General features: G+C 42.5%; 2 protein-coding genes and 1 non-coding gene across 6 annotated transcripts; 2 read left to right on the top strand and 1 right to left on the bottom strand.

Moving 5' to 3' along the window:
* Positions 1–14635: 14635 nt before the first annotated feature.
* On the bottom strand, positions 14636–46157 carry GPALPP1 (GPALPP motifs containing 1). Of its 3 annotated transcripts, none has more exons than XM_055542027.1 (9): positions 45883–46157; positions 38819–38951; positions 37516–37623; positions 34036–34141; positions 31686–31820; positions 30611–30775; positions 26124–26222; positions 19273–19491; positions 14636–16016 (listed from the first exon to the last, which is right to left on the bottom strand). In XM_055542027.1, the coding sequence occupies exons 1-8, from the start codon at positions 46088–46090 to the stop codon at positions 19273–19275; spliced, it is 1173 nt and encodes a 390-aa protein (XP_055398002.1). In that variant the 5' UTR covers positions 46091–46157; the 3' UTR covers positions 14636–16016. The 3 variants fall into 3 exon arrangements, with proteins under 3 accessions (XP_055398002.1, XP_055398000.1, XP_055398003.1); XM_055542025.1 differs by lacking the exon at positions 14636–16016 and adding an exon at positions 18480–18653; XM_055542028.1 differs by lacking the exon at positions 14636–16016 and adding an exon at positions 42760–42875 and having other exon boundaries at positions 19153–19491; positions 45883–46005.
* On the top strand, positions 46105–84846 carry NUFIP1 (nuclear FMR1 interacting protein 1). 2 transcript variants are annotated; one of them, XM_055542024.1, is made up of 10 exons: positions 46105–46595; positions 47598–47680; positions 49288–49386; positions 49979–50041; positions 50694–50770; positions 66356–66448; positions 72712–72905; positions 79678–79794; positions 82891–83123; positions 84421–84846. In XM_055542024.1, the coding sequence occupies exons 1-10, from the start codon at positions 46193–46195 to the stop codon at positions 84535–84537; spliced, it is 1479 nt and encodes a 492-aa protein (XP_055397999.1). In that variant the 5' UTR covers positions 46105–46192; the 3' UTR covers positions 84538–84846. The 2 variants fall into 2 exon arrangements, with proteins under 2 accessions (XP_055397999.1, XP_055397998.1); XM_055542023.1 differs by having other exon boundaries at positions 50679–50770.
* A 20230-nt stretch (positions 84847–105076) lies between these two features.
* TRNAE-UUC (transfer RNA glutamic acid (anticodon UUC)) lies at positions 105077–105148 on the top strand. Its single transcript has one exon. It is a non-coding gene; the product is annotated as a tRNA-Glu (tRNA).
* The last annotated feature ends 30908 nt before the right edge of the window (positions 105149–136056 follow it).

Here is a 136056-nt window from a genome sequence, read left to right as displayed (position 1 = left end):
GCGCATGTGTGTGAGAAGAGTGGCACAAACGCAGGTGAGGAGGAAGGCACGGATACCCCTTGTCTTCCCCTCAACAACGAGCCCATCCGAAGAGATGGCGCCTTAATCTGAAGGCTGTGGAGTCATTGAAAGATTTAAGTAGGGCAGGGATAGAATCAAGCTTGCATATTATAGAGGTCATTTCTATGGCATTATATTCATAACCGAGCTCAAGAATGACTCTCAGGCTCTGGGTTGGGTGACTTTATTGACGGTGGTGCCGTCCACAGAGAGGGATAACAGTCTAGGAGAGGAGGTTGGAACACGGCGACCGCAGATGGGTTTCTCGTGTGTTCTCTCAAAGACTTCAAGTGGATAATGAAATTCTGTGTTGGTCATGGGTTTGAGGCACCTGTGGAACTTCTAAGTGGAGACGGCTGGCAAGCAGGGGAAAGAAAATGAAAGTGTTAGTTGCTCAGTCGTGCCTGACTTTTTGCAACACCATAGACCGTAGCCCACCAGGCTCCTCTGTCCATGGGATTCTCCAGGCAAGAATACTGGAGTGGGTAGCCATTTCCTTCTCCAGGGATCTTCCCGACCCAAGGATCAAACCTGGGTCTCCTGCATTAGCGGTCAGCTTCTTTACCATCTGAGCCACTAGGGAAGCCTGGTGGGCCCCCATCCAAAACCAGAACAAGAGTGCCTCTTCTATTCCAGCTTCAGTTCATTCACCCAGGGGTGGGCGGCTGAGCTGACCCAAGCCAAGCCTGAGTTCTCCCAAGGAATTTTTTTTAACAAAACACTCAATACACAGCTGGAGCACTCACATACCCTGACCTGGGGACAGAGCAGGGTGTACCTAGCTTTCCCTGTCCCCAGGGAGGGGGTGAAGAGCTGACTCACCCCTTCATTCCCAGCACAGACTCTCAGAAGGACAGATGCTGAGTTCCAAATATCAGGATCCAGATACCAGGGCTCACCCTGCCCCAAAGAAGCTCAAATGACCTGCTGCCAGGAAGGCAAGCCTTCTGCTCCTTCATCTTACCCTAAGACAAGAAGCCCTTTTTCTGGCCAGGGCTGGGAGTCTGCTGGTGAACCCCAGGAGAAAGCAGTCATCTTTCCATGTGGAGCCACTGTGCTAACACCCCATTTTTGAGCACCCCTGTGGTCAGTGTCTGGGGGTGCTGTTGATGCCCAGGGGACATCTGGGGACAAGCTCAGAGCCCTGTGGGAGGGTGGAGTTAAGGAGTTAATACTGGATGAGGGGCGATATCCTGCCCGCCCGAAGCCCAGTGCCCCGCAGCACACTCCAACAGGCTGCTGGCTCAGGTCTTGGAGTCCTGGGAGGGGAAGGGGTTGACAAGCGCGAGGGCCATAGCACAGGGCATGGGCCACCAGCGTGGATGGAGCACACAGTAATCAGGGCCCGGGGAGAGCCAAAGGAGGGCCAGGTTGAACTCCCCGGGAATTTTCACGCCCAAATGAAAAAAGAGCCAGTCTCCCTGGTGTGGTTGAAACTGTAAAAGTCAAGTTCAGCAGCTGCGCTCTCCAGCACGTGGAGAAGATTAACCTGCAGGGACTGCGACTGATGACACAGAAACTCAAAGGGGAGCAGACTGAGAACACAACCAGTCTTGGGACTTTACTGGTGGTCCAGGGGTTACGACTCCACGCGTCCAATGCAGTGGGCATGTGTTTGACCCCTGGTCAGAGAACTAAGATTCCGTATTCCACACAGTGTGCTCCCCCGCCCGCAAAGAACAACAAAACCAGTCCCAAGGGCTGGAGTTTCAGGTTCCAGTGACCCAGGAAGCCCAGAGCCTCCTTGCCTTTCCTGAGCTCTGTGTCTACCATCTTCCAGCCTACAAATGGCTCAGGTAATCCCCAACAAAACTCTTGTAGTCCGACTTGGATTTCTGCCCTTTGCTAACAAGACTATTGACTAATACTATAAAGAGACTTAGACCAAGCGTAACCTGTAAGACAAATCTACAGAGTGGGGTCACAGAAGGGAAAGGGGTTCAAGAAGGGAGTCATCACTCCAAAACTGCAGAAAAGTTGAAAAAGACCATTAGATTTAGTTTCAAAAAGGTCACTGAAAATCTTAATGACAACAGTTTTAATGGACTAATTAGGGATGGCAAATTGAAGCAGGTTTATTTTTATTGGAACATTATGAAAGTTTCATGAGAGTACAGGGCTCATCCACTAAGATATATGAGTTTCTATTTTTATTATAATTAAAAAATTATAAAATTGAAAAGTACAAAAAATATGTAGTGAAAAATAAATCTCTCATTTTAGTATCCTGGTTATTAAAGTTTCTTCTCTAGAGGCCCAGAAGCAACACTATATGGGTTCCTTGATTACCCTTACAGAGATATTCTAAGTAACACACACACACACACACACACACACACACACACACATATGGACATTGTTTTTCCTTCCTTCTTTCCTTTTTTTTTTTTTTTTGTAGTCTACCATTATGCTCTTTAGTATTTTCACTTAATATCTCTTGGAGATGGTTCCATGTCAGAATATACAGAACTGACTGAATCTTTTAAACAATAGCCTCATGCTCCATAAAATGAAGGTAACAATTTATTTATAACCAGTCCTCCATGGACATTAATTTCTTGCTATTAGAAACAATGCTCAATTGAAAACGACTTGTCATTCTACACTTATGTGAGCATACTTGTAGAACTAAATTTCTAACAGTGGAATTAAGGTTCTGTTGTATGCAGTTTTCACGAATGTCGACAAATTGTCAAAAAGGCCACATTAAATTCCATTCTTCCCAAGGATGTATGAGAGAATGAATTTCCCACCCACCTTGCCAACACAGGGTATTTTAACTTTTGCTAATCAATTAGTTGAAAAATGATTTCTCATTGTAGTTTTAATTTGCATTTCTTTTTTATGAGTAAGGTTGAATTTCTTTTCATGTATTTAAGAACTATTTTGTTTCTTAGGCTTAGATCAAGCATAACCATAGGTTATGGGTAGGTTTTGAACTCATGGGTTCATATCCTTTACTCGCTGATAATTTTTTCTTGTTTGAACTTTTCTTAGGGACTTTTATCAGTTATTCAAATGCTAAAATAAGGCTTTTGTGATGTGAGTTGCAAAGATTCATTTGTCTTCTAACTGAGTCTTCTATGCAGAAATTTTCTTTAATATAGTCCCATTTATCAATGTTTTATTTTAGGGCTTCTGGATGTTATGTTATCCTTAAGCAGTCTTTGCCCATTCTGAGAGTACCAAAATAAATCATCTCACATTTTCTTCTGGTGTGTTTAAGGTTTCATTTTTTCACATATAAATATTTGATATTTCTGGGATTCGTTTTGATTTACAGTGCGAAAGGTCCAACTTATCTTTTCTCCCACATGTCTACCCAGGAATCTAGACATCTTTTATTGAGTAATCTATTCGCCCACCCAGGTGATTTGAAAAGCTTTCTATGCATTTGTGTCTGTTTCAAAACTTTCTATGACAGGTGAGCTTGAATTCTATTTGCGACCTTGCCCTTGAAGAAAGAATTCATTTGTTGTTGTTGTTGTTTTAACTTTTTGGCTGCAACCCACAGCATATGGGATCTTAGTCTCACCTCCCCCACCCCAACCAGGGGTTGAACCCACTCCCCCAGCACTGGAAAGCGGAGTCTTAACCGGTAGACCTCCAGGAAATCCTCATTGCTATTGTTTTGCTTTCAATGATGGGAGAGGCTTGAGCAAGTTTGTATGTGGAGGGAGAAGCAGGCGGTGCAGACATTCAGTGGAATCACAAATGGGCCGAGAGGGGAATCAGGGCAATTTAGAGCAACTCCAAAGAGCTGACGGCCTGCCCACTTCTGGCAGGGGAGTGCGTGCTGGGAATTTTCCCAGCACGACTGGAGGCAGCTTCCTTTCCGGCTCACAGAGCACCCCCTCCAGCTTGTCAGTCTCCTCATGGCCTCTCTTCCTTCTCACTCAGTCTGGAATGTGTTTTTCAAGATTTATTTTATTTATTTTTGGCTGCACGGGGTCTTCATTGCTGCACAAGGGCTTGCTCTAGTTGTGGCGAGGAGGTTGTGTTGCTTGGTCTCATTGCGGAGGTTTCTCTGGTTATGGAGCACAGGCTCTAAGCGCGCGGGCTTCCGTAGTTGCGGCACACGGGCTTAGTTGCTCCTCGGCATGTGGGATCTTCCAGGACCAGGGATCGAACCCACATCCCCTGCATTGACAGGCAGATTCTTAACCATTAGACCACCAGGGAAGCCCTGAAATGTGTATTCATCGCTTGTGTTTCCTCCTGGGATTCCACTTCTTTTAACCTGATCCCAACCTGGATCAAGGCTACAACTCATGTTTTGCTGGTTTCTGAGTAGGGCTATCTCCCTTGCCCTCAGGGTTGATTCCAAATCTGCAAGCCCCTGACCCCTTCCTCTCAGCAAATGATGGGTCTTTTCTGGGTGGAGTGCAGGTTCTCTCTCCAGAGCCCATGGTTGGAATTCGAAGGCTGGGAAACTAAAATTCTAGGTAAGAATCTGGGTAATGTGCATTTTTAAGAGATAAAATGTCCAGAGTGTTCATCACATTCTCAACACAGCCCAAGGTTAAAAAAAAACAAACTTCAATTTCAGCAAATTGAGTATGCCAGGAATAATCTTCCTTATCCTTCTGAACTTTACCTAAAACCTATTGATACCCATAACCACCCTCGTTTCCTCCTCCCCACTTTCAGAGGGTGTGGATTTCTCTTCCTCTTCATCCCAGGCTAATCCCTGTTCATCATCCTTTTATTAATTTATTTGGCTGTGCTGGGTCCTAGCTGCAGCATGTGGGACCTAGTTCCCTGACCAGGGATCAAACCCCGGCCCCCAGCATTGGGAGTGTGGGGTCTTAGTCACTGGCCCACCAGGCAAGTCCCCAGCATCCTCTAGCTCCAGCCTTTCAGCGAGATCCTTTTCCCTTAGCTCCGCATGTCTCCCCTCCACTGTCTTGCCTTACAGACCGGGCCCTCTCGCTCCTGAACACTCGCAGTGGCACCGTCACTGCCCGAGCGCCCCTGTTGCCCTCTGTCTGCTTTGCTCTCAGCTCCGCCCTGTGGGTCCAGCTGGCCTCCTCTGTGATCTCCCGGTGTTCTCCGTGTATCTCTGTCTTGTACGTGGTGAGCTGTGTTATCACGGCTATTTCTGTCTCTCTCTCTCTTTAGGCTGTGAAGTTGAGGACCATGTCTTAATCATTTTTGCATCCTGAGACCAGGGGCTCAAACACTGTGGGAGCTCAAAAAATATTTGTTCACAGGACTTCATCAATACAATTCTCCTTCTGTAGACTTCCTGCTTCTCTATTATGTCTTTCCTTGAGTTATAGAAACTAGAACAGGGAGCAGTACAACTATTTCCCTTGTATTTCTTTTCTCTCTTATATGATCCAATACTCTACTAGCTTTGGGAGATATAACTACGCACTGAGTTGGTCTGAATGACTCCTGAACCCTTTTCTGCCTTATAACTGAGAACTCAAAGCTCATATTCTAATAACTATAATCTGTATTATTATCGCCTAAATTAACGTCATTACTGCCCACACTGAAGCTTAACTGCTTGTGAGGCAGTACAAACAAATCTCATTTAGAAATAGTTACCCATGTAAGGAAAAATGCTCCACCTTTTGTCTCTTTAGAATGACACATTTACACATGATCTAACTGCCATGTATAGGAGGGCCAGCAGCACTATGGCAACATATCCGATTGCTAATATTAAACAGCAATTTACTAACGAACTACCTTCGTTTGACAACACTTATTTAAAAAAAAATCCATATTTAACTATTTCATATCAGGCCTTTTATTAACTGTGGTGTTTTTCATTTTTCAAATTTTTACCTGCCCAGAATTCATTTTCTTTTCTAACAATCCCTCCAGTTTCTTTTAGGGAGCCATCAATATCAGAGGCCAGCATCTTTAGCGCAACTGACAAATCTACTGACCACCAGGCCCTCAACCAATGAGGGCTGCTAAGTTGCTAACACTGGGCTTCACCTTGGGCTTGAGGATGTGAAGACGAATTTGTTTCTCCTTTTTTTTTTTTTTTAATTTATTTAGCTGTGTCAGGTCTTAGCTGTGGCTCGTGGGATCTTTCATTGCTTCACATGACTCTTTAGTTGTGGCACACACGGTTAGTTGCTCCAACATACCCAGCATGTTGGATCTTAGTTCCCCAACCAGGGATCAAACCCATGTCCCCTGCACTGCAAGGTGGATTCTTAACCACTGGAACACCAGCCAAGCCCCCTATCTTGTTATATTAGTTTCCTAGTTGCTGCTGCCAAAAAACTACCAGGCTTGGCAACTTAGAATTTGTCTCCCCAAATTGCATAGGCCAGAAGTCTAAACTCAAGGAGTCAGAAGGCTCCAGGGGACAGTTCTTCTTGGCCTCTTCCAGCTTCTAGCAGCTTGTAGAGCTCCTTGGCTTGTGGCAACATAACTTCAGTCTCTGTCTCCATCTTCTCATAACCTTCCTCTCAATGTGTCTTTGTGTCTTAAATCACTCTTTCTCTTCTAAGGACACTGGTCATTGGATGTAGGGACCATCTGATCTCATCTTGAGATCCTTCATGTAATTAAACAAAGACCCTTCTTCTAAATAAGGTCACACTCTGAGGTGACACTCCAGACACAGCTCTCCAGATGCTCAAGAGAGAAATCTGAGCATCTCCTATTTCCCTTTCTGCTTTCCTCTAGTTTTGTGATTTGGAAGTCTGGGGCCCCAGCTTTGGCTAACCTCTTTCAAGGGCTGCCTCAGATATTGGATGCCTTCTATCAAGATACATGATAAATTGGCAACGTCAGGCAAGCTTTCTCACTTGGGTTGAGGGTGGCAATTCCTTACATTTTTTCATTGCTTTCTCATCTTTTTTCTTGCCTTGTTTGTAAATGGAAGGGCTAGATCAATCATTTGGAATTGTACTGGGGTTTATATGCAGCAGCAGAATGTGGTGAATAAACTGTGACAGCCATATTTCTTATCTTCTTTGTGCTAAATGTACTTCTTGATGCCAGATTTCACGGATGCCAATAAATAGGGGATAAGCAGTGCTGACTGACTGGGCAGAACCTACCCAGGCTAAGTCATCTCTGAAGCAGGTCAGTGTGTGCTTGCTCTTACTCTTTAGCCCCCACGAAAAACTCATAATCATGGGAACTGAAAAAAACAGACACCTAATGAAGAGGGATTCACGATGGTGAACCACAGGTGAATAGATGGGCAGATGAGTGACATCCCATTTTGGTAAACAGAAAATTGATATTCTTATTAATGAATTAGTGAGAATAAAAAATAAGATGGCTATTGCAAGCATCAGTTTTTTTTTTTTTTAAAAACTGGAGTATAATTGCTATACAAGGTTGTGTTGGTTGCCACTGTACAAGGAAATGAATCAATATGAATACTGTGCTCTGTGGCATGGGTTATCTCGTTGCCAGTTAGCACTTTCACTTTCTGTTAGGGAACTACCCTCACACGTTCTCAGCAGTTCTCAGCCTCTGTGGTTTAGATCGGGTTTAACTCACCCTTTGGTTTCATAGGTGGAAATGTGAACCAGCCTGGGCTACTGGGTGACTGACCTCCTGACCATATATGATTGATTCAGGGGTAAACAAGTGACCAAAGCTGATCCCTAGAGCCAATTAGCATCAGTCCTTGGGTATTATTGGCTGGAACTAGTAGGAAAGAGGATTTTTTTTCATTCATTGCTAAGCTGGCAGGTGATGGACAGGGAAGCCTGGCGTGCTGTGGTCCATGGGGTCGCAAAGAGTTGGACATGACTGAGCGACGGAACTGAACTGAGGTTGCCCGTTTAGAGGGGGTGCTATCTGTGTTAACACCTCAGCCCACCTCAAGATGAAGTCCACGCAAGGGAAGCAGGCTGAGGGACAGGGACAGAATCCTGCTGACGTGACCTGGGTGTCCACATCCAGTCGTACCTCAAGCCCAGCTACCTTCTGAACTTTTCATTACATGAGTGAATAAATTGTTTATTTATTTTTTGCCTAAGCCAGTTTGAATTAAGTTTCTCTCACTTGCTGCCAAGACTCCTGATAAATGTAGGAATTTTCTGAGGTCCTAAGAAATGACTAGGGCTATTATCCAGGAATAATGATAACCATCATTTATCGTTGGATTTTGTGCTAATTGTTTAGATCTGTCTTCTCATGTAATTCTCATAACACTCTGTGAGGTGTGCGTGTGTGCTAAGTCGCTTCAGTCGTGTCCAACTCTGCAACCCTATAGACTGTAGCCTACCAGGCTCCTCTGTCCTTGGGGATTCTCCAGGCAAGAATACTGGAGTGGATTGCCATGCCCTCCTCCAGGAGATCTTCCCGACCTAGGGATTGAACCCATGTCTCTTATGTCTCCTGCATTGGCAGAGGGTTCTTTACACTAGCCACACCTGTGAAGTTATCAGTGCAGTTGAGTTCAGTCGCTCAGTTGCATCCGACTCTTTGCGACCCCATGGACTGCAGCACGCCAGGCTTCCCTGCCCATCACCAACTCCTGGAGCTTGCTCAAACTCATGTCCATTGAATCGGTGATGCCATCCAACCATCTCATCCTCTGTTGTCCCCTTCTCCTCCTGCCTTCAATCTTTCCCAGCATCAGGGTCTTTTCCAATGAGTCAGTTCTTCACATCAGGTGGCTGAAGTATTGGAGTTATCAGTGTCCCCTATTTTAAGACAAATTACAGCTGAGATAGTTTAAGAAACTTTCTCAAGTTTACAGTTAAACTTTCTCAAGTTACAAGGCCAGGATTTGATTTCAAGTTGTTGTTTCCAAAATTTATGCTCTTAACTAGCAGAGCATAATGCCCTTGTGTTACTCAGAGCTCTTAGTTGCAAACAAAATAATGTATCTGGCCAGTTTATGTAGGTCCAGATGCTATATAACCAGGGATATGTCCAATCTCACTGCGAAGCTCCAGTGTCTCCACCGCTTCATACCACATCACAGGCCTCCAACATGTCAGGCTATCTAGCCCCCACCAGCATAAGATCATTCTGGGAACATGTGCTTCTTTACTTTTTACTTTTCTCTTCTTGGAGTCCGGATCCTACGTGGGTGCCCCTAATTGGCAGAGCCCAAGACACACACAAGCTTGTGCCCTAGCAGCAGGGGAGGCTGGGAAATGAGTCCTGCCTTCTACCTCTCCCCTCATCATCATCACTATTCATTTATTTGGCTTAGTTGCTCCACAGCCTGTGGGATCCTAGTTTCCTGACCAGGGATCAAACTTGCATTCCCCACATCACACGATGGATTCTTAACCACTGGACCACCAGGGAAGTCCTATTGTCTATGCTTTGAATCAAGAGGCTCAGTGGCCACAGCATGACAGCAATCTGACATTTTTGATTCTAGAAATCTTAATGTGCCATCTTTGGACCAAACCAAACTTTGAAGTGCGTTAGAATTGCTTGGGAAGCTTGTCAAAAATAGATGCCTGAGCTCCAACCAAAGTCTCCGATAATGATGCTAGGGCATCTATATTTTTAATGAGCTCTCAGGGGATTCTGATGAACGCTGAAGCTTCAAACACACGGACCTAGAGGTTTTTGTTGTCTAAATGGGTCCACATCATGCTTGTTCAACTACCACCCCTCATTGCCCTAAACGTAGGTATTACTCAGTTCTGATAAATGCTGAACTAAAGATGCAGTCCTTCTGGGTATTGATATGCACTAATTAACAAGAATATAAATGTGGTTTTTTTTTAAAAAAAAGCTCTTTATGATTAGCTGGTAAAAGGAAATTCTCTGAACCCATATTTTCACATTATTATCTTAGAAGCACCACTGTATAACGAGTGGGTCAACTAACACAAGCTAATGGGGTTGACAAACACGTTTGTCAACACTTGTCTTTATTGACAAACACATTTGGCTGGCAAACATTTTTAATTCTAAGAGTCTCATTTTCCAACTCTGACAATTTTATTACCAGTGTATAAGGCTGTTGGAAAGAAAAAAAGACTAATTTAAAAGACCATAAAATATCTAGTTAACATGAAGACTGAAAAATGGCCACAATTTCTAGATTGATTGTTTGGGCCAATTTCATAGAACCTGCTGTCAGAAGTAGCAAGCTTAGGTTAATGAATTGCTTTCTTAGAGTGTGTTGTGTGTGGCTGAGGTATTAGAGTATTATGTATTCTCAGGGGAGCAAGACACGTTGCTTTCAGCCATTACTCAAAAAGATAAAAATCATCTTAAGTTATATACATTGGCAGCTCCATTTCTGCTTTTGTGTCCAGTGATAAAAGGAACAAGTTAATTTTCATCTCAGAGGGCTGATTATATAAAGGGAAAATTTTAGTACTAAATACCTGATCATATGACCTGATCAGCCAACATCAAACCATCCTGAGGAAATGGAATGGAAGTTCTATAAAAGGCTGCACAGTGGAAAGGAGGTGATTAGAGAGACTTGAAAATGAGCTTCAGAATGCTTTCCAATATTCTAGCATAGGTTCTTGACATTTTTCAGGCTTAAAGTAATCATGTTCGTTTGCTGGTTGCCATTCTTTTATCTATAGCTATCTTTTATTAGCAAAGCAGAAATTGATAGCTAAATGTAACCTGCCTAGCTTAGTTAAAATAATATTTAAGTTGCCAAAGCAGTTACCTAAGACCTCAAAGTACTTCAGTAACATTCATTAATTCCCCTGAGGAAAATAGTCACAAGACACCCACTCTGAATTTCATCCTTAGCATCCTGCTGAGCCCACTTACCCTCTCAACGTTCTGTACTTCCAGGGTGTTCAGTGATCTCCTGGGCCCCCAGGCAGCCAAGGACAGAGTTCTTATAACCTAACTATTGCTCCCAGGGACTTTCTCATTTTCAAAAGTGCCCAAGATTACACAAAGTCTAATGAAACTGAATTCCCATTGATAGTATAATCTTAAACCCTGCAGCAGCTGGCTGGTAAAGATATTTGAAGAATGAAAATGTTTAAGCATCAATTTACTCAGTCGAAATGATATTCCACTCTTTATAATGCAAGTATTATCAGTACTGGTGATTACAGCCATGTAACATAAAATGATTATGTTTTAAAGAATATTTAATATAGGAAAGTGACTTTTATCAGGGAGAGGGGAAGGTTTATAGGGACATACATAATAAGTGCAGTGATTCTCAAACTTGACAAAGAATCATTAGAGATAACTGTTAAAAACGGAGACTTCTGACTCTAACAGGTTCCCCTTCAGTAGAGGTGGCTTTGGGAATCTGCATTTAAACAAGCTCCCTAGGTGACTCTGATGGAGGTGATTCAAGGATTACAAATTAAAGCACAGATCTAACTGTATTCTCCAGTGCTTAAATGAAAACACTGTCATGTCCTGGAATTCTAAAGAGTAATTCTATCAACTGATATCTGTTGAATTAATCTGGTGCTATTTAGCTCTTAAAAAGGATGCATATAATCCTCAATAATTAGGCCTAAGAGGAGGAAAGGAACAATAATTTATAACAAATTCTGAGAAAACAAAAACAAAAATCCCAGACAGCTCTATTTAAATAATGGCAATTTTGGTAATATAGGCAGTTCAGTGGACTAACATTCTGATAACTAATGACCGTTATTAGCGAAGTTTCATACAGGTTTTCTTAGACCATACAGAGCAAGGTCTTAAACTCACCATACAGAGCAAGGGTCTAAGGCATGAACACAGACATGTTTATAGAGAATTCTTGAAGGCCAGTAAGGTAGACCTTTGGTGTCAGGATCCATCAGGCCAACTCCTATGTGATATTTATGATATGCCCAAGAGCCACTCTCTTCTGTAAGGCTCCATTTAGCTTCTAAAACCGGGGTAAGTGCAGTTCCCTGGACTTCCTAGTATCTACTGACTCAGGGACCAATCCTGATTATATTTCTCACTGTACACCACCACGCTGGTGCGATTCTTCAAACACCACGGAACTAATGCTTCAGGGTTTTGGCATGTGTGGTCAGGCTGTAAGCAGCTTTAGACAGCAGAGAGCTCTCTGCAGGAGGCCTCTTTTGTCTTGTCACTAACCTTAAACCGGGCACCCCTATGCTCTGCTCATCTCTGGCCCTAGTACATCTTTCAAATCTTTTGATCACACAATACCCTGCCTAACCTGTTCTTCCCATAGGTCAAAGTAGTAGAAATGAAAACTAAGTAATTAACAAGATGACCTGATCTCTTCCCTAGCTTCTCCTTCAGTAATTCATGAACCAACTGGGTGAACAAGATAACATCGACAAGCCTGCACACAGTCTACGCAGTGGGGGATGGCAACAACTCTGACTCCCAATCTCAACGATTAACTGAGGTTACTTCCCTTTTTCCTTTTAAAAACTTTCATGACTGAGTAGACTATTCAGAGGTTGTTTTAGAGGGGCACTGATTCCACTGTCTGCTCAGATCACCAGCATTCTGAGTCAAAGCAACTTTCCTGAGTATTTATTTTTGACTGATAAGCAGCCAGACTTGATTTAGTAACAGGTCATTTCTTGAACTGCTAGCTTGAAACGACCCTGATGCTGGGAAAGATTGAAGGCAGGAGGAGAAGGAACGACAGAGGATAAGATGGTTGGATGGCATCATCGACTCGATGGACAGGAGTTTGGGTAAACTCCAGGAGTTGGTGATGGACAGGGAGGCCTGGTGTGCTGTGGTCCATGGGGTCACAGAGAGTCGGACACAACTGAGCAACTGAACTGAACGGAGCTTGTCATTTTTTTAGGTTTCAGCTTAAATAACATCTCTTCAGACTTCCCTTCTGTCTTTACTCAGGTAGGATTTTCATCCTCAGTTACCTGTTGGGAGTGTCCCACACCGTTTTCTTTATAACACTTACTACAGCATGTGACTCCCCCACCCAGTTTTATTGAGTACTTGACATACACCACCGTATGAGTTTACGGTGGACAGCACGATGCTCTGATTTACACAGTGAAATGACACAATAGGATCGGCTAACACCCATCTTCTCATATAGGCCAATAACATGAAAACAAGGATTCTCCTTGTGAAGATAACATTTAGGATTTACTCTCTTTACTTTCCTATCTACCACACAGCAGTTATTAGCAATCGGCATCTGTCATCTACTTCTACGAAGATTAGATCAGGTGCTGCCGCAGCTGCTGACCTTCAACACCCCCTGGAAGCTCAGGGTGAAGAGCAGAAACGAGGCACTCTGGGCTCTGGGAAAAACTGGCAGAACTGGTCTTCAGATAGTTATTTTCAGGAGCTGGTATTATGAACCCAATTCTTGTATCTCCTCATATCTAGAAAAGCACAAAAATACTTCATGGTTTTTTCCTTCATCCTCCACTGCTGCTCATGACTGGAAGTAACCTTCATGAGACTTGCAGAAACCTGCTGCAAAAATATGTGCTTATTTGCATGTACTCCCCTATCACCAAAATCACCTACATACTGACTTCCCCCGTACCGTATTGGAGCAGTTTCTCAGAGCTATCTGAAATACCATCTCCCAGGCTATAGTCCTCATATTGCCCCAAATAAAAGTTAACTCAAAACTCTCATGTTATGCTTTTTTTTTAAGTTGATATCATCATGTGCACTTACTTTTTAAATGACATCTTCTGCTCTCCCACTTATCACGAGGCAGGGAATCTGGGTTACGTATCTGTGAACACTCTGTAGTGACTAGCACAGAACCTCCTTTCATGGACAAGGGCTACGAATGTCTGGTTCACCACTGTGTTCTTAGCACCTAGAATACACCCGGGTATTTAACAAACGTTTACTGAATGAACAAGTGCAATATTTCCTCAAGAAATACTTAGGAAAATACTATAGGAAAATGATCTGAAAATTCAAAGGCTCTTTCCTTGATACTCTATGTCCAGATTCCTATCATTTAATGCTTAGCTTTTGTATTGCCAAGTATCTCCTTTGGTCACTTCCCCAGTTAAGGAAGAGAGAAATCCTGAGTCCTGTCTCCCTAGTCGTTTAGTTTCTGACACTGTGTAATACAAAATTAGAACTTAAAAACAAAAAACTCATTTCTCCCTGGGATTACAAAAGAATATATGCTTTCTGGAAGAATCTGAAAACTAGAAAAGGCAAACAAAACAAAACAAAAAACCCCCTCAAAACAAAAAGCAAAACCCACAGAATCTCATAATCAACCAACCCAGGAAAAACCCTCCACTGTCATATAATCTTTCAATATGCAGAACGATGAAATTTTGGTTACAAAGCTAGTGTCAGCCCCTCTTGTGCCATGGTGCTCTTAAGTGCATTTCCAAATTGTCTATCTTATGTTTTTAAATAGTTAATTTTTTATTTAAGGCTGAGCTATGTGGCATGAGGAATATTATTTCCCCAATCAGGGCTCAAACCAATGCCCCTTGCATTGGGAATATGAGTCTTAACCACTGAACCACCAGGGAAGTCCCAAATAAGTTAATATTTGCAGTTATATTGGGATATGAAAATCTGGCAAGTGAGTTGGGTTGAAAGACTTTACCCCCACAATGATCTGACTGGTTAGAATAAACCTTTACAGGACATTCTCTTTAAAAACATTGCCTGCTTCAGATAAGCTAATTAACATTAAAACAAATAAAGCAAAAATAAAAGGCCACAACTTCTCAGATATAGATGCATCTTTATTCATACATAAAAAATAACACCTCAGAAATTCTTCTTTTCTAAAAACAGTCTTTTAATCATAAAATCAAAATGAAAAGATTGAAAGACAGTGTATAGCTTTTAAATTTTGCACACACTATAGTCACGGTAAATATTTAAGCTGCAAAAAAATATACCTCTCCAATAACAGGAAATGCATGACCTTCTGGAGCTGTAGACTAAACTTACACGATGGTTTCAGAAGTTAAACAACAACAACAAAAAATTAACATTCTCAAGTAGAAGACTTGGCATTGCTGTTTTATGGGTGACTCTCTCTAGCGATTTTCCCCATGTTGATTCTTCCTTTTAGGTATACAACTCAAGAGAGAATTTTCCTTTCCCTAATAATACCTATCACTGCCATGGAAAACAGGGAAGTGAAGTGATATGGGCTCCTGTAAATAGTCTAAAAACTATCTCCCATGATCATATGTTTCTAAGCAATAATGTTAACATCATCCACCCTATATAAGAGACAAAAAGTACCAAGATGTTTCAGGATCAATTAATTTATATATAATGACTGATTATCTCTTCTGGAGCATGGAGCATGTAGGCCTTGGTACCATGTAAAGATCAACCTTATTTCTAAAAAATATCATTACTTCCAAGAACCATAAAACGTTCAAGTGACAAATGTCAAGAAGCTGCTACACCCAAACAAGATAAAAACTTCTTAGTAAAACTGTAGCTTTTCTTTTTCTTTGGGCATAGAGATTAATTTATGATATTTTTCCCGATACAAAAAAAATGTTATCTGATGAGACAGCTTTATTATGGGTGTAGCTACCACCTCTCACCTTTTGTTTCTTCTGCCAATTCTCCCACTTGCTAGAGCCATTGATTTACCGGTAATGTTGGTATTATTTGAAGCATCAAAATCTGAGATGACAATTTAGAGAGTGGAACAAAAATCGTATAATTTCAGGGACAATGAACTTAAAACATCACCTTCACCAAACAGTAAAAAATGTTAAAAGTGTCTGCTTCACTCTTTGAACTTGAGTTGTTCTTTTTTCTTCTTTATTTTTAGGTTTCAAAAGAGGTCACAGTTCTACAAAATTGGGCCAAGAAGTAAAGAAAATTAAAAGTTCTTAGAAAATGTCAACAATCCCAATTTTCTGCCAGGTGGAGCACAGACTTGATTTTTCAGGCCTTGGGCAGCTTTGAAGAGGGGAGGAGATGAAATGAAGACCACTTTTCCATACTGTGCAAACAGCTGTTTTGTTCTTTTATTTTCAGTGTTGTTATATTGGGTTTAGTGTCTCCACAGGGCAAAAAACTCTGGTTTGGCCTCACATTTTGTAAAACTGTCCTCAGGGTGGTATGAAATAACATTAGACCTATGGAGAAATCTGTATGCAGGTCAGGAAGTAACAGTTAGAACTGGACATGGAACAACAGACTGGTTCCAAATAGGAAAAGGAGTACATCAAGGCTGTATATTATCACCCTGCTTGTTTAACTTATATGCAGAGTATATCATGAGAAACACTGGACTGGAAGAAACACAAGCTGGAATCAAGATTGCCGGGAGAAATATCAATAACCTCAGATATGCAGATGACACCACCCTTATGGCAGAAAGTGAAGAGGAACTCAAAAGCCTCTTGATGAAAGTGAAAGTGGACAGTGAAAAAGTTGGCTTCAAGCTCAACATTCAGAAAACGAAGATCATGGCATCCGGTCCCATCACTTCATGGGAAATAGATGGGGAAACAGTGGAAACAGTGTCAGACTTTACTTTTTTGGGCTCCAAAATCACTGCAGATGGTGACTGCAGCCATGAAATTAAGAGACACTTACTCCTTGGAAGGAAAGTTATGACCAACCTAGATAGCATATTCGAAAGCAGAGACATTACTTTACCAACAAAGGTCCGTCTAGTCAAGGCTATGGTTTTTCCTGTGGTCATGTATGGATGTGAGAGTTGGACTGTGAAGAAGGCTGAATGCCGAAGAATTGATGCTTTTGAACTGTGGTGTTGGAGAAGATTCTTGAGAGTCCCTTGGACTGCAAGGAGATCCAACCAGTCCATTCTGAAGGAGATCAGCCCTGGGATTTCTTTGGAGGGAATGATGCTAAAGCTGAAACTCCAGTACTTTGGACACCTCATGCGAAGAGTTGACTCATTGGAAAAGACTCTGATGCTGGGAGGGATTGGGGGCAGGAGGAGAAGGGGACGACAGAGGATGAGATGGCTGGATGGCATCACTGACTCGATGGACGTGAGTCTGAGTGAACTCTGGGAATTGGTGATGGACAGGGAGGCCTGGAGTGCTGCGATTCATGGGGTCGCGAAGAGTCGGACACGACTGAGCGACTGAACTGAACTGAACCAGTGATGTGGTCACTCAAGGAAAGTATCAGTATTTTCTCCCTGTTGGTGAGGTTACAGACATTCCAAGCATTATGGGAGAAACAGTCAATACTACAGGAATACCCCTCTCTATTTTACAGTGAGGAAAGCAAAGCAAAAATAAGTATTCAAAGACCACATTTTTATCTTAAAAATGCCAAAAGCTTCTCAAAAAATATATATATTAGGAATTTACATGAGGATGAGGAACTAGAAAACATCTCATCCGAAGAAAAAACATTATAACAAAATCAGTGAAAGTAATAGATACTTTTCTACAAAGTTTTGTGTTCAGAAAATATCACCCACTAAAAATGACATCTTCAATCAAAAGGCAGCTCTGTTCAATTCTGCTTAGACTAGGAACCTTTCCAATTTGCTCAGGAGAAAAAAATTCATCTTTTAAACAGTAACACTCTTGAGTGGGTTACTCTTATGGAAGTATCATTGTATTTGTATAGTCTAAGAAGTCTAAGAAGAAAAATCTGGCCCATAATCTGACTGAACAATTTACTCAATTTTCATGAAGCCTAAATGAACTAGGACTCAGAATCTTTCCCCATTAAAACCATGTGCATCAAAACTAGAACACAGAACTAGCAGAACAATTGGGATTAATCTGTAAGAAAGTGTAACTTCCAGAATTTGAATTTAGGCCTAACTGTTGAGCACTGTCTGTTTAACATCTTCAGAGGCAGTGCTTGAAGCATCACAGACTTACCATCCTCCATCATTGAAATCCTTCCATTTTTATATCTGGGGAATATGAGTTTGATTTTTTAAAAAAAAGTTATTCATGGTTGATTGCAGAGATCTGTCCACAATGAATTAGCTAAAACATGTTACATATAAAAATGGGCCAAGTCAGATCATCCCAAAGCAGTTTAAAGACTTACAAAGCTTTGGTGAAGAACACAGAGCCTGGGTCTCAGACTTCACACCATCAAAGGTTAATGGTGTGACCTCTGAAGGCATCCTCTAGGATTACTTACTAAGGTTGGAAAAATCAAAATGGTTTTTCCTTAGCACATGAAATAATGCACAGGTCCCTCTTTGTGACACCAACCAACCAAAAAACCCAAAACACAAAGAAAAAGCTCTGATAGCCCAAACAAGCAAACTGCTAACAAAATAGAAAAAACCTTCACACCCTCTGTTTTCAAGTAAATGTTGTCTGTTCACTGACTGCAGTTTAGAGGGAAACCAAAATAGCTTCAAATTCATGGATTCACTGGGAGGATCCCACTCAGTCTCTCAGGGCAGGCTGGTGACATCTGATGGTGGGTTCGGGCTGTGGGAGAGACGCCCTGGATCGGCCTGAGCAGATCTTATGGAGCACTTGTGAGGGTGGGTGGGAGGATCCTAAAAATGATTATTGGAAGAAAAGCCCACATGTCCTCAGAAGCCAAAGACACATAAATAAAATTCTCCTCTAAAAAGACACACCAATTTTATGTTTTCACGTGACTTTAAAGGATGCACAGAACAAGGTAAATCTTTTTGGTTTTTTTAGACTAAAGTCATCCTCTAATCTTAAGAAACTCAAAAGAAAGGAATAAAGGTGGACAGACAGAAAAAAAGAGTATTCTTCAACTCTTCTTCATTGCACAGGGAAATCCCCCTGAAGTAATAAGAAAACTCAGTAAGTCGGAAAATAATTCTCATCTGAACAGTATTTTCCCTTAAAGCCACACTTTAATACTGATGTAGGTTTCATCCAATTAAAAATCACAAAGATTTTACGAAGCAACCTTAGCTTTTATGCAATCACAATTATGAACCCTTGTCAGTTTGGGCTATGTACGAGTGATGTAATGGCTTTGAACCTTAACTTGCACAGAATTTCTCAAAAGCAATGAACATCTTCTGTGATCTTATTTAATAACATAAGAAAATTGCTAAGAAACCTCATTCTTTAATAAAGCATGCATATTTACTCAAGCTTCAAATCACACTTTTCTTTGCTGCTTCTCACAAATGAAAAGCTTTTATTTCAGCATTCTGAATAGTAATGCCCCGTTAGGTTATTATCAGGACAAGTCTACTTTCCCAGGATAACATATTTTTTATTCCACAAGGCTGAATTTTCAAAATTCACACTTATTTAGAAAAAAAAAATCTGCAGGTTTATAATCTTTATTATAAAAGGAAATCAATTTTTACAGTTATAGGTAACAGTATTTAGAAAAAAAGTTCAAAATTTATCAATATGAAAATATGCCTTACTGATAGATACTTACTTATAAAAACATATTGCCTTTGCCATGTGAAAACCTGCTGTTTAGTTCTCTAGATTTCTTTATCAAGGCTTTTTTCTGAGCTTCATCAAATCGATGAACTTTGAGATCTGTATCACGGTCAAATGGTATTCTCTCTTGGGGCTTATTTTTATCTTCGGCAGCCTTATTCTTTAATTTTTTATGATGAATGTCCATAAGAGATTCTGACCTTTTTGATTCCTGGGGAGAGCAAGACAGCAGAAATAAAAATCTTAGTGTGGATATGTCATTGGCAGAATATAATAATCATGAAACAAAAGAATGAAGTGGTAATGGTGAACATTAAGGAAGGCTATTTACAAACCCCAATTGTTTTTCTTCTTTTTTAAAAAATTTTTTATTACTTTTATTTATTTGGCTGTGCTGGGTATTAGTTGCGGCATGTGGGATCTAGTTCCCTGATCAGGGATTGAAGCCAGGCCCCTGCATTGGGAGCACAGAGTCTTAGCCCTGGGACCACCAGGGAAGTCCCCTTCTTTTTTTTAATACTTAAAAAAATTTTATTTATTTTGGCTGTGCCGGGTCTTCTTCACTGCATGAGGACTTTCTCTACTTATGGCGAGTGGGGGCTACTCCCGACTTGCAGTGTGAGGGCTTCTGAAGTGGCCTCTCCTGCTGCAGACCACGGGCTGCAGCATAGGCTTCAGGAGTTGTAGCTCGTGGGCTTCAGGAGTTGCGGCCCCCGGGCTCTAGGGCATGGGTCCAGCAGCTGTGGTGCACAGGCGTAGCTGCCCTGCGGCTTGCAGCATCTTCCTGGGCCACGGACTGAACCCATGCCCCTGCATTGGCAGGTGGATTCTTAACCCCTGGACCACCAGGGAAGTCCCTCAATGGTTTTTCTAAATCCGAGACAGCATCTCTGAAGAAAATATGTATCAGAGGCAAATTCAATTCAACCACAATAAAGGTATCTATGAACTCATGCCACATGATCAAAAAAGAACAAGATGGACATGAAACTAATGTTTAAATAACCATCATGCAAAGCATTGTATGATGAGTCAGTGTTAATGGGTGAGAAAGGAGCAATTACTTTCTCTCTTGGGAGCCTGATTAAAGCTTTGTGGATGCGCTGGTCCACGAAGCCTTTGTAGGTGGAATGAAAAAGACAGGCACCGCCAGCCTGAAGCGAAAGCACACTCAAAGCAGAAAAACAACGGCACAGAGAAGACAAAATCCAAGGCTGGTGCAGGTCAAGTCTGCATGGTCCTGGCATAGACTGTGTGCCAAGAGAATTTCTGTCCCTTTCAGCTTTCCTTATTGCCCTCATTCTCTTTCTTTTTAGCTGGGAAAGGTGCTCACATTTTCTTTTTAAAAAAAATTGAAGTATAGCTGATTTATAGTATGATATTAGTTTCACATTTTCAAATATATCTAGGAGGATGAGGTTCGAGCAGAGGCAACTGGTTTTATAAATTAGAGATTCATCACAGACCTTTCAGTATTAGTTAAAGGACAAGACAGAATAGCCCTGGTTTGGAGGAGCAGGGCGTGAGATGCAGGAGTACGTGCAGGCAGTACAGACGAGCAGCCACCCAACTGCTGTGTGTGTGAGTGTGTGTGTGTGTGTGTGTGTGTGAGCAGGATGTGAGATGTGGGAGTAGGTGCAGGCAGTACAGACCAGCTGTGTGTGTATCCATCCCTGGGGGCCACACAGAGTGGATTCCAAGGGGTATTGAAGGCACAGGGAATTTCAACGTTCTCTACCCGTGATTCTCAGCTTCTTCATGTAGCCTCACTTAAAATGGACTCACCTGATAATGCATCTTGTGAGGATGTCTACCCTTTTATTACAGCCCTTTTCCATTTAATGAAGAAGAGGCCTTTCAGAATCTTATTAGAGAACACTGTCTTGGGGAGCAAGGCTCCAGAGCATCAAATAAAAAAACCTGCAATACTGGTATGAACGAAACTTCTAATCAAGGAATGGTAAACCCAGGAGGCTTTGAGCTATTATTCTGTGTCTCAAACATAATTTCTCTTAAAGAGTGTAATATCCTTTTGGAATGGTATTTCTGCTGCTGTTGGAATGTCTCTGAATTCAGATACATTGCAGAATGGGACAATGAAAGACAGGGTAAGTTTTGCTTAACAACCACATCTCTTCCACACCCTGTCTCCTGTCAGAGAACACATTTGAGAGCAAAGACATGAAGAGAGCTCAGTGAAAGCAAAATAACTGGTAAGAAATGTTGAAGGCAGCAGCATCTTATTTCATTAGAAGACAAATTCATGGCACCTACCCACCTATGGTACAATTCAGAAGTGTCATAGAAATGATCATAATCATATTTATTTGAACAGAGAAATGGAAGTCAGACTTTTTCACAGAAAGCCAGCCTCACCTTTCTGATGTGACAATGAGATCTGACTTTGTCAACTAGGTTATGTGGTTATTTCCTATAAACTTAGCTCTAGCTGGATGCTGTAATAGTTAAGAATTTATTTAAATGAGCACTATTTCCAACTTCACAATCCCTCTCATTTCATACACTGATCATTTCATACATCTTTAGGAAACAAATTGATTTGCAAGTTAAGTGCTTTCTAACTCTTTATTTTTCATGAAAGTGGAGGTGAAAAGAATCAAATATTGCTAAGAAAAAATAGCCTATCAATACACAGGGCATGGAGAGACAGCTAAGAATGTAGCGCTGAATCTGGAGGAACCACAGCAGCACGGACGGTGCTGACGCTCCCCACACTTGCTGACCACAGGCAAGTGACGATGCCCAAGCTTCCCGGCTGTGAAATTATGAGCCCTAGTAGCGACAATGTTCAAATATTTGGATGAGGCAGGAGTTAGGTCATCTAAAGAATACAAAGCATCTAGTACCATATCGGGGTACGTAAGCATCAGTCAATAAATGTTAAGTATTCAATTTACTGAGCATTTACTATGTTGTAATCTGGACAACATCTAAATTTATAATCACTATAAATTAAATGTTATTATTGCCATTATGCGGATTTGGAAAGTGAGACTGAGAAATGCACCCTGTTCGGGGGCTGGAGAGTCGGGCACTACAGTCCTTCCTGTCCCTGTTCGCCCCGCCCTTCAGTATCCAGTAGGGGGCAATGCTGCCAGCTTGTACCCTTTGGAAAAAGAGGGAAACAGCCCTCAGCTGAGAAGTTACTAAATGTCAAGCTGTCCTAATTGCAAAAGAAAACAAAAGGGACTGATGTGAAAGAAAAAATCAAAGTTGAGACAGAGTGAAAGTTGGGATATCATTAATAATAATAATTTTTTGTTAATAGATCATTCTGAGGTTTAAGTACATAAATAGAAACTGTTTAAAGAACTGAATGACATCATGATAATGAAGCGTGTTCCTTTCTTACCCACTGCTGTATGTGAACATGGTTTCCTAACTCTTAACCATATGACTCTTAACTATACAAATGAACTAAATAAAGAACGTATTTGATGCTGAAATCTGTCTTATTCTAGCAGTAAGTAACATTCATCAAAAGACCAGAAAGTAGCTGGAGAAAAGGTCTTTCATTAAGATATAAGGTTTACATTTTACTTTTGACATTTAATAATTGCCAAAATCTGAGATATGTTTATATTGTTTTGATCAACTGAATTTACAACTTAATCCAAAAGGAAAGAAAAGTGTAAACATTTAGACTTTAGATACAGGAAATTAAAACCTTTTGGTTTCAATTTATGTGCATAGATTTGCTGAAGTGAAATATGACTTATCAAGTATAATCATAAAAGACTTTCAAGCGTAAAAGTGGATTCCATTAAGATAAAATTTGTGGCATAAGAGAAATGAAATTATGTATTCAAGGAGAAAAAAGGATGAAATAAAATTTCCAACTGTTAAGGAAGAGCTTGTTCATACATATTTTTAAAGGATAATAATAGATAATAAGTTGCTAAGGCATTTAGATTCCATCTGAAACACCGAAAAGAATAATAAAACAAGCTATAAATTGTATCTCTGCAAACTACTGAAACTTATAATGACATCCAAACTATTTTTGGATGTCCAGGAGAAGTTTTCTGAGGGGACAATACTCGGTAAATACTGAGTAAAAACACTTGAAAGGCCATCTCTCTCCACCCTTGACTGGTTGAAAAGAAAAACAGCTTCCTGAGCCCCATGACAGATGCAGTGAATCAAAACTGCCACCGTGGATCTCAGGAACCTGTGCTGTGAATATCCACCCAGGTTCTCACACAGGTGTCCCGTAAACAGATGGTTCTGTCTGGTGGTTTGGTATTAACAGAGGGGGAAAGAGAATGGAAAGCACAGGAGTAGGGTTAATCTGAGGATGGAGAACTATAATGGAGAATAAATATAATTATATGTGTACATATAAATGTAAAACATTTATACTGTAAAATTTAACCTTTTAGTGCAATTTCTCCACATTTTCCCTCCCTTCTTCCACTAATGAGATAATAATTCACTAATGAGACAGTAAGGATGAAGGCAGACAGGCTATCAAGAGTTGGATGGGAAAGGCTGAAGATTTAAGAAAGAGCTGGAGGAAACAGAGAGCAGAGTTTGGAGAAACTGTGAGAAGCGGCAGAAGTCCTGCTTGCACTTCCTACAGCCGGTGCTGAGGAAAACGGTCTACGCTGATGGGCGAAACTGCAGAAGGTAACAAAAAGTGAGCACCAATGGACAAAGAAAAATGGTCAGTTTCCACTGACTGACCCCCTGAAGTAGTAAACTGAACACCAAGAAAGACAGAGGAATACATTAAGCCAGTAGACTATTATAGTCAATTCACACAATTCAAGTGGACTGTTGTTATGATAAAAGAAATGAGCTGTTGTATCAGTTTGTTTCAGGTGTGCCGTCTACCTGGTTTAGCGCAATTGCACTCTGTGACTGACACAGAGGACCGAACTTATAAGTAAGTAATAAAAACATCTAGAAGCAGTTAGTTCACAGAAAATCACACCAAAAGCCAACTCATGTGAGATCAGTTTGCTACACAACCAGTTTGTTGATTTACCAAATTTAATAATTTAACAAAACGTGTATGTTTTATACTATTTTGTAAAAAGCTAGGGCAATTAATTTTGAATGTGATAGTTTCTCAGAAGCTTAAGAAAATTCATGCTAAGATTCTAATTGTTTGGTTTTTCTTTTGCCTTCCTGTGCTTAGTCGCTCAGTCATGTCCGACTCTTTTGCCTTCATGGTCATATTTTATAAGATTGTTCAATTTATCAATACTAGGAGGTGGTTCAGCCTGAAAACGGTATTAATATTTTGACAAGTAGGTCTCATAAGTAACCAAAATTTCACCAGAAGACTCAAACCCTAATTTTTGGGAAGCATTTTAAAGTAAATTGCAGACATCATTACATGTTCTATATTTGTTTACACTGTTTTCTTTTGAAGTAATTTACATAGAATGAAATGTGCAAATCTTAACACTGCATCCACTGAGCTTTGCAACTTGAACTCCTAGCAATATGTGGGACGTATTTCCATCACTGCAGAAGCTCTGCATGTTCCTTTCTCGTCCATCTCCACACTCCCACTCCAACAACAACTATTCTGATTTTTTCCCACCACAGACACATTTTGCTTATTGTGGAGCTTCATATAAATGGAATCATACAGTGGTACATGTGTATGAAATCTTGGGGACAACTCCCTGCACTCAGCATAATCACTTTGAGATTAATCCACAATGTTGCACGTATTTGTAATTTGTTCCTGTTTATTGCCAAGTAGTATTTCATCATATATACACTCCCCCTCGCCCCCCTGCTTACTGATAGATACTGGGCTTATCAAAGAAATTAGATGTTATGAATAAAGCTCCTATGTAGATTCCTACAGAAGTCTTTTTAAGGCTATTGTGAGGGAAGCACTCTCAAGTCTGTGAAAACTTTGCTAACTATATTTTTAATGCTTATAGAACTTTTCATAACTAATGCACTGGGAACAGAAGGTAATTTTCCTAAATACCTGAATACCTTTCAGGAGCTGAAGGGTTCAGTGGTTTATTTATTCTTTGAGTGAAATACCAGGGTTTTTTTTGCTGTTTTTTTTTTTTTTTTTTAATGAGTAAAAGATAATTACAAAAAATAATTTACCCAATGAATCCTGACTGTTTTCAAATTTAAATTGAACCATATTTTAAAGTTTCATACTTTTATTTAAATCTTTACATCAAATATTCCAAATTGGCTTATATTTAGAAATGTATGAATTGGGATCTCTAGGAGTTAATAGGGCTCTTACTTTCTGATCATGTGCCACCCATCTCCAGGAATTGAATTTCTGATATATGAGTCAAGTAAAAAATGAACTGGGGTGGGATGATTTGGGAGAATGGCATTGAAACATGTATATTATCATATGTGTAATGAATTGCCAGTCCAGGTTTGATGCATGAGACAGGGTGCTTGGGGCTGGTGCACTGGGATGACCCAGAGGGATGGGATGCGGAGGGAGGTGGGAGGGGGGTTCAGGATGGGAAACACATGTACACCCGTGGAGGATTCATGTCAATGTATGGCAAGACCAATACAATATTGTAAAGTAATTAGTCTCCAATTAAAATAAATAAATTAAAAAATATATATACATAACTAAAAAAACCTGAAAATATTAAGAGATGCATTAAAAAAGCCCACAACACGAGGATTATACATATATGTGTATATATATATGTACACACAAGAGTATTTTTCAGAACAGATGTATAGAAAAAGACTGAGATGAAAAACATATAAAAGAAAGAGAAACAAGAAAAAGAGAAAAAAATGAGAAGAGCATTAAAAGATGTAAAAAAAAAAAAGCAAGGTTATGCATTTTATTCTCTGACTTACATTGTATGAGGATACTTGCTCAGCCAATCTCTTATCCCTTCCTGATGGTATATACTCTTCATCCTTCTTACTGAATGACTTTCTTGCTTCTTGCATCTCCTGAGGAATGAACAGATAACACATTACGGAACCACATTATCAGGAAAAAATGAACAAGAAATACTATCATTTTAATTCAGATTAACAGGAGACTAGACAAAGCCAGGCCTGTTGATTCTCTTCCCACTAGAAATGGTAATATTCTTGGTAAGGGATCTGTTAGTCTCCTACTCTAACATTTTCCTGAAAACAAGAAAAAAAGCCCACAAAACCTCCATCCAATCAACTAACTGGATTTTATCAAACTCGGAGATGAGTCTGACAAACGGTAATAAAATGCAGATGAGAAAATAAGGCTTAAGAAGAAATCTTACATTACTGTTTTCAGAGCCAGGAAAAGCACTTTTGAGGGAAAAAAATAAAGAGAAAGAAACAAAAGGGGTATAGAAAAATAAAAATAAAACTATCTTTATTCACAGAAGACATATGAGTGTCACTGTAGAAAACTCCACAGAATCTGTTAAACAACTCTCAGCATTAATAAGCAAGTATAGCAAAGCTGGGGCTTCCCAGGTGGCTCAGTGGTAAAGAATCCGCCTGCTGATGCTGGAGACAGAGGAAGTGTGGATTTGATCCGTGGGCCAGGAAGATCCCCTGGAGAAGCAAAGGGCAACCCACTCGAGTATTCTTGCCTGGAAAATCGCATGGACAGAGGAGCCCAGTGGGCTACTGACCATGGGGTTGCAAAGAGTTGGACATGATTGAGCACACACAGATGCGTGGCAAAGCTGCAGGATACCAGGCCAACAAACAAAACATACCAGCAAGGAACAATTAGAATTTGAAATTTAAAAAGATATACCATTTACTATAGCACACACACTGATGAAATACTTAGGTAAATTTCCAATAAATTTTGGTTAGAAAAAAAAAATATTCAGCAAAATACAGCCTCAAAAACAACTGAAAACTATTTTTCTCAAAGCATGTTTTTATACTGTTGCTATTTGCTTAAGAAAGTCAAGTGAAGTGAAGTCGCTCAGTCGTGTCCGACTCTTTGTGACCCCATGGACTGTAGCCTACCAGGCTCCTCAGTCCATGGAATTTTCCAGGCAAAAGTACTGGAGTGGGTTGCCATTTCCTTCTCCAGGGGATCTTCACAACCCAGGGATCAAACCCAGGTCTCTCGCATTGTAGGCAGATGCTTTACCATCTGAGCCCAATTTTTATCTAAATAATGGACTAAAACAACACTGTACTTAATAAAGTATGTTAAAAAACATAGGAGTAGCTCATTTCTCATTTTTCCATAACAATTTTCCCAGAAACAGATTCTTTACTTGTAATGTTAAGAGAAAAATGATGTTCTGATAAGATGGAGGTGAAGACCTGACCTTCTAAGAGTAAATCAAGTCAAGACTGGGAGGTGAGATTATAACAGATCTTATTCAATTAGTTTATGCATAACACTTTGATTTCTTTCTAATCTTACTTCATTTAGGCCATGTTGGCATTAGTGGTAGGGAGATGAATGCTGGGGAATCAAATATAACAAGTAAGATGATAAAATAAATTTTTTAAAAAAGGAGGGAAATGATGGAAAAAACATACAAAAAGGATATTTGGAGAGAGAGAAAAAAAGGAAACTTGACGAAGATCCATTACAAAAATAAAAAATTAGTCATGACCTTTATAAAGGATTTCCCTGGTGGCTCCGACGGTAAGGCATCTGCCTACAATGCGGGAGACTGAGGTTCGATCCCTGGGTCGAGAAGATCCTTTTGAGAAGGAAATGGCAACCCACTCCAGTACTCTTGCCTGGAAAGTCCCATGGACAGAGGAGCATGGTAGGCCCATGGAGTTGCAGAGTTGGACATGACTGAGCAACTTCACTTTATAAAGGACAGCTCTGTGATACTTTCTGTGATAAATTCTACCACAAATATAAGTCTGCAGTATTACATGCTGTGATATAGTATCACATAAGATCTAAGGGGTATTGATAATCCCTTTGTTAGTCTGTTGTAAATATACAACAAAACACTTTCAACCATAAAAAGAATGACTAGATCTAAAGAACTCAGTCACAGGACCTAAAATCTTAAGTTCAAATTGTACTGGTTACTTTCTCTTCGTTCCATTTTTCTGTTTTATTTTCCTTTGAGGAAGACTTCTTGCATATCTAGCTGTAGGCTAGACATGTACTCACACACAATGAGGAACAGGAGGTCTGAAAAAAGCACAAATAAAAAGTCCATGTAAGGGATTTTCCCGGTGGTCAAGAATCCGCCTTGCAATGCAGGGGACACAGGTTCAATCCCAGGTCGGGGAACTGGGATGCCACAGGCACGGGGCAGCTGAGCCTGCACGCTACAGCTGGAGAGTGTGTGTGCTGCGATCAAAGATTCCACGTGCCATAGTGGAAGACTCTCCATGCAGCAAGTAAGACCTGAGTAAGCCAAATAAATAAATATTTAAAAAATATTTTTAAAAAATCCATGTAAGCAAGGGTATTAAGTTGTCTTTTTGGAGACAATCTTAAAGGTGAAATTATAAAAATGCCAGTAAGCTATTTTTATAAAAGACCAGTTAAGAAAGAGCAGACAGGCATTCCGACACTAGTCATTCATGGTGTGTGGCTCACATCTTTTTTAAAATTTATTTACTAATTGGAGGATAATCGGTTTACAATACTGTGTTGGCTTCTGTCATATATCAACACGAATCAACCGTAGGTATATATATGTCCCCTCCCTCTGGAACCTCCCCTGACCCCTCCAGGTTGTCAGAGCCCCGGTGTGAGCTCCCTGAGTCATACAGCGAATCTCAACTGGCTCCCTATTTGACATGTGGTAATGTGTGCTTCCAAGCTACGCTCTCAATCTGTCTCACCCTTCCCTTCCCCCGCTGTGTCCACAAGTCTGTTCTGTCTATGTCTCCACTGCTGCCCTGCAAATAGGTTCATCAGGACCATCTTTCTAGATTCCGTATGCATGTGTTAATATACAGTATTAATTTTTCTCTTTCTGACTTACTTCACTCTGTGTAACAGGCTCTAGGTTCATCTACTTCATTAGAACTGACTCAAATGCATTCCTTTCTATGGCTGAGTAATGTTCCATTATGTATATGTATTAATACCATGAATTCTTTATCCATTCATCTGTCGATGGACATCTAGGTTACTTCCATGTCCTAGCTATTGTAAACAGTGCTGCAGTGAACACTGAAGCCTTTCTCCATGGCGGTTTCCTCAGGGCACATGCCCAGCATGGGGCTGTGGGTATGGCTCACTTCTATCCCCCATCTTCTGTTGCCTCTCCCCCCAGGTGTGGTGGTTCACCTCACCTGTCCATTATAACTCTCGGATTTCCTTGAGTCTTCAGGGCAAAAGAGAACGTATGGTTTTGCCACATATTCTGCTAAAATGAGGTGATTTCCACACATCACCCACATTTTAAGAACAACACTATTTTACAACCAATTCTTCATGAAAATCTAAGTGTCTTAAGGAGCTTTCTCTGTGACTTGTGACCAAACATGATGCTTGCCAGAGGAGACATTCAATTTTTGGTTATAGAATGAAAATAGAAATCTTCATAATTCCAGGTACTAATAAACAAGACAAACAGAGTTAGGGGCATGAATTAAGTAAGGAACTGTTTAATTTAAAACTGATAAGTTATAATCATAAGGCGCCAATTAGTCAAGCATTTAAGACAGCATTCACAACTCAAGGAAATTGGAATTTCTGATGAAGTGAATTTAAGGAGTTAGTACTGGTTGGATTCTTAACTTAACAATGGAATATTTCATAATACGTGTAGAAATCCAAGAAAAGAAAATCTAATAATAATGATGTATTTTATGCATAGTTTTTTTTCTTTTTTTGGTAAATTAGTCAATGTATTAAGCAAAGGGCTTTTTTGCCTATCTTGACAGTAATGTGAAGCTCAGTGCACTGGAGCTACTGTTATTTTCTGAGACAGTCACTACCTATCACTTAACTTGCTAGGTTAATCTGTGCCTTGGTTTTTTCCAAGATATTTTAAAAGAAACTTTCACGGAGAGAGTATGACGTATAAAGACTGGGGGATTTGGAATCAGAAAGGTCTAGAACGGAATTACTGTTCATCACTTACCAGCATTTAATTCCAGAAAAAATGACCTCATAGGGGACAGTGTCTCCTTTCATAAAATGAGGTTAATAAACTTATGTCTCCAGGTTCTCTTGAGGTTTAATGAGAAAATTTGTTGGGAAATAGTATAAATGAATACACAGGAAGCAACTGGTGTCGCTTTCTTTTCTTACAACTTTCCTTCAGGGGAAATCTTTTCCCTTTGGAATCATAAGCTAAGAAACAGTACCCTGGAATAATTCTGCCTTCTATTTTTTTCAAAATAGAGCCAACATGGACAGAAATACAGGAACACACAAGCCCTCTCACCTTAGCTTTCCTTTCCCTGTCGGCTGGCGTGTCGGTCCAGACTGATCGGTCTCCAGATTTGCCATCAGCTTTTCTCTTGAAAGTTCTGGGCCCAAGACCAAAGTCTTTCATTTCTGGAGGAAGTTCAGTCATCCAAGATTCTCTCGTAATTGGTTTAGATGAATCCTTTAAGAGAAATAAAAAGTTAAACAAAAAAAAAGTATCCTGGAAAGTGTGGACATGTGTGCATATATGTGTAGAATACTACCTAAGTGACTATGCTTCTCAGCTGAGGCAGATGTTAAGAGAAAAAGACATTAGGAGAAAGACAAAGGCCCGTCTAGTCAAAGCTATGGTTTTTCCAGTAGTCATGTATGGATGTGCGAGTTGGACTATAAAGAAAGCTGAGCGCTGAAGAATTGATGCTTTTGAACTGTGGTGTTGGAGAAAGACTCTTGAGAGTCCCTTGGACTGCAGGCAGATCCAACCAGTCCATCCTAAAGGAGATCAGTCCTGAATACTCATTGGAAGGACTGATGTTGAAGCTGAAGCTCCTTTTAAAACTATGGCCATGTGATGTGAAGAACTGACTCCTTGGAAAAGACTCTGATGCTGGGAAAGACTGAAGGCAGAAGCAGAAGGAGAAGGGGACGACAGAGGATGAGATGGTTGGATCGAGTCGGCATCACCGACTCGAAGGACATGAGTTTGAGTAAGCTCTGGGAGTTGGTGATGAACAGGGAAACCTGGCATGCTGCAGTCCATGGGGTCGCAGAGTCAGACACAACCGAGCAACTGAACTGAAGAGAAAATGATTTAATAGATGGATGATTTTTCTTGTCAAATATGTTATAAATACTTTCATCTAATTTATTGTTCTTTGGACTTAATGTTCTCTTTTGCCATACTGTCATTTTTAATTGTGCAAATTTGTCAGTTTTCTCCTTTTATGGCTTCTGAGTTACCCTAGAGACCAAATTTTTATATACATACACATGCAGAAGGACATTTTTTAAATGTCTGTTATCAAAATTGAGATTTTTGATCTATGTGGTCGATTTCTCAGAGTAAAGTGTTCTGTGTATTTGAAACTTACGTCATCTCCTTTGGTCAGTTTTTCTTTCATTCTCTGAGCCCTCTTTTCAAACTCCGCTGTTACACTGGAGTTAACTGGTCCTTTGGCAGGCATCGGCCCAACAATGTCTTCCTCCTCACTGCTACCCGTTTCCTTCTGAAACAAGACAGGACCTTTAAACCAAGAGTGGAGCGACACATTACAGAAAATGATCCTAAATTACTCAAAATTTAACTGAGACCGATAATCTGGAAACAGAACGAAAGAGCAAACACCGTGTCACTGGCTAATCACTGAGCACCTTTCCTGTGCCTTCGTCAAGCGCACCCAACAGGGACCACAAACCCAGGGCGTGGGATCTGTCCCACCTCGGCCCGTGTGTCCACGGCAGAGCTCATTAACTCACTCAGCTCTATTCCTGATGGACACAGATTTGGCCTCACAATTCCTCTGTAATACTCCAGGGAAGTGGTCGGAGAAGACAGAGTTGAAGCCATTCTCTTTCCTGGTACAGAAAGAGCTCTTTGGAAGAAGCAACACATGAATAAGACATTCTTGGAAGCTATATTAGCCTCCATGATTTAGTATGGTCCACTGAAACAGAAGTGCTGTGCAGCGCCTTCCAAAATGCTGGCCCAAACGCGTGCACTTGGTGCCCAAAGTGCTCTAGAGACACGATATTGTTGCAAAAATTGAATTCAAGTTGTTCTTGGTAAATCATTTTAATAAAGGGTTTTCACGTAAGACTCTGTGTTAGATGCTATATACACTAGGGTTTAAAATAGTCCTTGACCTCGAGAAGGAGAGAGGGTAAGATAAACAACAAGATGAATCACAATAAGATGTTTGTACTCCCGCTGGGACCGGTAGTCTCTTCCTCTTATTTTTTCAACTACCAGGACCAGGTGAGTTAATTTGTGTTGTTTATACTTTCCCTGTTAACCACTCAATGGTAATTCTCTGTGGTTTCTTCTCTGAACTTTTACGGCAATTGTTCTCAGTACAATAACTGGTTAATTATACCTTGTCTTATGGCTGATTCTAAGCCACACACTCTCTCTCTCTCAATAACTGGATTTTGTCTCATTTGAACCTCATAATAAAACCGGGAAATAGCGGGCGTTTTGGAAGGTGGGAACAGAACTAGTTGTCAGATCGATTTCTGTGACTAATGCCTGACACACTTAGGTGTTCTACAATCATCTGTTGTATCATTCATTGAAAGAATGAGTAAATGCTGGAGTTCATGAGCTTAACCACTGAATTACATTTCCTTCAGTAACAACCTCTGTGGAACTGATGAATTCTCAGTGGAGATGCACAGGAGTCTATGAATTCACATATAGGATGGCACTGCAGAACAGCAGACTGAACAGTGATTTAAAGTCCTAAGAATCAGGCTCTGAGTTTTGGCTTTGCTAAGTAGAAACTGTGCTATTTGGAGTAAGTTACCCAATTTCTCTGGCTTTTAGCATCTCTAAGATAGAGATTGTAATTATTTCATAAGGCTTTGGAGAAGCTGAAAATAGTACCCATATATGGAGAAAATGCATTACAAATTATATTCTTCAAATCTCAACCATTGTTAAGGACTAGCCCTCTGATATGGAGAAGGCAATGGCACCCCACTCCAGTACTCTTGCCTGGAAAATCCCATGGACGGAGGAGCCTGGTAGGCTGCAGTCCATGGGGTCGTGAAGAGTCGGACACGACTGAGTGATTTCACTTTGACTTTTCACTTTCATGCATTGGAGAAGGAAATGGTAACCCACTCCAGTGTTCTTGCCTGGAGAATCCCAGGGACAGGGGAGCCTGGTGGGCTGCTGTCTCTGGGGTCGCACAGAGTCGGACACGACTGAAGCAACTTAGCAGCAGCAGCAGCAGCCCTCTAATAAGAAAATAGACTTCCTCCTTGATTTTGGAATCACCGGCTCTTTCTTTTCAAAACATCATATACCCACGAGTGACCCTGTTAAATAATGGTACCAGAACTGGGTGGGACAAAGTTAATTTCAATATTTTACAATAATTATTTCACTATTTAAACATTTCTCAGCTTGCTCTCGTTTGCATCAAATCACAACGATTCCTTAAACTGTTCACCGTATTCTACTTTCTAGGACGTAAAAGCTTCCCTTTAAGGATGAGAAGCATGAATAGATCACACCCTGTCAACACATGACTGCCTTGTCATTTTCCTAACAGAATCTCAGGTCTGCGACAGCTTTTGACTTCGTCTACCTATGCTACAATCCTAAATTAGTATACTATGACACATCTTACATTACATTTGAGTCAAATGATTATAGTTATTACTATGTAAAGTCTTGAGTTCCTTACATCTTGTTCTTTAATAGAAAAATCCGCAAACCTCAGAGTTGAAACATGATGACACTTGTCCCGGATCACGTCTGCCCTTGTCACTCTTCTGTGGAGACTTAAGGAAACCAGGTGGTAGTGCAGGACCTATCATAGGCCTGAAAAATAAAACGTGCCTTTAAAAAGTCAGCTTTCAGTTGACTTTTACTTTTCAGTAAAAGCTCACACAAATAATAAAAAGCCAGATAATAATAACAAATGTGGAAAATGAGAATCTTATCCAATGTATTATTTTTACTCTGAAACTTAGTATTCATGTATGGATGTGAGAGTTGAACCATAAAGAAGGCTGAGAGCTGACGAATTGATGTTTCTGAACTGTGGTGTTGGAGAAGACTCTTGGGAGTCCCTTGGACTGCAAGGAGATCCAATCAGTCCATCCTAAAGGAAATCAACCCTGAATATTCATTGGAAGGACTGATGCTGAAGCTCCAATACTTTGGTCACCTGATGAGAAGAGCCGACTCATTGGAAAAGACCCTGATGCTGGGAAGGATAGAAGGCAGGAGGAGAAGAGAGGACAGAGGACGAGATGGTTAGATGGCATCACCATTAGACTTGATGGACATGAGTCTGAGCAAGCTCCGGGATTGGTGATGGACAGAGAAGCCTGGCATGCTGCAGTCCCTGGGGTTGCAAAGAGTCAGACACAACTGAGGCATTAAACAACAAACCTAGCATTTTTTCACTGAGTACCATAAAAAAATTTAATTTCTACACTTTAATTTTCTATTTATTAGTTAATGATTAGATGCTAAACCAGTAATTCTCAACCTTTGTGGCAGTGGTGTAAACCCACTTCCTAAAAGAACTATGGTAAATAAAAATAATGACCAAAAAAAAGAATCCTTATTATGTATTATGGACTCAAGTCTGTGAAGATCTTTTTATCTTGTGCCTTGGCTTTCAGTTTTGATAGTCACTGTCCACTGAAAAATACCTTAGTGGCATTTTAATTATAGTCAGAACTACTTAAGTACAAATGGAGTCTTAAGGACATATGTAGCGAATGCATACAACAGCTGTTAGTAATTTATTTATGGTTACATGTGTCAAGGCAGTATAAAAACCAACATTTCCTCCTCACTAACAACCCAATTATGATGTGGAAATGTGTTACAAAGAAAATAGTTCCTCTGAGACCCAGAGAGAAAGGAAAAGGTGGTATGCTAACCTCATTTCAACCAGAGAGTGCATTTTTCTGTTTCCCTAAAAAAGTCCTGGTTGGTGTATAAGTTGCTCCATTTTCTACCTAAGCAAAATGATGCCCAAGGTCAACACAAACTCATAAGTGGCAGACTGGAGCTTTTGCGTTGTTTGTTTTGTTCTCTTTTTGGCCACGCTGCATGGCATATGGGATCTTAGTTCCCCAACCAGGAATCAAACCTGTATCCCCTGCATTGGAAGCATGGAGGCTTAACCACTGGACTGCCAGGAAGTCCCCAGAGTTGGAGTTTGAACCCTGGTCTATGTGATGTTAGAGTTCATTTTCTTTCAAGTTGCCCTATTGCCACAGTCTGAGGCAACTAACACTGTTCAAAAGAGAAAACTTGCCGAAATTCTGGGTCTTCGAAAGAGCAAGTGCTACTTTTTGTGTGGAAAAAACAAAAAGAGGAATGATATTTTCTACTCTCTTTCATACTGTTAAGTTTCTCCATTCTATCTTTGCTCTTTTCCAGACATGTCCCTGTGTTAGTGGAACCAACCAAGAGGGCAGCAATGTCCTAAGCTGAGTTTTCCAGATGGCACTATGTTCAATCCGAGTCTTACATGCAGGTTTCCCAGCAGGGCAAAAACAGCACTAGGGTCACAGGGTCTGGGTTCTGATCCCGGCCACGTCATTACCTCTTGTCTTGGTTCATAAAACTGCTAGGAACCGAAACAACTGTACGTATGAAAAATGCGGAAGTGTGGTATTAAGAGATCAAATCAGTTGTCATTTATAAAGCATAAGGAAGTGCTGTAAGAGTTTTTTCTGAGTTTTTAGCAGATCTACAAATACAAGTACAGCTCAATTCTCTGGCCTCGGGGAATTTTGTGAGGATAAAATTACTAATACATACAATCTTAAAATATAGTAAAGGAACATAACCATGGCATGCTACAGGCTTATGGAAGGTTTTGCTTCCAATATATACTACCATCTGTTTATTTCAAACATATATTATCGTCAAGATAGAATTCTCAATAAACTGCTATGCCTCTAATAACTGTTTTCTTGAAAGGAATGTTATATCTCAGCAGTCAGCAAGTTTCCAATAAAAAGCCAGGCAGAAAATGTTAGGCTTTGAGGGCCACATTCAGTCTCTGCCACATATTTGTCTTTGCATTTTAATGGCCCCCCTAATGATCATTCTTAGCTTGGGGGCCATACAAAAGCAGCCACGAATTGCCCAGCCCTCTTATTTCTTTTTTTTTTTTTAATAATAAGCACCCTTTTATTTGCAGATACCATTACAAAAACTGTTTTATATTCACAACAAAAAGTGTTTTTTTGAGTTGTAGTCAGAGGTAATTCTTCCAGAAAGTTATATGAAAATTAGAAGCTGACGATTGTGATTACAACCTCTGAATATAAAATGTACCACAGCCTTTCCTACTTGTTCTTGTACACTGGGATATAGTGTTATGAATTATAAACAATTTGGTGTGCAATTTCATATTCAGCATTTAAAAATTTTGTAATTTCAAGAAGACAATATTTACTATGTTTATTCTGTGCAAGGCACTACAGAAGAATCATATGTTTATATATGTATACAGATACAACATCTCAAGCAACATGACAATTCTGTAAGGGGTGTGTTGCTATCTTAATCCATGGATGACACATTTGAGGTTAACTGTGTAATTTGGTACATAGGGATTTGCCTGTTCTTTCAACAAATAATTAAGAAGATGTCTGAATTAGATCCCTGGTTGGGGAACCAGGATCTCATATGTCAAGTGATGGAGCCAAAAAAAGAAAGAAAGAAAAAAAAAGATCAAATACCAGGATTCTAGTCATTGGCTATATGTGAAACTTTGTCAAAAAAAAAAAAAGGGGGGGAAAAGGGTTATGTTTCACCCAGCCTATCACAAAACGCTGTTGTGAGTATCAAATAAGAGATGTGAGTGTTTTTCATGAATTGTTAAGTGTCATAAACATGTAAATAATTAATTTTCTTATGTGGGTTTTAAATTTTTTTTTCATTTCAAATTTATTTCAAATGTTATATAAACATATAAGTCAAAAAACAATTTCAGGGTCTTCTCTGGTGGCCAAGCGGTTAAGACTCTGAGCTCACAACGCAGGTGGTCCAGGTTCAAGCCTGTGTCAGGGAACTAGATCACACGTCACAACTAATCAGACCCAATGCAGCCAAAAAAATAAAATTAAAAAACAAAACAAACAAACGAACAATTTCAGACAACTCTTTAATGAATTAACAGACATGAGAAAAGACTGTCCTGAAAGGGTACACATTCTTACCGTGGAGGAGAATCATCTTGCTTTTTAAATCCAGGAGGAAGAGCTGGTCCAAAAAACCCTTCATCATCATCATCATCATCATCGTCATCTTGATTTCTCCTTAGTTTTCTGAAAACAGTGTAATTTTATGCATGTATGTCAGAAGCTTTTTATTAACTTCATTTATTAACATTTAATAACTTCATTTATTAACTTCAAAACATATTAACTTCAACTTTGGAGAAGGCAATGGCAACCCACTCCAGTGTTCTTGCCTGGAAAATCCCATGGACGGAGGAGCCTGGTGGGCTGCCGTCCATGGGGTTGCACAGAGTCGGATATGACTGAAGAGACTTAGCAGTAGCAGCAGCAGCAACTTCAACTTAGTTGTATAAACTCTGAAACAATAAATTTATCTTGCTAAGTAAAAAAGAAAAGCTACCACAGATCTTATACTAATCTTTTTCGGGAATTCACTTGAGGTCTAAAATAGAGACTGGTTACTTCTTTATAGCAGTAATGTATCAATTTTCTGTATTTTCTATGTTGATAAAGACTCTAATCAGTGAAATTTCAAATATTCTACTTGTGAGATATTTTTAAGCAAAGAATTTATGACATTGGCTTTTAAATTCACTTTCGTAAGGGTTGCTATTTTTGTCCCTTAGTCATTAAAATGCATTAAAAAAAAAACCCTTGCTATCCAATAATAAAGATTTGATTTCTTATCTACATGGGCCACTGGTGAGTAAGGCTAGGTCAGAGGGAATTCTTCCTTTACTTAAACAAAAAGCACACACTGCACACATAAATTTTAAAAGCAGATGTATGGTTTATTCAGAATATTTAATCACTTCAATAATACCTTATGGAAAAATCCTTTATATAAGATGTTTATTGAAATTCTAGATCTCTCTGGAGCTATATACTACTAAGATACATTTTTCTGTAAGAGGTATAGTTCATGAGGAAATGAAATATGAAGTGATCTCTTCTTGTGCTGTATAAATGCAGGTTATGATAGCTCCTTGAGAAAGTAAAGTGTTAGTTGCTCAGTCGTGTCTGACTCTTCTGCGACTCCGTGGACGGTAGCCCACCAGGCTTGTCTGTTCATGGGATTCTCCAGGCAAGAATACCGGAATGGGTTGCCATTTCCTTCTTGAGGGTATGTTCCCGACCCTGGGATTGAACCTGGGTCTCCTTCACTGCAGGCAGATTCTTAACCATCTGAGCCACCAGGGAAGCCCCTTACCAGCTATTTACTCTAACCAATAAGTACCAGATTTGGAGCTTGGTTTACCATTTAATGTAAAAACGGACTGACCGTGCCGGTGGACCAGTGTCGTCTTCTTCAGATTCTTGATTTCCTTCTTCAGACAAAGAACTACTGTCCTCGTCGCTGTCTGATGATTCTGAACTACTGCTTTTATAATTAGGAGGCAAAGCTGGTCCTGCAACTGAAAAAGACGTCTCGTGTTTGTTGTAAGTAGTCACAACTGTTTCAGTGAATCTCTTAGCTCAGGGGTCCTCAACCTTCAGGATGGAATGTCTGATGATCTGGGGTGGGGCACATGTAATAATAATAAAGCGCAGAATAAATGCAATGTGCTTGAAATCACTCCAAAATCTCCCCCTACGCCATCTGTGGAGAAACCGTCTTCCCCGAAACGGGTCCCTGGTGCCAGAAAGGCTGCGGACTGCTGCCTGAGCTGACATTTCACACTTTATTTCCTGAAATTCACAGCACTGGCGGGCTGTCATTTATTACGGACTTTAATCTCGTTTGCTCTTGTTCTGCGTATAGCAGTTTAGTCTTTGCAACTCCAGGAAGGCAGAGATCATGTCTTATACAGCGTTAACTATGAGTCACAAAAACTTTAAAACCTGAACTTACGGCAACAGCGTGTAACTTGCCTGATGTCTTACAGTTTTTGCATTGGTTGTCATTTTGGTTGGTGCAACTGCCAAATGGTTTCATGGTTTTTTGTTTTTTACTAACAGACAGCATATGGTAGATAATACATCACAGAGCTAACCAAACAACAAATCTGCCATTTCATACTTTAATACGTTAAAAATAAAAATTCTTCATTCTGGTTTCTGACTAAGAATCACCACTTTAAAAAATATCTTTACTAGCATTATCATACTTCTCAGTTAGTTTTCTGTTCAAGATGATTTCCAAGCAGACACAAGGGCAGACACACTCTATCTTTCCTGACAGAGACTCAGAGAAGGGAATGGAGCTGCACTGGGTGGGGATGCTGAGGCAGGGGTGATGGTCTTCTGGGCCCACGAACAGACCCACTGCTCTTTCTTTATGGCTCAGCAAAAATTATTACTGCGTGACGTTACACACATAAAATCGTCTCTGTCGATTCTGAGCAGGGATGCCAAAACTCTACTGCTGTAGTTCTCAAGCCCGGATGTTTAATAAATTCACCAAAATATTTTTTTAAAAAAGAGATTCCTGGGCCCTTGCCCCAGAGATTTTGACTCAGTTGGCCTGGTGGAGGACTTGGAAATATGATTTTCCAAAGAGCTTTCCAGGTATGTTATTCACTCAATATTAACAAAAACTTAAGAGAGACTTCTGTGCATTTACCTATTTAATTTTGACAACAACCTTATTAGGACAGTTGTATGACTTCTATCTCGCAGACAAGGAAACTGAGGTAAAGAGACAGTATCTCGCCCAATTTTACACAACTAAACAGAGGAGTTATGATATGACCCTCTTAGCCACTACACCAAACGACATTCAACAAAGGGTCAACATTCAACAAATATTTATTGAGTAAATACTTCTAGAGACATAACTTAGAAAATAAATTAAAAAGGTGACTGTGAACATGTGGGAGGGTAGTTTTAAAGACAGAGGTCTGGGAAGGTCCCCCTGAGAAGACATTTGTATGGAGATTTAAATGATGACAGTGGCCATGGAACAATCTGAGGGGAGAACATTCTGGGGGAATCACCACTGCAAAGGTCCTATGGAGAGAACAAGCCCGAAGTGCTTGAGGGACAAAAAGGCCTGTGTAGCTAAAGCAAAGTAAGCAAAGTGACAAGACAGAACCTGAGAGTATAAAGGTGTTAGTTACACTGTATGCTTTGGGGTCAGACTCTAGCCATCAATTCCAGCTCAGCTGCTTATTAGCTGTGTGATTTGAATGTTATTTAACCTTCCCATGCCACGCCCTCCCTTTTTTCTTTTAAATAAGATTGACTGATTTTTGGCTGTGCTGTGCTGCATGTGAGATCTCCGTTTTCCCACCCAGGATTGAACTCGTGCCCCCAGCGGTGGAAGTGTGGAGTCTTCACCGCTGGACTGCCAGGGAAGTCCCTATCTTAACAAATTGGATGTTTTCCAACTTGTTCCATTTTCTTCTATATATCACTAAATAAAGGAAGGACTTTTAGAAAAAAAAATGCTAACCTTGTAACACAGCATGCCTAGAAAAGAACAATCAAGCAGCAAAAGGCAGAAAACATTAAGAATTAAGGGACAGAACTCGTGTCTCCTACTGCTGTTTAAGATTGCAGAATAGTTAATGTCTTAGTATGTAAATGTTCCTCAACCATAAACGGAGATTACATATGACTTCTGATTGTGATGAATAATGCCTTTACTGATTTCTGGTTTATCTCTGTATGTAGTACTAATCCCAGAGAAAGCACCTTTTAGAATATAGCAAGAAGGGGAGAACACCACCTTCCACAAATAATCCTTTCTTCAAAATTCTAGGGGGTCATAGTTTAACATGAAAGAGATTAAAGTTAAAAGTTAAAGTGAAGTCGCTTAGTCGTGTCTGAACTGTGTGTGACCCTGTGGACTGTAGCCTACCAGGCTCCTCCATCCATGGGATTTTCCAGGCAAGAGTCCTGGAGTGGGCTGCCATTTCCTTCTCTAGGGGGTCTTCCTGCCCCAGGGATCGAACCCAGGTCCCTCACACTGCAGGCAGACACTTTACAGTCTGAGCCACCGGGGAATCCCTTGAAAGAGATTAAGAGATTACATTTCATTCCCATGATTGGTTCTTTCCATCTTCTTGTTTCTAAATATTAAGGAGGGAAGTTTTTTTCTTTTTTCCTTAATTTTTTTTTCTCTTTTGCTCCTTTCTTTTCTTATATATGTGTGTTATCAATGTAATTTGTTGATTTGGCTAATTTTGGGTTGGTTCCAATCAAGATGAGGTTTTAATACTCTTTTGTAAAGTTCAAATGATTAAAAGGTTAAATGGGTTAAACATGTGCTGTATTATAACTAAGGGATAAACCTGCCTTGAATTTTTAAAGAAACACGTGGGATATATGTTTAAAGATGGGAATAAACAGATGAAGACAAAACTCCTCTGAGAAGAATGTAAGGCCTTATTTTTTTAAAAAATGATGCCAGGAAAAAGTAACATTCAGAATATAATTATTTATTTTTCCTTTGGGTTGTGTCAAAATAAATAATTATTACACAATAAAATAATACTAAGAAATGGTAATATTTAAAAAAAAGAATATTGAAAACATAAGTTGGTACAATATAAGCCCCATTACAGATTTTCTAATAAAACTGAGGATATGCCCGGCTTCACTTTTTTATAGGTATCATTCTTCAGAACCATAGAACGTGTCTCAAAATACTGTTTTAGGTGCCTGTAATGAACAACTCCATCTCACGCCTAGAGTGGTGATGCACGTTATGAAGGCAGCTCTCCCACTGCAGTGGTAATTTTACCAATAGATTACAACTTCCGTAAGAATACAGATTATGCCTCACATATTCCATTACGTTCCCCTTGTAATATCTATCAGACAGAATTATGCAGACACAAAAAGAAGTACTCAGTATATAGCACATCAAACCTCTTTACAGATCAGCGATTGATTATAACAGGAAACACGGACTCTGAACCCCAATTAAGCAAAATGTTATTCCCTCTAAAGCAATTCCATTCTTCTCACTAGTACATTTATACTACAAAAGAATTATATTATGTTTTCAATTTCAACAATAAAAATTTAGGGACTTGCCTAGTGGTCCCAAGCTTAAGACTGCACCTTCCGATGAAGGGGGTTAAATCCCTGGTAAGGGAGCGAAGATCCCATGTGCCTCTCAGCCAAAAAACCAAAATATAAAACAGAAGCTATATTGTAATAAATCCAATGAAGACTTAAAAAAATTTGTGGAAATTTGTTTTCTCTTTTGTTTCATACAGACTTTCACAATAATCTTGATTTTGCCTGTTGATGGGCAAAGTCTAAAATATTTACCGTCTGGTCCAGGAAAAGCTCGCTGATCCTGTGACAGGCTTAAGTCACGGAAATATCAAGAAGGAGCATCCAAGTGTCTTTTGATGGGAGTAGGTAGTGACATCAGAGAAAGCTCCCTAGAAAGAGCGATGGGTGGGCTGAGGTCAAAGGACGAGACTGAGTTAGCTGGGGAAAGGGAGTGTGGGTTGGGACAAACGTGGTCCACGCAGAGGGAAAAGCACCCGCAATGCACTGCAAGCCAAAGGGTCTGACGCATCCAGAAATGTGCTCAGAGTGGCTGGAGCCAAGAGAGGAGAGAAGGCGGGATCATGGAAGTGGGAGTGGGGTGGGGGATATTGCTGTGAGGTCAAGCAAGGTCAGGACTGAAAAGAGTGCCTTGAATTTAGCAACAAGTTCCTGAGAAGGACTTCCTGAGTGGTTCAGTGGTTAAGAATCTGCCTGCCGATGCAGGGGACCTGGGTTCAATCTCTGGTCTGGGAAGACCCCACATGCCACCGAGTAACTAAGCCTGTGCACCAGAGCTACTGAGCCCATACTCTAGAGGCCATGAACCACAATGACTGAGTCCATGTGCAGCAACTACTGAAGCCATGTAGCCTAGAGCCGGTGCTCCACAATGAGAAGCCACCACAGTGAGAAGCCCACGCGCCGCAACTAGAGTAGGCCCAGCTTGTCACAACTAGAGAAAGCCTGCAAGCTGCAATGACGACCCAGTGCATCCAAAAATAAATAAATAAACAGAAAAAGCTATTAAAAAAAAAAGGTGCTGAGAGACAACTGGTGGATTTATTTTCACAGTGAAATTGGTGAGAGCAGTCTCAGTAGACTGGGAAGAACAGAAGCCAGGAGGCAGTGGGTTAAGAAGAAAATGGTGAAGGTCCAGAGTTGGTCAGAGAGACAGCAGCAGCTACGGGGGATGTGGAGTACTCTTCATGAAGATGGGAACCATCTGAACGTTCCAGTTAAATGTCAAAGGCAAAGAACCCCCAGGAGAAGTGAGGGAAGGGGTTTTGAGTAAAAATGGAATGATTAGCCTTGGAAGGAGGTAGTTCCCCTCTTTACTACAATCAAAGAGAAGCTGAAAGAGCCAGGCAGAGATGCAGGAGAGTTTTTAGGCATAGTACCAGAAAAGTGAGGAAGTTTTTTAAAGATGGTGTCTACTTTTTCTGTGATGGAGAGAGAGGCTAAAGAAGAAAGAGTAGGCTTTAAAAAGTTAAAGTTGATCCCTGGGGCAGAGAGCTGTGTGGGAAAACATCACAGGATGGCAAGGCAGAGCTGAGGACCCAGCCAGGGAGGAGATTATGGTTTGTAGCAGCATTAGCCTGTGGAGGGGTGAGGTTTCATTTAGCAGCATGTGGAAGCCTGGGTGTGGTTCACTAGAGGTGAACATCTGGACTGAGCCAGGGTGGAAGTTTTGTCAGATGGATTTACAGAATTACTGGATGGGAAAAGGCAGTGGAAGACACTGACAAGAGAAGGGACGAATGGATGGACCACAGAGGCTAAGTTAAGCAGGGACAGAAACAATAAAAGGAAGAAGGCCCATCAGGACTGAGGCAGAGAGGCTCAATGAGACTAAAACCAAAAAATAAAAAAAAATGTGATGAGAGTAACTAAGCATATTAAAAAGCAGAGATATCACTTTGCTGACAAAGGTCTGTACAGTCAAAGCTATGGTTCTTCCAGTAGTCATTTGTGGATGTGAGAGCTGGACCATAAAAAGACTGAGCGCTGAAAAACTGATGCTTTTGAACTGCAGCGCTGGAGAAGACTCTTAAGAGTCCCGCAGACAGCAAGGTGATCGAACCAGTTAATCCTAAAGGAAATCAACGCTGAATATTCACTGGAAGGATCGATGCTGAAGCTGAAGCTCCAATCCTTTGGCCACCTGATGCAAAGAGCTGACTCACTGGAAAAGACCCTGAAGCTGGGAGAGATTGAAGGCAAAAGAAAAGGGCAGTAGAGAATGAGATGGTTAGATAGAATCACTGACTCAATGGACATGAATTTGAGCAAACTCTGGGAGATAGCAGAGGACAGGGGAGCCTGGCATGCTGCAGTCCATGGGGTTGCAACGAGTCGGACACAACTTAGTGATTGAACAATGAGAGTAACCAAGAAAGATGTACGAACAAGGGCTGAGAATGAGACTGAATTTTTCAGAGATGTGGAAAATACCTGGTGGTCCAGTGGTTAGGACTCCGAATCCGTGGTCTCACTGTGGAGGGCCTGGGTTCAATTCCTGGTCGTGGAAATAAGATCCCACAAGCTACGAGGTGCCTCCCTCCCTCCCCTCGAAAGTTTTCAGGAACGGAATAAGGCCCAGTGTGTGACTGCAAATGTAGCTGAGATGAGTGGTATGAAGGTCAGTGAAGATGAAGAGAATAAAGTCAGAGTAAGAAAGGCTCAGGTTTCACTCAGCTTCCACAAAGCAGTATCTGGATGTTGGGACTTGTCTCAAGAAAACATCTGCACCCCAGTTTTAAAACATGATCTCAGGGGACAATTCTCAACATTCAGTTTTCCAGAGTAGTCAAATAAAATTAATCTGGTCCATCTCAAACCTGTGGGCTAAATAAAAAATAGGGTTAACCCCACTTTTCTTCAATCATCGTTGAAGGGAACTTTCCTTGCTAAAATAAACACCCAACTTTTTAAAAACCATAGCGAAAACAAGATCTGGAAAGAAACCTCTAGGTGGAAACATGGCCTCTGGGTAGTCAAGAGTGCAAATTAGATTCAGGAATGGGAGGGTTATTCTTTCAGCTTTACTGTTTTCTAACTTCGGTCAGCCCCAGGCTACACATTAGAAAAAACACGAAAGGAGATGGATGCTCAGGGAGGGGTCTGAGAATCTTTTTTTTTTGGCAAATACGAGGTACCAGTTATGTGTTAAGACTAGAAGACTACTGAGTAATGGGTGGAGACAGCTATATCAACAAGTTATTTCAAAAATGTATTAAATACCCGTTGTATTTAAGTAGGAAAAAAAACAACAACAACAACAAACCCATGGGCAGAGAGGGGGCGTGACAGTTTGGAAAGGCTTCTCTGAGCTGACGCTGAAGTTAGGGCCAAAGGATGAAGGAGGGCCTGGCGGGCAGGTAAGTCGCCGGCGCTTACCGGGGCTGGAGTCCCGCTCCTCGTCCTCCGCCGACCCGCCGGCCTTGAAGCCGGGGGGCAGGGCCGGCCCAATCAGATCCCTCGCCATCCGCGGGGTCAGACACTGCAGACGCACAAAAGTGTCTCCAAGCCGAGTCAGAACTCCACGACTGGCAGCCAGCGAGCCGCCGAACGCTAGGGAAACTCTTCCGGCGCCGGCCGATGACATATCAGCTTGTGATTGGCTGATCCTTGCTATTGGCAATAACGGAAGTGACGCCTAAGGCTTGCTGCGCACTCGCACGCAGGGTTGACTACCAGGCGGGTGGCGATGGGCGAACCGGCTAGTGGTGCGGTTCCTCCCGCCGCGTGGTTCCCAGCCCCCGAGCTGACCCCCACACTGGGGCCTTTACGCGACCGAGCCTCGCGGCCGAACAACTGGATGCTGTGGGCGATGCCGCCGCCGCCGCCTTCGACGCTTCCCGCAGCAGGGTCCGAGCCTGCCTTAGAGGCACAGCCCCGCGAGGAAGCCCGCACTTTCCCCGGGGCACCTCCCCCCTTCGACGCCCATATTCTTCCCGGGGCGCAGCCCCCCTTTGACGCCCAGTCCCCCCTCGATTCTCAGCCTCAACCCAATGGCCAGCCTTCCTGGAATTTCCAGGCTTCAGCGTCACGGTACTGGACGCAGTCTCCTAGTGGTTTTCCTTGGCATCAGCAGCCCCACAGCACTCCAGGTAGGTTGTTAACGCCTCTCCGTACCACCCCTTATCTTTCTTTTCCATCCCTACTTCCTCCTCCTTTTCCACCCTTGTTCCCTCTTCTCTTCTGATACTGCCTTGCACTCTTGGAGTCCGGTCATTAATGTCTCACAGTTTGTTCCACAGTTACGTTTTCTTGACTTGTTCATTTAGTTCAGCAATTATTTGGTTAATTCCAACTATGAATCAGGACGTGAGGGTACAGCAGTGAGCAAAACATTCAGAAATCCTTATCTTAGGCCTTGACATCTCATGGTGTAAGATGACAGAGACAATAAACAAAATAAAGCAGTGCGTATTAGAAGGCAGTGAGTGCTGTGGAGAGAGAAAGTAGAGTCACAAGCAGTGAAGATTTAAATTTCAGTGTCAGTCATGAGTAAGGTGACATTGGAGCAGAGACTTAAGGGAGGTGAGGGATCAGTTGTTGTTTGGTAGCTAAGTCATGTCTGACTCTTTGCAGCGCCATGGACTGTAGCCCACCAGGCTCATCTGTCCATGGGGTTTCCCAGGCATGAATACTGGACTGGGTTGCCATTTCCTTCTCCAGGGGATCCTGACGCAGGGATGGAACCCGAGTCTCTTGCAGTGCATATGTCTGGGGGTTAGCCATGCAGGCAGAAGGACTTGTAAGTGCAGAGCCTTGAGGCAGGAACTGTATGTGAATCACTATTCTTCCTAGAAAGGGTGAAAGTGAAAGTCGCTCAGTCCTGTCCGACTCTTTATGACCCCATAGATTGTAGCCTGACAGGGTCCTCTGTCCCTGGAATTCTCCAGGCGAGAATTCTGGAGTTGGTTGCCATTCCCTTCTCCAGGGGATCTTCCTGACCCAGGGATCGAACCTGGGTCTCCTGCATTGCAGGAGGATTCTAGAAATGGTGGGCTGCCACTGTTTTAACTCAAGTATTTATGACGTGCTCTAGCAAAATATTAAATAATCGTATAGTTTTTAACATTTATGAATCTCTTTTTGTTTTCCAGTTAAACACACTTATTTTCCACGAAAGCATGATGCAAGGGTCAATGACTTCAGTGTCTCTCCCAGAAGAAAACAGAAAAAAAAGGTATTTTTAAAGATGTTCTTAAATGTGACACTTTGGTCCCTATGTCACGGCTTCATATCTCATCTTTCATTACTGTTTCTGTTTTGCATTCATCATTGACACACCATAGCTTTGCTGTAAAAGTATCTTTAAGGGTCTTGGCTGTAAGTAAAAACTCAAGCAAAATCTTCTTGTGAAAAAGTGGAGAACTTGTACAAAAAGAAAACAGTCAATCCATTTACATATAGTATTAGGAGTAAATATGGGGAATTATGATTACAGATAAATGTAAATGTTATTGAACTTCAATGAAGTAAAAAATATATGCTGCTGTTGCTGCTGCTGCTGCTAAGTCGCTTCAGTCTTGTCCGGCTCTGTGTGACCCCATAGACGGCAGCCCACTAGGCTCCTCTGTCCCTGGGATTCTCCAGGCAAGAACACTGGAGTGGGGTGCCATCTCCTTCTCCAATGCATGAAAGTGAAAAGTGAAAGTGAAGTCGCTCAGTCGTGCCCGACTCCACTAGCAGCTTGGGAGGGGAAGGATGAAATGAAAAGTTTTTGTGTATTTTCAACCCTTGATTATATTCAGAAACTGAGCCTTAAAATAGACTTCCTTTATTCTGATGTAGCTTAACAATCTGGTCTTTTGACTTTTAAGATGTATAAATAATGTCATTATAATAAATTAAATAAGATCTATATCATGAAATTACTAACCTTCATTTTGGTATCAAAACTGTGTTGCTGATATTTACAAAATACTGTGAATGTGTAATATATTTAATAACATAATCTCAACATTGAACAATTGGAGTTTACTTCCTATATAGTCTTATCATTGTAATAATCTTTTTTGTTTTATGTTTAAACATAAAAATAGTAAATTGGGAATAAGAAAATAATATTTGCCTAGTTATTTTTTCTCATTTAGTAGTTTTATATATACCCACACACATTGTTTTATTTATCCTAAAGGAAGAAATGCTGTTTTTACCCTGAATATTTATTTTTAGGTTATTTTGACATACGCTCTACTGCATTTTAATTAGATTACCAATTTGAAATCTATTCATGGTTTATATTAACTTTGTTTAGATTTAAATTTTTTTTTTTTGGCCATGCCTTCTGGCATGTGGGATCTTAGTTCCCTGTGTGCCTGCTTAGTCACTCAGTCATGTCTGACTCTTTGTGACCCCGTGGACTGTAGCCCACCAGGCACCTCTGTCCGTGGGATTTCCTAGGCAAAAAATGAGGAGTGGGTTGCCATTTCCTCCTCCTGTGGATGTTCCTGACTCAGGGATCAAACCTTCATCTCTTGCGTCTCCTGTATTGTCAGGCAGATTCTCTACCACTAAGCCACCTGGATAGCCCTGAACAGGCAACAAACCTTGCCCACTGCATTGGAAGCACAGAATCTTAACTGCTGGACCTCCAGAGAAGTCTTAAAATTTTTATTAACAAACCAGGCTTTTTCTCATGTATGTGTTAAATAGAATCACCCCTTCATTAGAAATATATTCAGAAGTTTCTTCCACGTGTAAGAGTGTGTGAAAAATCAAAACCTGCATATTTTTACTGCTGATTGAGTTCTTAACCAAAGCCTAATGCTTCTTCATTTTTATTTGCAGAAAAGAAAGGAACCCATTTTTCACTATTTTTGTGATACCTGTGATCGTGGTTTTAAAAATCAAGAAAAGTATGATACACACATGTCCGAACATACAAAAGTAGGTTTCTTGGTTATCCTGATTTTATTTAGCAAAAGGGTGTATTTGGTAGAAATTCTGAGCTTTCTTCCTGTAAAAGTTTAGAGTTATCATAGAAATGTTGTTTGAAGACAAGTTGAGACAGTAACCCTGGGATTTGCAGCTTGAGGGTGGGAAGCCTCCACTTCAGGAGTTGGTGAGATGGCAGCAGAGGAGAAGGGAGGTCTGGCAGCTGTTGAGAAGTAAAAAAGCTAGGAAGTTCTTGGTTGGGTAAGTGCTCTTCAGTTTTTAGGAGTCATGCTTGACTTTAGGAAATAAGAACATTTTACAACATTGCTGATGTCCTGCGTTCACTCAAATGGAGAAGTGAGTGCTATGTGTTATTGTACTATATACTTCTAGAGTGCAAGTTAGTTTTGGAGTGAGTTTTGTCCTGCTATTTATTGACTGAACTGAACTGAACTGATTGTTGTAAGTATTCACGGATAATACCACATAGACAGGATACTAGGTAATAATGCCAGAATATGTCTGTATGTATAGTAGAAGGGTACATTTTTTATGGGAAATGTTGAATTGAGTCTTTTTTTTAAAAAAAAAAAACTCCTTACAGTGCCCTGAGGTAGAGTGCTCTTTTAGTGCACATGAGAAGATTGTCCAGTTCCATTGGAGGAATGTAAGTTGTTTTTCTTTTTGATACACGCTCTTTTTATTTCATTGATCTGTTATTGTCATAGCACTTTATTTACATAGCCTAATAATAAGCAACATTCATGAGCCTTTGTACTTGATAAGGCATTTTTATAATCCATTATTCAGTTTCGTCCTCATCATCTACTGTGGACTAGATAAATCTTGGCCCTGTTTCACAGATTTATAAAATGATTTGCCCAGGGCCTCAGAACTGATTCTTGCACTTGGGTTTCTTAGCTGCAAATTCTGTGCTTGTTTTACTAAACTGTGCTGTTTCAGATTGTTTTGTGTATTCATCATTTCTCTAGCTAACTCCCTCAACTATAGTCAGTCAGTCATATGAATATCTAATATTACTCAAGAAATTGATGACATTTGCTTTATAACCAAGATTATATCATGGCTTGCTTTTCTTTTTAATCAGTAGCACTAAAGACATGAAAAAAATAACTCTTTTTTCTTTAAAGGAAAAGTCATAATAAGGATGGATAAAACCTGCTTGCTTAGTTTTAAAATTGTCTCTGCTAGTAAATGTATTGTTGGGTACAGCGTCTTCATTATCCCCTGTAATTCTTGAGATCTAGTCAAAAGCGTACAGTATGCTTCCTGATATTCAGCAGGCCTTTTCCCCTCAGATGCATGCTCCTGGTATGAAGAAAATCAAGTTAGACACTCCAGAGGAGATTGCAAGATGGAGGGAAGAAAGAAGAAAGTGAGTAAAGAGTTCAGAACTTGTGCAGCATCTTTCTTTTACCCTGGCAGGGCTGAGTACTTCAAAATAAAGACCATCTGGCCCTAAGGAACAATTTGAAAAAGGAAATTTGGTCTTTTATAACATTGCAGATGTTCAGCTCAAAATGGCCAGTCCTAACTTTTGTTGTTGTTCTTCAGAATTGGCTTACAGTGACTTTGAGAGTATTGTTACTTGATGTATGATAATCACACAATTTTTATTATTGTAGTTTTGATTCATTGCATTCCCTTATAATCTTGCTGCTAGGAAATGGAACTGTCAACTGTATTATATGAGGCTATTATTAAATGTAGCTTTTGGTGGACCTAATAGGAACTCTTGATGAATAACTGATGTCATAATGGGACTTTGCTCTTTGAGAGGAGCTACTGTGTGGCCCCTCAGTTTTATGTTCAATACAAGGCAGTGATGGGTGGTGCTATGTTAAAAAAAAAAGGCATAATATTTTGCTATGTTTATTGTTTTGATTGTTTTTTAAAAAGTTGTTGAATGCTTGCAGTATGCTAGGCAGAGGGAGTATAGTGACAGGATAATCCAAGTGCCTGTCCTTACCTATAAAAAGACAGGGGACTTTCCTGGCAGCCCAGTAGTTAAGACTCCACGATCCCAATGCAGGCATCACGGGTTCGATCCCTGGTTGGAGAACTAAGATCCGGCATGCCACATGTCATGGCCTGAAAAAAAAAAAGGCAAAGACAAGAAATGTTTTCCTGTAATTAAAGTCTAAGAAATTTGAGCCTACCATGACAGCCTGTAGTTTTATACTTACCAGGGAGGAAAGCTTAGTAGGTATCTAATCAGAAATGGCAACCCACTCCAGTATTCTTGCCTGGAGAATCCCATGGACAGAGGAGACTGGCAGGCTGTGGTTTATGGGGTCGCAAAGGGCTGGACATGACTGAAGCGACTTAACCACCATCTCCAACTGGAACCTACCAGTGAAAAATCCCATGAAGATGCTGTTATATTGTCTTCTCAGGAAGGACCAGGATACCTCATCCTGAAGCACAAGACCAAATCAGAACTATTAGGGGATGATCAGCTGCACTCTTAGGTCAATAGCTGTTTTTCTGGAATTAAAAAATGAGAGCTTGAGATAGAAGGTTGTTGTTTACCGCTCTTTAGTTGCTAAGTCATGTGCAACTCTTTTGTGACCCCATGGACTGTAGCCTGCCAGGCTCCTCTGTCCATGGGATTCTCCAGGCAAGAATACTGGAATGAGTTGCCATTTCCTTCTCCAGGGATCTTCCCAACCCAGGGATCGAACCTGCGTCTCCTGCATCCCCTGCACTCTTTACTGCCGAGCCACCAGGGAAGCCTTAGTTAGGAAGAGTTATTCTCAAAGGTCAAAATACTTACAAATTTTAGACCAGCTGATTAAGCTTGTTCTTAGTTCAGCTTAAAGTTTTCAACTTAAATCCACTGTACGTATGCATACACAGTGCTATGTCAGGTGTTACACTATTATGTGAAAAAGCGAGTTACTGCCCTTTAAAGCTTTACAGGCAATTCTGAGGAAAACCAGCAAAAAGATTTAGAACCAACTGAGAACAAATAGCTTTCAGTAAATGCGTGTATAGATATCAGTTATTAATATTGTGCACAGACTTGGATGAGTCTGGACAACCAGAGGAAGTAAACCTGGATCCAGCCAGTCAGCATGGACTCAATGGATTTAATAGAATTTCAAGAGCATTTTTGGCCAACAAATGTAAGAATCTTGGCCACCAGGAGTAGGATGTACTAAAATGCTTTTTTCCTCATTATCTCCTGGCAGAATGTTATTTACCTTGTAAGACTTGCTTAAATGTCACTTCATTTGTCATTCTCTTCTTACTCTTCATTTCCTCTTAGCTCAGTGCTGTTGGAGCACCAGTCTGTAATGAGATAAGGAGCTTGTACCAGAATGTAAATCTATATTTTACTCCCTTCATTGAGAAAGTCTTGGTAAGAAGAGGTAGTCAGCTAACCTAAGTATTTTGCTTAGGGGCATAGTTGATTTATACCTGGCCTAGGTGTATGGATAGACTGCCAGTCCATGGACCAACCTACCATAAAGTATTGTTCACTACTTTGTGTATGAATACATAGCTCATTAATAGAAACAAAACAGCATTTTTTGCATTATAAGTGGCCCTAGTCTTCAGTCAGTTCAGTTCAGTTCAGTCGCTCAGTTGTGTCCGACTCTTTGCGACCCCATGAATCGCAGCACACCAGGCCTCCCTGTCCATCACCAACTCCCGGAGTTCACTCAGGCTCACGTCCATCGAGTCAGTGATGCCATCCAGCCATCTCATCCTCTGTCGTCCCCTTCTCCTCCCACCCCCAACCCCTCCCAGCATCAGAGTCTTTTCCAGTGAGTCAACTCTTCTCATGAGGTGGCCAAAGTACTGGAGTTTCAGCTTTAGCATCATTCCTTCCAAAGAAATCCCAGGGCTGATCTCCTTCAGAATGGACTGGTTGGATCTCCTTGCAGTCCAAGGGACTCTCAAGAGTCTTCTCCAACACCACAGTTCAAAAGCATCAATTCTTTGGCGCTCAGCTTTCTTCACAGTCCAACTCTCACATCCATACATGACCACAGGAAAAACCATAGCCTTGACTAGACGGACCTTTGTTGGCAAAGTAATGTCTCTGCTTTTGAATATGCTATCTAGGTTGGATATAACTTTGCTTCCAAGGAGTAAGCGTCTTTTAATTTCATGGCTGCAGTCACCATCTGCAGTGATTTTGGGGCCCAAAAAAATAAAGTCTGACACTGTTTCCACTGTTTCCCCATCTATTTCCCATGAAGTGGTGGGACCGGATGCCGTTATCTTCGTTTTCTGAATGTTGAGTTTTAAGCCAACTTTTTCACTCTCCACTTTCACCTTCATCAAGAGGCTTTTGAGTTCCTCTTCACTTTCTGCCATAAGGGTGATGTCATCTGCATATCTGAGGTTATTGATATTTCTCCCGGCAATCTTGATTCCAGCTTGTGCTTCTTCCAGCCCAGCATATCTCATGATGTACTCTGCATAGAAGTTAACACCTTTGGTTCTGCTACCCTTTGTACAGTACCTGGAATTGAGTATGTAGAAAATAAGTATTTGTGGACTAAATGACTGTTAAAAGGTGCGGTATAGGAAGAATCTGGTGGCTCAGATGGTAAAGAATCTTCCTGTAACGCAGGAGACCCAGGTTCAGTCCCTAGGTCAGGAAGATCCCCTGTAGAAGGGAAAAGCTGCCCCCTCCAGGTTTCCGGTCTGGAGAATTCTATAGACAGAGGGGCCTGGTGGGCTACAGCCATGGGTTCAAAAAGACTCGGACTCGACTGAACAACTAACTTCAACTTAACATGAGAGGAACCCGTCTTGGCATTGATAAGAAGCCTTAGCCATGGCATAGTCAGACTTAGAAATCAAAGGAGTCAGGACCATGCCTTGATTTGACTTAATGAAGAATTCGAAGCAGTGCATGTAAAGTGTCTTATCTCCTCTAGGTGGCTTCTTTGCAGGTATAATGTTTTTCTCGTGATTCCACTTCACTCTGGCTGTTTTGTTTTTTGTTTGTTTTACTTGTTTGTTCTTTATCTGTTGGTTGTATCTTTTTCTCATTATTTTGCATGAAGGAGTGCTCACTTCAGCAGCACATATGCCAAAAAATTATTTTGCACAGAGGAATAATCAAACAGGAAGAGTTAGCTCCACTTCCTGATACTTAGTATTTGAGGCCCTGGTGATGATGGTATTGATTATATCCTGTTAGATGGATCAGAAGTGTCCTACCTGCAAAAGTTTTTCCCCACTGACTTTCTCCCACTGACTTTCCTCTGACTTTGGTCAGTAGGAAGTTGTTGCAGCTCAGTGGTGCTAGCCAGTGTTGTGCTGATAAATGTTTAATTCTTTTGAGGAGAATGATGATAGTTACTAGTTGGCAGTGATTATGAAGCAATTACCGGCTTCCCTGGTGGCTCAGAGAGTAAAGAATCTGCTTGCAGTTCTGGAGACCCAGGTTCGATTCCTAGGTTGGGAAGATCCCCTGGAGAAGGAAATGGCAACCTACTCTAGTATTCCTGCCTGGAAAATCCCATGGACAGAGGAGCCTGGCGGGTTACAGTCCATGGGGTTGCAGAGAGTCGGACACGACTGAGCGACCAACACACTACACTACACATAAAGCAACTAAGAAGTTAACTGTGTAAGCTGTTTAATCTCTCGAGTTTGGACTTCACTTAAGACAATAGGGAAGGTCTGAAATGAGTCGCTGATTTGCCATCTTTGGTTCTTTTATCTCTAGCAGTTGTTTAAATCACGTAAAACTGAGAAAGTTGTACCTATTATTAAACTTCTCCTCTGTCTGTAGCTGTATTACTCTCCCCAAATTCTCCACTCCACCTTTCTCCTCAGCGCATAAGAGGAAGGGCCTCATCTAGTCTGGAGGTGTGGGGTGTTCCTTGATGAAGGGAGGTTGAGCTGAACTTAGACCTAGTTGGGAAGAAATAAGGGGGGGCAGGGACTAGCGTTCAGACAGGTTGGCACGGGCATCAGTAAGAGACGATAGCAGCCTTTGAGAGATGGTAGTTGTAGGGACAGAGAGAAGGAGGTGGATAGAGAACACTTGGGAGATGAAGATAGGCACTGTTTGGCAACTGAATGATTGTGAGGTTGAGGAAAGAGGTTTGGAGGATACATCCAAGTTCCTGGGGTGAGGTGGTGCCTGTGACTGAGACAGGGACCCTGGAAGAGGATGGGGTGTGGGGGTGTTGCTCTGAGACATCACTGAGTATGAGGACATTCCAAGACATCTATTTGAAGATGCTTGCAGGCATTGTGACTCAGACCAGATTGGCTAGAGAGACGTTTGAAAATCACGAAGCCATGAATTCTGAAGACTTTAGGAACTAAGTTCCCAATCAGGTCCAGGCTCAATTCAACCTCGCTTTGTCAAGGAACATCCCACCCTTCCAGACTAGATGAGGGCCTTCTTCTTAAAGGCTAAAAAGGAGGGTGGAGTGGAGGATTGTGGGAGAGTCAAACAGCTACAGAGTAGAAATTGAAAAGTGGGTCCAGTTTTCTCAGTTTATATGAAAACTGGTTGGTTTTACTCTCTGTCAAGCTATATTCCCTTTCTACTCCACCTACAGAGAGAGGGCAGATAGTCTGACAGGGAGTGAAACCAAGCCTGCTGAGCAAGAGCCAGAGAAGTAGAAGAAAACTCAGAATGTGACCTGTCTTGAAAGCCAGGAGAGGGGAGGATTTCAAGACAGGAAATGTGGAGACAGTGCAGATTGCTGTGGAAAGGTCAAATAAAACAAGCCCCCAGAGTGACTGGTTTTGCAACCTGTAGGGCCGCCTTGATGCGGATTCCAGGCAATTGCTCCTTGGCCCTTCTTGGGGTTTCCCGCCGTCTGTCTCTACAGCTTTCTGCAGCTCTCACACCCTTCCGCATGATTCTTAACAAGAGGGATTGCCATTATCGTGGCCACTGGGGTTGTGGTTCCACCAGAAGTGTGTATACTTTGAATTCCACTGACTATTTGAGACTCACAGTTTACCCTAGAGCTCATCTGGCATCTTTTTACCTTCCAGTTTCCAGGGTCCTTCATCTCCATGCAGTTTCTGCCGCTTACTTTCACGGTTGCACCATGGATATGATCTTCTGGACGTTCTGCCCTAGAAGTCCTAAAGTTGGGCTCACTCCTCTTTGAGCCTAACTTCTGTTCTGTGCAGCTCTCTCCCTATCCCTTCTGCCTCTGTGAACGGCACCGGTCCTGGACGAGTTGAGACCTCTCATCTCTTACCCCTCTTCCATCTTGGCCTCCTGCCAAGTTGAAATCACTTCCACTCCTCTCAGCAGCTCAGCTCCCTCATTCTGTTGCCCTTCATCACACCCACCGGCAAAAATCTCAGCTCTGCCTCAGTTGCTCAAGTGTTGTTGAAGAAAACCACACAGCTTAAGTGTGCTCTGCAGGTGAATATTCAGCAGTGTTATCACACTTAAGGAATTGATTTGACCAACAAGGTTAGTTTATTCTCTTTGCATTTGCTGTTTTTTCCCATGCAAAATTAGATGCTAATATGCATGTATTTCTTAGTTATATAGGTGACTATTTAGTATAAAATTTAAAAATAAATTTGTTAAGCTGATTTTATTTTAGCCAACTCAAATGCCAGTGAAAACAGAATGCCTTGGAACTGACAGTAGTATAAGGTGGGCTTCATATGTCTTACCTTTTCTGATTACCACACATTGCTTGCTTATAGGAACTCTTTGTCCCAGCCAGACTGTTTTTTTTCCTTTTATCATATCCCAAACAGGTTCTTTGAACTTTCAGCTTCAGTTTTGATCATGCTGCTGCTTCTAGAAAAATCTTACTTTTTCCAGCCTTGAAGTTCTGCTCACTGCTTTAGTCCAGCTGAAATCCTGCAAGCCTAAATTTGGGCAAATATTTTTCCTCATCTGTCTAGAGTAATATCTTTCCCTTCCTTGGATATCGTATCCCCTCTGCCTACCTGGTGTAGATGCCCCTTATTCTGGTACTGTTGATGAACTTTTTTGCTTCAGATCAGATCAGATCAGTCGCTCAGTCGTGTCTGACTCTTTGCGACCCCATGAATCGCAGCACGCCAGGCCTCCCTGTCCATCACCAACTCCCGGAGTTCACTCAGGCTCACGTCCATCGAGTCAGTGATGCCATCCAGCCATCTCATCCTCTGTCGTCCCCTTCTCCTCCTGCCCCATCCCTCCCAGCATCAGAGTCTTTTCCAATGAGTCAACTCTTCGCATGAGGTGGCCAAAGTACTGGAGTTTCAGCTTAGCATCATTCCTTCCAAAGAAATCCCAGGGCTGATCTCCTTCAGAATGGACTGGTTGGATCTCCTTGCAGTCCATGGGACTCTCAAGAGTCTTCTCCAACACCACAGTTCAAAAGCATCAATTCTTCGGCGCTCAGCCTTCTTCACGGTCCAACTCTCACATCCATACATGACCACAGGAAAAACCATAGCCTTGACTAGACGAACCTTTGTTGGCAAAGTAATGTCTCTGCTTTTGAATATGCTATCTAGGTTGGTCATAACTTTCCTTCCAAGGAGTAAGCGTCTTTTAATTTCATGGCTGCAGTCACCATCTGCAGTGATTTTGGGGCCCAAAAAAATAAAGTCTGACACTGTTTCCACTGTTTCCCCATATATTTCCCATGAAGTGGTGGGACCGGATGCCGTGATCTTCATTTTCTGAATATTGAGCTTTAAGCCAACTTTTTCACTGTCCACTTTCACTTTCATCAAGAGGCTTTTGAGTTCCTCTTCACTTTCTGCCATAAGGGTGGTGTCATCTGCATATCTGAGGTTATTGATATTTCTTCCGGCAATCTTGATTCCAGTTTGTGTTTCTTCCAGTCCAGTGTTTCTCATGATGTACTCTGCATATAAGTTAAATAAGCAGGGTGACAATATACAGCCTTGACATACTCCTTTTCCTATTTGGAACCAGTCTGTTGGTCCATGTCCAGTTCTAACTGTTGCTTCCTGACCAGCATACAAATTTCTCAAGAGGCAGATCAGGTGATCTGGTATTCCCATCTCTTTCAGAATTTTCCACAGTTTATTGTGATCCACACAGTCAAAGGCTTTGGCTTAGTCAATAAAGCAGAAATAGATGTTTTTCTGGAACTCTCTTGCTTTTTCTATGATCCAGCGGATGTTGGCGATTTGATCTCTGGTTCCTCTGCCTTTTCTAAAACCAGCTTGAACATCAGGAAGTTCACGGTTCACATATTGCTGAAGCCTGGCTTGGAGAATTTTGAGCATTCCTTGACTAGCGTGTGAGATGAGTGCAATTGTGCGGTAGTTTGAGCATTCTTTGGCATTGCCTTTCTTTGGGATTAGAATGAAAACTGACCTTTTCCAGTCCTGTGGCCACTGCTGAGTTTTCCAAATTTGCTGGCATATTGAGTGCAGCACTTTCACAGCATCATCTTTCAGGATTTGAAATAGCTCATTGGAATTCCATCACCTCCACTAGCTTTGTTTGTAGTGATGCTTTCTAAGGCCCACTTGACTTCACATTCCAGGATGTCTGGCTCTAGGTGAGTGATCACACCATCGTGATTATCTGGGTCGTGAAGATCTTTTTTGTACAGTTCTTCTGTGTATTCTTGCCATCTCTTCTTAATATCTTCTGCTTCTGTTAGGTCCATACCATTTCTGTCCTTTATTGAGCTCATCTTTGCATGAAATGTTCCTTTGGTATCTCTGATTTTCTTGAAGAGATCCTTAGTCTTTCCCATTCTGTTGTTTTCCTCTATTTCTTTGCATTGATCGCTGAAGAAGGCTTTCTTACCTCTTCTTGCTATTCTTTGGAACTCTGTATTCAGATGTTTATATCTTTTCTTTTCTCCTTTGCTTTTCGCTTCTCTTCTTTTCACAGATATTTGTAAGGCCTCCCCAGACAGCCATTTTGCTTTTTTGCATTTGTTTTCTATGGGAATGGTCTTGATTCCTGTCTCCTGTACAATGTCACGAACCTCATTCCATAGTTCATCAGGCACTCTATCTATCAGATCTAGTCCCTTAAATCTATTTCTCACTTCCACTGTATAATCATAAGGGATTTGATTTAGGTCATACCTGAATGGTCTAGTGGTTTTCCCTACTTTCTTCAATTTAAGTCTGAATTTGGCAATAAGGAGTTCATGGTCTGAGCCACAGTCAGCTCCCGGTCTTGTTTTTGCTGACTGTATAGAGCTTCTCCATCTTTGGCTGCAAAGAATATAATCAGTCTGATTTCGGTGTTGACCATCTGGTGATGTCCATGTGTAGAGTCTTCTCTTGTGTTGTTGGAAGAGGGTGTTTGTTGTGACCAGTGCATTTTCTTGGCAAAACTCTATTAGTCTTTGCCCTGCTTCATTCCATATTCCAAGGCCAAATTTGCCTGTTACTCCAGGTGTTTCTTGACTTCCTACTTTTGCATTCCAGTCCCCTATAATGAAAAGGACATCTTTTTTGGGTGTTAGTTCTAAAAGGTCTTGTAGGTCTTCACAGAACTGTTCAACTTCAGCTTCTTCAGCGTTACTGGTTGGGGCATAGACTTGGATTACTGTGATATTGAATGGTTTGCTTTGGAAACGAACAGAGATCATTCTGTCGTTTTTGAGATTGCATCCAAGTACTGCATTTTGGACTCTTTTGTTGATCATGATGGCTACTCCATTTCTTCTGAGGGATTCCTGCCCGCAGTAGTAGATATAATGGTCATCTGAGTTAAATTCACCCATTCCAGTCCATTTCAGTTCACTGATTCCTAGAATGTCGACATTCACTCTTGCCATCTCTTGTTTGATCACTTCCAATTTGCCTTGATTCATGGACCTGACATTCCAGGTTCCTATGAAATATTGCTCTTTACAGCATGGGACCTTACTTCTATCACCAGTCACATCCACAGCTGGGTATTGTTTTTGCCTTGGCTCCATCCCTTCATTCTTTCTGGAGTTATTTCTCCACTGATCTCCAGTAGCATATTGCGCACCTACTGGGGAGTTTCTCTTTCAGTATCCTATCATTTTGCCTTTTCATACTGTTCATGGGGTTCTCAAGGCAAGAATACTGAAGTGGTTTGCCATTCCCTTCTCCAGTAGACCACATTCTGTCAAATCTCTCCACCATGACCCGCCCATCTTGGGTTGCCCCACGGGCATGGCTTAGTTTCATTGAATTAGACAAGGCTGTGGTCCTAGTGTGATTAGATTGATTAGTTTTCTGTGAGTATGGTTTCAGTGTGTTTGCCCTCTGATGCCCTCTTGCAACACCTACCGTCTTATTTGGGTTTCTCTTACCTTGGGCGTGTCTCTTCAGGGCTGCTCCAGCAAAGCGCAGCCATTGCTCCTTACCTTGGACGAGGGGTATCTCCTCACCGCCGCCCTTCCTGACCTTCAATGTGGGATAGCTCCTCTAGGCCCTCTTGCACCGACCACAGCTCCGGGTAACTCCTCTCGTCGCCGCCCCTGGCCTCGGGCGTGGGTTGCTCCTCCTGGCCTCTGCCCCTGGCCTCAGGCGTGGGGGTGTGGGGTAACTCCTCTCATCGCAGCCCCTGACCTTGGACGCGGGGTAGCTCCTCTAGGCTTATGAGTCTTTAAAAAAAAATTGCAATCTTTAGAAATGTTAATACCCACACTTTATGTGACTGTTTATATCCCTTGGTGGCATAGATACAAGGGATGGTTATAGATGTTAATGCTGGGAAAGATTGTAAGCAGGAGAAAAGGGCAGCAGAGGATGAGATGGTTAGGTAGCATTACCGACTCAGTGGACGTGAATCTTAGCAAATTCCTGGAGATAGTGAAGGCCTGGAAAGAAGCCTGGTGTGCTGCTAAGAGTTGGACAGGACTTAGCAACTGAACAATAAGAACATAAATGTTGATATATGTAAATGAGGTTTGAAAATATTTTTATTGTGGCTGTAATTCTGTTTTGATACTTCAGAGTAAGTGGTTGGAGAAGTTGTACCGAGATTCATATTTTTAATTTATGTTATAAATTGTATATCATTGTTAAAGAAACTGGGCAGTGTTGATCTGATTAGTAATGCTAATTGGAATTAATATAATTAGTGGTACTTAAGCCACTGTGGTTTTGAACAGTAAATCCTCATCTCACAGGACAAGTTGTCCCTGAGGCAGACCAGACTGATGTGTGTTTGGATGCATTCCTTTCTGCAGTAGCTCCTCATGTGAATTGAGCTGTGGTTTTTGTGCAGCAAGTGCTTTAAAGGAAAAAATTCACTGGCTCGAGAAACTTACGGAATAGTAACACGTGAACTAGCTTAGGTAGTGTATGCTTATATAAAGTCCCTGGTGGAAGACCAGTTTGGTTTGCTAATATAATCAAGAAATCTCAGCCGCCTTTGAGTTTATGTTAATATACATTATAGCTTCGAGTAACTTCCTGACAAGAGTTTAGTTTGAAATTAGAGGTAAATCTTCAGTATTTGGGGCTTCCCAAGAAAACTAAGATCATGGCATCCGGTCCCATCACTTCATGGCAAATAGATAGGGAAACAGTGGAAACAGTGGCTGACTTTATTTTCTGGGGCTCCAAAATCACTGCCGATGGTGATTGCAGCCATGAAATTAAATGACAGTTACTCCTTGGAAGGAAAGTTATGACCAACCTAGACAGCATATTAAAAAGCAGAGACATTACTTTGTCAACAAAGGTCCGTCTAGTCAAGGCTGTGGTTATTCCAGTGGTCATGTATGGATGTGAGAGTTGGACTGTAAAGAAAGCTGAGCGCCGAAGAATTGATGCTTTTGAACTGTGGTGTTGGAGAAGACTCTTGAGAGTCCGCTGGACTGGAAGGAGATCCAACCAGTCCATCCTAAAGGAGATCAGTCCTGGGTGTTCATTGGAAGGACTGATGCTGAAGCTGAAACTCCAATACTTTGGCCACCTGATGCGAAGAGCTGACTCTTTTGAATAAAGCCCCTGATGCTGGGAAAGATTGAGGGTGGGAGGAGAAGGGGATGACAGAGGATGAGATGGTTGGATGGCCTCACTGACTCAATGGACATGAGTTTGGGTGAACTCCGGGAGTTGGTGCTGGACAGGGAGGCCTGGTGTGCTGCGGTTCATGGGGTCGCAAAGAGTTGGACACGACTGAGCGACTGAACTGAAGTGGTGCTGGTGGTAAAGAGTCCACCTGCCAATGCAGGAGACGTGAGAGAGACAGGTTTGATCCCTGGGTCAGAAAGATCCCCTGGAGGAGGGCATGGCAACCCACTCTAGTATTCTTGCCTGGAGAATCCCATGGACAAAGGAGCCTGGTGGGTTGTAGTCCATAGAGTTGCAAAGAGTTGGACACAACTGAGGTGACTTAGCACAGTGTAGCATTCAGTATTTGAAAAGGCAAAGATTGTTTTATATATGACCAGAGTTACTGAAAAACAGGAGTAGACTCTTGCCCTTAAGATCCTCACTCTAGTAGGAGACATAAGAAGATCTATAAATCGCCAGGAGACCACAGGCACCAGAAGTCTTCATTTTTGTCACGTGGGGCTAACACGTCAGTCAAGGGATACCTGGTGTCTTTGGAAGGCAGAGCAATCAGATCATTTTGTAAGACTTCTTGTAAGAGGGGTCATGCCACCCCTTTCCCCACCCCAATATGTTTTAAGGTGGTATTTATTCTTTTTTGATGTGTAGTTCTGACAAACATATGGAGTTCTGTTCAGTTAAAAACCTTAAGGCTTTCCACTAATAATCTGCAAAAAAAGAAATCGCAGCCATAAAAACTCAAAAGTGATTCTTTCTTCATTCCCATCTTCTGGGGGTACAAACGCTGTATGATTTGGCATGAGGGAAAATTGAGTGAGAGGTTCATTTCCCAAATCTGGCTTTTCAAGACTGAAACCCACTTCACAGCAGATGGTGTGTCCACTAGGTGGAGTAGTTCTGTGTTATTTATTTGAAGCAGTTAACTGGCTCTGAGGAAACGCTTAACAGTTGCGCCCCCAGTTCTTGCAGATTTCCAGCAGCGGGGGTGTGCTCCTGAAGAATGCTACATCTTTTTGAAGTTTGAAAAGACTTTGAAATAAAAATGTAGTCTGGTTGAAGCAGCTGTGGTTCAGTGAGAGTCCAGAGGGATTTTGTTTTTCTAGAAAACAGGCTTAAGGGAAAAGCCAGTGAGTGGGTGGAGGTTTGAGAAGGAAAGGGTAAGATGTAGCCAGAATGAGATGTGTGAAGATAATGATTGGTTCCCTGTTGCCCATGTATTGACTCTGGGGCTTAAGAGCTGTCGCTGGGGCCTTGTGGCTTAGGCAAGGGGAAGGCAAAGAAGAGTTAAATGAAAGAAAGGAAAAAAGTGTTATAGTTTTAGGGTAAGTTCCTTTTGGGGTGTTGGGGAAAGATGGAAGTAGGGAGAAAAGTGACAAAAATAGAGAAACCAACTGTGAAAATATCACTTCTCACAGTCTTTATAGCTTCATAACATCCGTTCTTTACCAGGAGATACTGAACTAAGCTTTATCATCATGTAACTGTGCGGTCAGTGTAAGACCGTTCGTGATATTTTGTGCAACAGTTCGCTGTGTGTTTGTGTACTTTAGACACCTGAGCTGTGTCTCTGTCCAAGATCCAGACTTTTCCTTAATCTTGTATCTCAGTAGTATGTTGCTGGAAGGAGCTTCCTGATGATCATATGTACAACTAGGTCTTATGTTCCTGGATTCCCATTTTGGGGAAAAATTTGCTTTCTAGTACCCTTGTTTTCTGTAGTTTTTAGTCTCTGTGTACAGAAGAGTGGTGTAACTTTGGGGAAGAAAGTTTTATTTAAGCACTGAAAAACAGAATCTTAAAACTTTGGAAGGGTTAGAAACAGCCACTACCTTTAGGAAAGTGATAACTTTAATCAGCCAGAAAGAAAAAGTGAGCTGTTTTAAAAGACTTCCAGCAAAGGAGTTTCCACAACATTCTTGATGTCTCATTTACAGGGTTCTTTCTTGTATCTCACCTAAAATCCATTTGCTGTAACAAATTCTGTATGTTCCTTATCATTGAGAAGCGCTTCACACCTTCGGCTTGCTTGTTCACGCAGCACTGTAGGACCAAGTCCTTGGGTTTAGCATATAGCCCAACATGTTAAGTCAGGGTTGGTCTGCAATACTCAGAAGAGAAACGTTATAGAAATACAAGCAGTAAGAATAAGTGAATTTCAGAGATGTGAGAAGTGTTGAGTAGCTGTGCGTTACATGTGTAGACACTGTGGGGCCTGTGAAAGTCATCACCTTTTCCCTCATCATCTCTGCTTGTGTGGAGTTTGTCTTCAGATGGCGAACAGCTGTCGGCCATCTTCTCAGTAAGATCGTGGTGTTTTTGTCACTTCTCTTCCTTTTAAAGGCTGCAAGTTGTTCCAGTTCCTTTCATCTTTCTTTGGAGGTTTTATTTTTCATCCTGTTGATCATCTGTGAGTCCCTTCTGAATCCCTCCCAAGTTTGATTTTTCCTCAACATTCCTTTTCAGTTCAGCAGTACAAAGCTGGCTGTATCTCCCCGAGAGTTTCTGATCACTTTTGAGTGTCGTGAGAGGAGGACTTCACACGTACCTGCGCTGGAGTCCTTGTATTTGCTTTCTGAAAGTGTAGTCATGCGGTGCTGACTGGCTGTCAGATTTTTATCTCCTGTGACCTTGGTCTTTTCCTCTTATGTTTATTTATAGCTTGTACATTAATCATGTTTTATTTATGAAGTTTGTTTTTCTTGGCTGGGTAGATTGCTTTGTCCTGTCCTCGCTGAAATCCACTGCTTTTTTTTTCTAATTACTTCACCGCTTACTCAATGTCATTTCCATTCTTATCTTCCAATGTGCCCAGCCCATGAGCTTCATATTGCGTGAGCTGTGCATGTCAGTGATGCAGATGTTGTAAAAAGAAGGGCGAAAACAGAGTCCTCGAAATAATGGCAGAACACCGTGTGTTGATGTTTCTCAGAATTCATTCTGATGAGCAGCCAGGCCAAGTGGTAGGAGAGCTGTCTGTGTTCGCCCTCCTAGGAGCTGTTCCTCTCGCCACCAAGGTTTGGTGCCTCCATTTCCACACAGCTGTGCCAAGGAACAAAGAAAGCTTTGTCGGAGCAATTCATCTTGCACGCTGCTGTCAGACTTAATCTCACTCACTGCCTTGTTCATCTCTCTCCCTATTCATAACTTTCAGTGGCTCCCCATCACCCCTGAATCAAAAATAGGCTTTCTAGTCTGACATTCAAGGCACAATTGGGCCCCAGCCTCCCTTTCTGGTCTGATTGCCTGTATCTGTTTCATCCAAAATGAACCACTTGCCACTCCCTGGATATCTCTCTCACTTTGAGACCTTGGTTTGTGTGCGTTGTCTGCTCTGCTTAGACCACTGACACTCTCCCATTGGATTTGTGTCTGTTGACACCATTTAAGGCCAGTGTCTTTCGTGTTCCTTTCTTTGTGGATTTCTTCATCTAGATAATGATCTTTCCTCCCCACCCTCCAATCTTTATGCTCCCAAGGGGGTGCTTATTTTATTCTGTACCTTGTTATAGTTGTTCTTTAGAAATAACCATGCTTTTCTTGTCCTTCTTGGTAGACTGTTTGTTTTTTGAGAAGTGTCTCTTCCTTATCTTGGTAACTTTGGATATACTTACTAATTGTGTTTGCGTAAGTACATGTCTAAGAAAATACATTTTTTTCTTACGGTATTTATGGATATGTGCCAAATATGTGATTTATATCTGTTTTAGCACATTATATATTTGACTTGCATTCTGTTGTAAGTTGCTACCTGGTAGCAGACGGACTGGCCACTGGTCTACATCATTGTAGACCTACTTTTTTTTACCCTTAAAAAAATCTAGAGTAGCATTGTGGTAGTCTACTTTTGTTACCCTTAAAAATATCTAGAAGGAATTAAAAGTTTATATTAATTTACTGTTAGTCATTTTTACTTAAACCAAAACTGTTAAATGCAGCAATTGCTTGACTGCATAATTAAAACTGTACTCTAAAAGCCCTTTTATAATGGATTCTTATTGTTTTCTAGAAACTACCCAACTCTAGCTAATATTGAAAGGAAGAAAAAGTTAAAACTTGAAAAGGAAAAGAGAGGAGCGGTGTTGACGACGACACAGTATGGGTAAGTTCCTGAAAATTGCTTGCACTCTCGATGCTCATTTAAATGAATGTACATTCTTACAAATAATAAAAAGAGGATACACCCAAATCCTAAAACCTCTATATTTTCAATTCTGAAATTTTTGCTTTTGTAACATTTTTGCTGAATTTTTAAAATCATAATTTAAAATAATATACCTATACTCATAGGTATCAGTTCAGTTCAGTTGCTCAGTCATGTCCGACTCTTTGCGACCCCATGAATTACAGCACGCCAGGCCTCCCTGTCCATCAGCAACTCCCAGAGTTCACCCAAACTCATGTCCATTGAGTTGGTGATGCCACCCAGCCATCTCATCCTCTGTCGTCCCCTTCTCCTCTTGCCCCCAATCCCTCCCAGCATCAGAGTCTTTTCCAGTGAGTCAACTCTTCGCATGAGGTGGCCAAAGTACTGGAGTTTCAGCTTAGCATCATTCCTTCCAAAGAACACCCAGGGCTGATGATCTCCTTTAGAATGGACTGCTTGGATCTCCTTGCAGTCCAAGGGACTCTCAAGAGTCTTCTCCAACACCACAGTTCAAAAGCATCAATTCTTTGGCACTCAGCTTTCTTCACAGTCCAACTCTCACATCCATACATGACGACTGGAAAAACCAGAGCCTTGACTAGACGGACCTTTGTTGGCAAAGTAATGTCTCTGCTTTTCAATATGCTATCGGTTGGTCATAACTTTCCTTCCGTCTTTTAATTTCATGGCTGCGGTCACCATCTGCAGTGAGTTTGGAGCCCAGAAAAATAAAGTCTGACACTGTTTCCACTGTTTCCCCATCTATTTCCCATGAAGTGATGGGACCAGATGCCATGATCTTCGTTTTCTGAATGTTGAGCTTCAAGCCAACTTTTTCACTCTCCTCTTTCACTTTCATCAAGAGGCCTTTGAGTTCCTCTTCACTTTCTGCCATAAGGGTGGTGTCATCTGCATATCTGAGGTTATTGATATTTCTCCCGCCAATCTTGATTCCAGCTTGTGCTTCTTCCAGCCCAGCGTTTCTCATGATGTACTCTGCATAGAAGTTAAATAAGCAGGGTGACAATATACAGCCTTGACGTACTCCTTTTCCTATTTGGAACCAGTCTGTTGTTCCATGTCCAGTTCTGAGAGCTTCCTGACCTGCATATAGGTTTCTCAAGTGGCAGGTCAGGTGGTCTGGGATTCCCATCTCTTTCAGAATTTTCCACAGTTTATTGTGATCCACACAGTCAAAGGCTTTGGCTTAGTCAATAAAGCAGAAATAGATGTTTTTCTGGAACTCTCTTGCTTTTTCCATGATCCAGCGGATGTTGGCAATTTGATCTCTGGTTCCTCTACCTTTTCTAAAACCAGCTTGAACATCAGGAAGTTCACGGTTCACATTGCTGAAGCCTGGCTTGGAGAATTTTGAGCATTCCTTGACTAGCGTGTGAGATGAGTGCAATTGTGCGGTAATTTGAGCATTCTTTGGCATTGCCTTTCTTTGGGATTAGAATGAAAACTGACCTTTTCCAGTCCTGTGGCCACTGCTGAGTTTTCCAAATTTGCTGGCATATTGAGTGCAGCACTTTCACAGCATCATCTTTCAGGATTTGAAATAGCTCAAGTGGAATTCCATCACCTCCACTAGCTTTGTTTGTAGTGATGCTTTCTAAGGCCCACTTGACTTCACATTCCAGGATGTCTGGCTCTAGGTGAGTGATCACACCATCGTGATTATCTGGGTCGTGAAGATCTTTTTTGTACAGTTCTTCTGTGTATTCTTGCCATCTCTTCTTAATATCTTCTGCTTCTGTTAGGTCCATACCATTTCTGTCCTGTATTGAGCCTATCTTTGCATGAAATGTTCCCTTGGTATCTCTAATTTTCTTGAAGAGATCTCTAATCTTTCCCATTCTGTTATTCTATTTCTTTGCACTGATCGCTGAAGAAGGCTTTCTTATCTCTTCTTGCTATTCTTTGGAACTCTGTATTCAGATGCTCATATCTTGCCTTTTCTCCTTTGCTTTTCGCTTCTCTTCTTTTCACAGCTATTTGTAAGGCTTCCGCAAACAGCCATTTTGCTTTTCTGCCTTTCTTTTCCATGGGAATGGTCTTGATCCCTGTCTCCTGTACAATGTCATGAACCTCAGTCGATAGTTCATCAAGCACTCTTATCTATCAGATCTAGTCCCTTAAATCTATTTTTCACTTCCACTGTATAATCATAAGGGATTTGATTTAGGTCATACCTGAATGGTCTAGTGGTTTTCCCTATTTTCTTCAACTTAAGTCTGAATTTGGCAATAAGGAGTTCATGGTCTGAGCCACAGTCAGCTCCCGGTCTTGTTTTTGCTGACTGTATAGAGCTTCTCCATCTTTGGCTGCAAAGAATATAATCAGTCTGATTTCGGTGTTGACCATCTGGTGATGTCCATGTGTAGAGTCTTCTCTTGTGTTGTTGGAAGAGGGTGTTTGCTGTGACCAGTGCGTTCTCTTCACAAAACTCTATTAGCCTTTGCCCTGCTTCATTCTATATTCCAAGGCCAAATTTGCCTGTTACTCCAGGTGTTTCTTGACTTCCTACTTTTGCATTCCAGTCCCCTATAATGAAAAGGACATCTTTTTTGGGTGTTAGTTCTAAAAGGTCTTGTAGGTCTTCATAAGAACCGTTCAACTTCAGCTTCTTCAGCATTACTGGTTGGGGCATAGACTTGGATTACTGTGATATTGAATGGTTTGCCTTGGAAACAAACAGAGATCATTTTGTCATTTTTGAGATTGCATCCAAGTACTGCATTTCAGACTCTTTTGTTGACCATGATGGCTACTCCATTTCTTCTAAGGGATTCCTGCCTGCAGTAGTAGATATAATGGTCATCTAAGTTAAATTCACCCATTCCAGTCCATTTTAGTTCTCTGGGGCCTAGAATGTCGATATTCACTCTCGCCGTCTCCTGTTTGACCACTTCCAATTTGCCTTGATTCATGGACCTGACATTCCAGGTTCCTGTGCATAGTGTAGTATGAGTATAATAATACCCTATACTCATGTGGTTTTCAAAATGATTTATATTAACAGGCCTTTTCTGTCTTTGTACCCTGGCTGAGCAGTTCTCCTTCTCAGAGGCAATCCATTTTATCTTTCTGGAGATATCTCATTTGTATACAGCACATAGATAATAGTCTTTTTTATTCTTTTCCTTTTTCGATATGGTCCTCCATCTTGCTTTTTTTAGCCAAATAATAAATAGTCCTGTATTAATACATAAACAAGACTCCTCATTCTCTGAGGGTGTGTAGGAAGTGTAGGAATATCCCCACAAGGTCATCTTTTTTTTCCCCTTAAACCAGTTCTCTATTGACAGACATTCATTTTCAATCTTTTACTAATAAAAAGTTGCCCTTATTGCTCTGTACATACATTTTATACGTGCAGATATTTCTGAGAGTGGGTTCCTAGAGGTGGATTTGCTGAGTCAAAGACATGTATTCATAATATTGATAGCTAACTGCCAAATATCTGTCATAGAAGCTATCCCAGTTTACTCTCCCAGCAGCAGTGTATGAGACGTCCCATTTCCCCAGTACCTCACCTTCATAGAACTTTTCACATTTTATTTTGTATTGTGTACAACTCCATGAATTTGTCCATGCATACATACCTACATACCTGTAACTTCCACATACGTGTAACTTCCATATAGATTAATAATATATAGAATATATTTACCTCACAGAGCTTTTCTCTCTTAGGCCTTCCCACCTAGTTCCATGCCTCCCCACAAAGGTAACCTCTTTTGATTTCTGTCATCATAGATTTATTTTACCTGTTCTTGGAACCTTGTATGAAAGTGAAAGTGGAATTCGCTCAGTTGTGTCCAACTCTTTGCAACCCCATGGACTATATAGTCCATGGAATTCTCCAGGCCAGAATACTGGAGTGGGTAGCCTTTCCTTCTCCAGGGGATCTTCCCAACCCAGAGATCAAACCCAGGCCTCCCGCATTGCAGGCGGATTCTTTAGCAGTTGAGCCACAGGGAAGTGGAATCATATAGTATATCTTCTTTGGTGTAGTTTCTATGGCTCAACATAATTTTGTGCTGTTCATCCATATTGTTGTATGTAGCTGTAAATCCATTCTTAATCCATTCTGCTGTATAGAACTCAGTTGTGAGAATATATCTGGGTTGGCCAAAAGTTAATTCTGGTTTTCCTGTAAGATAGTATGGAAAAAAAGGAACAAACTTTTGGCCATGCCAATATATTCATTCTGCTGTTGGACGCTTGGGTTGTTTCCACTTTGGGCTATTATGAGTAAAGCTGCTATGAACATTCTTTTAAGTGTCTTTTGTGGATGTAAGTATTTGCTTACTCTGTGTTTAGTTATGATAGACACAGGCAGTTTTCTGAAATGGTTGTCCTGATTTATATGCCTACTGACTCTGCATCTGATTTCTCTGTGTCCTGTTCAATATGGGGTGTTGTTATACGTTATACCTTTTCTTCATGTCATGCCATTTCCCTCATGACTAATGATGTTGGGCATCTTTTTATATGCTTATTGGTCATTTTGATAATTCTCTTGTGAAGTGCCAGTTCAAGTCTTTGACTGTTTTTTAATAGAGTTGCTTTTCTTGATTTGTAGGAGTGAGTTACTTAGATACCAGTCATTTTTTGTATAGAGTATAGGTGGTGCAGATACAGTCTTGCAACTTGTGACTTACCTTTTTGCTCTTAATACATGTCTTGTTTTTTGTTTTTTCCTCTCATATGTTAGTCTCAATACCACACGTATCTGGGGTCAGTTGAGGGATATCTGCTGATCTTGACAGAGTCACAGCCAGGGGTTGGTTAGCTGTTGGCTAGGGTGCCTGTGTAGTTAACCATTTCTTGTAGCCTTCATTCTTGAGTGTAGATCATCTTTCTATCTGATACTATTTTTCTTTTGCCTAAAAGACTTCCTTTAACATTTCTTATAGTGAGGGCGTGCTGAAGATGACTTCTTTCAGCTTTATGTGTCTGAATAGATCTTTATTTTACCTTCCTATTTGAAAGATAATTTTGCTAGATATGCAGTTCGAGGTTAATGGTGTTTTTGATATTTACAGTACTTTAAAGATGTTGCCCCACTGTTTTCTTCGTGGCATGGTTTCCAAGAGAAATCTGCTGTTACCATTACCTTGTTCCTCTGTGTAAATACCTTTTATTTCTGGTTGCTTTTAAGATTTTCATCACTAGTTTTAAGTTTATTATTATATGCCTTAGTATTATTTTCTTACCTTGTATTATTGTCCATTGAGAGTATATGTCATGAACCTTTTTTCAAAAGGTCTTTTTTTTTTCCTGTGCATAGTTTACATAAGCATGTGCTCACATAATTATTTGTTTTCCTCTTAAGTGTAGTAATTAAGGTGGTTTGAGAGGGCACTTGATTTGAGCTAGCTGTAAAATTGTGCTTGGTCTATGATCTTTAAGTTTATCCCCCTGTAACATGAAGAGAATAATACTTGAGTTGGCCAAAATGTTTGTTTGGGTTTTTCCGTAAGATGTTATGGAAAAACCAGAACCTTTTTGGCACCCCAATACCTGTCTAATCTATTTCAAGGAGTTTTCATGAAGCTCAAACAAGAAACAAGGTAGCATGTTTGTAAAATCGTCAGAAACTTCAGGGCTCCTTAAAATTAAGTAGATAAGAGTTTACACACTTCGTAAAGTCTAAGGAATATTTTGTGTGCTAAGTCACTTCAATCTTTCCAGCTCTTTGCAGCTCTGTGGACTGTAGCCCGCCGGGCTCCTCTGTCCATGGGATTCTCCAGACAAGAATACTGGAGTGGGTTGCCATGCCCTCCTCCAGGGGACCTTCCCAACCCAGGGCTGGAACCCACACCCGCACTGGCAGGCGGGTTCTTTACCACTAGGGCCACCTGGGAAGCCCCGAGGAACATTTTATCTTATGTATAATAGGAATGAAAGAACGCTGCCAATTAAACTCACTTGCTGTTGATTGTACAACAGAGCCCAATTTAGAGGGATTAAATTATGGGAAGGAAACGTGCAATTGGGAATTGATAAAGTGTGATATATTGTGTATGTTCATTTAACATTCTGTCTTTGGAAGCCATTGAGTTTATTTTTTTCTGATCTCTTTAGTGTAGTACGTGACAAGTAATTGATTTGACAGCTAAGTTTCTTTTGCATTCAGTAATCTTTTTCAAATTTTTCTTGAAAGGTCAGTGCCTTTTATATTAAGAATTGCATTTTTCTTATTGCAGCAAGATGAAGGGGATGACCAGACATTCGCAGATGGCAAAAATCCAAAGTCCTGGCAAACATCACAAATGGAGAAATGGCCATGCTGAACAGAGAACAGCTGCTGGGTCAGGGAATCACTTGGGTGATTTGAAGCCTGAAAGTCCACTTGAGGCAAATTCAGACCCCCTGGGTGTGTTGGTAAACACTGACTCTGGTAAGCTAAATAGGAAAACACCGTGTTTTTAAGAGTATAGACAATGATGCAGAAGTTGATTCTTCACATCCTTGTGTATGGAAAGTTTAATGGCAAAAATGTAAAAAAGTAGAATGATGCTTTTGTTCCTAATAGTATCTTATTTAAAACCTCACTTTAAGAAACTTTTTATGAATCTTGGAAATGAATGCATGAAGCAGGCAGAATGTGGGAGAAAGATTATATTTATTGGGTAATTTGCATAGTATCATATAATCTTGGAAATATCTTAAGACTGTTTTGAATGTATTGATGCTGTGAATTCAGATTTACACCATTAAATGAATTTTCCCACCTAGAAAACAGTAATTCCAAGGGAAGCCGGTATTTATGCTGCTCAGCATGAACCTGGTCTCTTTGGGTAAATAACATTAATTCAGTATATTAAATAATACTGTTCTTCCTCACAGCATAGAATATATTTATATGTTTATTATTTATTCTTGAGTTCCCTCTAGAATTTAGGAGATATGTTTACTCTTGCTTACAAGTTGAAAAATTAAAGGACAGAAATGTTGCTGTCACAGAAAGATATCATTCAGCCTCTAAGGCTTCATTTCTCTTATGAAAAATGAAAACATCAGTGTAAATATGTTACCATCTTTCCTTCTAGTAACAAGGTGTGAGGCTTTATCTAGTTGCTAGTGCTTCTTCTTCTTCAAAGGCGTGTTACCAGTGAGTGGACTGATGAGTGATTGTTTGCCAGCAGGCCCTGCTCAGCTTGGGGGAAGGTGGCTTCTGCAATAATCACACAGCAGATTATTGAATGTAAAGGATGGGAAGAAATGGGCGGGGATGTGGCAACTGCTTCACTGACTAAATCAGGATGGAAAAAGATCTTGGCATAAGGAGATGTTGGGCTAAGAATGACAAGATAAAATTCAGTAGGAATAGTAATAATAAATGTTTTAACACCAACTAAGGAGAAGGCAATGGCACCCCACTCCAGGACTCTTTCCTGGAAAATCCCATGGACGGAGGAGCCTGGAGGGCTACAGTCCATGGGGTCACTAAGAGTCGGGCACAACTGAGCGACTTCACTTTCACTTTTCACTTTCATGCATTGGAGAAGGACATGGCAACCCACTCCAGTGTTCTTGCCTGGAGAATCCCAGGGACGGGGGAGCCTGGTGGGCTGCCGTCTATGGGGTCACACAGAGTTGAACACGACTGAAGCGACTTAGGCAGCAGCAGCAGCAACACTTATTAAGTAAGGTACTTAACTGTGCTCTAAGTGCTTTGTGTATAGTAGCTCTTTGCTTCATAACAACCTTTCACGTACAAGCAGTTGCTGCTTCCATTTTTGAACCGAGGAACTTAGAGTCGTTTACCTTCGTCATGCCGCTAGTTAGTCAGAGTTAGAAGCCTTACTCCTAGTACACGGCACTACCTCCAAATGTGAAGTCTGAATCTGGCCCCAAAAAGCAAATCTGTGTTGTATGGGTCTAGGAGAGTTGAGATGTGAAAGAGAGTTTTAAAAAAGCATCTTCTTATCCTTGCTGATAGCGAGGAAAAGGCAGAAGACATTTGGGGCCAGGGCTCGGTTTACTCTTGGGTACTGATTTTTTTTTTCCTCCAAAAAGTATTGGAGAGTGCCCACATACTTATTCAAGCTTACAGCTTGTGACCTTGATGATGAAATACAATCTGTGCCTAAATAGAAACTTCCACGTCATTAAAATACTTGAAACACAAATATGAAGATTACTGTTATAAACATTAACTAACTTGAAAATTACATAATTCTTTGCTTTATGCAACTTTCTAAATGAACATTTGAAGAGTTCTGTAATGTTGAATAGTTTTGCCTTCGTATTGTTAGCTCTGGTTGGGCAATTCTGTTTTCCCATTTTTTAAAGAAGTGTTTCAGTGTGTGCTAGTCTGGTGAAGCACTAACAGAAAGATGACCATTTTACACTTGCCTGTATTTAAGCCTGTATCTAGATCTTCGAGAGACATTTTAGACCTGAGAGACAGTAGTTACATGCCTTTCATCCTAATAATAGAAAGCATTCAGTCAGGTTCCTAGGAGCAGTTGAGTGAGAGATATCAAGTCATTTTGTTGTGGCTTAATGGTGAAACCCTTACTTTTGTGACGGTCAGAGAGGAACATGTAAGGCACGAATACAAAAATCCTAAGAGTAAGCTATAAACTTGTGATGTTCTTTGAGGAAATCAGAATACCAACAATGAAATTAATGGTTGCTGGATTTTGTAGGAAAGGTTCCATTAAACTCCTGTTATCCTTTACTTGGGATTTCTTCTGGACTTTTATGCTTTACAAACCTAAGTTTCCGAGCACTGGTCTTTCAACTGTCCACTCCCAAGTATAGCTTCAGGAAACCACGTGTGCCCTTGTTTCACATACCCTAAGCATTCTCAGCGTCTCAACTCTCCAGTTATCAGTTTTACCTTGTTTAGAGAAGCTTTGTTTCACATGAGCCAGAGTCACATGTGGTGAGTACCCAGAACATAACTGAAGGTAATGAAATAGGAAAAGAGCCGTTCATTTGTGTGAACTCCTAGCTCTTACCCTGAGGAAGGCAGTTAGGAATAGTGGGCTGTAGGGCACTCCTAGTACTGAGTACACCAGCCACCCAGGTTGTGGTTTTAACATCTGTCTAAAATTCTTTGCTATTCCTTATTCCAAGAGATAGAGCCTAATTTCTTTCCCCTTGAATGTGGGCTGGACTTAGTGACTTGTTTCTAGAAATCGAATAAGGAAAGAGAAGAATAGTAACTTTATGGTGGGGACCACCAAGTGGTTACGGCTGCCGTCACCAGTAATAAGTCGGGTTGATGTGTACCCCGTGATACATGACGAGAAGGACACTACCTAAAATCCATAACCTCGGTCTAATCATCAGAAAACATCAGACCCACCTATGGGATATTCTGCAGTAATTGACCAGTAGTCTTTAAAAACAGTCAAGTTCGTGAAAGGCAAGCAAATACTGAAGAATTGTCACAGATTGGAAGAGGACACAGATCAAGGAGTCCGGAGACCGAATGTGATGTGCTGTGGTGGATTGACTCCTAGAACAGAAAAAGGACATTAGTGGAAAAAAGGGTGAAGTTACAGCACAGTCTGTGGCTCAGGTGGTAGTGCTATCCCCGCGTTCATTTGTTAGCTGTGGTTATGTAAGATAATATTAGGGGAAGCCAGGTGAAGGGCTTATGGAAGATCTTGGCACTAGCTTTGCAACGCCTGTGTAAATCTAAAATGGATTTAAAATATAAAGTCTAGAGAAAAAGGAAGGCAGAAAGAAGGGTTGATATGTAGGCCAATTAAAGCTGTGCAGTCCACTTCTTGAATTGGGGGGAAATACTTGCCTCCAGGTTTCCTTTTCCTGTGTTTTCTTTATAATTCATTTTCTGATTATAAAAATGATGCAAAAAATGGGGGGGGAAAAAGGAAAAGCATAAGATAAAAAGCAATATACTTCCTTAACTTACGGAGACAGCCACTGCTCACGTTTTATATCCCTCAGTATTTTTCTTAGATACATATATGTGATTTTTTTAAGAAGAATAGAATCATTTTATTGAAAAAAAGAAATAGTCTCTGAATGCAGATGAAGCCAGGTCTCTGTTATGGCCCCACCTTGGCACAGTTTTGTCATTCTGTTCTCGTTACCCGTTTTGAACTTGTCCTTATTTAACTCATTCATGCAACAGTTTGCTCTTCAAATATTTGTTGAGCATTTATGTACTGTTCTAGGCTCAGAGGATATAGTATACTGAACAAAGCCAAACCCCTTCTCTCTTGTACCTTATGTGCTGCTTGGGGAGGCTACAATAAATAAATATGGGTTGATATCCTTCATGAGGACGAGTAACACCAAGGGAAAGGACTGAGAATGGCAGCTGGAGAAAGGAGTGTGCTATTTAGTATAATTAGCGAAGGCATCTCTGATAAGGGGATACTAAGAATTCTGAGTGAAATTAGGAGCTGAGAATTGAGAGTTTTCCAAGCAGAGAAAGCAACAAGTGCAAACACCCCATGGGGAGAGCATGCTTTGTGTACTTGGGGAACAATAGGGTTGGAGTGGAGTAAGGCAGGAAGAAAGTGGTGAAGGATCAGCTCAAATAGGGTCTTGTCTAAGGCAGGAAAGGACTTGGGACTTTACTCTGAGGTTGAGCAGAGAGGTGATGTGATGTGTTAAAGTGGCGAATGGACTGCAGAGGTGGGCAGATCACATCAGGCTGTTCTTTTAGGAGGGTGCTAGAACTGTCTGGGTAAGAAATGTTGACTTGGATTGCAGTTGTAGGAGTGAAGCAATCCGTGTGATTCTGGATATATGTTCAAAACAGAGCTGACAGTGTTTGTTGCTGGATTGGATATGGTATGTGAGAAAGTGAAGAGTCAGGGTGATTGCTAGGTTTTGCTGTAACCATTGAAAAGAGCTGGCATTTACTGAGATGGAGGCCAACTGGCAGGCATGTTTGGAGGAGAAATCAAGTGTTTTTTGTTTTGTTTTGGGGCATGCTAACCTTTGAGATGCCTGTTTGATATCTAAGTAGAGATGTTGAACAATTAGTTTATTCTGGGCTTTAGGGCAAAACTGAAGATATACAATTGTGATTTATTGGCCTCTAAATAGTACTTTAAGATTTGCGATAAAGTGAAATCATAAGAGGAGAAAGAGGCACAGAGGGAAAGCTTGCTGAGGATTGGACCCAGGGACAGCTCAAGAATTTTGAAGTTGGTCAATGAAGAGAATTTAGTAGGGAGACTAAATTCTGGGAAAGGAGAGCCAAGTGAAAGGGTTCTGGAAGTCACATGAAGGTCTCCCGTTGACCTTGAACAATTGCAGGGGTTAGGAGCGCCAGCCCCCCACGTGCTTGAAAACTAACCTGTAGTTTGCCTTTCATGTAATGTGGTTCTTCTGCATCCACAGCCCTGAATCCATGGATTGAGCTAATTGCAGGTTGGTTTCAGTAGTATTTCGTATTGAAAAATAGCTGTGTGTGATTAGACCTGTGAGCGTCAAGCCTGCGTTGTTCAAGGGTCGGTCGCACTGTCAGATGTTGTCACTAGGTTAAGTAAGATGAACACCAACAAGTGACCTTTAGACATGGCAACACAGAAGAATCCGGTGACCTTGGAAGAAAAAGTTCACTGGTGTGGTGGGCCTGAAAGACAGATTGAAGTAGATTCTAGAGGGTCAGATAGTTGTAGGAAATTTCAGGCCCAAGCAACTTCCCCAGTGAGTTATATAAATAGTTGGGGTTTTGCTGTGAAAGGGAACAGAGAAATGGGCTGTAGCTGAAAGACATTTCTTGGCATTATTCTTGACCGTAGAGAGAGTTTGGTAGGATGACTTAATTTTCAGAAGACTTTATATATCTGTAGGAGATATTCTAGCCCACTAGTTAATACTTGGGATTTAGAGTCAGGTAGCCAGGATTTAAATTTGCCCGGCTGTTGTATTGTTCTGTTACCTGAGTGATCATCCAGCTCAGATTCTCTTGAATTTTGGTTTTATCACCTGTAATTAATAGTGAAGGTGATACTTCACAAACGTTAAATGAGCTCATGCTTTTAAAGAGCATTATTTAGTCATCTGTATTGTACTTTTTGATGCTTCTACATTTTGGCATATCATCATTTAAACAATGAGATGAACAGTCTCCACACTAATATTGTTGCAGATTCTGTTTTATCCACTAGTCATTTATAAATAAAACTGCATATTTTCAATTCCCCTTTATTAATTTAGGAGAAAAGATAAGAAATTAGCTCAGAATTGACGAGGAGCAGTTTTTGGAGTGGGTGCTGGGCAGTGTGGATTGGTGGAGAGGGGCTCTCACTTCATCGACCGGAAGGTGGTCGTTCCGTGCTCACTTCCTTTTTCCTGCGGGCGTGCTTCGGTTTCCCTTGGACCGACTTGGTGAACGTTTAGTACTGTCTTGAAACATTTTCTCTTGGTTGTGGGGTTGAGCTGGTTCATTACACAAGCAAGTTATTGTCTTCATTCTCCCGCCAGGCACTACTGACTTTTTCAGAATAAATGTAATACACTTTCAGAGGTGCCAAAAATAAACGCAATAGGTGGTATCCTGGGGCCACAACTAAACTCGCTGGGCTCTGATCAAACACTTCACCTTTGGCAGGCTCTTAGTACTCGCTAAATTCTCGTGCTTGGCTTGTTTACTTACGTTCTTAGAAGTTCTCAACAATAAAAATTTAGGGCAGATTCAGTGAGGCGTTATATTTATGCCTTTAACTGTAGAAAGGTTGAAATACTACTTGTACCCTCTAAACCAGTCTTGAAAAGAGTGGCCATTTATATTTTATTTACTCCATATCTAATTTTCAGAGTCTATGATCCTAGTCCAGTGATGTTAAAAATACATTTATGGCCTTCCTGGTACTGTAATAAAATGAATTAATAGCATAAAATAAAATAATAACAAAGACTGTATAATTCATTTAGAGAAGACTGAAGTTCCATAACCAGTGAAGCATGCTAAGAGACTTGAGTTGCATATAGCTTCCATTTGCCCCTCTGTTTTCTCTTTGGGGCAGATAGCTTCTCTGACTGTAAAGATTTAAACCAAGGGGAAAATTTTCAAGTCTCCTGGGTTTCTTTTTCAGGAAGATTGAGGACATGATCAGAAAGTGCTTTCTTTTCACTAACACATGACGGGGTGGGGGCTGTCAGCTTTCATTTTTATGCTGGTAGATATTTTTGATGTACAGTTTCATTCTCAGTGCTTCCTGTTTCAGAGTCTGACAAAGAGGAGAAACCGCAGAGTGCCGTCATACCCAAGGAAGTGACGCCAGCGCTGTGCTCCCTGATGAGCAGCTACGGCGGCCTCTCGGGGTCAGAGAGTGAGCCGGAAGGTGAGCCGGCTCCGGTGGTAGCCGTGGGTGTGCGTCGCTCCGCTGGCCTTCGATGTACACTGTGCATCAGTAGCATCCTTTCGCGTGTATGAATCTGAGGACGAGATGTGTCATGCACATTCTTAAGTTGAGCCTCAAATTCCTTTCTCATTTGATTCAGAAGTTAACATGGGATGAAGGGAAGTGGGAGAGATGGAGAACTGTGTTGCTCCTCTAGGAGAAAGGGGCAAAAATAACGTAATGAAATAAGAGGAAGGGGAAGCGATATCCACTAGTGAAATCAGAGAAAATTCTCAAAGATAAAGCAAAGGAAGTTAATACTCCTTCCCACTCTCAAGAACCCTTGTCTTAACACGTTTCGCACCTTTTGAAGCTGGAGAGGGGTCCTTTATGACAAAGAGGATGGTAAAATTCCTTACCTGAGTATGGGGCATCGCTCCTTATAGAGCACATTTACCTAAGCTGTCTCATTCGGAGAACACAGGAATCGTATATGCTTGTGTTGCATTAGCCTGTGTATTTTAAAGGTTGGGAGACATGGAATCCTTTTGATAGTGTTTCTGAGAAGTTAATGTTATTCAGGATACATGTTTTAACCTGAAAAGGTGACGACAAACTCCCCCTCCCCCCAAAAAAAGCAGTGGTGATAAACCAACTCAATATCTGGCGTCTCTTCTGGGCCTCCTAACAGGGCTATGAGTGGGCTTGGCAGCATGGGCAGCTCGAGCCAAGGTTCACGCCAGTAACCCAGCGTTTGTTCAGTGAATAACCGTGTGTCCTGTCGCGCCTCTGACCCTGGCTCTGCATGGTCGTTACGTCTGGGCTTCAGCAGCCACGAGAGAATCCTGAATGTGTGTCTCACATGCGGCATCACAGTAGGGGCTCTACCGAAGACAGGAACAGAGGGTCTTCAAAGTGAAAATGTCGGATGAAAGGGAGGTTTAAATGTAATTGGATGAAGATGGCAGGAGTTTTAATGTTGACTAAGCTAGAGAAAATCAATGTTTATGTAGTTGGAAGATGCTGAAGAAGGAAGAGTTGGGCTTTAATATGAAAATTAAGGTTTAGATCTGGTTATCTATAACATAGTTTTGTTTTTTTTTTCCTCTTTTTGAAAGGCCAAGCTTTACCATGTTAACTGGTTAAAGGCTGCTTGAATTTTGAAATATAATCTGCTTTGGTTTTATCAGAGGAGTCCTTTACAGATGGTTGCCTCCTCTTCTTCTTTTTTTTTTTGAATTTTAAGAAAAACAGTATTTAGTTCCTTACTCTTGTTTCTAGTACACTGATATGAAGATGAAGTTATTCTTTAAACACATATTACGTTTCCTGCTTATCGTGTGTATTTATGACAGGTGATAGCAAAGAAAGCTATTACCAGATTACTGAATCCCATAAAAACAAGCCATACAAATGCTTTCCTCTCTCATTCCTAAGATAAGATATTTAATAGTTTTATACTCATGTCTTCATTTTGAGACTGCCACTGTGAGAAGGCAGAGAGGAAACTGGAAGGGATCAAGTGTTCAGCCCTTTATTTTATAGACGCTGAAGCTTCAAGAGGATACACTGGCAAAACTAGTGGCAAAGCTGATGTAGAGCTTAGGTCTAAAGAAGCCAACTATATTGCCTTCCATTGCATCTTTCTTTGTGTGGCAATAGGTGGTGCATAGCTATTCTTTTGACTTTGTATGAATTCAGTTTGACTGATTGTCTAAAATGTCCTGCCTTCAGGAAAAATTCCTTGCTTCACATTCCTAAGCCTTAAGAATTATTTTATGTAATTTGAATTTGCTTTTGTTAAGCCATCCAGGTCACTAGCAGATTTCTAGCTTGCAGTGTTACTGGGCTATAGATTGGGATAGGATATTGACACAGCAGGCCTTTGCAATAAGTGAAACAAGGAAATTAAAGTGAGCCTTCTCTGAACCATGAAATAGCATCTCTCTTGTTTTTGTTTTAGTCGCTAAGTCATGTCCTAGTCGCTAAGTCATGTCCTACTTTTGTGACCCCATGGAGTATATAGCCCGCTGGGCTTCTCTCTCCATAGGATTTCACAGGCAAGAAAATTGGAGTGGGTTGCTATTTGCTACTCAAGGGGATCCTCCTGACCCAGGGATCGAACCCACGTCTCCTGGAGCTCCTGCATTTCAGGCAGATTCTTTACAGCTGACCCACTGAGGAAGCCTGTGGTTATTAACCGTTAGTGTGGTTATTAACCGTATACTACTTTCAGTATGATGTCTCAGGGAATAGGGAGGCCTGAGGAGGAGGAGAGAGAGAGGAGCATGGCAGGTAGGGGGAGCAGGCAGAACACAACATTGATAAGTTGATTGTCTTATATGGACATGGTTCATGGTGACCCCAAACACTTGTAATAGTAGTATCAAAGATCAGTGATTACACATGCCCATAACATATAATAATAGTGAAAGTTTGAGACACTGAGCAAAAATCATCAGAATATGATGCAGAGACACGAACAAACAGTGTTGGAGAAATGGTGCTAACAGACTTGGCCAGTGTTGCCACAGACCTTCAATTTGTACAAAATGCTGTGTCTCTGAAGACCATTAAATCAAAGCACAGTAAAATGAGGTGTTCCTGTAATTTAAGAATTTTACAGCAGTATACTTAGATTTTCCTCTTCCCTCCCTTTGTGCTGTTCTCTCAGGTTTTAGTTCTGTGGATGCTGATAAGCCCCACATACATTGTTGTTACGCATTGTTGCTTTCAGTTGTCAATTATCTTTACAAAATTTTTTCAAATGAAAAAGGTCGTTTGTATTTATCCACATATTGACTGTCTCTGGCCCTCTTCGTTCCTTTGTGTAGATCCAAGTTTCCATCTGGTATTACTTCTTTCATAGGGATCATTTTCCATAGCTCTTTGCAGTATGCAATCTCCTCAGTTATTGGCAGTCATAGTTCCCAATTTGAAAAATTGTGTAATACACTGTACATGCTCAGTTTTAAGTAAGTAACTGTTACGGCTGGGGAAGGAGATTATTGTGGGGGGTGTTTTTATTGGTTATTTTTGGAAGTTTTACCTGTTTTTTAATTTGTTATTTTTGTGTTTATTTTTCATCACATGTAGAAGCTCCCATCAGGACTGAAGCAGACATTCTGGCAGAAGACCAGGTTCTTCATAGCAATACTCCTAAGAAACCAAGTCAAGATGTTAAAGCAACTGTTAAAAATTCCTCAGAAGCCAAGTGTGAGAGCCAAAAGAGAAGTTTTAAAAACACAAATCCTAAGAGGAAAAAGAATGATCTCAACTATCGAACATTATTTGAACCAAGAACACACCATCCATATCTCCTGGAAATGGTAAGTGGTCTTTGTGTTCTCATGTCCTGAGAATAGAGCTGCTGGGCGTGTGTGTGTGTGTGTGTTTTAAGGTTACCAGAGACATATGCTCCTTGAAGAGTTATGTATGTATCAGTTCTGAAACTGCCTTTGGAATATAGCTGATACTCAGTAAGTGTGGAATAATTACAATTTTCAAAACTGCTTAAAATAAAAGAACCCAGGCTTAGGTCGTTGGTAAAGTATATCGAAGTGTACTGACCTTTTTTAAAATTTTCATTGAAAGCACAACTAAATACAGTGCAGGCTAAAGGGAGAAAAAGGGTTTTGTGTGTTTCTTTTGTGCTTGCTTGACTTTATTCTCAGTGTGATGTGCTCAAAAGCTTACGATTTTTCTTTAAATTATAAAGAAATAGTGCCTCTTTTGATTCTGGGTAATGGACATTAAGCTGTTCAAAGATCTGAGCCTTTCATGTCTAAGAGTGATGGAGATACCCTGGAATCTCTAGTGGGGTTGCGAAACTGCCTGGTGACGCTCTGCACAGAGTCGGGTTTCTGCCTGGTTAGGGAGGCGCCTGTGCTGCAGCTCGAGTGCTCTGTGACTGCAGACCGGCATGGTGCATACAGACGCAGTTGCTTCTTAATAAAATCGATCTGAAATGTACTATTTCGAAAATTTTGGTGCTATGTAAAGGAAACTGCATTTTTAAAACGTTTTCCTTGTAAGTGGTATATTAAATCATCTGTTTACTGAAAGTTCCTCTGTGAGTGTTTCTGAACTACGTTGACATCAGAAATAAAATGAGTAGTTACATTATTCTTTTTGGCAAATCACATGTGATTCCTTGGTTATGTATTCTAGATACCAGGGATTTTCAGTTTTCTTTCAATTACAGTAAGCACAAAAGTGGGAAGTCCTGAAAGACCAGGAATGTTGGGATTATTTACTGCTAGTTTCATTATTACTATATTTACTGTAGCTCCATACCAGTTTCTATACTGTTTATAGATTTGGGTTTGGGAGGATCCTGTTTAACTTGGTTTTTAGATGTAAAGAATTGTAAGCTTCTAAACCTAATTTTCCCATCACTTCCTTGATACTCCTGGAGAGAACCTTGGATACTACTGTTTAAATCTCGATAGTTTTGATTAAAAGGAGATATTCTTACATTGTTTTTTAGTGAAATAATTAGTAAATATAATACAAATCTTTATTATTCCGTGTTCTTCATATAGAGAAGGCACATAGAATATCTTAGATGGTATTTTTTGTATGTATTTTATTTAAAAGCTAATCTTTTTCTTTATTATTTTTTAGCTGTTAGCTCCGGACATTCGACATGAAAGAAATGTGATTTTGCAGTGTGTTCGGTACATCATCAAAAAAGACTTTTTTGGACTTAATACTACTACTGTGAGCACCAAAGATGAATAGGTACACACGTCTGAAGCATGTAGGATAGTAACAACCTCAAGTTTGTGGGTGAAAATTCTTCTTTTTTCAACTGGATTTAGTAATTAAATTGTAAGCCTCATGGGCTATTGTGTAGGATTTTCGAGTCTTTGACGCTATATAAATAAATAGCTAGTTGATTTTTAAGCCTGTCTGTATTGTTGGGATCATATGTAATATTTGCTGGCAGAATTCTACTTTGTATTTATTGCTGTTGTATAAGGAAGTCTACTCTTGGGCCAGATAAGAATTGAAGATGCTGGTTTACTGGTAAGGAAAAAAACTTAAAAATTTTTTAAATTAAGCTGAGGAGAACTGTAGGTTGTGGAGAGAAATACAGTCATTTTGCTTTTAATAAATGGGAGAGGAAGAGTCATTCTTTAACCCCTGCAAAAGGAGGGTATTTTAAAATAAGCCAGAGCAAATTAATACGATGAGAACATCTTGAAATTTAAATTTCTGCTGTTTATTTCAAAGGACATGTTGACATTCACCTATTGGCAGCTCAGGTATTGATCATTTGAAATAGTACAGATACGGCTTCTGTTTATGTTCAGTTCAGTAGAAGTGCTTCTTTTTGGTATGGTTCAGAATTGGACGTTTAAAAATTTTTTTCCTTTGAAAAAGTATGTAAAGTATAGTACTTGATGAAGTTCAGTTAATTTTTTACAGCATAAACAGTAATTTGTAAAATATTACATGAGTTTTAAAGAATTAAAATTTGCTTATAAAGGTAATAATTGAACCTTAAAATATGTTTTAAATAAATAACAGCTACTAAGGTTTTTTATCTCCTGTAATGCCAGAGGTTCTGGTCTTTTATGTTCTAGTCATTTGTGCTAGCTAGTGCTAGAGCTCTACTCTGTTTTTTTTAATGTATTTATTTTTAATTGAAGAATAATTCCTTCACAATATTGTGTTGGTTTCTGCCCTATTATCAACATGAGTTAGTCACAGGTATACATATGTCCCCTCTTTCCTAAGGCTCCCTCCCGCCTCCCACCCCATCGCACCCCTCCAGGTTGTCACAGAGCCCGGGTTTGAGTTCCCCGAGTCATACAGCAAATTCCCCACTGGCTGTCTGTTTCACATGTGGTTGCATGTGTGTTTCCATGCTCCTCTCTCCGTCCGTCCCAGCCTCTCCCTCCTCCTCTGCCACCCAGATCTGTGTCTGTTCGCTATGTCTGTGTCCACTGCTGCCCTGCAAGCAGGTCCGTCAGCGCTACCTTTCTAGGTTCCATAGAGATGCATTAATCCATGATATCTGTGTTTCTCTTTATGACTTATTTCTCTCTGTATGATAGGCTCTAGGTCCATCCATCTCATCAGAACTGACTCAAATGCATTCCTTAGAGCTCCTCTCTTGACATTCAGCCAAAGGAGCTAGATTTTTAAAATTTAGTCTCTTGTAGTTGGAAAATTAATTTTACTTGACATCGTGATTATTGAAATCCACGAATCTTGACTTCAAGAAGTAGGGCAAGAGAGCTGATAGCAGCCCTCTGCCCCTTTTGCTCCTCTACATCTGCAAGATCCCATCCCGAATCCTGGAACATCTGGTACCTAACACTGTGACATCACAGACCTGAGATTAACAGTCATATTGACGTCAGTGTCTCCCAACCTGGTAACAACCATACAGACCTTTTTATTCTATTTTACTCTCTTTCTCCAAAGAGCCCTGTATTTTGGAAAATTACCAACTGGTTCATTCATTAATTCAGTTCATATAATACTTTAATGGAGTAAAAGAAAAATGAATAAAACCTTGCATTATTCAAAGATGTTACTCTTAACTCAGTTCATCTCAACAGGACAGAGAAGTAACCAATATTACAAACTGATTTGATACTCAAATTTTGACTAGTCTGCAGTTTTATCTCAGGTTAGCATGCAATTTCCATAGGTTTCAAATATATAAATGAATTCACAGACTCCTAGTCTATTTTCAAAGAACCATCATGTCTCCAGGGGCTTTGACAATCACTGCTCTAAGGTAAATTGTGCCAAGTTTTATTTTCAGTCTTTCTTGTTTTCTAATAAATGTGGTAAAGACTGAAAATAACCCCACTGAGTACTGCCCTGGCTGTGTCCAACAGTGTTAAGCTGTGGTGACTGTTGTTTATTTCTAGGGGGTAATTTCAGATTCAGTTCACTTTATATTTAACCCAGGAATTGCTTAAGTATGTTTACAATTCCCAAGCAGGTAGAGTGTAACCTGTATGGTTTCTGCTTTATGGAATGCATGGTCAATATTTGTAAATGTTCTTGAGTTTTGAGGGGAGAAGGGTGCCTTGCCTGTTCTTTTTTGGATTTACGTTGATAATTGTCAGACCTTCTACATTCTTGATGTCCATTTAATGAATTGATTTCAGAGATGTGAAAGCATTATGTGACTCTTGGTGAGTTGTGCTTTTTACAACTATGAGATATTCTTTTTTGTCCTTAATACTTTCTCCATTGGCTTCTATTTTCAAATCAGGTTTAGGGGAGTTCAGTCTAAGAGTCTCTGGGAAATTTAATCCATTCATATTAATTGAAACAGTTGAAATGTTTGGACTGTTTCTGCCATTGTATTTTCTGAATATTGTGCTTGTTTTTATTTCACCATTTTATTGGCTTGATTGATTGTTGTTTTTTCTCCTAGTGCTTTGAAATTAATTCAACATATTGCTGTTTCTTTAGGGGTTACCTTTTTTCTCTATACTTATTAATCAGCAGCCATATTTTGCACTCACCTCCTAATTAAGTCAGTTACCTTAGCATTCTTTCACTTCCCCACCTGGATCCTCTTCTCCTGGTGCAATCCTGTGAGTTTTTTTAGATTCATCTCTATTATCTTTGTGTGTGTGTGTTTGTGTCTTGACATTATGTATCATTACTTAGAAAACTGTTAGTTCACTGTTTCCTTCTCACTGCCTTTCCCTTTATCCCAGGGTTAGTTGTTTTGGTTTATTGCAGCATATCATCAAATAATTAAATGCTGAATCCTCATTTCAATTAAAAAAAAAAACACCAACACTAGGGTATTGCTAAGTCGCTTCAGTCGTGTCCAACTCTGTGATCCTATAGACGGCAGCCCACCAGGCTCCCCCGTCCCTGGCAGTCTCCAGACAAGAACACTGGAGTGGGTTGCCATTTCCTTCTCCAATGTATGAAAGTGAAAAGTGAAAGTGAAGTCGCTCAGTCGTGTCCAACTCTTAGCGACCCCATGGACTGCAGCCTACCAGGCTGCTCCATCCATGGGATTTTCCAGGCAAGAATACTGGAGTGGGGTGCCATTGCCTTCTCCGAGTTTAGGGTATTAGGTTCAAAATCGAACACATGATCGCTAGTATCCAGTATTGCTTCTTGAAAGGCAGACAGCAGTCCAATTCTGTATCTTTATTGGCAAAAACTTATTTTTCACCTTCATGAAAAACCTTGGGTTTTCTTTTTATGCTTGGAGTCCTAAAATTTCACCAATAATGCTCAGGTATGTGGGATATAGTATATGTCATTCATTCTACTTACATTATGGTCCTTTCACTCTGAAGAATTGTACCATTCTTGGACTAAGGACAATTTCTAAAATGATTTATTTTCTTTCCATTTTTTCTTTTGTTTTTCTGGACTTAACCAGTGAATATGGAACTTCGTGACCTGATCCTTTCACTGGACTTAAATAATTTGTCTTGGTCTTTTTGTTCTATTCTGAAAGATTTCTCTAGATGTTATCTTCCAAGGACTTGCTCTGTAGTCCAGTGGTTAAGACTCCAAGCTTCTACCGCAGGGGCAAGGGTTCATTCATTCCCTGGTCAGGGAACTGAGAGCCTGCATGCTCTGCGTGGTGCAGCCCACCGCGCACCGCACCGCCCCCCCACCCCCGCCCCAGCAAAATGTTATCTTCCAAATCACTAATTCCCTTTTCAGGGAATTCCCAATTCATTTTTTTGAATTGAAATGAGGATTCAACATTTAATTACTTCATGATACTCTGTGATATGTTACAATCATTTAGCTTTTCTGTTTAGTTTTTAATATGTAGTAATTTGTTTTCAAATATTCAAGATTGCTTTCTTATTCTGATTGCTTTTTTCATAGGTGTAGTACCCTTATATTTCTAAGGATACCAGTGAGAATGTTCATGTTATTTTCTGTTCCTTGAATTATTTGCTTCCCCATTGATTGTCAGTTGTTCTGTTTGTTCAGTTTACTGAACAATTATCTTACTGCTAATTGTTGAAAGAATCACTTTTACATATGAAAGAGAGTCTCTTGATTAATGGGTTGGCATGGATTTTTCCCAGATTTGTATAAAGCCTTCTTTGCTCCAAAAGATGTTTACCTTGACTGAGAAAAGGAAGCTTTGTTCACACAGATTTTTTAGAATAGAGGGGGGAGTGGGCAAAAAAATCTAGGCTCTTGGCGTCACTCCCACCTCTTTGCCAAAATACCATGAGTTTTAATCTGAGGATGGAGCTTTTCTCCAGGGCAGAACTCTTATCTGCCACTCCCACCAACCGCTTGGTTTTGGAGGTGGGAAGGTTTAGGACTTAACTGTTGCAGCTAGTCCCTGGCTTTCTGTCATTTGTTGACTCGGCTTAGAGTGCCTCTGGACTAACTTTACCTTTCCTGTGGTCGTCTCTGGGGCTGGTTTGGGGGGAGGCCTTCCTCTTGTTTCTTGTCAACCTGGTCAGCTTTATTTAGTTCAGTTCAGTTCAGTTGCTCAGTCGTGTCTGACTCTTTGTGACCCCATGAATTGCAGCATGCCAGGCCTCTCTATCCATCACCAACTCCCGGAGTTTAGCCAAACTTATGCGCATTGAGTCGGTGATGCCATCCAGCCATTTCATCCTCTGTCGTCCCCTTGTCCTCCAGCCCCCAAAACCTCCCAGCATCAGGGTCTTTTCCAATGAGTCAACTCTTTGCATGAGGTGCCAAAGTATTGGAGTTTCAGCCTCAACATCAGTCCTTCCAATGAATACCCAGGACTGGTCTCCTTTAGGATGGACTGGTTGGATCTCCTTGCAATCCAAGGGACTCTCAAGAGTCTTCTCCAACACCACAGTTCAAAAGCATCAATTCTTTGGTGCTCAGCTTTCTTCACAGTCCAACTCTCACATCCATACATGACCACTGGAAAAACCATAGCCTTGACTAGACGGACCTTTGTTGGCAAAGTAATGTCTCTGCTTTTGAATATGCTATCTAGGTTGGTCATAACTTTCCTTCCAAGTTTCCTGGTCAGCTTTATAGTGGTTCTCAGACTTTGGTTCATCAGAATCACTTGGGGGCCTCGTTAAAACCAGATTGTAGGGCTCTGCCCCCAAAGGTTATAATTAAGAAGAGCTGGGATGTGGCCTGAGAATTTGTACTTACGGCAGGTTTCAGGTAGTGCTGGTGAGTTTTTTTTTGGAGGGGGGGTGCATTTTGAGAACCACTTTGAGGAACTTAGGAGTTTCTCAAGCCACTGGTTTCCTGATGCCGTCCTTTATCTTATATTTCTTCCCTGTTGTAAGTATTCAGTTGTTTTTAAAAATGATCATTTCAAGGAATTTGGAGCATAGGGAGAGAATAGTTGATTGTTTTAATAAAAACTTTTACCTCTTTTTTCACTCTGCAGTTTTTTGGGTAAGTATCTTTATTTTTTTCTCTCTCTCCTTTTTGTGGCTTTTTTTTTTTTTTTTTTTTTAAGTAATTTTTACTTGTTTCACCATGTGGCACGTGGGATCTTAATTCCTGGACCAAGGATCAAACCCTCACCCTCTGCATTGGAAGCGTGGAGTTTTAACCATGGAACAGCCAGGGAAGTCCCTGTGGCTTTTTTTAAAAAGCATTTTCTTTTGGAAAATTTCAAGCACACGTAAAAGTATGTGATGTATAGAAAGAGAGTGATGTAGTGATGCCCTTCTTCCCACCCACCCTGCAGCGTCAGCACTTCATCTGTCTGTGGCCGGTCATGTTCAGTTACGCCTTAGCCATGCCAGCCCACCTTACCTCACCCCACCCCACTGGAGGCTAATATGAAGCTTATGCTCAAGAATCTTACTATTTTATCCCTGTATACTTTAGTATACATCCCTAGAAGATAGGGATTTGAAAAAAAAAAAAACAAAGCTATCATTTATAAATTAACTCCTTACAATCAGATAAGCTTCTATAACTTTTTATGATAACATAGTTGAGATCATCCTGTATATTTCATATTGTGCCTCATTTTGTGTATGAGAAGTGGAAAATATATTTTGGATGTATTTAAAAGCTCAGCCTATTTCTTGTATTTACTAACACCTTCCTCTTTTCCATTACAAAATGAGAGTTAAATTCTGAGGAGGACAGTATGTTTGAATTTAAGTGTGAGGATGGTGGCGCTCTATGGAGCTCTTCCCCACTGCTGGGTGCCAGGGTCAGTGAGTCCTCGGGGGGGGGGGGGGGGGGGGGGGGAGGCGAGACCCCCGCTGATGGACCCGCCAGGGCAGTCTTTCTTCTGAGGGTTTTCTAATTTTCACAGCCCACACTCTGAATTAGCATTTGAAAGTTGCCTTATTCACTTCCTTTGTCTGGTGACTGCTTGATGTATAAGGCTGAAATGGACTGAGAGATCGCCAGAAGAGAAGCCACTTCTTCTAATGGAAGCTGAGCTCTGGAGGGCAGACTTGCTCCTGAAGTCTCTTGTTAGCAGACCTGGAGGCAGCTTGGGAGTGACCTAGCAAACGAAGGATTCTTTCTTTCTCAAAATTGGAAGAGAGGAAAATCAGTAAGTATGGTTAAACGGAGTAATAAAGAAGACAGATACTCTGATGCACAGACAAAAGACCCCAGCTCGAAGTTGTGCTCTTTAGAGCTGTACGCCTAGAGACTGTGTGTGCAGGGCAGTGTGTCCTGTGAAACACGCACTGGTGCGGCTAATGTTTGGGACACTTGCTGGGTCTTCTCATAAAGAGATCAAGTGGGACTTCCCTGGTGGTACACTGGATACGAATCTGCCTGCCAGTGCATGGGACACGGGTTCTATCTCTGGTCTGGCAAGACCCCACCTGCCACAGAGTAACTAAGCCCCTGCACTCCAACTACTGAGCCTGTGCTCTCGAGCCTGGGAGCCACAACTGCTGAGCCTGTGTGTTGCAACTACTCAAGCCCGATCGCCTAGAGCTTGTCCTCCGCAACAAGAGAAGCCGCCACAATGAGAAGCCTCCACACCACAGCTAGAGAGCAGGTCCCACTCCTCGCAACTAGCAAATGCCTGTGCAGCAACAAAGACCCAGCACAGCCAGAAATAAATAAAATTAATAATAATAAAAAAGCAAGTCTCTTCAGTTGGTCCTCTGTGTCTGGCTGACTTACATAAGTCTGTACAAATCCTGGAAAAACTGTGACATCTTCGCTTCAGGATCTTTCACCCCTTGTATGAAGGTTTCCACATTCCAGTTTCTGGCAACTTGATTTCTGGTTATTAGGAGGGAATACCGTCATTTCCTGGGTTCAGTATTTGCAGTTCAGTATCCGCATGTTTTTCTGCTTATTTTTGTGCTTTAATTTGTAAAGCCAAACTACAGGTTTTGAATTAATATCTTCAAAGGCACAGTTATTTAATCAAGGCTCCCTTTTTTTCCTTCCTATGCACTTTTCTCCAATTTCTTAAAACTACTGAAATTTCTTCCTTGTTTTTAGGGGGTTTCTTTGGCTGCATGGCATGCAGGATCTTAGTTCCCCGACCAGGGATCAAACCCGCACCCCTTGCGGTGGAAGCATGGAGTCTTAACCACTGGACTGGGCAAGTCCCACTTCCTTGTTTTATTGGAATGATAGCAGCAGCCACTTCACAATTCTGGTTTTACACAATCAAAGATTGCTCCCCCTAACCATTAAACTATCTGAAGATAACCAATAATTGAGGCCTTTTTTTTTTTAACGTTAGTGACCACTCATTTTTTTTGTCCCTTTTCACTGGCCTATGGCCTTGTATCTTGAGTGAAGTAAGTCACCTCATGTGAAGAGTTGACTCATTGGAAAAGACCCTGATGCTGGGAGGGATTGGGGGCAGGAGGAGGAGGAGATGACAGAGGATGAGATGGCTGGATGGCATCACTGACTCGATGGACATGAGTTTGGGTGAACTCCAGGAGTTGGTGATGGACAGGGAGGCCTGGTGTACTGTGATTCATGGGGTCGCAAAGAGTCGGACACGACTGAGCAACTGAACTGAAGTCATATATCATTATCTTGTTTGAGAGTTTCTGAGACATGTAAAATTACGTACAACAGACCAGTCAATGTTATTGGCAGAAGAACTGCATAAATCCCAGGATATGGAAGAACTTAAAGATAGGAAAATTCTTAAAAATTCTGTTGCTTGAAAATAAATCTAGGATTACATTTATGGTTTCAACTCTGGAAATATTTTTTTTAGTTTTTGTTTTTAGACATCGTCTCAATTCTTCCCATATTTATTTGTATGTTTAAAACACTGCCAAATCACTGTGATAGAAATCTATTTCCTTGCAAAAGCAGGAAAAAGAAAAAACTGATTTAGATCCATATTTGTGTTACTAGGCTGGGCACTTTTCTTGTGAATATTTTGGAATGTTGGGGACATTTTCAAGAAATAGTTTTTTGACCACAACTAAAATAACAATGTTTGAATTTGGTAAGCGCCTATTAGAGCTCATGTGGTTTTTGGTGAGTATGATGATGAGACGGAGACAAGGAGACATTCATCAAAAAGCATCAAAAGAAGAACTCTCTGAAAGGTACTGTTTTAAAATCAAAGAGCTGAGAAGATAGAAGATACGAATCAAATTACATACCGAGTTTGGCTTGTAGAGTTTGTGGTACTTACCGCCCTTAATCACCTAGCAAGGAAAAGTGGCATATGAAGATTCATTGCTCACCATGTCAGATGCTGAATGACTTTTGATGTCGACCAGTGGCACGCACATCAGGCTGATCACCTGAATACAGGTTCCCACCCTGAGATTCTGGGTTTTATAGATATGGGAATGTAGCCCAGGAATATTTTAACAAGTTCCTCAGGTGATTGGGATGATTAGACAGGTTTGAGAACATCTCATGCAGACCATTCTGTGTTTTAGAAGCCCCTGCAGGATGTCTTGCTTGTTCCAATACAGATTGCTGGATCCACCTCCCAAGTTTCTGACTCACAGGTCTTTGGTGGGTCCTGTGTGTATGTTAGTCAGTCATGTCCGACTCTTTGCAACCCCATGGACTGTAGCCTGCCAGGCTCCTTTGTCCATGGGATTCTCCAGGCAAGAATATTGGAGTGGGTTTCCATTCCCTTCTCCAAGGGATATTACCAACCTGGGGATCAAACTCGAGTCTCCCTCATTGCAGGCAGTTTCTTTATCACCTGAGCCACCAGGGGAACCCGTTGGTGGGTCCTGAGGGTTTGCAGTTCTATTAAGTTCCCAGGAGCTGCTGCTGCTAGTGGCCCAGGGACCACACTTTGAGTACCACTGACACAGACTACTCCCCAAGGCTCCCCAGTCCCCGACTGGTCAAACCCAACAAGGAAACAGCAAATTGAGTTCTATGGCAAGTTTCTCAGTTCGTGTTCTACTTGGTCATTTTTATCCTTTTGTATGAGTGTTAACTGATGAAACTTTGTCTCCATGAAAAATTTTGTGGTTTTTGTTTGGTTTTTGGCCAAGCTGTGGAATCTTTGTTCCCCCACCAGGGATCGAACCCACCCCCCCTGCAGTGGAAGCACAGAGTCATAACCACTGAACTGCCAGGGAACTCCCTCTATGGAAAGTTCTGAGTGGAAAGAAGGTGATGTTTGTTGGCTAGGATGGCTTGGTAGTAGAATGGAATGTGTAGATCTGGGCTAAATTCCCCATTTTTGACCTTGGTTTTATTGTGACTTTCGGCACCTGATCTCTCTGCTCTCCAGCCATGCTTCCTCCTGCCAGGAGGCCTTTACTCCTGTCCATGCCTGGAAGGTTCTTCCCTTTCTCCTATCTTATTGCTTGCTTTGACTTGGATCTCTGCTCAGCCCTCACTTCCTCAGGGAAGACTTCCCTGGCTTCCCCAAGTAGGTCAAGTCCTCCTTTTTCACATACTCACACCATGTACCTGCCTTTCTCAGCATTGCCAAAGTTGTGGTTTTATATTTACTTGTGTGATTGTTTGATTTGTACCTCTCCACTAGACTGTAAGCTCTGGGACTTACACTGTAAAAAATTAAAAAAAAAAAAATCCATTTGTGTTTCCTATTGTGTTCCAGCTGCAAACACTATGCGTGGTGTGTAGGAGTTGAATGAATGACAATGAATGGTTACATTATACAGAGAGGCAAAGGCAGGGTGGGCATTTCAAAATAGGCTGCATTCCTGCCTTGGGTTTCTAGAAGACACCCTGTTATAACAAATTCTTTATTTTGCACGATGTACTCGGTTTCTGATATTTTCCAGAGTCATGACAGTACAACTACTATTTATCAAATGCTTCGTATATATGTCAGGCATCAGCTATGATCTCACACTTGACATTGATCTAGGAGGTCAAGAATCCTAGTCTATTACTATCTAGGGCATTACTTTGCTCTAAGGAAATGGCAACCCACTCCAATATTCTTGCCTGGAGATTCCCATGGACCAAGGAGCCTGGGGGGCTACAGTCTATGGGGTCGCAAAAAGAGTAGGACATGACTGAGCGACTAAACAACAAGATTCTAAAAGCCAAAGTGTACTGTAAAGATATCTATAGATAGAAGATAGATTTCCTGAGTTCTATAGTAAGGATAAACAGCAGAAAGCAATTTCATGCTCAAACTAAATCTCTAAGGTGGTCTTTGAGGATGGGTGGTTTCCAGCTACAGTAGTCCCTCCTTTTCCACTTTTTGTGGTTTTGGTTACCTGTGGTCAACTGCAGTCCAAAAATTTAAATGAAAATTCTAGAAATAAACAATTCATATGTTTTAAGTTGTGCGCTACTCTGAGCAGCATGAAGTCCCACACCGTCCTACTCTGTCCTGCCCAGCACAGGACCCTCACATCATCACAAGAAGGAGGGCAAGTACAGGACAATATGACACTGTGAGAGAGGCCAAGTTCATGTAACTGTTATTACAGTATGTTGTTAAGATTGTTATATTTTATTATTTAGTTACTGATGCTAATCTCTTACTGTCCCTAATTTATAAATTAAACTTTATCGTGGGTATGTGTATATAGGAAAAAACATAGTATTTATAAGGTTGGGTACTATCCATGCTTTCTGGTGTCCACTGGGGATCTTGGAACATAACCCCCAGGCATAAGTGAGGGCTACTTTACTTACAAATAATGACTGTCCCCTCTATATAGTTAAATCATATAATGGGCAACATTTGGACAGTGTAATCACTTTCTAGGGACAGGATGGTTTAGTTACTGGTCAGAAAAGACTTGACTAACATTTATTTATTCAAATTACTTCCATGCCAATGAGAAAAGAGATTGATATCCTGTAATTTAGAAAATTTAATTTAGAAGCTGAAACTCCAGTATTTTGGTCATCTGATGCGACCAGCTGACTCACTGGAAAAGTCCCTGATGCTGGGAAAAATTGAGGGCAGGAGAAGAGGGCGTCAGAGGATGAGATGGCTGGATGGCATCACTGATGCAGTGGACATGAACTTGGGCAAACTTCAGGAGACAGTTAGGGACAGGGAGGCCTGGCATGCTCCAGTCCATGAGGTTGCAAAGAGTCGGACATGATTGGGCAACTGAATAGCAACAACTTAGAAAAATCTAGATTCAGAGAGGCTGAATGACACTAAAGAAGAAAAGGGAACCCTGGTCCAAAGACTCGACTATTCTAGGTCCTGATAGATTACTGGTGTGGAAACATAAGCAGTTCAGTTACCCAGCTGATTGTCCTTGCTCTGTGCTCACATGCAAGCTTCAGTAAATGTTGGGAGACCATTCGCCTAGGGCCTCTTGTGCTTCCTTTTTCAAGGATCTTTCAATAGCAGCCAGCCTTAAAAAGAGATGTTTTTCTAAAGCATGGGGCAGACGTGCTTACTGCACATTATAAAAATATCTAGGGTCCCTAAACTCATTGTCCCTCTGACTCAACCCACTGCTTGTACAGGCGTTGCCTAGCCCTGTTGTCAGTGCCTCATGAGAACTGGGGCTTGAAAAAATAATGGGGATGCTGACACTTGGTTGTACTGTTGGCATGAGCAGAAAGCCCTTTCTCTCCAACCCAGGAGTTTGGGGCTTCCGGCACCCATGAAACCTGGCCAGGCTAACTTGTGGTCATGTTGGCTCAGATGTCCTTTTCCCCATGGAAGTGATAAAAGGAACTGATTTGCTTTTATTTTCTGACGTAGTTCTGATTCTTTCAAGTTGAGGGCCAGTCCCTGGCCTTGAAGGAGCACGAACTAACAGAGATAAATAAGGACCTCTTGGAAGATAGCAACCAGCATTTGTGTTCTTAAAGAAGTGTTGACATGAAATCAGACTGAATGAGTTCCTTTATTGGACTTGTATCAGAGTCCACCAGGCTTCCCAAGTGGCACAGTGGTAAAGAATCTGCTGCAAGAGATACAAGAGATACAAGAGACGTGGGTTTGATCCCTGGTTCGGGAAGATCCCCTGGAGTAGGAAATGGTGACCTACTCCAGTATTCTTGCCTGCAAAGTTCTACGGACAGAGGAGACTGTCCATGGAGTCACAAAGAGTTGGACATGACTGAAGTGACTGAGCACACACATCAGAGTCCATCAGGAGACAGAAACCACAGCAGGTATTTTAGTAGTGAAAGTGAGAAAGAAAGTGAAGTCGCTCAGTCGTGTCTGACTCTTTGTGGACCCATGGATTGTAGCCTACCAGGCTCCTCTGTCCATGGGATTTCCCAGGCAAGGATGGGTAGCCATTCTACTGGAGTGGGTTGCCATTCCCTTCTCCAGGGGATCTTCCCAACCCAGGTCTCCCGCATTGCAGGCAGATGCTTCACTGTCTGAGCTTTAGTAGTGAATTTAATATAAAAAAAATGGTTAGCCAGGTATTAGGAAAGAAAAAAGGCAAAGACAGGACATAGGTGCCATAGAGGTAAGAATTATAGGAAATAGTGATCATCCCTAGTGTTGGGTTAATACAAGAAGAGGCTGGGATTTTTGAAACCTAGCAGCTTGGTGCTGCGCCCTGACTGAGGACTCTGGCCGGGAGGAGATCCTGCTTTGTTGGTCCTGCTTCTTCAAAAGCTTAAACGGGAGACTGGGGAGCTGACACTCCCACCTCTGCTGAGGGCATGCTGGCCAATCAGTGCTGGTATCTCTGAGCAAGGAAGGGAGGTGGTGTGTTGGTTCTGGAAATGTTGGAAGCAACTGCTGCTACTGAAACCAGCAGTTGCTGCTAGGATGAATTACAGTGTGGTCATGGGGCTTAACTGGTGGCTCAGATGGTAAAGAATCTGCCTGCAATGTGGGAGACCCAGGTTCCATCCCTGGGTTGGGAGGATCCCCTGGAGAAGGGAATGGCAACCCACTCCAGTAGAATGGCTACCCATCCTTGCCTGGGAAATCCCATGGACAGAGGAGCCTGGTAGGCTACAGTCCATGGGGTTGAAAGAGTGGGACACCACTGAGCAACTAACACTTTGACTTCTTCCATGGTCACCCTCAGAAACTGGAAGCAGTCTCCCTCTAGCACCCCCTATTGGCAGAGCCAAACAGGGAGCCTGCTGGAGAGGGTAGCATGGTTCCAGAGTGATGCCCCAGTATCACAGAGTGGTTTTGTTGTTCAATTCTCAGTAGTGTTCAACTCCACAACCCCATAGACTGCATCACACCAGTCTTCCCCATCCTTCACCATCTCCTGGAACTTGCTCAAACTGATGTCCATTGAGTCATTGATGCCAACCAACCATTCTCATCCTCTGTCATCTCTTTTTCCTCCTGCCTTCAGTCTTTCCCAGCATCAGGGTCTTTTCTAATGAATAAGCTCTTTGTATCAGGTGGCCAAAGTACTGGAGCTTCAGCTTCAGCATCAATCTTCCAATGAATATTCAGGATTGATTTCCTTTAGGATGGACTAGTTTGATCTCCTTGCAGTCCAAGGGGACTCTTGAGAGTCTTCTCCAACACCACAGTTCAAAAGCATCAATTCTTTGGCACTCAGCCTTCTTCATGGTCCAACTTTCACATCCATACATGGCTACTGGAAAAACCACAGCTTTGATTATATGGACCTTTGTTAGCAAAGTAATGTCTCTGCTTTTTAATACGCTGCCTAGGTTGGTCATAGCTTTTCTTCTAAGGAGCAAGCGTCTTTTAATTTCATGGCTGCAGTCACCATCTGCAGTGAATTTGGAGCCCAAGAAAATAAAGTCTGTCTGTTTCCATCATTTCCCCATCTATTTGCCATAAAGTGGTGGGACTGGATGCCATGATCTTTGTTTTCTGAATGCTGAGTTCTGAGCGGAGGAGAGAGAGAACTAGCACAGGGATTTTAAAAGCCTGTTTGCCTAGAGGTTAGGTGGTGGGAGGAGGGAACGATTCATTTCCTGGGGACAGCTGGGCAATTGCCTCAGGAGTCTCCAGCATTACCTTGAACTTAATATTTTTCTCTAGGTCAGGGAGGGGATCAGCCAAGGACAGCTGACTTGGAACTCCTGTATTATTACTTGGCAGCATGGGCCTATTTTGCGGCGTACATTAGGTGGAGGCAGGAGGAAACGTATTCAGATGATCCAAGGAGATAAACCCATTGCAACTTTATTAGATTACATACGGTTTTATGGCCTTGTCACAAAGCTTGTGTAAATTCCCATGTCTGACCCACACCCTGATAATGACCGATATCTTTTAAGCTAGAACACCACAGATGTTTGATTATATCTCACCCTTAACTTGTGAGCCACATGATTTCATTGTCTATGAGCTGATTTTATAACCTGTGAAGCATGATGTAAATGAGAAGTGGTTTTATTATTTGTATCCTTCCTGGTCCTTAACTGAGTTCCACAGAAGTGATGGATTTTTGTACCCAAGGGAGGATTTCAGAGGCGATAAAGAGAATCAAGAGCAAAGACTCCGAATTTACAAAATTAACAGAGCAGTTTTATACTTTTAAGATTTGGTGTTTACAAATTATGGCCCCCCTGACCGTTCTTTTAGAAGCCAGAATTTGGATCCAGGTAAGTTGGGTAAATATCTCAATAGAGGGCTCTAGTCCACGAATTGTCACCTTTAAAGCAGCAGTGACTGGGACTTCCACAGTGCTCCAGTGGTTAGGAATCTGCATTTCTAGTTCAGGGGGCTCAGGTTGGATCCCTGATCAGGGAACTAAGATCCCACCTGCTCTGCAATGTGGCCAAAATAAATAAATAAATAAATTAAATAAAAATAGAATAAAACAGCAGTGACTGACTTGGACCATGTATTTGGAAGTTTCCAATAATAGACTTTTTTTTTTTTTCAGAATCCATTTATATTAATTTAATGGAATTTATTTATAGTCTGGTACCATGAACTGGATAAAAGCTCATACCATACCAATCTTTCATGGTAGATAACTAAGTTTTAAGGTGTTCTAGGAGTCAGTCTAGATCTAGGTAAGGAGTACTGTCGTACGAGATGCCGTTACACCAGCCTTTATTATACTTAACCAGTGTATTTTGTTTGGATTGTGAATGTGGAAGGCTTATTTCATTCTAATCATTGCCATGTGACTTTTAGATTAGTAGTTATAAGTGAGAATTTAATTAATCAGTATCTGAATAAATAAATAAATAAATATATATATAAAATAATTTTGGGTTTCCCAGATGGTGCTGGTGGTAAAGAACCTGCCGGCCAATGCAGGATATGTAAGAGACGCAGGTTTGATCCCTGAGTTGGGAAGATCTCCTGGAGGAGGGCATGGCAGCCCACTCCAGTATTCTTGCGTGGAGAATTCCATGGACAGAGGAGCCTGGTGGGCTACAATTCATAGCCAGCCAGGGGTCGCAAAGAGTTAGATACGACTGAAGCGACTTGGCATAGCACAGCAGAACTTGTAGTCAGTTGCTTTGCCCCTTGGGTGCTGGGTTGAAACCAAGACTATTCCCCTGGGATTGACTGATGGGTTGATTACTAAATGAATGAATGAATCAGGTAGGTGACCACTTAAACATTTGCTGAGTGTGCCTGATGTGGCAGGAAGGATACCACGCTGTGGAGGTATTTTTACCTGTCTGAGGGAGCTGCTTCTTGCCAAGCGCTGTGCCAAGAATCTGGGGAGACAACAGAGTGAGACCCAGACTGTGCCATCAGGAGCTTATCTGCCCTGGAGAGAGAGGCGGGGTAATACATCCAGCCCACTGACTGAGGGGTGGGCCCACAGAACAAGACCTAACCCAGAGTCAGGGGCTCAAGGGTACTTGTCCTGAGTCCTAGCCTGAGTAGGAGATACTAGACTTGGGGTGGAGGTGAAGGGCAGGGTTATATAACCTAAAAAAAGCCCTGAGGAAGCTCTGTTATCCCAGTGGCCTCCTGAGTTCAAGTCCACTTTTAGAAACTGAACCAAGTGTTAGGCCATGAAGATTAACTCACCCCAATTGGTCAGCATGGGCAGGTGCTGTTACCCAAAAGAGCTTTGAGGTTAACTTAATGCCCTAGGCTGGGTCTGTGCCCGCCAGAGCTCTCCTTGGGAGAGTGGAACTTAATTGGCATTTATTTTCGATGCCCTTATAAAGGGTGACTCCTGGGCCCGCTGAAATGGAAACCATCTGAGCTCCTAAATGACTGGCAGGCAGGGGACCTGAATTGCACTCTCCGCTTTGATTAATCTAGATGCCCGGCAAGTAGAATGTATTTGGGGCTTTTTTCCAGGATCAAATGTATCAAATGGTGGATGAAATGGGAGAGCTGCCCAGTGAGAGTCAGCCTTAGATGCATGGGAACAGGAATAGCGGTTCCTTCTGTCAACAAGGAGGCTTTTTTGTGTGTGTGTGTGTGGAACTAAAGAAATTCAGCTCACTTACTGGTCTGGCTAAACTTCAAAAATGTGTGTTTTTTCCCTAGTCCCAGGAACATTTTGTTCATACTGTTGGTTAAAAGGAGGCAGCTTTCACACAGAAGTACAGCAGGAAGTATTTAAGTTAGATAAAAGGAAGGACTCTTGGCAAAAGGAGTGACTGCGGGACTGGGTTCCCAGGGGGATTATGGAATCTGATTTTTATTCATGGGCTTTCCTATTAAATAACTTAAATAATAAGGGTGGCTAGGCATAAGCCTATGTCACCATTTTTTAGAGGCCTGTGCTTTGAGATTCAGAGGAAATGAACCCACAGCCCTGAGGTGGCTTTATGGGGGTTGAGCTGGCCTTGGAGTTGGGGTCAGATGTGGGAAGACGAGTAGGGAAGGTGCAGAGTGAAATGGAACAAAGAGATCAGGGCAGGACATCACGAGGGGCAAGTGGAACAGAGAAAGCAGGGTGACCGGCACGTGATTGCTGAAGAGCAGGCATGAGAGGATAATATTAGCAGGTTATGTGAGGGCTGGGTTATAGAAAGCTGGGAAGGTTTGGGCAGGGAATTTATAGATTTTACTCAACAGGGGACTGGGCCTTCCCTGGTGGTTGAGTGGTAAAGAATCTGCCTGCCAACGCAAGAGACTCGAGTTCGACCCCAAGGCTGGGAAGATCTCCTGAAGACAAACGACAACCCACTCCAGTGTTCCTGCCTGAGAAATCTCATGGACAGAGCAGCCTGGCAGGTTACAGTCCGTAGGGCCCCAAACAGCTGGACATGACTTAGCACCTAAACAACAACAAAAATGACAACTAGGGGTCATTTTTTCTCCCCCCAGGCTTTTCAGCAGGAAAAAGAAATGATGGAAATTGTGCTTCAGAGGTCATGGCCTTTTAGAGGTTGAAGGGAACTTGGGGTCACGTAAGGGTTTCTCAAGCTCTAGTGGCATCTGAGTCATTTGGGAGGAGCGGGGGTGGTGTGCTTGTTAAAATTCAGACTCCCAGGCCCTGCTCCTAGAAGTTCTCATTCGGGGGCTCTGGGTGGGGTTGGGAATCTGCAGTTAAACAAAGGCAATGGTGCTCCTGGTGTCACTGGTGTAAGACCTACACTGGGCGGCCACTGCCAGCCTTCTGGGAGACACCGTCCTAGGGGTCCATGCAAGGAAGCCTCCGGTGAACTCATAGAGAACCACTGAGAAAAGAGCCCTAAAACCTAAAGAGCCCTAAAAGAGCGAAAAAGAGTTCAGGCCCAGAAAGCAAGAAGCTGACTTTTGGTGGCAGCAGGCCAGTAGGAAGTTTCAGTCTCCCTTTCTCGTGCTCTCCACACGCTCCAATCTTGGAGGGCCTTGAAGCACTGATGGGGGGAAGGCCGAAGAAAGAAATGAGAAACAGAACACACCCTCTTTCCTGGACAAACAGATCCTAGCCCAGAGTCCATTTAACCAGCTCACTATTCTTAAACCAGTACAGCGGCTCTCCAAGGTAATAAGCCCTGCCTTGGAGCATCTGCCTATTTCTTTGGTGTAAATATTCTCCACCACCATGGCCATCTACCAATGTGATGTCAGGAATACAGGGTTAGAAAGAGAAGCTAAAATAAGATCTTGGGAGCTGGCAGGAGCCTAATCCAGTTCATCACTGTTCCTAACCTGAAGTCATGCCCAAGCTGGGGTGGTGGGAAAGAACTATCTAGAATGAGGAGAGTTGCTAAATAGTATATTGTCCTGAACTGTGCTTTATTGTTTAAAGTGACCATAGGGGAACCTCCCTGTTAGTCCAGGGCTAAGATTGCTGCTCTACCCCAGCCAGGGCCAAGGTTGGCTCCCTGGTCAGGGAACTAGATCTCACATGTGGGAGACAGACACATAAATAAATATAAAAATAGTAAATAAAAATAAAATAATATAAAAATAAAGTGACCATAGGGATTTTGGTAATTACTCAAGTTCTCATCCAATGACAAGGGGAAAACTGAACAAATTTCAGATTGAGGATAGTTTAAGGGGCCAGAGAAATTTACAGTTTGGTTATATCCTAAGGATGGTGCCTGTCTTATGGATTACTAGGGGAACTTTTATCTTTAAAACTGGTAAGATACTTTTCCAAAAGAATTACCATGTGGAAATACAAAATTGAAAGGTACATGTGAACTCTCAAACCTCAGATTGAGAACCACAGATGCGGGATGTTCGGTAGTTGATGAGGTTTGTTTTGGAGATTTTTCTTTACTGTTCCGAAACAGATGTCCGCCAGAGGAAGGCAGCTGTCTCACTGATTGCAAAACAAACAAGTGAAATTGTTCAAAGATACAAAAAATGGTACAGGAAGAACCCCCAAGACGTGCACGAGACCTGCCACATAGGAATACTATGAACGAGCAAACAGACTTGAACGTGCAAAGAGTCGGACACGACTGAGCGACTGAACTGAACTGAATTGAACTCAACACACATAGTAGGTTTGCAGCCAGTAGGTTGTGACTTTCCTTCGGCGCTTCATTGCATTTCCGTGGTGTTGGATGTTGACTCCCTCTGAGGGAGCATCCTCCATGTTAATAAATGTAAGAATCATTTCTATTTCCCCTCTGACGAATGTCACAAGGGAAGCCTTAGGCAGCCTCAATGAAGGGGAGAGCGAAAACCTTCTAAGACCCTTTGGCAGGTGGGGGATGAGGAGGAAGTAAATGAGAACCAGAACCAGCTTTAAGTTGGGCTCCAAAAGTGTCGGGCGCTCGTGCAAACAACTTCTGGGTAGTTGAAGCCGCCTCGAGAACACCAGGACCGCAGCTCTCCCACGCGGGCTTCCTCATCCCGAGGCTGACGGAGGAAGAAAAACTGCACCCGGCCAAGGTGCTGCCGAGACCGGGTGGGGAAACCACGGGGACCCTCCATCCTCCGTGCCTGCTTGCAACGAGGGACTTTCTCCGGTTTTAAAAACTACGTTCACAAGCCACCACCTCGCACTTTCAACGGCACAAATAGACCTGGAATGTTCAGGCAGCCCCGTGTCCTGTATCTTGAGAGGGGAAATTTCTGGGCCGGGATGGGGCCTGCATGCGGCCCTGCACGGCGCGGAGGGGAGAAGGGCAGACCCCCGGGTGCCGGGGACACTCGGGCTCGGCGGGCCAGGGGACGCAGCTCCGGCGCTTCCCCGGGCGCCCGGGCATGCCCGGAGCTCGGCGAGCGGGGCCAGAGGGCGGGCGGCACCGAGGCGCGTCCGTGGCGCTCCGGGCGGCTGCCTCGCAGGGGCCCCGGCGTCCAGCACACGCCGGCCTCTGTGGAAGCGATTTTACGTCTTCACCCAAAGCAGTGCCAGCCCTCTGGTACTCTGCCAGCTTCTCCTGAGGAATTATGAATAATGACTCATCAATCTAGAATCCGCGTAGACGCGGTGTCTAGAATCAGGAGACCGGATGAGATCATAAAGGACGCGAACGTGTACAGAAGAGATCCGAGCGCCGCCGGCCGTAAAGCAGCTCCGCATGCGCAGAAATAGGTCTGCCAGCGGATGTCGGAAGGGGCGGGGCGGGAGGAAGCTGAGACTGAAGACTCAATTTGTCTAGGTTTGCACCAGTAGTCGTCGTCTCCCACATGGTCTAGCGGTTAGGATTCCTGGTTTTCACCCAGGCGGCCCGGGTTCGACTCCCGGTGTGGGAACGCCAACACCTTTTTGGACAGAAAACGAAAATAATTCATAGACCCCTAAACTAGGGGAACACTGGTGTTTTTAGAAAGAGCTATAACCCCATTTCAGAGCACCCAGAGGAAATTGAAGCGGAAGAGAACCGGGGTCTACCCTAGAGTGAGTGGTCGTACAGCCCACTCAAAGCCGGTCGACCGGCAGGAGCAAACGGAAAGGAAGTAACTCGAACGAGTGCTGAGTTTGCTTTTGAAATAAGTCTTTAAAACCGAGGAGCAGGGAGTCAGCCGGTCCTATGTTAAGATAGATCTTTCAGTTGGTTTTCCTGCGTAATTTCTCCTTGTACCGTAAATATGGAACAAGTGATCAAAAAGTGGTCTTCTTTGGGAAAAAAAAAAAAAAAAAAGACAAGACACATTGTAAGACATTATAGGCTTTTAAGTTGCCTAAAGCCATTCCTTTGAGAAGGACAGCAAGATTTTCAGAAAAGTCATATTATTGAGGGCACAGTAGTTCAGAGTACAGTCTACTGTGTTTTGTGATTCAAAAGCTCACTGAAGCAGTTATCGTGGGGGGAGAAGGGGAGGAAGGAAAATAGAAAATTATATTATTACACATATTGAGGAGTGAGGCAATGGCAGAAAATAACACTTTCTTCTCACGCCCTGTTTGACACATTCTGTTTTAAAAAACTTCAGGAATTCATGATACACTCAATAAGCTCTCTAGAGTTAGAAATGTTAGTACTGATGTGTGACAAGACAGTTTACAACTGTTACCCAAATAAGTGCATCTTCTGCTGTAATCGTTTATCTTGCTTGCTTCTCCAAACATTTGCTGCTAGGAAAAACCTCCAGGCATTTAGAAGCCACACTTCTGTCCCACTGGTGTTGAACTCTTTGAAGCTTCCCCAATTTGTTCTTAGACTACCATTAACCCTGAGAAACGACTGTGAAAAAGACTTGGCATCCACATAACTTTGTTTGAAATTTGCTCTCTTTTTAAAGTCCTTTGGGATTTTAAGGGGGCACAAATATGTTACTTTCAGTGAGAAACATACTAGGTTAAATATATGCTTATTCAAAATTTCTAATAAAAAGCCTGGAGGAGAAATTGATCATCAGCAGATGAGCTGCATTTATTAAATCGAGTAGGACAGAACAGATAGGAAAATATAAAACCCTGTAATAATAACAAGTATTTATTGAGCATGTACTATGAACTTGGATAAATGTTTTATATACTTTTTTTCAATTTAATCCTTATTTTGTTATCAGATAATATTATTATGTCTGTATTAACCAGGGGCCCAGTAGGAAACTGATGACATTCTTAACAGTTTAATAAAGGGACTGCTTAGGTTTTGTTGAGGTTCTAGAAAAGCAACAAGGAATAATGCCATCTCCAGGGCTCCTGGATCTAAAATGAGTAAGGGGAGGGAGGATGGCTGCCAAGGAGGAGCTGTGGTTTCTGTTTGTCTTAAAACTTGCTTTCTTATGGCAAGTGAGTTCCATTCACATGAAGACTGTTAAATCCACTCATCCTATGAATCATTCATTTTCCATAAAATAGATCTATGGCCTCACAGATGTGACAAAAGCATCCTTTGGATGAATATGATACTTAAGAGACACAGAGCATAGTAGATGCCTCTATAGACATGTACTTAATTAAACGAAAACAGCTTTAACTTGGTGGGGAAATATTTGCTTGAGTTTTATTTGCCATTTTTATAACTTTGTATTTTTTGCAAAACATTTTGCCATCAGATCAGATCAGTCGCTCAGTCGTGTCCGACTCTTTGCGACCCCATGAATCGCAGCACGCCAGGCCTCTTTGTCCATCACCAACTCCCGGAGTTCACTGAGACTCAAGTCCATCGAGTCGGTGATGCCATCCAGCCATCTCATCCTCTGTCGTCCCCTTCTCCTCCTGCCCTCAATCCCTCCCAGCATCAGAGTCTTTTCCAATGAGTCAACTCTTCACATGAGGTGGCCAAAGTACTGGAGTTTCAGCTTTAGCATCATTCCTTCCAAAGAAATCCCACGGCTGATCTCCTTCAGAATGGACTGGTTGGATCTCCTTGCAGTCCAAGGGACTCTCAAGAGTCTTCTCCAATGCCACAGTTCAAAAGCATCAATTCTTCGGCACTCAGCCTTCTTCACAGTCCAACCCTCACATCCATACATGACCACAGGAAAAACCATAGCCTTGACTAGATGAATCTTTGTTGGCAAAGTAATGTCTCTGCTTTTGAATATGCTATCTAGGTTGGTCATAACTTTCCTTCCAAGGAGTAAGCGTCTTTTAATTTCATGGCTGCAGTCACCATCTGTAGTGATTTTGGAGCCCAGAAAAATAGTCTGACACTGTTTCCAATGTTTCCCCATCTATTTCCCATGAAGTGATGGGACCAGATGCCATGATCTTCGTTTTCTGAATGTTGAGCTTTAAGCCAACTCTTTCACTCTCCACTTTCACTTTCATCAAGAGGCTTTTGAGTTCCTCTTCACTTTCTGCCATAAGGGTGGTGTCATCTGCATATCTAAGGTTATTGATATTTCTCCCGGCAATCTTGATTCCAGTGTGTGTTTCTTCCAGTCCAGCGTTTCTCATGATGTACTCTGCATATAAGTTAAATAAGCAGGGTGACAATATACAGCCTTGATGAACTCCTTTTCCTATTTGGAACCAGTCTGTTGTTCCATGTCCAGTTCTAATTGTTGCTTCCTGACCGGCATACAAATTTCTCAAGAGGCAGGTCAGGTGGTCTGGTATTCCCATCTCTTTCAGAATTTTCCACAGTTTATTGTGATCCACACAGTCAAAGGCTTTGGCTTAGTCAATAAAGCAGAAATAGATGTTTTTCTGGAACTCTCTTGCTTTTTCTATGATCCAGCGGATGTTGGCAATTTGATCTCTGGTTCCTCTGCCTTTTCTAAAACCAGCTTGAACATCAGGAAGTTCACGGTTCACATATTGCTGAAGCCTGGCTTGGAGAATTTTGAGCATTCCTTGACTAGCGTGTGAGATGAGTGCAATTGTGCGGTAGTTTGGGCATTCTTTGGCATTGCTTTCTTTGGGATTGGAATGAAACTGACCTTTTCCAGTCCTGTGGCCACTGCTGAGTTTTCCAAATTTGCTGGCATATGGAGTGCAGCACTTTCACAGCATTATCTTTCAGGATTTGAAATAGCTCAAGTGGAATTCCATCACCTCCACTAGCTTTGTTCGTAGTGATGCTTTCTATGGCCCACTTGACTTGACATTCCAGGATGTCTGGCTCTAGGTCAGTGATCACACCATCGTGATTATCTGGGTCGTGAAGATCTTTTTTGTACAGTTCTTCTATGTATTCTTGCCATCTTTGTCATAGTTTTCATTAATCGTCTCCCTTATTAGTCTTTATATTCATAGACTATTGTGAGCTACAAATGCCCTTTGCAATCATTTAATGGAGCCTTTCATTTTACCCATGAAGCATTGGGTCCTGGATCTTATGCTTCGAATTCCCCAGGTTTGGTTTTTAATTTATCTTTAAAATATTTATTGATTAAAAAATAAAATATTTATTTACTTATGGCTGCACTGGGTCTTCCCTGACACGCACAAGATTTCTCCAGTTGAGGTGGGCGGACTTCTCATTGCAATAGCTTCTCTTGTCGCAGAGAACGGGCTCTAGGATGTGCGGGCTTCAGTAGCTGCAGCGTGAGGGCTCAGAAGTTGTGGCTCATGGGCTCAGTATTTGCCGCGCAGGGGCTCAGTTGTTTCCTGGTATGTGGGATATTCCCTGACTGTGGATTGAACCTGTGTCCTCTGCATTGGCAGGCAGATTCTTAACCATTGCTCCAGCAGGGAAGTCCTGGGTTTGGATTTTTAGATTATGTATCTCCCTAAATTGAATCTTTCATGGTGTCCTTGACAGACACCACTCCCTCTTGCACCACTGGGTGCAGAGAAGATAAATTTGAAGAATTTGGTTGTATCTTGCTTTTGGTATAGCTGCAACAACACAGTTGTAACATCTTTCTGTTTGAAGTTTTGAGTTATTAAATTTTTTTAATTCACCATATAAACATTTCTAGAGAGTGATGATCTTTGGGACATTTGAATTAGTTGTAGGTTCTCAGTATATGGTCATAAATTTTGGGGGAGTCTGCATAGATTTCACTTTATGCCTACTCACATGGGTACATAGAGTCACATAGATTTGTATGTATGTTCCCTCAGAAATATATGCTACACATAAAAAATGTCCTAACGAATTGCAACATTAACACTTCATATTAATGCAGGAAAAGGAAGGCAAATATGAATTTTAACTTACCCACGTTGTAAAACTGAACAACCTGGAAAAACACTGAATACTTGGAAAATAACTGGAACAAATAATCAAAAAATCAATTTGCAAACACCTAGAAGACCACAGGGTACTGGATAATCATCCCGCATAGTTTTGTGAAAAACAAAGCTGATCAGATGAATCTAATTTCCTTTTGTCACAGAGTAACAGGCATGGTGGACGGAGGAGCAGTCAAGATAATCTATCCTGATTTAAGAAACCTTGGGATTTTGTACTTTGTTGTACTCATGAAGAAGATGTAGGTAAGACTACTGCTGTCTGGCAGGGACACATTCAAGCTGAAGTTTGGGGCGCAGCTTCATCTAGATAGGCAGCTTACCCTCGTTCTATGCAGCAATGACTCGATCCTCCTTCCTGAGTCTTTTCTGCCTGGATTCCGTTAAAAAAAAAAAAAAAAGTGTTAATTCAGATTCTCTGTGCAAATGACATCATCTCTCAGTTCCTCAGTTTCCTAGACTGTAAAATAGGGGGTAATAATCAGATCTATCTTATAGGTTGTGAAGGTTAGACAAGATAATGCATATAAAGGGCTTGGTCCAGTTTGGGGCCAATGACCACTGGTTAACATCACCACCATCATCATTTCTTTCTCTACTTTTAATCACAATGTTAAATCTGATCTTTTCTACCTCTTCAGTGATGCCAAGGTATGTTCTTATCTATTTCTCCTGCCACTGTGCTGGGCAGATCGTCTTGTTCCCTGCACTGTTAAATAAGCACCAAATTGGTTTCTTTGACCCCCTATCTCATCCAACTTTTCTATCTTACATCCTACTGTGCATTGCAGCACAGAGCTGAGGGTGCTGCTCCTCTGCATGTCGGGGCTTTGACCTGCTGTGTGCTCCCAACCTACCTTTACAACCTAAATCCTACCACTTCCCTCCGTGCATCCCAGTTTCCAGTTAACTTCTCAGTGAGCCCTGTATCTGGCTTTTGCTCAACATTTCCTCTGCTGAGATGTTCTTGTGCCCTTTCCCTAAATATCTGCATCTTATCCATCCTTTAAGGCTTAATTCTAATGTCCTGCCCTTTGCGGAGCACCTCTTACCTCTCCTGCTGGGAGACTCCTGATGGGAATGTGTTCTCGTTCCCCTTAGCATCTTATGTACCTCTCTTCTGATATTAATTCCTCTCTGACTTCAGGTCTTAGCTTAGATGTCATTTTCTCCCTAAGTCTCTGCAGCTTCACTGGCAGTGGGGGAGATGCTTTGCTCTGCATGTTTCTCTCTCAAAGCCCTGGCCAGGCACCCCTCTAGAGCGCATGCTCTAAGACCAGTGCCCTGCAAGCAGTAAATACTTAATACACATGTGTAGAGGGAATGTGTGAGCCAGACAAGAACTGTATTGTCTCAAGGAACATCTTAGGTTCCAAGTTACAGAAAACCACTGGCCGGAGAGAGAATGATTGGGTTATGTAACCAAACTGTGGGAAGTGGGGTGGTGTGGTTGGCCTCAGGGACAACAAGAACCAGTGTTCCCTCCCTCTGTCTCTCTGGGTGTCAGATTTATTCCACCTATTAGGGACCAGCTATTTCCACATGGCAGGGATCTGGGCACCACCAGCTCCATATTCATTTCTAACAGCTCCTCCAACTAAGAGGGAAGCTCTTGGTTTTCTTAGTTTTTGTTGGAAAGTGCTGGGGAGGAGTGTGGCCTTGCCTGGGCTGTGTATCCTCCTGATGATTGATGTGCATAGGGTATTGTGATTGGAAGCCTTCCCAGGTGGCTCAAAGGGTAAAGAATTTGCCTGAAATGCAGAAGACCCTGCTTCGATCCCTGAATCAGGAAGATCCCCTGGAGAAGGGAATGTCTATCCACTCCAGTATCCTTGCCATGACAGAGGAGCCTGACGGCCTAGTCCACAGGGTCGCATAGATTAGGACACGACTGAGCGACTAACACTTTCATTAGAACCACATGGTGGAGAGGAAGGACAAACAGGGACTAAAATTAAGCCAGAGAGGGACATTCCTGGTTAAGATTCTGTACTTCCTGGTTAAGATTCTGTACTTCCAATGCAGGAGACATGGGTTCGATCCCTGCTCAGGGAGTTAGGATACCACCTGCCACATGAGTTAATTAAAAAAATGAGTTAATTAAAAAAAGAGACAGAGACAAAGCTATGATAAAAAATTAAGCCAGAGAAATTAAACACTGGTGATGGTTGTATAACTTTGTGGATACACTAAAACCCACAAATGTAAAGGCTGGATTTTATGGTATATGAATTATATATCAATTAAAGAAAGAAAACAGAAAAGAATTAAGCCAGAGATAAAATTTTGTTGGCAAAATGAGCACTTTTAATTCCTTTTACTTGAGCTACTCATTATATTCAGCAAACATTTGTAGGCGTCTATTATGGCCCAGCATCCATTTAGATTTACAATTTAGTTGCGGAATCTTCCAAACACACAAACACATGAACAGGGTTAGCAGTCTGGGTTTCATTCTAAATGTGATGGGAAACTTCTGGAGGCTTACACACAGAGTGGGTTCCACCCTCCAGGATGAGACTTTCTGGATTTGAGGGGCTTCGAGAATCTTCTGGCCAGTTTCTCTGTTTGTGGTCAGCATCAACCACACTTTCATGGGAAGATGAGAAATGATTAACAGGTCTTTGAAATGACTTATATCACCTCATTTTCAGAACCCGGCAACTTTGTCATAAAGTGTCCTTGTGGACCAACCTGGATCACATTATACTTTGTTTTCAGCCCATTTGCCTGTGAGCCAAACTGCAAAGTTTGGAGGCACAGTCGTCAAGACTGCCCTCACTTTGGATGCTGTCCTTGAGTTTGGGGCCTTGCCAAAACCACTCTCAGGTTTGATGATGTGCTAGAAGGACCCACGGAACTCAGGGAAAGCTGAAGCACTCACAGTTGTGGTGTGTTACAGGAAAAGGAGACAGACTGAAATCAGCCAAAGGGAGAGGCACAGGGCAGAGTCTGGGCCAACTTTCTGGTGTCCTTTCTCCCCTGTAGAGTCAGGATGGACTGCGTCCTCTCCTCCAAAATACTGATGTGTGACACTATGCATGGAATATTGCCAATCAGGGGTGCTCACCTCAGTTTTTTGGGGGGTTTCATTATATAGACATGATGGATGGATTGATCTCCCATGTGGTTAAACTCATTCTCTAGGCTCCTTGATAACATGTGACCCAAAGCCCCCTTCCTAAATCCCATGGTTGGTCTTTCTGGCTCGGCCAACTCCCTAAAGCCATCAGGTGTGGCCTGCCCTTGCCCTAAACAAAGACCCTCTTATCAGGTCCCTCCGTCCTAAGTCGCTTCAGTCATGTCCCACTCTTTGCGACCCTATGGACTGTAGCCTGCCAGGCTCCTCTGTCCATGGGATTCTCAAGGCAAGAATGTTGGAATGGGTTGCCATTTCCTTCTCCAGGGGATCTTCCAAACTTTGGGATTGAACACGCGTCTCTTACGTCTCCTGCAGTGGCAGGCAGCTTCTTTACCACTAGCTCCACCTCGAGACAAAGATTACTTTCCAGAAGTCAAGGGCAAAGGTCAGGTATCTCTTTTGTTGTTATTCAGTCGTTCAGTTGGGTCCGACTCTTGGCAACCCCATGGACTGAGGCACTCCAGGCTTCCCTGTCCTTCACTATCTTCTGGAGTTTGCTCAAACTCATGTCCACTGAGTCAATCTTTCCTAGCATCAGGGTCTTTTCCAGTGAGTTTGACTCTTCGAATCAGGTGGCCAAAGTATCGGAGCTTCAGCATCACTCTTGCCAATGAATAGTCAGGGCTGATTTCCTTTCAGAAATCTCTTTGGGCAAGGCCAAATTATTTACTATGAACCATTTTTTCCCTAGTTTTCTCCTCAATGGAAATGGAGGAGACAGGATTGGTTATGGCCATAAATTGTTTGCCAAAATGTAGGTAAGTGCTCAGGGCACTAGCTCATGATGACTGCTTTCTCTATCTTTTTTCACAATTTCCTAAGGGTAATTTTCCTATGCTCAGATGGTAAAGAAACTGCCTGCAATGCGGAAAACCTGGGTTCAATCCCTGGGTTGGGTAGATCCCCCGGAGAAGGAGGGGCATGGCAACCCACTCCAGTATTCTTGGCTGGAGAATTCCATGGACAGAGGAGCCTGGTGGGCTGCGGTCCACAGGGTTGCAGAGTTGGACACGACTGAGTGACTAACACGAGGGGAAGTTCCACACCGAGAGGTGAGGAGGGGCTTTGGGGAGTAGCAGGTTTTCTCTGAGGCGTACATTGTTTGTCTGGCCGCCTCACCTCACGCTCTGATCTTAAAATGAAAACAATGCCCCCTTGGGGAGTGTCTGATGCTGGACGTTTCTGTCTCATCAGAACCACAGTGAGTCTGAGGGGTGTCATCTGCATTAGAATTTCCACTGGAAGCTCAAAAGCAAAACTGCACTTGCGTGCAGAAAATGGAGGTCTGTTAGGGTTCTGCCTGGAGCCTGCAGCATCTGACAGTGGAGCTGGGGTGCTCACCTGGCTATTATCAAGGGACCCCACCCCCTCCCCTCAGTGGGTGTGAGCTATGTTTGCCCAACACATAGAGCAGTCTGGTGGCATCATTGCCTTTGGCCCTGACTCACTCATGTACAAACTTAAGTGAAATGGAGTATTTCCTGCCATATCAATAAACAAGGATGTCAGTCATTAGGGATACCGGCCCTCCGAATGTGGATTTCTGAGCCTAGGAGGAACAATGTCTGTTATCTGGCAGCCGCTGTACTGTTGCCACTCCCTACCGTGAGCGAGGGAGTAAGGATGTGAAAAATCAAATTGCAGGATGACTGCAGTAAGCCAAGATTTTTCTGCCGTCCCATACACAGAAAAGCGCTAAATTCCTTGAGATATCTGGTTTTCCTTCATTAATAATAATCTTCCGATGTTCAGACTACCTGCCCCTGGCTGCAAACTTCTATATAATCTGACTCCTCCCACCCCCAACCCCATCCCCAGACTAGTTCTCCCAGGATCACTTGAGATGCTGTCTCCCAGGCTTGAAGTCCTAAAAATTCTCACCGAAAAGAACATAACTGTCAGCTTCCGGGTTGTGACTTTCTTTTTTTTTTTTAGGTTGACACTTCGAACGTCTATTTGCCAAAGGCAGAGAGCTCCATCATTTATTTCTTGCCTCTGGGTAACTCTGTTCGGTGCTGTTTTCCATTCTAGGCTCAGTACAGAAGTTTGGGGCTGCAGGGAGGGTGCAGAGGAAGGCAGGAGATTTCATAAGCATCAGTGTGTTCATTGAGTCTGAGGTGGGCACAGTGAAGCTGCCAGTTATCAGAAGCTGGAGTAATTTTCCATCACGGGGGGCTCGTTAATGTCCTGGGATTGGAGTTAATGGATTCAGGGGCATTGAAGAGAGTGGCGCATTAAGGGGAGTGAAGCAGGAATAATCAGAATTTGGCAACAGCTCAGCGGTGGGGTGTGAAGGGCAGGGGTGATTTGCTGACAACCCTAAGATGATAAGCATCCCGGGAGAGACCGAGAAGTGGGGCAGAGAGAATGAGATTTGTCTCCTCTCACAAATTTGAGCCACTGCGGGGATGTCTGAATGGAACAAACAGAGAGCGCAGGCAAGCCAGGCTGGAACACCTGTGAAAGCAGACACCTCGGGGGGCAATTGTCGTGGTCAGGCAAACAGGAGGCTTTGAGGCTTTCTAATGAATGGTGCCTGGCTGTTGCAAGCAGCAGTGTGGTGGAGTGTGTGTGTGTGCTGGGGAAGAAATGAGAGATGCTGTCGTGTATCTGGAGATATGTACACTTTTGTACATCAACCTCTAGCCTTCAGTGACACATTGCTCAAGAGCACCAAGGGAGCCCTGCACAGCTCACAGGGCCTCCAGTCATCATAAACTCTGGTAGCTTTCTGGCAGATGGCAGTAAAGCGTCTTGAGAAAGGTGTGAATTTTCCAATTTGAGCAAAGGTACTATGTACGCTTCCAGGGGCACTGGGGTGTTTGTCAGCCTTCTTCTTTTTTTCTGACTGCACCGAGTGGCTTGTGGGATCTTTGTTCCCTGACCAGGGTTCAAACCCATGCCCCCTGCATTGGCAGCACAGAGTCTTAACCACTCGACCACCAGGGAAGTCCCCCCACCCTATTTTATTCTTTGTGACCCCATGGACTGTAGCCCATCAGGCTCCTCCATCCATGGGATTCTCTAGGCAAGAATCCTGGAGTGGGTTGCCACTTCCTTCTCCAGGGGATCTTCCTCACCCAGAGATTGAACCCATGTCTCTTGCATTGCCTGCATTGGCAGGCAGATTCTTTACCACTGGTGCCATGTGGGAAGCCTTTTTAAATTAAAATAAATAAAGCCTGCAGAATTTCTAATCCCTTCTGATCTTGTTACATGATGTGAAGAATCAAAGACCCTGAACTACTATTTTATAAAGTGGGCACTGTAATGTTGGCATGGTGTTTCTTGTACATGTTTTGTGTGTGATTGTGGGACATGCTGGAAAGTTGAGTTGGTACAAATTTCATGGAAAATTGTTTAGCATGCAATACACATCAAGAGTCATAAATATGTTTCTTCCTTTTATCTGCTTATTATACTTTTAGAAGATCCCCTGGAGAAGGAAATGGCAACCCACTCCAGTACTCTTGCCTGGAGAATCCCATGGAGGGAGGAGCCTGGTAGGCTACAGTCTATGGGGTTGCAAAGAGTTGGACACGACTGAGCGACTTCACTTTCACTTTTCACTTTCATACTTTTAGAAATCTACATCCAGGGAAGAATCAGAGAAGAGCAAAGATACAGACTGCTGAACAAGGATGCTTTTTTTTTTTTTTCCTTATAGCATCATCTATCATTAAAAAAAATACTTGAAACAATAAAAAAAAGTCCTGTAATAGAATGAATGAACAAATGGTACGCCCATCTGGTGGAATATTGTACAGCTGATTATTTACAACCAAGATTATCTAATGACATGGAAAGAAGCAGAATCCCAAACTCTATGTATACTTTGAGTCCAACTTTGTCTAGAAGGCAATACACACATACCTAAAAACAGGAAGGAAATACCAAACATTAACAGAGGCTATTTCTGGATGGCACAGTTACGTTTAATTTTTTTTCTTTTATTTATTTCAATTCCCCAAATTGTTTTTGAAATGCGTATATGATTGCTTTCGTAGTCAGGAACTTTTCCCCAAAGTAATACCATATAGTTTGGGAGTCTGGGTTGAGTGCCATGAGATACCCCATGGTAAGCTCTCACCAACCCCCAGCACAAGGGCATTTCAGAGCCATCCAACACTTTGTGGGTCTCTATTTGGTGCTCTTACCCTTTAGATGGGGGTCCTGGGCTGACCCCTGCAGTGGGCAATGCTGGCATTGAGGGACAAGGCTTCAAGCCCACTAAGGACCCCTTCGGGCTCTCATCCAGGCTGACGTGGGTGGTCCACCTTCTCATCAGAAAACAAAATCTGAATGCCCAGGGTCTTATGCAGGAAATGCCATTTTAGCTGGAAGTGCCTTCCCAGGGCCTACCAAGCAGGCGATGCAAGAGATGTGGGTTCGATCTGTGGGTGGGGAAGATCCCCTGAAGTAGGAAATGGCAATCCACTCCAGTTTTCTTGCCTGGAAAATTCCTTGGACAGAGGAACTTGGCGGGATACAGTCCATGGGGTCGCACTTGACATTCTTTTAGGAAACCAGGATTGAACCATTCACTGACAGCTCTTTGCAAGCACTGAAAGATTTTAAAGCACAAACCTAGATCTCATTAGTCTTCTCCATCTGGTAACTTTCCTCCTGACAGAGTGCTCCCTTTCCTTACTGCTCTTTTGCAAATGAAAATCAGAGTGGCTTAAAAAAAATTATTTTCAGGTGGATTTTTGATCCATTGGGTGTAGAAATCCCTGAGATACTTATCAAAATGCAATTCTATATCAAGAATCGCAAAAATTGGAATTCTTATTTGAGGTTAGCAGAAAAAAATGGGCAATTTCACAAGGTAGGGAGAGGCCAATGTCAGATATGACAAATTAAAATAGCAAAAAGAGAAAATTGAATTCATTTCTATTAGGCTCAGTAATCACAAAAGCATAATAACTTGGATATTTAGAGCGAGCTCTCTATCTTTTAAATATGCTCTTCTTTTTTAATGGATTAAAAAAAATTATTTATTTGGTTGTGCCAGGCGTTAGTTGTGGATCTAAGCTGTGATTCCCGCTCTGGATCTTCCATCTTTGTTGTGGTACGCAGGATCTTTCATTGCGGCAGCGAACTCTTAGCTGTGGCCTGTGCGTTCTAGTTCCCCAACCAGGGATGGAACCCAGGCCCCCTGCACTGGTAGCTTGGAGGCTTAGCTACTGGACCCCCAGGGAAGTCCCTTAAACATGATCTTTTGAGGGAACAAAACATTGACATGTATATGTAGAAAGTCATTCGGCTTTCAAGAAAGTTAGACCCCAAAAGTTCGTAACTCTCCAGTCTCCAAGGACTCTTGTCCTCAGGCTGAGACCCCAAAGGGCAGAGACCTAGAGGAAGGGGAACGTAGCGCGTGTGACTGCAGCTCTCATCTCAGGTGAACAACTGTTAACATTCAAATGTTCTGCAGCTTCCTGTGTCTATACAATTATTTCAAAATAGAAAGTTAAAAGAAATTAAGTGAGAACGAGAAACATTAGAAGCCTAAGGAGTGTAGCTTCATTATAGTAACCTTTGCCACCATCCCTAGGAATATGACATAAAGGTAAAGTTAGATGCTGGTAAGTGGAGGGTAACTGGCTTGGGGGTAAGGGGGAGACAGGATGCAGAGAGACTAGAAGAAACGACTTAGGGTCCCACTGTTCCACCACTACTACAGGACAGAGGGGGCAGGAGTTGAATTTCTGTGAAAATTTTGGGAGAAGTGTTAGTCACTAGTCATGTCTGACTCTTTGCGACCCCATGGACTGTAGCCCGCCAGGCTTCTCTGTCCATGGGATTCTCCAGGTAAGAATATTGGAGTGGTTTGCCATTTCCTTCTCCAGGGAATCTTCCCGACCCAGGGATGGAACCTGGGCATTCTAAATTAAGGGCAGTTTCTTTACCATTTGAGCTACCAGAAAGCCCTGGTATTATGGGATGGAATATTATGGGGAGGGGTATGTGAGTGTTTTGGGGGGAGGGGTGATGCTAGAGTTGGTTGTGTGGGTTTTGGGTTTGGTTTGGTTTTCGTTGGGTTGTTTACGTTTAGATGACTGGGTGCAGACACGCGTCTCTGGCATTGCTGTTGAATTCCAGTGTAGACACACAAGGTCTTCTGTCCTTTTCTCCCCACCAGCTGCTAGCTTGTTCCACCCAGGGCTGAGTTAGGTCAAACAAGTTCAACAATTCCTGGAGATGTTCTGAGGGATCAAGTGTGCAGCCAATGTAAGATTCTTTTTTCAGTTGGTGTCATGGATTCATTCTCCAACTTCTGCTTGAGCCACAAGCCACTGGTGGATAAAATGATCTGTGACTGGATGCGGTGCCCATGGGGTGCTCTTCCTTCACTGGTTCTGTTTGCCCTGGAAGCTGAAGCTAGACCCAACCTTTTCTGGCAAGATCCCCAACTGGCCTATATTTTTAAAAAGCCAGCAGGTCTGGTCAGAGAACCTTAGCTGCTTCCATGACACTTTTTGAGCACAGAAACTGGTTCCATGCACTTAGCGGTTGCCCAGCGCACAGCTCTGAATGGAGCTCTTCCCCAGTCCTTCCCACTGGCAGCCAGAGCTCGCACTCCTTTTCTGGCAAGGATGCCCTGCACGACTGCCTGTACCCAGAGACCTGGCTCCGCTCCCTAGCAATTCCACAAGGCTCTCGCTCTGTGATGGTAAACATGGAGCAGCCTAAACTTTCCCAAAGCACTGGGATCTAAAACAGAAAGTACCTGGGGCCCTGGTGACAAGCAACAGAGTCCCCCCTGCCGCTCAGCAGAGAGCTTTTAGAATGTAGAATAAATCTGGCGCTGAAAGTTTGGTCACAGTGATTGCTTCAATTTGGGGCATGAATATTTCAAATTTCTTCTCAAGGCTTGGGCAACTGCATAAGCTTTCTTTATTTTGTCATCTGTAATCATAGGCAAACAGCTAGTTTTATAGAGGAGTAAAGCTGGGCAGTGAATCAAACAGCCCTGGTGCACAGCTTCAACTTGACATAGACTTGGAACTGATTTTATTGCCAGTGTGTGATATCGGGGGGAAATTCTGTATTTTCTTCAACTTACAGTTCTTTATCTGAAAACCAATAGAAAATGCAGTGCCTGTGTGATAAGGTCAGTGAAAGAATAAGCAAATAAACTAATACAAAGGCACCCACTAAGCACTCCAAAATCTTCCCCCTACCTTCTCTCCTTCTGCTCTCCATCCCCTTTTCTCCGTCTCTAGAGTGGTAATTTTCAAACTATTTTAATGTCTGGAACTTCCTTTTTTTTTTTTTTTGCTCCCCTGCGCTGCATGCAGGATCTTAGTTACCCAACCAGGATGGAACCTGTGGCCCCTGCAGTGGGCTTGCGAAGTCCTAACCATTGGACTGCCAGGCGGTTCCCATGTCTGGAACTTTAAAAGCATTTAAATGTATATGTATGTAGAACCCAGGCATAGAAAATAGATAAAACCCCCAAGCTGCCACAGAAGTACCTGACTGGTCCTGTCTTTCCTCAGAAGTTTCTTGCAATTTAATCCTTGGGGATGGCCTTTCTCCTTTACTGGGGAACCCGGGGGGAGTTGCTATTCAGTCACTAAGTCATGTCCGACTCTTTGTGACCCCGTGAACTGCAGCACGCCAGGTTTCCCTGTCCTTCACTATCTCCTGGAGTTTGCTCAAACTCATGTCCATTGAGTCAGTGATGCCATCCATCTCATCCACTGTTACCCCCTTCTCCTCTTGCTCTCAATCTTTCCCAGCATCAGAGTCTTTTCCAATGAGTTGGTTCTTCCCATTAGGTGGCCAAAGTATTGGAACTTCAGCTTCAGCATCAGTCCTTCCAAAGAATATTCAGGATTGATTTTCTTTAGGATTGACTGGTTTGATCTCCTTGCTGTCCCAGGGACTCTCAAGAGTCTTCTCCAACACCACAGTTCAAAAGCATCAATTCTTTAGTGCTTAATCTTCTTTATGGTCCAACTCTCATATCCCTACATGCCTACTGGAAAAAAACTATAGCTTGACTATACAGACGTATGTCAGCAAAGTGATGTCTCTGCTTTTTAATATGCTGTCTAGGTTTGTCACAGCTTTTCTTCCAAGGAGCAAGAGTCTTTTAATTTCGCAGTTGCAGTCACCATCCACAGTGACTTTGGAGCCCAAGAAAATAAAGTCTGTCCTTGTTTCCATTACAGGGACAGAGTCGGATCGCTGGTCCCTGCGATGCCCACCCTGCCTCTCCTGACCCTTTCTACAGTCTCCTCCCCTTCCTTAGATTCAGGCATCTGAAACTTCCTAGGGAGGGCTCCATTGTGTTCTGGGTTAAAATTCATGCATTTGGGGTTTGAATTCTTTCCGCTTTGGTGTTTGCTCTGATGAACTCTCTATCTGGAGAGGAGGCACCGCTGGCTGACCAAGGGCACTCAGCAAGGCTGAGACTTTATTGGTTCAGCTGCAGGGAGAGCTGTGTGAGCTCCAGTTTAGTGCCCAGGTAGCAGAAAGCAAGGAGGTGCTCAGTGAGCACAACTCTTTACTTGGGTTTGAGTGTTTATCTGATTTGTCGTTTGTCGTTTGCACACATGCTCAGTCATGTTAGATCTTCACGACTCCATAGACTGAAACCCACCAGGTTCCTCTGTCCATGGGATTCCCCAGGCAAGAATACTAGAGTGGGTTGCCATTGCCTTCTCCAGTGGATCTTCCCCACCCAGGGATGGAACCCACATCTCTGGCATCGCCTGTATTGGCAGGTAAATTCTTTACCACTGGCGCCACCTGGGAAGTCACTACCCGAATTGTATTGGCACCTAGAAAGGGCTGATGGAATTAGGCCCGCTGGTGCAAGATGGGGGCATTAAAGGGTAACTCACAAAACGCTTGGCTGTGACCTGGGGACCTGAGCTCCTGTAGGACCTGCTCTGATGGGTGTGTCTGCCTCCCAAGAGTGAGGTGGTCTCGGTAGGAGACCTGATTCAGGGGGCCCGCAGCTAAGCAGGTCCCCGCCCACCCAGAGCCCGGAAGTCCTGGTGGGTGCCCCGCCCCATCCCACCCCAGGACCGTGCTCTGTCCCCGCCTCCTTCTCCTGTTGGCTCAGGATTTCTTTTCCTGCAGGACCAACCCTGGCCTTTGGAGAAGGGTCCAGGGGAGGGGAAAAGAGCTTCTCCTTTTTCTGTGGCCCCGATCATAGATCGCTTGGTCTGAAGGGTGAGGACTGCCTGGAGTCCTGCCTTCAGCCGGGAGTCGGAAAGCACAGAAGTGCTTTCAAGATCTCTGTCATCGGTAAACAGAGCCTTTAAGCTCTGGGTCTGGCGTGTTCTCTCTTCTGCTGGGCCGCCTGTGGTTGCCATGGATATGGCTTTGTCTCCGGAGGCCTATAACCAAGGAGGATTTAAATCCTCGTGGGTCAATATTTCCATAAAACCCCGAAAAAAAGGGAAAAGGAAAACTTCCTTGAACAGCTCTAACATACCCTTAAAGCATATGACCAAAACAACAACAAAACCAGCAGGCTTTCCAGAACCCATAGGGACACACATTTAAAAAAACTACTCCGAATTATGAAGATGAAGCCCACTTAATGTCTCTCTGACTGCAACAAGTGAAAATGATGGTATTTCCCAGTAGGTGTTTTGGACAATATAAAGCTACTTTTTTTTTTTTTTTTTTTAATGCTAGTGCTTATATTTCAGAATGCCTCTAGAGTTGCCTTTTTTACAATGTGCCATATTCCAGCAATAAATGAACCTGTGTTTCAGGCCAACAGTAGCTGTTTCTGTCTGACACAGGAGGTTCAGTGACACTGGGGGATGACTATGGAACATGGGTAGATTGAAAAGGCTTAAAAAAAAAAAAGGGAGAAGAAGAAGAAAGACTGTGTCCTGCTCAGTAACTAAAGAGCTCTGGAGTCTTTGTTTGAAAACACAGGCAACGTTCTCCTGGGATTCCTCATAAGTTACTCGGGAGAAAGCTGCTGTCGCCTGGTGAAACGGAGGTCAGGGAGCCGGGGAGCAGCCACAGTCCCGCCATGCCTTGGTTCTTTGCTCAAGAGCCTCATCCTTTTTAATGGGCCGCCTTTTGTGTATGTTTCTTTGTGTCTCCAGGGACCTCACTGCTTCGGCCAGGGAAGCAAGCTGTGGACTTTGGGCTGAGGACCTCGGTGGAGGTGCCCACAGCTGGGAAAGAGCTGTTTCCATAACAGCATCCTCGCCAGCAGCACTCAGCTGCCCCCTACTCCTCATGGTACCAACTCAGGGTCTTATCAACCGTCCCACTTGCTGCCCTGTTTATTGTCTTGGGAGCAAGACACTTCCAATAAAGAAGTTGTGTCTGGGTTGCAATTACCCAGCGACCCTTTTTTTTTTACTGAATTGGGGCAAAAAGTGACGTTCATTTCCTTTCCGTGTACTTGGGTTTTCCCATGTTGGTACTTCATAATATCCACAGTCTCCTTGCTTGCCTGCCTTAGGCATTCTCCCCAAACCTTGCCTGTGCCGGTCACCTGGCAACCGTTGGGACTTCCCTAGTGAAGGTTAGGACCCTCTTGCTCTGACTCCAAGTGCCTGGATTGGAAAGGCCTTGGTGATAATTAGGAACAGAGAGGGCAGTGCAACGGCTGGCAGGCTGCCACCAGGGTCAGTGGTGGCTTGTCTGGAGGGGGAGCTCAGGCTTGAAACTGCCTCTGGTAGGTCCTGGGAGAAATGGTTTACTCCCAGGCCAGCTTGCTCCCATCCTGCTGCCAACTGCCTGGGAGGCGGTGGTGGGGTGCCTTGGTGGTGGGCCAGTGAACAGAGATTCAGCTTTTTGGCTTGATGAGGTCAGTTATGGGGTGGGTCTGGGAGCCCTAAGAAAACTCCGGGGTGATAGGAGGAGTCCCTGGATAAACAGCTGCTAGGTTCTCTGAACCACTCTATAGACCCTCAGAGGACTTTTGACCCCATGCATGCTGAGTCCTAACTTTTTGCAGCACTATGGACTGTAGCCCATTAGGCTCCTCTGTCCTTGGGATTTTCCAGGCAAGAATACTGGAGCGGGTTGTCATTTCCTTCTCCAGGGGATCTTCCCAACCCAGGGATCGAACCTGCATCTTCCTCATTGCAGGCGGATTCTTTACCACTGAGCCACTGGGGAAGACTTTGACCCCTACGGCTTCCATAAAGTTCCTCCAGGGCCACCACCAGCAGGGAGCAATTTCATGAAAAAGCTGGGCTACCCTGGTCCTGACTTAACCCCAAGCTGAGAAAGATCATTTTGATCGTGACTAAAAGGAGTTTCCTGATGTTCCGAGTTCATGAACGGGATAGAGAGATGCTTGTGATTTGGATTTGAGGAAGATTCCAAAAGGACCCGGGAAGGTTATGAAGTTTTATGTGATATGCTATCTGTACCGGTACTGAAAACATCACGCGGAAGAAAAGGAAGAGGCAGCTACAAGAACCAACGTGCTGGTGAGGGGAGGCTGTTAGAGCTCTGATTTCAGATGAACACAAACAAAAGCTGGAAGGAGGGGGACGTAATGAAGGGTGTCACAAAAGAATAGCAGGAATCTGTATATTAGTGTCAGGAAAAGCTGAAGTCCAGAATATGCTAAGACTTGTGAAATAGCAGCTGACATGAGGATAATGCTCCATAGTTTGCAAAGCATTTTCATGTAAATGATCACATGGATCCTCACAATAATCCTTGGGGGATGGGGCGGGTAAGAATTATTATCCTCAGAGCATGTGGGGGACGTCTCGGAGGCGAAGCTGGGATTTGAGCCCAGATCATTTCAGGCCAAATGCTGGGTCTTTCCATGACTCCACATCTCTTTCTGTATATTTTTACATCTCTAAAAGTATATTTAGAGAAAGATGGGGCAGGGCCATGCTTAGGGAGCCACTGTCCCACAGGCGGGTGATAGGAAGCAAGACCAGCAGGTTCTTCAATGCATCATAAAGCAAAACCATTTTTAAAGGCTGGAAAAAATGTCTCAAGGCGGATGAGACCTTCCAGGGGGGTGAGTTCTCCAAGCCTCAGGTCTGGATGTTGTAGATATGTGTATGCTGCGTGTGCTCCGTCGTGTCTGACTCTTTGCAACCCCGTGGACTGTAGCCCACCAGGCCCCTCTGTCCATGGGATTTCCCAAGCAAGAATACTGGAGTGGCTTGCCATTTCCTTCTCCAGGGGATCTTCCTGACCCAGGGATCAGACCCAGGTCTACCACATTGCAGGCAGATTCATTACCACTGAACCTCCGGGGATACCAGACATTGTAGATGGCAGTTTCCCAAAAGGACCTGAATTTTTCCTGCATGACACTCACTCCAGAAATTACCTGCTCAGTATCTGTGTTCCCCGCTAGACTTAGCTTCTCAAAGGCAGGGACCATGGTCATCCTGTCCATCATGTTGTGGCCATCGACTGTTCAGGCATTGAATGAGCAACTGATCACAGACCTGTGAGCAGTCATTTCTGGGAAATTATGGGAGGTGTGCCACAGAGAGAGGTGGAAGTCATCGTGATTTACAAAAAGGAGAAAAGGCAGGTTCTAGAGTCTACTTACCAATTAGCTGACATTAATCTCGAGGTATTTACATTCATGTCAAAGATAAAACTGAGGTCCAAAGGCATAAAGCTAGTCCTGTGAGCCCATCTCACTCAGCCCAGAGACTTGATCAGGAAGCATCTGTTTTGGGTTGCTCAAAACTGAGGTCTTGAGGGTCCATCTGATCCACAATGTGTCATAAATGCAGAAAAACGAGATTTTGAGGCAAGAATAGTCTCTTTTTTTTAGGCATTAGATCTTGCTTTTACAGTGAATTGTTCTGTTAAGTATTTAGTCTTAGAAGAGGAAGTTTCACTTTCTGCTTGTGCTGGAAGATACATATTTTGGAGAAGTTCTAAGTGGATACATTTAATACCAAAGTTTAGTGAAGCTTTCAATTGTCAACCCATCTCATCATCACCATAGTTACCACACGTCAAAGTGTAAACACAGGTAGAGACCTCTCTAAAGGACTTTGAGATCGTGAGGGACTGGATTCAACTGAAATAGATTTTCAGACATTTCTTAAGCTCCTCTTTTCTTGGGAAGGACATTGATTAAGGGTGGACCTCCCATTTCCTCTTTTCCTGATTCCAGGCCCACCTTTCCAACTCTGCTGCTGCTGCTGCTAATTCGCTTCAGTCGTGTCTGACTCTGTGTGACCCCATGGACTGCAGCCTACCAGGCTCCTCCATCCATGGGATTTTTCCGGGCAACAGTACTGGAGTGGGGTGCCATTGCCTTCTCCGCTAAAGATACTAATCCTCCTCAAAGGTGTAGTTCTGGGCCATTGGTCTTGAGGGGCCATCTGATCCACAATGTGTCATAAATGCAGAAAAACAAGATTTTGAGGCAAGAATAGTCTCTTTTTTTAGGCATTAGATCTTGCTTTTACAGTGAATTGTTCTGTTAAGTATTTAGTCTTAGAAGAGGAAGTTTCACTTTCTGCTTGTGCTTTCCAACTCTATGTGTGGACTTTTAAGGGCTAAAAGGAGTCTGAGCTAACCCCATCTCATGCCCTCCTCCTTATTCATGTCACTGAAGCCAACAAGGGTCTTCTGTCTGCCCCTCTAAACACCAAGCGTGTTCCCACCCCAAGGCACTGGCATCTGCTGTCCCTTCTTCCAGAATTCTTCCCCAGGTCCTTATCCCCATGACCAGCTTGCTATCATTCAAGCCTCAGCTCTATCAGTCTCCTTGGGGAGAGGCCAGCCTGACCCACTCCCCATTGTATTTTCTTCATCATGCTTTCATCCCAATATGAATCTACTCTCTGTTCTTCCTGTTCTAGGTCCCCTTTCCTCTCTGTCTCCTTCCTGGTTGCTCTTGTTTCCCTTCCTCATCTGTCTCCCCTAAAATGGGAGCTCTGGGAGGTAGGGAACTTGTTTGTCTTGCTCTCTGATGCATCCTCAGTGTCTGGGATGGTGCCTGAGCAGGTGCTCCACACATGTGTTGTCTGAACGAGCTGACTCGCCCACATTCTTTCTTGGCTGCTTCTGTTGGGAGCCTTCAGGACACTAGGGTCATCTATTTTCAACAAATGGAGAAAGGGAGAAGGCCAGTGGACACCACTGAATGCGCTTTGACATCGGCAAAGAGTATTCATGCTTCAGGGGTCTCTGATAAGCTGAAAGCAAACCACAGCGACAGGCTCAGATCACAAGTTCTGGAAGCATCCTTAAGTCCGAAGGAACGGTGCTCTGTCTGGGTGCAGTAAATGAAACCTCTGGGGAAGCTGAGAAAAGGGAATGGGGTGGGTTCCCTCTGGGAACATAAAGAGCACTGCGGACTGAAGGTAAGCCTTCTCAGGGTCTCTCAAAATATCCTTTACTCAGATCATCTTGGACCCCCTGATGAATTCCCGTGAGCAAGATCAAGGTTGGAAGGAGCTAAGAAAAGGCCAAGAACAGGTAGGAGAGAGAAGCTTGGGTAGCAGAGGAGGCAGAGAAAAGCAAGTCTCAGGAGGTACCGGCTCAAATTGAGCATTTCTGCTGGTTTTATTGAATGATGTAAGCATACCCGCTCTTTACCTTTGGCAAAATGGGGATGGTACTGCGGACATTTTTAGTGGAGAAGGTAGGAACGGGTGAGACTATCAGGTCATCTTTGGGAGCCAGACCCCAAATAACAGTCAGTTAAATAAGATAAGAAGTGTTCTGTCACATGGAAACTCTCACATGAGCCTAAAGCTTTAATGGCTTGCAAGGCAGTGATGGAGTCATTGACCCAATTGCCTTCCACTTTTTTGTTCTGCCGTCTTTGGAATACTGCCCTCATCTGCATGATGGTCACTGCCTCATCTGTATTTAGACCAGAAAAAAGAAAGAAGGGGAAAGACACTCACGTTACAAGCTCGTACATATCTTCCATTCACATCTTATTGGCCAGAACTTTGTCTCATGGCCATACCTCAGTGCAAAGGAGTCTGGGAGATGTGGTTTTTAACCAGGGTGGCCACATCCCAAGTGAACATTCTACAACCACAAAGAAAAGGATATCAGGAGACAGCATATCTGCCATGGGTGACTGGAGGAAGTACAGTCAAATGCCTTGTAAGTGCAATATTGGCTTTCCTTTGCAACTGCCCCAGGGGACGAAAATCAAATGGAAATTGAGAGATTCTCTGCCAGGTCTTTGCAGAGCAAGGAACTGCATGGATTTTGATAAACAAAGCAATGAAAATTTATTCCTAGAAAGCATATTAAGCCCACTGATAATAAACAAAGCATGTTAATGCCATAAAACAGAATTGGAGCAATTCTGAAATCTTCATGAGAATGTAGTGGCTACCAGCTAATTTAGCTAATCAGTCAGGATACTGCTTCTTGCCTCCGCCCTCAACCACTTAGAATTAACTCTAAAGCAGGTCCACTGTGGAGTCTGGATCTAGAAATACTGGAATGTAAGTGTTGCAGGAAATGTGTGGCAGGCAATTATTCACCCGGTGTACAATTACTAAAACCTTGCCCAAAGCGTCATGCTGGACTGTGGGGGTTCGGCAGCTCTGCCCTTGAGAAGGAGAGAGATGTACCTTGAGAGTTCACTAACAAAATGCCAGCCTGTGAGTTCATCCATTCACTCAACAGATGCTTACTATTATGAGTCAGACTCATTGTGAAAGGGATGAAAAGCTAATCAAGATTTCTGGCCTCAAAGTGCACATCCTAGAGTTAAAAAAAAAAAAAAGAAAGGAAGAAAGAAAAAAGACTAGAGGGACTTCTCTGGTGAGGAAGCTACTCATGCAAGGAGCCAGGCAAAGAAATGGGGAAAAAGCTTGGGGTGTGAATGGATCAGCAAGGGTGCTAGTGTGGCTGGAGTGAACTGAGTGAGGGGAGAGGGAGGTGAGCTGAGACGGAGAGGAAGGGGCTGGGCCCAGAGGGTTTCTGGAAGGCTAGGAGCTTTAGCCGGTCCTGGAAGGACAGATAAGGTTTAAGTCTGAGAGAAGGGGAAAACGTTTTCAAAGCAGGGAGAACTGTGAAGGGCTTGAGCAGTGTAAGGGCAGGCTCAGGGTAGTAGATGAGAAGGGTTCTTATTGGGAGTAGGGGGTAAAGGCTGGAAAGAGAAACTGGGGAAAGTTCTAGAAGGTCTTAAAGGTCAAGGAGCTTAAATTCTCAAAGATAATGTGCAGCCATTTAAGCAGGAGTGAAGCATGATCAAAATGTGGTTTTAGAAACATTTTCTTGGTACTGCACCAAGGCTTCTTAATCTTGGCACTGTTGATGGATCTTTTTTTTTTTTTTTCTTTTGTGGTGAAGAGCTTTGCTGTGCATTGAAGGATGTTTAGCAGTATCTCTCGTCTCTAGATGCCAGAAGACCCCCTTCAGGCATGACAACCAAAATGGTCTCCAGATGATTGCCAATGCTTAAAAAAAAAATTGCTTTAGTTCTTTTTTATGTTTTGGTTTTTGAAAATCAGATTTTTGGACTTGAAGTATCTTGGTAATTGACGTTGCTCCTTCCACTGTAATTGTGTGGAATAGGAAGGAGAAATTTTAAGTAGTGGGAAGGCAACCTTCGTTAGAATTAGAATTCTTGAATTTTATTTGAAAATTTAAGAAAAGCTCATATGATGTTTATACAAACAATTTTTTTTTTTTTTTGGCCCTGCCATATGGCATGCAAGTACCCCAACCAGGGATCGAACCCATGCCCTCCTGCAACGAAACTGCAGAGTTTTAGCCCCTGAACTACCAGGGAAGTCCCACAGATGAGTTTTAATTCACTCTAAAATGAGGCTGTGAAAGCCCTAAGGGATCTTCCCTCCGCACTTGACACTGACATTTCTACTCTTCTTACCATATGCACCTCTCTTCTCTGACAAGCAGCCACCCTAGAGCAGGCCCTGAACTTGGGAGGTGGGAGAGGCAAGGCACAGAGGGAAAGGGCTCTTTTCTAAAGAGGAGCTGTGTATATTGAGCTGAAAAATAAGCATTAAGGAGGATTGTTGTGAAATATTATTTCAAGGCCCCTAGGTTTAAATTAGCATTGTGTCAACTCTTTGGGATTAAAAAACTCCCAAATTAAAATACTGTAATTTTTCCTTCTCCCCTACATGATTTTTGAAAGATATGCAAAGAGAATATGAAGAAATCCAGACATGGTTTTTTAAAAATCCATCTTCTGGACTTCCTGGTGGTCAGAGGTTAAACATCGTCTGCTGGTGCAGGGGACATGGGTTTGATCCCTGGTTTGGGAAGATCGCGTATGCCATGGGGCATCTAATCTGGTGCCTCCAACTACTGAGACCGAGGCCCATGCTCCACAGCAAGAGAAGCCGCCACAATGAGAAGCCCTCACACCTCAACAAAGAGGAGCCCCCGCTTGCTGCAGCTAGAGAAAAACCCACACACAGCAACGAAGACCCAGCACAGCCAAGAATAAAGAAATAAAAATTTAAAAAACTCTTTCTTTCTATGTCTTTCAAATTGTGCATTGGGTTGAATAATGTCTTCTCCAAGTTCATGTCCATTTGGAGTCTCAGATTTGGAAATGGTCTTTGCAGATGCAGATAGTTAATAAGATGAGAGCATCCTGGATTATAGCGGGTCCTAAACTTCAGTGAATGGTGTCCTTAAAGGAGAGGAGAGAAGGCCCAGGGACATGCTGAGAAGGTCACGTGGAGATGGAGGTGGAGATGGGAGTGATGCATCTGTGAGATGCCATGCAGATTGGCTGGTGGTGCCAGAACCTCAGAGGAGGCAGGATAACATCTTCCCCCAAAATCTTTGGAGAGAGTACCTTGATTTTGCACTTCTAGCTTCCAGACTCTTGCCTGGAAAATCCCATGGACGGAGGAGCCTGGTAGGCTGCAGTCCATGGGGTGGCTAAGAATCGGACACGACTGAGTGACCTCACTTTCACTTTTCACTTTCATGCATTGGAGAAGGAAATGGCAACCCACTCCAGTGTTCTTTCCTGGAGAATCCCAGGGACGGGGGAGCTTGGTGGGCTGCCATCTGTGGGGTCGCACAGAGTTGGACACGACTGAAGCGACTTAGCAGCAGCAGCAGCTTCCAGAACCATGAGAAAATACATTTCTGCTGTTTAAAGTCATCCAGCGTGTGGCAACTTGTAGATACCCTGGAGATCTGGAGTGGCAACCCACTCCAGTATTCTTGCCTGGGAAATCCCATGGACAGAGGAGTTTATGGGGTCTCAAAGAGTCAGATGTGACTGAACAACTAACATACAGTAGTCCCTGCAGCCCTAGGAAACTGTACAAAAGGTCATTTTATAACTGCTTTCAGTTTTTTTTTTTTAATTAACACTTGGGCTTACTTCTTCCTCCTTGGAAATGCCTGCTTTTCAGAACTAGCTTAACTTGCAGCAAAAGGCTGGCCTTTGCCCTGTGCTTGGCCACCAGTGGAGTGGCTTCAAACGCGACCACTTAGACTTCAGTTCCCGCTGCACCCAGAAAACACAGCCAAGAATTCTGTGCGCCAAACAGGTTTCTGAATGGAAGCCCGCAGGTAGCAGTGATGCTTCCTTGGGCCGCCCTCTGCCTCGATGGGTAATGGCTCTCAGTCTCTGGAATGAAGGTTAGCGACCTTGTTAGAGATATCACACCCCTAAATTAAAAGGGAGAGGGGGGGCGCTTCTGGCTGGGTCCCAGAGGAAATCGGGAGAGGTGAGTCAGTGGATCATGGGGTGGGAATAGAAGGGAGAACTAAAGACTCAGGGGAGGGGAGCGCCCGGGGAGGGGGGAGAAAGGGGAGCAGGACAGCTGAAGCCTTTCAGAGGAGAGGGAGAGGGCCTTAATTTACCACAGGTCAACACAGAAAAGCAAGATGACACAGCATTGTTAATGACAGTGTTTCTGTCACTCATCCTTATGGTCATCATTATGTCTATTATGCAGATTTGGTGGTTAAGGTGCCGTCCTGCCAGCCTGCTCCCGAGGGGATTGATGCCGGCGGGTTAGCATCACCAAAGAGAGCCCGTGGGGTCTGGAAGCTCTCACTTGTAATCTGACAAATACATGAAGTTTCTGATAAAACCAGCTCTTCAAATTAACTAAAACAGGTAGACATTTTTCTCCTCCTCTCAGCCATGTCCTTACTATGTCCTGCGTTTTTCTGCTGATGGAGGAGGCTAGACATTTGCTGGGCTTGATTTTTAGCAAAAAAAAAAAAAAGAAAGAAAGAAACAAAGAAAAGAAGGTTTGCACACATTTTTTAGAAGTGACTGTATTGCTTGTCTTTGTTCGTAGTGATGCTTTCTAAGGCCCACTTGACTTCACATTCCAGGATGTCTGGCTCTAGGTGAGTGATCACACCATCGTGATTATCTGGGTCATGAAGATTTTCTTGTACAATTCTTCTGTGTATTCTTGCCACCTCTTCGTAATATCTTCTGCTTCTGTTAGGTCCATACCATTTCTGTCCTTTATCGAGCCCATCTTTGCACGAAATGTTCCTTTGGTATCTCTAATTTTCTTGAAGAGATCTCAAGTCTTTCCCATTCTGTTGTTTTCCTGTATTTCTTTGTATTGATCGCTGAGGAAGGCTTTCTTATCTGTTCTTGCTATTCTTTGGAACTCTGCATTCAGATGCTTATATCTTTCCTTTTCTCCTTTGCTTTTCACTTTTCTTCTTTTCACAGCTATTTGTAAGGCCTCCCAGACAGCCATTTTGCTTTTTTGCATTTCTTTTCCATGGGGATGGTCTTGATCCCTGTCTCCTGTACAATGTCACGAACCTCCATCCATAGTTCATCAGGCACTCTATCTATCAGATCTAGTCCCTTAAATCTATTTCTCACTTCCACTGTATAATCGTAAGGGATTTGATTTAGGTCATACCTGAATGGTCTAGTGGTTTACCCCACTTTCTTCAATTTCAGTCTGAATATGGCAATAAGGAGTTCAGAATCTGAGCCACAGTCAGCTCCTGGTCTTGTTTTTGCTGACTGTATAGAGCTTCTCCATCTTTGGCTGCAAAGAATATAATCAATCTGATTTCAGTGTTGACCATTTGGTGATGTTCATGGGTAGAGTCTTCTCTTGTGTTGTCGGAAGAGGGTGGTTTTTTTTTTTTTTTTTGCTAAAAATCAAGCCCAGCAAATGTCTAGCCTCCTCCATCAGCAGAAAAACACAGGACATAGTAAGGACGTGGCTGAGAGGAGGAGAAAAATGTCTACCTGTTTTAGTTAATTTGAAGAGCTGGTTTTATCAGAAACTTCATGTATTTGCCAGATTACAAATGAAAGCTTAAAGCTCAACATTCAGAAAATTAAGATCATGACATCTGGTCCCATCACTTCATGGGAAATAGATGGGGAAACAGTGGAAACAATGTCAGACTTTATTTTTTGGGCTCCAAAATCACTGCAGATGGTGATTGCAGCCATGAAATTAAAAGACGCTTACTCCTTGGAAGGAAAGTTATGACCAACCTAGATAGCATATTCAAAAGCAGAGACATTACTTTGCCAACAAAGGTCCGTCTAGTCAAAGCTATGGTTTTTCCTGTGGTCATGTATGGATGTGAGAGTTGGACTGGGAAGAAGGCTGAGCGCCGAAGAATTGATGCTTTTGAACTGTGGTGTTGGAGAAGACTCTTGAGAGTCCCTTGGACTGCAAGGAGATCCAACCAGTCCATCCTAAAGGAGATCAGTCCTGGCTGTTCATTGGAAAGACTGATGCTGAGGCTGAAACTCCAGTACTTTGGCCACCTCATGGGAAGAGTTGACTCATTGGAAAAGACCCTGATGCTGGGAGGTTTTGGGGGCAGGAGGAGAAGGGGACGACAGAGGATGAGATGGCTGGATGGCATGACCGATTGATGCACATAAGTTTGGGTGAACTCTGGGAGTTGGTGATGGACAGGGAGGCCTGGTGTGCTGCAGTTCGTGGGGTCACAAAAAGTCGGACACGACTGAGCGACTGAACTGACTGAACTGTATTGCTTGTCTAGAAAACAACTCAGAAATTCACCCCAATTTTATGTGAGGGATGGGGATGGTGGGGTGGGAGGTGTTGGGTAAATGATCTCCAGGGCAGCCAGGGAGCAAACATTGCCTGCTGATGGCATGGAAACATTTACTACATTTGAAAACATTTATTTAGCACTTACTGTGTGTTAAGCACTGGTATAGGGGCTTTGGATTTAGAATTGATTTTTCTAAAGGGAGTCTACAACTTACTACAAAAACTGATGATTAAATGATTCATTCATTCATCAAATAGTTCCTGAGTGCCATCCATGTGCTATTTACTTAGTATTATATTAGTCGCTCAGTCGTGTCCGACTTTTTGCAACCCCATGGACTGTAGCCCACCAGGCTCCTCTCTCCATGGGATTCTCTAGGCAAAAATACTGGAGTGGGTTGCCATTTCTCCTCCAGGGGACCTTCCCAACTGTACATAAAGGAGACTTCATTAATGTGCATTAGAGGATACCCCAGGTTAACTGTCATAGAAAACTGTCTCTTGAGCCTTTAAATTCTATACCAATTCTACACCTCTGGTTGGCCAACTGTTTTTTCTTTATTTAGGTTTTAAGGTGAATGACCTGGGGCTATTTGTTTCCATCAACCTGACTGCAAATCTAAAGGCGCAGTTGAAATGTTTTTTTCTTGCCATCCTCAGAAGAGATTGCTGCAGATCTACTCTATGATTCTCATTCTTTTCAGCTTACAATACAAATAGCTTTTTTTTTTTTTTGAGGTACAAGTAAAACTGAGCTGCCGAAGGTCCTACTTTCTCCGGGTAAAAGAGAGGAGGCACATGTCCTGTGGATGGAGGAGGCGTCCATTTGGCCTGAAGTAGCTGAGGAAGCTTTTTCAACACAGCTATCCATAAAAGTGTGGAAGACACTGAGGAGGTCTGCTGACTGCTTTTAAAAGAAAACATATTTATTTAACCGTGCGGGTGTCTTAGTTGCAACACATAAGATTGTCAGTTTCGGCATGTGGGACCTAGTTCTCTGACCAGGGATCAAACGTGGGCTGCCTGCACTGGAGCTCGGGGTCTTAGTCCCTGGACCAGCAGAGGGGAAGGCCCTAATGACTGCTTTTTTTAATTGTGACTTTGCAAAGTTTATGTGTGGTGATCATCACCATCATACTTCCTAGTAACACAGAAGTGACCTGACCCAGGAAACACAGCCTCTCAACAGTGGCCATTTCATTTTATTCTGTTAATTTTTTGGCAGTACTGTGCAGCAGGTGGGATCTTAGTTCCCAACCAGGGATGGAACCCACGCTCCCTGCGGTGAAAGTGCAGTCTTAACCACTGGAAGTCCCAAAGGACATCCCAAAGTGATGTTTTGTGTTACCCATCTTCTCGGTCTACTCACTTCTGCTATGCATATTTGTCCAGCCTCCAAGTGTCAACCCCTTCCTGCTCCCTGATGACCCCAAATGCACGATCCCTGAGCGCCAAGCCCTCTGTCTACCTCTGGCTGGATGTGTCCACTTCCCAACCTTGGTGACCAGGGTCTGCCAGATCCCTTGCCCAGCCTGGAGCTCTCTAACAATCCTCGTTCCCTTCCTCTCGTGCTAAATCCTTCTCTGAACCATGCCCTCATCTCCATAGCTGTGCACAGGACCAGAGCAGAAGCTTGTCCTTACCTGCTTGGCCTCTGGATCTGCCCAGGACTTGAGGAGCCAGGGGAGGCCCTGGGTGACTTCCTGGCATCTCTGAGTTGTCCCCCCAGCTGCCTCCAACACGATACCTGGCCCCTGGTCCCTGATGTGGGCAGAGACAGCGAGGGCTTCCTTTACTTAGCCACTCCCTGGAGGTCTTCTCAAGCTCTCAGACCACCTTTACTAGGAAACTGAGGTGCGTTCCCCTGGCTCCTGGATTTCTAATTCTTTGGCTGTGAGGATCCATTAGCAACGTTCTCTGAGGACTCAACTGAAAGTGCAGTTTGATTGCAGCTGAGTTTGGGATAGGAGGTTAAAAGGAAGGGAGGAAGGCGGTTGGTCCCTCCTGGCCTCAGAGGTCCTTGGCTCCTGGAAGGGCTTCATGCCACTCTGTCGTCTCTGCAGGGGCCCCCGCTTCCAGCCCTGGGGCTCCCTCTTTTTGACCACAATGCTATTGTTTCCTGGGCAGCCAGCAGCCTGGGAGACAGAAGGCGGGAGGCTTGGCCTGGTGCACTGGTGCTGTGCGAGGCACCGTGCTTGCCCCGCTTCTCCTGCTGAATGAGCTGTGTTCGCTTAATGCTGGGAGGCAGCATCTCTGCCCCGTGGTCATACTCAGGGCCTCTGAGCGTAGCGCTCCTTTACATCTATCCTCCGCTGGACCTCACTTGGGGCCCCACCTCCTGTCTCACCATCACCACGCAGTGCAGCCATTTGAGAGCCATCACTCTCATAGGGTGTCCCCCTTCAGTCCAGGCCTGCATTTTAAACTATATTTTCTATCAAGACTCAGGTGACACAGGTCTGCCCCCTTCTCTGCCCTCATGGAACAT

The sequence above is a fragment of the Bubalus kerabau genome, chromosome 12 (assembly GCF_029407905.1).
Source record: "Bubalus kerabau isolate K-KA32 ecotype Philippines breed swamp buffalo chromosome 12, PCC_UOA_SB_1v2, whole genome shotgun sequence".
Lineage (NCBI taxonomy): Eukaryota > Metazoa > Chordata > Mammalia > Artiodactyla > Bovidae > Bubalus > Bubalus kerabau.
This window is presented reverse-complemented; position numbering and strand designations above follow the sequence as displayed.

Coding starts and splice junctions, on each gene's coding strand:
- GPALPP1 (XM_055542027.1), bottom strand. CDS start 46,090: ATGTCATCGGCCGGCGCCGGAAGAGTTTCCCTAGCGTTCGGCGGCTCG. Junction 31,821..34,035: donor CATCATGTTTCAACTCTGAG/GTTTGCGGATTT, acceptor GTCTTGTTTCAG/AAGGAAACGGGTAGCAGTGA. Junction 26,223..30,610: donor ACAGGGAAAGGAAAGCTAAG/GTGAGAGGGCTT, acceptor TTCATTCCTCAG/GAGATGCAAGAAGCAAGAAA.
- NUFIP1 (XM_055542023.1), top strand. CDS start 46,193: ATGGGCGAACCGGCTAGTGGTGCGGTTCCTCCCGCCGCGTGGTTCCCA. Junction 66,449..72,711: donor TTGACGACGACACAGTATGG/GTAAGTTCCTGA, acceptor TTCTTATTGCAG/CAAGATGAAGGGGATGACCA. Junction 72,906..79,677: donor GTTGGTAAACACTGACTCTG/GTAAGCTAAATA, acceptor TTCCTGTTTCAG/AGTCTGACAAAGAGGAGAAA.